Below are 112,640 nucleotides of genomic sequence, written 5' to 3' on the forward strand. Positions count from 1 at the left end.
AGACCATGCTAACCATTGCTACAGCTCACAATATGGCAAGATGGGAGAAATGTCTACGTCCTTGATTGACTTCATGGAATGAAGCTCTCCCCACCACCCACTAACTTTGATTGGATGGTGATGTGAGTGAAAAATATACTTTATTGTTTTAAACCACTAATATTTGGGGTTTTTTCCCCAACACTTAGATCTACTTACTCTGATAGGCACTGTCATGAATGGTGACATATAGATTACATTAAGCATACCAAAAAAAGGTATCTCCTGCTGTAGGCATTCTATGGAAGACACAGAACATGAAAATTTATCAAAGAGGATATTGCAATCATCGAAAATTTAAGTTTTTCCCAAGTGGATAAAGAAAAATCTTATGGATATACAGCTCTCTATCTCTCAGACCACCACCTGATCAGACTGCTGACATCGTGACCTGAAAACAAGCACAGAGTTACCATCATGCCTTCTTCGTCATCTTTATCCACACTTCTTTGTCTCTTTCATGCACTTTGAAGGGTTTCCCTGAGTGGGCTTCAGGAGATCCAGTGTTACTCAAAGTCTAGTATATGTTCAGGAGAAGAGGGAAATAAAAAGGCTAGGTTCCAAAGGTTCTTGAATATCTTACTAAGGATTTTGCCCATTAATCCACAGGATACAGTTGAATAAGCTAAGAACTATTTGTAGTGAGATGAGTTTCTTTTTTCTTTTATATTTCCCTCCCTCATCATCTTCTTACCTGAATAACTGTTACCCACTAAACTAAGGTAACAGTGGGATAATGACTGGTCGCAGATGCTCCACCAAGAGACCTAATCATGAGAGTCTCATTTCTCGGTGCCCTCCCACTAGCCCTTCCTCAGAACACCCATCTGCCTTCTCCAAACCCCACTAATCAATGAAACTTCATAGCACTAAAAGGCTGATTGTTTTACTAGAGGCCTAAACGAAAAATTTTCAGCACATAGGGCAGGAGGCAATAGCACCAGTGGGGTCAAAGGAAGGCTGTGAAGGAGGAAACAAAGAAGCAGAGAATCCAGAAGAAAAGAAGGTTTTCCACCAACTACATGATCCACTCACCCAGGCTGAGCAGCTGGTCCAAAGAGGCTGAGAGCACATGAAACTGCTCAAGATTCAAGAACAAAGGCTCCCAGTCTCACCGAGAGGAGCAGAGAAACATCTAAACCTCTGCTTCTGGGACCTCTGTATGGACTGGAAGAAATGACTCAAACCTGAAGCAAATGACCCTGCATTCTTCTGGTCTCGTGTCAACTTGCTTAAGTTGGAACTACATTTCCCCAAATTTCTTTCCCTATATGGTTCCAAGTTAGATTGGTCAAAAAGAAGAATCGAGGCAAGATTTGGAAGATGAAAGTGGAGCCGAGCCACTTCCTCTGAAGATCATCGTGACTATACATGGTGGCAGACACACGCAGAGATTCTGGCAGGTTCTGGCTCATCCTCCTCCCCATATATAGCTCTTCTTCTCACCTACAGGCCTTGCTGAACAGAGGACCCAAGATGACTCCAGAGCTTGGTGGAAGACCTCCAGAAGTGTCCACTAGCTATGGACTTTTCCACAGCTCCCCTCCTGGGTACCACTCCAGCAGTTAGATATACATGGCTTCCTAGATTCATTGCAAGTTCTGCCCTTACAAGTCCACCTGTACAGGGCTTCAGATGGCTGGTTAGTAACTTTTCTCTAATCCTTCAATTCTACTTTCAGACCTTTACTTCACCAGTTTCTCACATAATTCTGCAAGAGATTAGTCCCATATCAGTAAAACTCTAGTGATTCTGCTTCCCTGATTAAACCCCTCCGATACACCATTCCTACTCTTGGCTACCTAGCAATAAGATTATGTGAATTGCACCAGCCTTCCCTTCCACTTTTTTTCTTTCTTTTTTTTTTTTTTTTTGGATACAGGGTCTTGCTCTGTCACCCAGGCTGGAGTGCAGTGGTGTGATCATGTCAGCCTCCTGAGTAGTTGGGAGTATAGGCATGCCAACACACCCAGCTAAATTTTCATATTTTTTTGTAAAGACGGGGTTTTACCATGTTGCCCAAGCTGGTCTCAAACTCCCAGACATTTGTATCTTATTGCCAAAACACTATGCTCTGAAGAAATAGCTATCCAGGAAGCTAAATGATAATCAGAAGTTTGCCTGATCAGGGAAATAGAATGAAAATTAGAAGAGTTGGGAGAAATATTGAGTGTTAGCATTGAGTTATGATAGCGATCATCAATACCACAGAAGGGATTCACCTGTCACAGTTGCAGACAAGCCATATGGTTCCACTCACTGGAGCTGCAGTCCTAGTCATATTCCTTCTTTTTAGTAGGTGACAATGTTGGTCCTAGGACTTCATCATGCACTGTATCCATGCCCTTTGCTATGACTTTGAAATTCCTCCCACCAAAGGAGCGGAGTATATTTCCCTACTCCTTGATCTTGGGTTCAGCCATGTGACTTGCCTTGGTCAATAGAATGAAATGGAAGGAATCATGTTCAAGTTCTGAGCTTGGGCCTTAAGAGACTTCATGTGTTTCTGCTTGCCTTCTTGTACTTCTACCAGTGCCAAAAGACTTGCTTGGGCCAGCCAGCTGGTCCAAAGAGGGTAAGACACCCTAAAGCAGAGTCAGGCCAGATAAACCCAGCTCAGAGCAGCTAATCCCCAGCTGCCCAGCAAGCATAAGAAATAAAAGATGATTGTTTGTCCCATGGCATTTGGGGAATATTTGTTACACAGAAGTAGTTACCTGACATATCCTCCCACCATGATTTTCTGGAATGGGGAAAATCTAACCCCCTCATGGTCCCGGAGTTCCAGACCAATGTGCCCAAGACTCCCCTCCCAAGTCACTAGGAGCATTAATTTAGCCAAAGGCAAGTTTGAGGATTCAGTTTCTCACCCTCAATACAATTCTACTTGACATTTTCTGTCCTTTTTGTTAGATATAAAATCTAAATATTTGTTAATAGCGGAGATGAGAAAGATTTAACACCCTTTCAGAAGGTTACTTCTGAATATTAGTGATTGTACATGCCACTCAAAATCACGATATGAAATAAGATTTGAAGCCTACCATTTGTAACTTTTGCTTTCATCAGACTTTTAGAAAAACACCTATGCCCAGCAAAATCCCCAGGCAGTCTTAGGATGCCAAAGCTTTCTTCATCTGTCTTTAAACCCATTCCATATCCGTAAAGATAATTCATGAATACATATGGTTGGCAGATGAACCAAATATTCAAGGACATCTTTTTTAAGCCTTTAGATAAGACCTTTAGTTTGTTAGTTTACATGTTGGTCTATGAATTAGAAGTGGAGAGAGGGGCTCAAAATGCTTTATAATCCTATTTTTTTTCAGACATTCCTTCTTTCTCCACCACTCCCAGCCTTTCACTGTCTTCCTCTACCCGTCTAGCTTATGAAGGGACTGATGATGTTGGGATAGTTTTTGAGGAAATGTGGGAGGTCTGTAATCCATTTCCTACTTGACATGGGTTACATTTTTACCAGAAGAAAGAAAAAAATGCAAATATATTTCCAGCACATCTGGGCAGCAGCTTTATAAAGTGGTTTTTAAAGAGATATCCCATTGCCCTGCGAGGCGACAGCACTCGAGGGACAAGACAGGGTCTGTGAGGGCCAGGGAAGCACCCCTCCGTTCCTGAGAAACATCCCCTCGGGAAACAATTTGGCATTTCCTACAAAACATGAACTTGTTTGGCAGCCTGACCAACTCATCACTCCTGTTCATCTCATATTGCACTCCTGATTAATAACAATGACATACTGAGTACAATTTCAATAGGAAAGGGGAGAGGAAGAGCCAACAACACCCTTTCCAAACAAACGTGCATGCACACATGCCCACAGACTCACACACCCCCAATATATAAAGCCACCCTTAAAATGTTGGGAAATATAAAATGTTCCATCAAAACCATCATGTTACTGGGAGGGCCCAGGGTCGAAGATGACTTCCCTTCTCCCATCCAAATAGGTACATCAACATAGTTGGGGATGATAATAACTGTTATTCTTCATGGATGTATTATGTGCCAAACACTGTGTTAATAGTGTGTATATATTGGCTGGGTGTGGTGACTTACACCTGTAATCCCGGCACTTTGGGAGGCTGATGAGGGGTTGGATCACTTGAGGTCAGGAGTTCGAGACCAGCCTGTTCAACACGGCGAAACTCCATCTCCGTAAAAATTAGTTGGGCATGGTGTTGCACACCTGTAATCCCAGTTACTCGGGAGGCTGAAGCAGAAAAATTGCTGGAACCTGGGAGGCAGAGGTTGCAGTAAGCAGAGATCACACCCCTGGACTCCAGTCTGGGCAGCAGAGTGAATGAGACTCCGTCTCAAAATACATACACACACACATACATACATACATACATACATACATACATACGTGTCTATACATCTAGTTGAATTCTTGCAACAACCCTGCGAGAATTAGATATTATCTAGACTTTACAGGTAAGTAACATCTCCAAGATCACAAAGCAGTGGTGGAACAGGTTGGATCTGAAAACAAAGCTGCGTGTGACTCTAAAGCTCAAGCTCCTTTTGTTAAGTCACAGATTTCGTTGGTAAGTTGTAAAGTCTAGACTTAGAGGTGTTTCATTACTCAAAGCCCTTCGGAATTGTCATCTCTTCTGTGGGTTCTTGACTTGTTCTAGACAGAATTCTAATGGTTACAAGTAACAGAAAACCTCTCCAATTTGCTCAAGTAAAAGGCAGGGAATGGCATTCTACTCCTACCCTTACTTTGGGTAAGGAAACAATGGGAACATATTCAGAGAGCTGAACAAGCAGGCATCAGAAAGAGCAAGACCTAAGGTAGCCCAGACACCCCTCAGCCTTGCATTTCATGGAGACTGCTTCTTTTTGCACACCTGCACCTTCCAATCAGCTTATCTGAGTCGCCAGTCTCTCAAAGCTGCAGTCTACACCTGAGTCTCTGATTACCTCCTCAGTGGTGTATCTACCCAGCCTTTGGGCTCAGGACCCACCACCTTAGAAGTAAGTGCTTCTCCCTTCCCAGTTTTCTGGAAGAGAAATCTGATTGGCCCAGCTCATATTTTCCAGCCAGGCCACACACAAGGTACAGATTGCTGGCTGGTCTATGGTTGGGCACCTGTTCGTCAGATGTTCGCCCTGGTCCACTCAGAGTTAGCTGGGGAGGAGAGGGTCAAGGGATTTGTTGCTGTACCTCTGGGCAGGGAAGTACCCTGGAATCCAACAGATAGATGCTCAGTTCTTTCTCTTCTTTCCTTTTTAAGACTGTCACACCTGCATTAGGATTGAATTTTAAGTAGTTTCCCATTGCTCTCCAACTACCCTCTGTTTATTTTCCAGATTCTTATGGTAATACTTATTGTGGTTCTATCTGTAATGCCCTATCAGAGTGCTAAAAACACAGTGAGTGAACACTAAAAAATGGTTTGTTGTATTTAGGTAGAGTTCATCGTGGAAAGGAACAAGAAAGAAGATCAAGAATCGTTTTTTTTTTTTTTTATCCCTTTCCTTTGTCCACAGAAAGATCATCAAAACTAGAGAGAGAATATCAAATGCCTGATGACAAGTCTTCAGTTACACTGGCTTAACAGGAGCTTATATGGAGAAGAAAAAGAATTTGAGCCAGAGGAACAAAACTTGAAAGTTCTTTCCAACTCTCTTACCAAAAGAGGCATCCAGCCCAACAGCTCTCAACCTGGAGTAAAGCTCCCATGTACTATGTGAAGTGTCCTTGCTCTGATTCCATCCCTTTACTCCCATTCAGAGAATTCTATTTGAATTAAAATAAACGACTCTTCTGCTATTATCATGGTAAGCTTGATTCTGCTGATTTAAAAAGAATAAAAAAGAAAATGATTGCAAAACCTTTGTATTAAATTACTGGTAACAAATTACCGGTAACTATGTTACAATTGGCATTGTGACTGAGAGCTGTTAATTTAGGACGCTGTGCTGCCCACAGCTGAGGTGACACTAACTGCGTCAATAAGGATGCTTTCAGCCCCAAACAAATTGTAGAAAACTCAATTCAATGGCCATAAAAACTTGGAAATGTTTTCATTTCTGCAATGGTTTAAATCATCCACAATTCTTTCAAACTGCTTTCAACAAAAGCTGGAACCTGTGTCCTCTGAACTGTTTCTAGGCTAACTTTAGTGACTGGTCAACCAGCAAAGTACAGTGGAAATGATGCTATATGATGGCTAATACTAGGTCATAAAAGGTGATACAGTTTCTTCTTAGTTATCTTTGTATGCTTACTCTTGGAATCCAGCCACCACGCTCTGAGGAAGCCCATGTGGTTTGTGGAGGCTCACATGAAGCGGGCCACATAGAAAGGACTAAGGCCCATGACGTTCACATCTGAGCCAGCACCGACTGTCCAGTTTGTGAGGGAGCCATGTTGGAAGTGGATCCCACTGGCCCTGGTTAAGCTGCCCCACCTGACCCCTTGAGGAGCAGACACAAGCCTTTCCCGCCAAGCCCTGCCCATATTGCAGACTCATAAACGAAATAATGATAAAATGCGGTTGTTTTAAGCCACTGTTTAGGGAAGGTTTGTTGCACAACAATAGGTAACTAATATAGTTAACCTACTAGGAAGCTCAAAGATAGATTGGCCTTCAGAGTCACTGATTCGCAGTTCAACCATTTAGCATTGTTTTCCTTCCCTTTTCTCTGTTCTGCATCGTGTAAGTTTCATCCTAAATCTAGTTCCATTTGTGGTTGTAGAACGCCTACCGGGGAAGACCCTCTTCCTTCAATTCAGGTGAAGGGAATAGAATGAATTCCCCTAAAATGCTCATAAGAGAAAGTAACTTTCCCAAAAGCCAGCAAACCTCTCCTCATCTCTTTGGCCAGAGTTAGGTCACAGGCTTATTTTTGAACGAATGCCGGCAAACAGGATAAGATACCCTTTTGACTAATCGGGCCTATCTCTTAAATTGAGACCAACTCCCCAAACCATATGGCTGCTGCTTACAGGATAGAGTGGATGTTGGGAAAGCCACTTCACCAATTTAAGACATCAGAGGGCCAGGCGTGGTGGCTGAAGCCTGTAATCCCAGCACTTTGGGAGGCTGAGGCGGGTGGATCATGAGGTCAAGATATCGAGACCATCCTGGTCAACATGGTGAAACCCCATCTCTACTAAGAATACAAAAAATTAGCTGGGCACGGTGGCGTGTGCCTGTAATCCCAGCTACTCAGGAGGCTGAGGCAGGAGAATTGCCTGAACTCAGGAGGCGGAGGTTGCGGTGAGCCGAGATGGCGCCATTGCACTCCAGCCTGGGTAACAATAGCAAAACTCCATCTCAAAAAAAAAAAAAAGACATTAGAAAGATGGGACAGATAAATGAGAAACCCTCAGGTGGTGGCCAGCCCAGGCATATAAGTAAGAGGGAACCCCACAGGATTAGCAGTATCCTTCCTGGGTAAGCCAGTTGCAGCCAGTGACTGCAGACCTCTTTTTATCCCCTCTTCTGGCATCTCCTGTGTTTGTTACCTGTCTTACCTTCATCAGCCATCTGCATATTTATTCCAGCTCCCTTGCAAGTTTCAGCCTAATGGGAGGAAAACGCATTACTCAACTTCTGGTAACTTTGTTCCAATTTCTCTCCGAAGAAAAACCTCCTGACATATGCAAGGGTTGGTGTCACTATTTTTCCTATTTTTGCCAATGAACTAAGGCTTTATGATAGTCTTGGGAAGATTACTTCTCCTCCCTGGATCTGCCTACTCACATGAAAAATGAAGGGAGTAGACCAGAAGATGAACAACCCCTCTAGCTCCAGGAGTTTCTGTACTCTTCCTCCTATCGTTTCCAAGATGACTACAGCCATGCCTGAAAATTCATGTCATTTGTCGCTGCCTAGCTCTTCTTCATAGTCATTATATCCCCAACGTTCATGATTTTGCTTTCACTGCTCTGGGCCATCTCTAAATCCTGCCTTCCTTTTTCACTTTCTGGACAGGCTGTCACTAAAAGTGATAAGGATTCCTCAGCTTTTCTACACAGCTTTTTCCTGTTTCTACCTTTGACCTTGTGTTGTCTCTTTTAAACACAGCACAACACTGTGATGGAGGTCAGCAAACATCTCACTTCCAGAAATTGAGTAGGATACTTCATGAAAAAAACATTTGTGTGAATTAAGTGTAGGAGACTCAGAGTCGACATCTGCTTTTAGTCTCATCATGAGGACCACTCTTTCTCCATTCCAAAGTTGTGTGGCCACTGTGATTTCCCACAATCTTGTTTCCCCAGTCAGGGCTAACTGGTTCATGAGGTAGTAGCTGACCCAAGACAATCAATCAAAATCCTTCCCTAGAATTTTTTTTAACTATCACTAGAAAAAAACAGTCAGTCCTATTTGCAGTGACACAAGACACTTTGGTAGCCACGTTTCTCAGGTAGAAGAGGTCAATCCATAATGAAAGAGAATGAAGCTGATGTACTGAGAGAAGTAAAGATACGAGATGGGGAAGGATTCCAAAGATACGAGATGGGGAAGGATTCCAAAGATACGAGCTGGGGAAGGATTCCAAAGGCAACAGATTTCTTGGTTGCATTCTTGGTTGAATTCACCTCTACTTTTTCCATAGTACTAGTACATAAACACAGCAGGTATAAGCCCATAAATAATATATTTTGCCTAAATTAATATATGTTTAGTTCTTGCCACTTAAACACAAGAGATTTAATATGAGTACTGAGAAAACTGTGTACCTGTAAGATTCTTTGGAACTGAGTCTTTAGCATTTTGATTGGACTGTGATTTGTATACATTTTTATTTTCTTTCATTGCTTGCCTCTGAGTATTTGTTTATGGCATGAAAGATTGGGTGTACAAAATGGGATTTAGGGTCGGACGTGGTGGCTCACGCCTGTAATCCCAGCACTTTGGAAGGCCGAGGCAGGCGGATCACAGGTCAGGAATTCAAGATGCGTGGCCAATATGGTGAAATCCCATCCCTACTAAAAATACAAAAAATTAGCCAGGCATGGTGGTGCACACCTTTAATCCCAGCTACTCAGGAGGCTAAGGCAGGAGAATTGCTTGAACCTAGAAAGAGGAGGTTGCAGTAAGCAGAGATTGTGCCCTGCACTCCAGCCTGGGAAACAGAATGAGACACAGTCTCAAAAAAAAGTGGGGGGATTTAGAGGCAGAAAACCCACGTTGAAGTTCTGGCATTAATACTTTTTAAACCTGGTGACGTTGCAAGAGCCTCCCTGAGCCCCTTTCCTGGAAAAAGGGGATAATCATAATTGTTGCCTTAGCAACTCTGAGTCACAATGAGCATCAAAATAAGAAAATGGGGAGGGATGAGGCCATATTAATCTTTGCATTTCTAATGTCTACTCTAAAGCCTAAGACAGTGTACTACATACGGAACAAATATTTAGTGAACGAAAGAAAAAACACAAAAGTATTTTATACACTATAAATTGGGGGTTTCCCAAATCCCAGGCCACGGACCAGTACCAGTCTGTGGCCTATTAGGAACCAGGCCACTCAACAGGAGTTGAGCAGCAGTTGAGCAAGTGTTGCTTCATCTGTATTTACAGCCTCTCCCCATCACTCGTGTTACCACCTGAGCACTGCCTCCTATGAGATCAGCAGCAGCATTAGATTCTCATAGGAGCACAAACCCTATTGTGAACTGCGCATGTGAGGGATTTAGGTTTGGTGCTCCTTATGAGAACCTAATGCCTGGCCAGCCACAGTGGCTCACGCCTGTAATCCCACCACTTTGTGAGGCCATGGTGGGCGGATCATGATGTCAGGAGTTCAAGACCAGCCTGGGCAACATGGTGAAACCCTGTCTCTACTAAAAATACAAAAATTAGCCAGGTGTGGTGGCATGTGCCTGTAATCCCAGCTACTCAGGAGTGAAGCAAGAGAATTGCTTGAATTCTGGAGGCGGAGGTTGCAGTGAGCTGAGATTGTACCACCGCACTCCAGCCTGGGTGACAGAGCAAGACTCCATCTTGGAAAAAGAATCTAATGCCTGATGATCTATCACTGTGTCCCATCACCCCCAGAAAGGACCATCTAGTTACTGGAAAACAAGCTCAGGGCCCCCACTGATTCTACATTATGGTGAGATGCATAATTATTTCCTCATATATTACAATGTAATAAAAATAGAAATAAAAGTGCACAATAAATGTAATGTGCTTGAATCATCCCAAAACTACCCCTCACCCCTAGTCCATAGAAAAATGGCCTTCCATGAAACTGGTCCCAGTGCAAAAAGATTGGGGACCACTGCTCTAAAGCACTATTTAAATGCTAATTATATCATGAAGACCACTTTCCATTAAGACAGAGTGTGTGTAAATAATCACATTGGCAAGTTACGTTGGTCTTGGGCTGAATGAAAATTTCAGTGCCATGAACGGGAGCTTCACATAAACAAGCTGTAAAGTGAGTGGGATTTGTGGACAGTACCCCTCCAAACTTTCTTTGGTTGTTCTCCCTCTGTTTGGTCTAAATAGTGTGTCAAGGTGTCTCTGGTCCCAAGTCCTGTAAGTGGCCAATGCTCTAGAGCTGTTGGATGCTGTTGTGGTAGCATCAGAATGAAGAAGGAGGTTTTAAAAATCACCTAAGGCTCTTTCACTTATAATTAGCACATAACATTACCTGTCCCTTTGAGATATCACAATGGTTGAGGCGCCCATAAATTCTCAGGCTGAAAATTGCTTATTTATAACTTCTTTTTATTTTTCCAAATGCCATGTAAAATTATACAGAGAAGACATGCGGAGCCAAGAAGCACACTAGCCTGGTGCCATTGAGTGTATGGGCAAACAGACCTCCACACCATATTAAGCCACCAATGTGTATCCTGAATCATCATGAAGTAAAACTCTATACATGGTGGAGTCTGGCTGCTAAGACACAAAGTGGTCCATGCCTTATTTTTAACACCCATCATAATGATTAAAGATATTTAAAGGTTTAGTGCTTCAAACAGTATTTTCTGAATTATTTGAAATACATTTCCCAAAATGATTCATTTTTTAACTATTCAAAATAGCCTTAGTTTTCAAGTATCATTGTTCATTCAGTAAGTAAGTTGCAGATACTAGATTCCCATAATGTAAATTTCACAATCCTTAACATTGTACAGTACGTGAAAACAGACGGTCTCCCCTCAATAGGCATATTCTATTGGAATAAAAATGCAGCCGGGCACAGTGGCTCATGCCTATAATCCCAGCACTTTGGGAGGCCAACGTGGGCAGATCACCTGAGGTCGGGAGTTTGAGACCAGCCCAACCAACATGGAGAAACCCTGTCTCTACTAAAAATACAAAAAAAAAAAAAAAAAAAGGAAAGGAAGAACGAAATTAGCCAGGCGTGGTGGTGCATGCCTGTAGGCCCAGCAACTCAGGAGGCTGAGGCAGGAGAATCGCTTGAACCTGGGAGGTGAAGGTTGTGGTGAGCCAAGATCACACCATTGCACTCCAGTCTGGGCAACAAGAGCGAAACTCCGTCTCAAAAAAAAAAAAAAAAAGTTGCTCTGCCTCCCTAGCCTTAAGTTTTTCAATCAGGAAACCTGTCTTTGATCACATTTCCCACTGCAAAGATTACTGTGAAAGAATAGATTATCATGAATTTTTGAATTTTGTTACCCTCACCAATAGATCACTAACTTGTTTAAAACAAATTATCTCCCGCTTTCCTACCTTGATACATGTGATCTAATGTGTGTGCTTTAACCTTTGCTTGACCAGTGAACCCTACCAAGTCCAGAAAGTTGCATGACAAGTTTGAGGAACAGTGAGAGGGCCCAGAGCCACTGGAGCAAGAGAAAGAGAGCGAGAAGGGTAGGAAGAGAGGCCAGAAGAGCATAGGGTGGGGTTTGGGGGAAAGGAGATGGCATGGTTGTTATTAAACATTTGCTGCCACTCTAAATAGGCCGAGAAGCCACTGGAGAGTCTGGAGTTGGGGAATGACATGAACTGACTTCACATTTGTATAGATCACTCCAACTGCTGGGTTGAAAATAGACTGTAAGGAATAGGGGCAGCAGTGAAGGCAGAGGGGCCAGGTAACTGATTCTGCCTATAATCAAGGTGAGAGAGCAAGGTGGCCGGGACTCAGGGTGTAGTAGCGAAGGTGCCAGGTATGGGGTTAAATGATATAACGTATGCACAGCATAATAATTGGCACAGTTAGTCGAGGTAGATGTTCACTGTGATAATGGCATTCTGAACCCCATGACTCAATAGTAGATGGTTGTTCATTGCATGGCAGACCCAGGTGAGTGATTACAAACTAGATAGTCGATGTCATAATTAGAAAAGGAACTTTTTGAACATTTTTGCATATATCAATTAAAGTGCAATTGAATCAAAAGTAAGAGTTCATGCTGCCCTTCGTCGAATTATCGGCTTGGATTGTTTTTTAAAAAAAAAAAAACTGCACACACACACACACACACACACACACACACACAATCTGTGATGATCAAAAAGTTATTGAAGTGCTGCGGTTGCCCAGAATCCAGCCTGACCTTGCAGCACTCCTAGTTATTAAAAATCATTTCTATGGGCTTACATTTTTTGGTTTAACAAGCACAAGAGGCCATGAACTCTTAATATCTGAAGCAAACGTGTTAAACATCTGGGATCTGGCATAAGCTTCTCCTGTGGGATGCATTGTTTGTGCAAACTTTTATTGAATTAAAAAAAAAAAGTAAGGACTGAGTTTCAAAATATTCGTGTAACCTAGTAAGAATATTTCTCTGAATCCAGAGTCAAAACACAGGGTTTTAAAAACGGATTTATAAACTTAAATTAAAATTAGGTTAGAAATCTGTTCTTAAAACACAGCATGGTCTTGAAGTGGAACCAAGCTTCAGCTTCAGCTCCAGCTCTAACAGGAAGATGGCTGATCTAAGTTAAATAGTTTTTTCAAGCTAAAGGCACAGCTTCTGACCAGTCTAAGAAAGCCATGGGGTTTGCAGGAAGGGTGCTGGCCTAGGGTTTAGGACAAGTTCTGTGACTTAAACACAGATAATTTTGGGCAACTTACTTTACCCTGGGCTTGATTTTCCTTATTTCCTATAGAAATTGGAAGGAAAAAGACTTACCCATGGGTCTTAGAAATGTACAAGCATAAGAAATAAAATAAAATCATAAGAGACAGAACTTTTAAAAGCTCTGCACAGAAGAGGAGGAAAAGGAGGAGGGGGGGAGGGGAGGGGGAGGTGGAAGAGGAGGTGGAGGGAGAGGGGAAGGGGGAGGAGGCCGTAGAACGTTAAGAGATTCCTATTTGAAGATGCAAAAGACCAAACAAACTGAACAGAGCTTTTTTGTTGTTGTTGTTTTGTTTTGTTTTTTGAGATGGAGCCTCACTTGGTCGCCAGGCTGGAGTGCAGTTGTGCAATCTTGGCTCACTGCAACCTCCACCTACTGGGTTCAACCAATCCTCCTACCTCAGTCTCCTGAGGAGCTGGAACTACAGGCACGCAACACCACGCCCAGCTTTTTTTTTTTTTTTTTTTTTTTTTTCATATTTTAGTAAAGACAGGGTTTCACCATGTTGGCCAGGATGGTCTCGATCTCTTGACCTTGTGATCTGCCCGCCTCAGTCTCCCAAAGTGCTGGGATTACAGGTGTGAGCCACTGCGCCAACCTGAACAAAGCTTTTTAAAGAAGAAAGACTAAGGATTGTCTTCAGACTGTTCCTCAAGGGAGGGACAACCTCTTGTATTTCTTTAGTAACTCCTTCAAGTGCCCAGGGAAGCATCCAGACACAGGGGACAGTCAAATCAGTCTAGACTGACTGACAGACGGACAGGTCCCTCTTGACTTCCACAATCCATACCCTGAACATTCTGAGGAGTAGGGGAGAGTAAAGCCTGACTCAGCCCACCCATTGCCTCTGCTAGACTGAAGAACAGGAAATAGAGAGGAGCCGGTCCTCCCCAAAGAGGGACAGGAACAGCTCTTTAAATCCACCTCTCCCTTCTGAGAGGAGGCTGCTATTTTTTGCAATGTAATTTTTGTGCAACTGAGGATCTGGAGGGGTCTGACCCGAACAGTGGGCTGAGAGCTGAGTTGGAGAGTTGGAGCTCTGCATAACAGGGGAAGATGAATTTGGAGTTTGGGAACGATGTAGAAAGAGGAGATGAAGAAGGAAGCTGAGCAGGAAAAAGGCAGGATGGGTGGCTGAAGTGGAAACCAGTGGAACAGCAGGGATGGAGAACTGAAAAGCAAGTTCCCCACTGTCCCACCCTCCACTCTCAAATCCTCAGGAAATTTGCCTACACCCCCAAATGCAAATGGAATGCACTCATTTCTAGGGCTGCTGTACGATGTACCACAAACTGAGTGGCTTAAAGCAACAGACGTTTATTCTCTCACAGTTCCGGGGCCAGAAGTCCGAAACCAAGGTGTCCTCAGGGCCAAGCTCCTTCCACAGGCTGTAGGGGAGAATCCTTCCTTGCCTCTTCCTAGCTTGGTCACATAATTCCGTGGAGTTCCTTAGCTTATAACCTCAAGACTCCAACTCTGCTTCCATCTTCACATGGCCGCCTCTTCTCTGTGTGCCTTCATGTGTCCTCTTATAAGGACATCAGTCATTGGATTTAGAACGCACCCTATTCCAGCATGACCTCATCCTAACTTGACTAATTACATGTGCAAAGATCCTGTTTCCAAATCGAGTCACCTTTTGATGTTCCACATGGGCATTTATTTTCAGGAGGACACTATTCAAAACTCACTACAGCGTTGCGTATTTTTGTTTTTATGGAAATCAAGCAAGAGGCAGAATCTCATGTCAGGGGCAACTGGCAAGAAACAACTGGGTGATGGGGGGTGAGGGGAGTTGAGGCAGTGGTAAAAATGGCCTGTGAACCAAACGAATTCAAGGGAAGTGCCGAGGTTGGAGTCAGAAGTGACCACGAAAATAAAGGCCCCTCTACTTCCCGTGGGAGTTTTTAGACGTGTGGGAAGGCTTTGGAATTCCACAGGGCATGGAGTAAGTTCAAAGCAGTATCATCTAGATCTCAAAGGCCGGGAAACCACAGCTGACTTCTGGGTTACAGATAAAACAAAGACACATGAGAGAGGAGAAAAAAAGATGAAGCAGAAGGAAGGACAAAAGGTGGAGCAATGAGCACAAAAGACAGATGAGTTTTTGAAGAGAGACCAAGGAGGAGAAAAGCACCAGTTCTTTGTAGTCAGGGTTAAGGCTGTAGCACAGAACCTGGCATATAAAAAGTATTCAAGATAAGTTTAGGGGCTGGGCGTGCTGGTTCACCCCTATAATCCCGGCATTTCAGGAGGCTGAGGTGGGAGGATCACTTAATGTCAGGAGTTCGAGACCAGCCTGGCCAACATGGTAAAGCCCTGTGTTCACTAAAAAAAAAAAAAAACAGAAATTAGCTGGCATGCTGGCACGCACCTATAGTCCCAGCCACTCAGGAGGCCGAGGCGAGAGAATAGCTTGAACCCAGGAGGCAGAAGTTGCAGTGAGCTGAGATTGTGCCACTGTACTCCAGCCTGGGTGACAGAGGGAGATCTTGTCTCAAAAAAAAAAGTAAGTTTAGGGAAGAAAAAGGGAAGATAGGGAGGAGGGAGAGCTGTGCATGGAACATGTCATGTGATGTCACCGACAATTGCCACCCTGTCCCCAGAGCTATCTATACTGTGGCTGTTGGTTCATGAATCTAATTAATGTCAAAGGCCAGAGTGCCATGTGGAATCCTCTCTGCATCACAGATCTGTAGACTGAGGAGGCAGCAGTCCATTTTCCACCAAGGCCTCTGGAGTCTCTTCGTTCTTTTCCAGTGATGCTTATTCTATCTGAATTCTCATTTGAGTGGCCACATATCCCAGCCTCTTTGCAGTTTTTGCTGTCCCTACAGCTGCCAGAGTTTACCTTATCTTGAAAGGTCACAGAAATAATCTATATTAAGGAATGTCCTTCAGCACAAAAAGGCAAGGAGAGCCCTGGGAATTAAGCCAATTGTTTACAGATCACTTGAGATGCAAGTAGTTAAAATAGTCTAGGATTGGAACAATCCTGTGGTTTATGAGAAAGAGCGCTAGACCAAGAGGTAGATCCAGCAAGAGACGCATCTGCCAATTTGCCACTCACTCCCAGCATTCCCTCGAGCTGGTCAATCACCACTCCAGCCTCAGAGTCCTTATTGTAAAGGCAGTTGACCTCATGACAGAATTTCTAGATCCTTTCAGTTGTCGTGGACTATAATTCTATACTTTTCTGGAGGCATTCTCAATAAAATACAATTAAAATTACCTTCCTGGCCTGGCGCGGTGCCTCATGCCTGTAATCCCAGCACTTTGGGAGGCTGAGGTGGGCGGATCATGAGGTCAGGAATTCGAGACCAGCCTGGCCAACATGGTGAAACCCCATCTCTATTAAAAATACAAAAATTAGCCGGGTGTGGTGGTACGCACCTGTAATCCCAGCTACTCGTGAGGCTGAGGCGGGAAAATCACTTGAGGTTGCAGTGAGCCAAGATTGCACCACTGTACTCCAGCCTGGGCAACAGAGTAAGACTCTGTTACCAAAAAAAAAAAAAAAAAAAAAAAAAAAAATTACCTCCCTGGTACACCCATAGTGCATTGCCAGAGTGAAAATGTTGCTAGAAACTCCATCCCCAGTTTGTAGAGAGTGACCAGGAAATAGGCCTAATTTCGAATCTCTCTGAAATGCAATGAGAGGAAAGTGCGGAGACAATGTTAAAATGGGGCCACTCTGGTCCTCCAAGTCCCTGGAACCATTTAGAAATTGAGTCTTACAGCTGGGTGCGGTGGCTCACACCTGTAATCCCAGCACTAGGAGGCTGAGGCAGGTGGATCACAAGGTCAGCAGACGGAGACCATCCTGGCCAACGTGGTGAAACCCCGTCTCTACTAAAAATACAAAATATTAGCTGGGTGTGGTGGCACGCGCCTGTAGCCCCAGCTACTTGCGAGGCTGAGGCAGGAGAATTGCTTGAACCCAGGAGGTAGAGATTGCAGTGAGCCGAGATCACGCCATTGCACTCCAGCCTGGGCGACAGTGCGAGAGTCTGTCTCAAAATAAATAAATAATAAATAAATAAATAAATAAATAAAATACACCGAATCACGGCTTTGGTGAATGGCTTGGGTATTTGGAACGTCTGAAGTGAAGAAAGATGTAGGGGCACCTGCTGCTTGCTCGGACAATAGGAAGAAAAGCACCAAGCACCCCCCACACATCATCTTATTTCTCAGAACAAGTGGAGGAGGTATTATCATCCCCCCTTAACAGATGAGAAAAGTGAGGGTCAAAAAACCTCTGTAAATTATTCCAGGTCACAAACTAGTAAGTGTCAGACCCAAATCCAGGTCTGTTCAACTCCAACCCCAGCATTCCTTCCACTGTTGGCATCGGATTGGCACTATGATGTCCAGTCGTCTGAGCCAGAACAAAATTCCTATAAAGAACCAGAGTGGTACCCAGCCCACTTTTCCAACTTTGACATAAAGAACAGACCCATGCTTTTGAATTGGGAGTGATGGCTGTTTGGCCAGGGGCCAGAGCACAAAATTGTTCAAGCAGGGATATTTAGCCAGCTCAGTGCCCAGAACAGAGTAGAAGCTTGAAGAATATGTGGGAGTTTTGTTGTTGTTGTTGTTTGTTTTTTCAAGATAGGGTATTGCTCTGTCACCCAGGCTGGAATGCACTGGTGTAATCATGGCTCACTGCAGCCTCAACTTCCTGGGTTCAAGCAATCCTCCCACTTCAACCTCCTGAGTAGCTGGAACCATGGGTATGCACCATTATGCTTGGCTGATTTTTTCTTTCTTCTTTTTTTTTTTTTTTTTTGGTAAAGATGGGGTTTCACCATGTTTCCTAGGCTGGTCCCAAACCCCTGGTCTCAAGCAATCCACCTGTCTCAACCTCCCAAAGTGCTGAGATTACAGGCGTGAGCCATCACTCCCAGCCAAGAACGTTTGTTGAGAAATTGAGTAAAGGCAGGATTCAGGGTTGACATCGACATCTTCTGCAGGTTCCAAAAGAAAGATCTGAGGCTCAGAGAGGCCGGATACGTGCCCTAGGTCACACAGCAGAGAGAATTGGACAAAGAACCAAAGATGTCTAGACTTCCAGACAGGGATCTTCCTGTTACATCACCATAACCCCTCTGGTCAAGAGAATTTTTCCTGTACATTTAATTAAATGCAGTATACTTTGGGGAGAAATGAATGCTAACCTCCAACTGAGAACATTTATTTGCCTAATGAGTTCATTAGCAAAGGACTCTGCTGCTTCAGCATGCAGAGAGAGCTTGGTTAATGCATGTTTCAGTTTTCATATTAGGCTATGAATCATTTTTGTTTATCTTATAATTCTTTCCTCATCTATTGTGTGTGGTGGCCAGTCACCAGGGATAGGAGCTTTGTCACTCACTCAGGAAGTGATGGACTGACTCCCTGTGAGTGGATGAAGAAACACTGCTTTCATAAGCGCAGTCATGCAGATCAAAGAGTGGGTCCTCCACACATGTTCCCAATTAACTGTGGCCATCCCATTCCATGTCCCTTCTACTCTCCAGTATAGTTTCTAATCCTTTCACAGCCCAAACAACAAAAGAGAAGCCCAGCCCAGCCAAAACAAAAGGAGAGAACAGCCAAAGGAAGATGAAAATATCCTGGTGATTAGTGAGAGATCTCCAGATATCCCAGTATCTGGAGCCACCTCGGGATACTAGGATATCTGGAGCTTCTCACCGAAGGGTGCTGCCTCATCTCCACCTACATCATAGCCCACAAGGACGCCAGAGTTCAGTCTCTAGCACCAGACTCTGTGCTTTTATACACACTGCTGGCCATCTTCACAATACCCACCCAAATGTCTTATGGCCATCTTCAACTCAGCATGTTTTATTTGTCTAACTGTGTAATTAAGAGCTATGCATTTGGCTGGGTGCGGTGGCTCATGCCTGTAATCCCAGCACGTTGGGAGGCCGAGGTGGGCAGATCATGAGGTCAAGAGATCGAGACCATCCTGGCCAACATGGTCAAACCCCGTGTCTACTAAAAATACAAAAATTAGCTGGGTGTGGTGGTGTGCGCCTGTAGTCCCAGCTACTTGGGAGGCTGAGGCAGGAGAATTGCTTGAACCCGGGAGGCGGAGGTTGTAGTGAGCCAAGATTGCGCCATTGCACTCTAGCCTGGTGCCTGGCGATGAAACGAGACTCTGTCTCCAAAAAAAAGAAGAAGCAAGCTTAAAATGACATGCACCTTTCCCCTCTACCAAAATTGCTTCTCCTAAGGTCTTTAGCTCACTTCAGGGTGTCTCTTCGTTCCCTAAGCCTCCAATCAATCAATCTCCCAATCAATTACCAAGACCTATTGATTCCACCCATTCCATTTCTCTTGAAGCTTTCTCCTTCTCTGCATTTTCTCATCAATTCCCATCATCACATCTTACTCAAATGACACTGACCACCTACTATGGGCCAGGCACTGTGCTAGGCTGTAAGTCTACATTACGAACAACACACAATGTCATGCTGGAGTTTGCCTTTTAGAACCCCAGGTGGAAACCACATCACAGGGGCACTGGAATACAGAAGGAGTGATTCCCTCTACACAGGGGTGGGGGCGTGGTGGACTGCACAGACCACAGAGGTCAGGAATGGCTCTGGAAAGTTCCTAGAGAGGCTGATCTCTGTTGAAAGATGAATAGGCATTTGCTGAGCGCACAAACAGAAGAACTGCATTCCAGTCAATGAGAAGCACTCAGATGGGAACAGCTGGAGGGAGCACATCAGCCATTCCGGTTTGTCAGGGATGTGTTTGTTTCTTCGAGAATTTGTTCTAAAGGAGGGGTAAGTAGTAGGAGCTGGAACTGGAGAAGCAGGCAGAAACCAGATCACAGAAGGTGTTGTCAACCCTACTCAGGAGTTTGAATCTTTTTTTTTTTTTTTTTTCTTGAGCTGGAGTCTCACTCTGTCACCCAGGCTCGAGTGCAGTGGTGGCACAATCTTCACTTACTGCAGCCTCCGCCTCCTGGGTTCAAGTGATTCTGCTGCCTCAGCCTCCCAACTAGCTGGAATTACAGGCGCCCACCACCATGCCCAGATAATTTTTGTATTTTTAGTAGAGACGAGGGTTTCACCATGTTGGCCGGCTGGTCTTGAACTCCTAACCTTGTGATCAACCTGCCTCGGCCTCCCAAAGTGCTAGGATTACAGGCGTGACCCACTGTGCCTTGCCAGGAGTTTGAATCTTAACCTGTGGGCAGAGGGAATCTCAGCAGGGTTCTAAGTAAGGACCTAGTCAGCCTTGCTCTTTAGAAAGATTACTTTAGAAATAATGTCTGTTATAAGAACAACTGCAATTATTTTTCTTAACTCTCATTTTTTCATCTCCCCTCCCTCCATACACCATTTCCAAAGTGAAAAACAAAGATGATGTGTCTTTCCTAATTAAAAATCAAAACAAAATAAAAACCTCACCACAGCTTCCCATAGCAGACAGTGGCAATTCCAGACTCTAAGGAAAATTGTTTCTGGAGTTGTTAATAGTTGTTATGGGGGGCTGGGGAAGGGGGGAAATCATTTCCTCGCCAAAAAAAAAAAGTTTGATTAACCTTTATACAAAATTAAACGGGTTTCCATTTCATTGCAGGGCTTCTCAGAGCCTTCGATTTTCTGAAATCAACTGTGACTGTTTAAAAAGGGGATTCAGCATTCAAATTCCCCAACTTATGGAACAGGTGAGCTCCTTGGTCTTGGGGCATTGAATAGCATCTCCACGAACTAGTCTTCTGTGAAATGCTTACCTCTGCAATATAAAGTCCAAACTCAGCTAGGTGAAGAGTGCTGTGAATAATCTAGCTTCAGCTTCTCTTCCTTCCTGCCATACACACATCCTTGTATCCTGTTTCAACCACACTGGTCTTCTTAGAGCCCCTCCCCTCTTTCTATGCTTGAGGAATTCTTGCTCATCCTTTAAACCATAGCCAAATAGCAACTCCACTGTGAAAAAGTGGTCTTTGGTGAAGTCTGCAGAGATACAGGTTGATCGGAATCAAGGCTACTGTCCATAAAACGCTTTATGTAGTATTTGGAAATTGTTTGGAAGAATAACTCTGTAATCTGTGAATCTGTGAAGAGCGCTGGACTATGTTTTACAAAGCAAATTAAGGGTTCTTTGTGATTGGCAAAGAGACTCTGGCCTCTGGAGACTGTGCTCTGTCCTGTATGTAAAGAGACCTCAGTTTTTCCCAGCCTCTCTGCTCCAGATTACAGGAAGAGCATAAGCATCATGTCAAGCCACTGGATGCCGTAATGAACAGAGGACAAAGGGAGTGCTGGAAAGATTTTTGGAAGTGCATGTTTGGGAATGAGTGGGGGTTGCCTGGATCTCCGACAAGGGGTCTGGGAATGATGGAAATTGACCCTAGGATAGACAGACTGAAAATCAGAAAGAACCCAGAGAATGAATCCTCTGAAGAGCAGCCACAAGGAAGTGCCATGTTCACATAAGTCGATACAGATACTTTCCTTTTTAAAGCAGGGGCAGGAAGAGGACAAGTAACAACAACAAAAAAGCTTACGGCTTTGCTCAGGGAAAGATGTTCTAGAGATTGCTTCTGTGTGCTTAGGAGAGAAGAAAAGAGGAATGTAAGGGAGAAAACGTAAAAATGCACAAAAAGCTTTGTAGTTTGTCCCTTGGACCCAGCTTTACTTTCACTGGACAGGAGCTAACCCTGACTACCGCCTTCCAAATTTGGAATGGAGAACAGGTGGAGGAGAAGGTGGGCCAGTGCAGAGAAAGAAAGAAGAGAGAGAAGAGAGGCAGGGGAAGAAACAAGAGGAGGAAGTAGAGGGGAGCAAAGGAGTTACCAGATCTTATGCAGAAGTAAACCGGAGCCAGGTGTGATGGCTGATGCCTGTAATCCCAGCACTTTGGGATGCCCAGGTGGGTGGATTACTTGAGGTCAGGAGTTCGAGACCAGCCTGGCCAACATGGCAAAACCCTGTATTTATTAAAAATACAAAAATTAGCCAGGCCTGGTGGTGGGTATCTGTAATCCCACCTACTCGGGAGACTGAGGCAGAAGGATCACTTGCGCCTGCAAGACATAAGTTGCAGTGAGCCAATATCATGCCACTGCACTGCAGCCTGGGTGATGGAGTGACACCATGTCTTTGGAAAACACGAACATATATATGTATATGTATATATATTATACATATATATATTACATATATATTATACATTGCATCTGACTCAGAAACTCAATTTCATAATTTTAACTAATTTTAAACTGTTGGTCTTAATTTAAATTATAGGCTGGGCGTGGTGGCTCACACCTGTAATCCCAGCACTTTGGGAGGCTGAGGCAGGCAGCTGGCTAGAGTTCAGGAGATTGAGATCAGCCTGAGCAACATGGCAAAACTTCATCTCTAACAAAAATACAAAAATATCATCCAGGGTGGTGGCGGGCACCTGTGGTCCCAGCAACTTGGGAAGCTGAGGTGGTAGGATCGCTTGAGCCCAGGAGGCAGAGGTTGCAATGAGCTGAGATCACACCACTGCACTCCGCCTGGGTGACAGCGTGAGACTCTGTCTTAAAAAAAAAAAAAAAAAGTAAAGCATGAATTCAGAGTTTGACCGGGGGAGGAAGAGGAAGAAACGGAGAATCAGCCCCATCTCTGCCCTCCTCTTAGTTTTCACCTCAGCCATCAACAGGTTTGTTAGTATTTGTTAAACCAGCTAAGGAGTGGAGTGGGGCTGAGAGAAATCTGGTGAGAATTAAGATCAGGAACAGCTTGGAGGTGATGTCCCAGGATGGAAGCCTCCTGCCGCGGTGGATCACGTGTGAGGAGCACGGGGCACCTTGGCTCAGCATTTGCTGGAAGGAGCCACTTCCTCTCCTCCCTGCAGCCTGCCCCATGCCTGCAGTCACTCCAAATGAGGCAGCCTGCTTCTTTTTGGTGTGTCTTATTGTCCCCAAACTTCTTGCAGTACACCCAGGAACTCCACCAATAGACGGAGTCTTGCTCTGTTGCCAGGCTGGAGTGCAGTAGTGTGATCTTGACTTACTGCAACCTCCGGCCCCTGGGTTCAAGCAGTTCTCTGCCTCAGCCTCCCAAGTAGCTGGAATTACAGGCACTCACCACCACGCCTGGCTAATTTTTGTAGTTTTAGTAGAGACTGGGTTTCATATCTTGGCCAGGCTGGTCTTCAACTCCTGACCTCAGATGATCCGCCTGCCTCGGCCTCTCAAAGTGTGGGGATTACAGGTGTGAGCCCGTAACCATGGCACCCGGCCACCCTACTTTCATCTTTACATTATTTTTCAATAATATTCCAAATTCCTGAAAAAGTCACTACCCGTCAACATGCAGTTTCCCTCTGAAAGAACAACAATAATGGCAATTCAATAGATCACTCCTGTGTTGACACCTATTTTCTCACTTCAATGATTTATTTCTGATGGCTGCTGGCTAAGATCCCTTATTAAGAATCATTAAAAGTCAAGCATTCTAACTGGAGGCTTTCATCCCAGCAAAAGCCACCAAAGTGCTAAATCTTGCCTCTATGCACTCCTTCGTCTTGGAGCCTCTTGGTTTTCATTTTTGTTGTTTTTGTTTTTAAACCTCTTTTAGTTGTGTCCAGGGATTCCGACAAAGATATCAGCCATTTGTTAAGTAACAGAACTAAGAAATTTGAAAACAAAAAGTTTTTGAGCATTGGCCAATTCCAAAATAATGAAGAGATTTGCTAAGTGCTCACTTTTTTCTTCCAGAGAAGAAAATATTGGATTCAAAGTAAACACAAATTGTATTAAAAAGAAAGAAAAAGTGTATCTAACATGTATTAGTGTTTCCTTTCAAAATATTTCATAATTCTAAGCAGAGGCAATTTACTCCACATTTCAAACACATGTCTATAAACGTTCATAAGAATCTTTCTTGCATAAAAGAGATGTTTTAATTATTTTAAAAATCTAACTAGAATCATTTCTGTTGATGCTACTACTGCACCTGCCACATTGTATTCCAGGTTTGCCTTGTATGCTGCATAAAGCCATAGATGAAGGGGTCATTGTCGGACTGTCTATGCCATTCATGTCTCTGAATCCAGCAACCGGCTTAACCAAAGTATGTGATGCTCTCAAGACAAAGACCTTTACAAACAGGATTTCATCTGGCAAGAGGGGAGCAGAGAAGAGCTCCTTGGTCAACTTTTCTCTCTGTGGGCGACCCTGTTGGCTCAGAATGAACAACTTGGGTACATTACGGTAAACACCCAGGCCACAAAAATGCATTGAAACCACGGAAAATGCAATAATCAGACCTACTTAAATGTTTTTACCATCTGGGCAAATAACACCCCAAGGGCCAAGACTTACCAAAGAAAGTGTCTAAGTATTTTACCCAAGCCTGAGAGGCAACAGGTAGGTGGATTTTGTGCCAGTTAGAAAGTGTCATGATTGGCAAACCACTGCAAAACTCTGAAATTGCAGTGAAATGGAAATGCTGGCTGTCATCCCCAAAGTACATTTCAAGGAATCACAAAACTTTAGAATTAGAAGCAATTGTATGAAAGTTTTCACCCTTATGAAAGTTGGAAGGTGAGGTGGTAACACAAGAGCTTTTGCAGGTGTCCCTGCTCTTAATCCTGCGCCCCTTCCACTGTGGTGCCCTTCATTCTTCAGGGCCTGATGGAGCGGTACAGAGCAGGGATCACTTGACAAGCTCACAGCCCAGCTCCTGGATGGGACAGAGCTGACAAGGAACAGGCACCGGGAGCCTGGAGATCTCAGGGTCCAGGAAACAGCCCTCCCCATTAGAATCGCACAGCAGAGCACAGCACTGGGATCAGAGAGTAGGCTCATGCCCAGTCTTGTGCAAAAAAATCGCATTTAATGATTCCTAAGGGGTAGGTGAAGCAAGTAGCATTTGGGGTTCTGGGGGCCTCTGGAACTGTTTCCCAAATGCTTGGGGCTTGACTTTGCAGTACACACTTTGCCCGGGACTGTTTTTCCCTTGATTTTTAGGCCCAAGTGTATTTTAAGGTAAATGAATCCCACATGCCTCTGATGCATTTACACTGAACTCATCAGACCATGTTTTGAAAGAGCAATCTGAGGCCCAAGAAGCCCTTGGAGGCTGCTTTTATGAGCCTCTGTGTGCTTCTTCTCTTAGAAGCAGAAAGCCACATTTTGACATGAACAAATAAAACACAGAGCCTAGAGACTCGGATCTGGTTCCAAATGTGGCACCTCTGAAACCAGCGAGTCCTCAAATCGTCAAGACAAAAAGCTTCCCAGCCTTCTTTTTGAGAAGTTCATGGAAACTTACCCCTGTGTTCTGCTGAGCCTAGAGCAGTGGTTCGGAGGTGCTCAGGGCAGAGCCCACATAAACCTTCAGCGTTTCTGATTCCACAGTCCTTGCCGGCACCTGAGTCTCCCCACACAGCAGAGACTCAGGCTCACTGCTGCCTTCTGGTCTTTGCTCTTCAGGTGCCAAGCTGAGTGAGTCCCAAGGGAATCACCCTTTGTTTTCTGAGCTTTGAAACCAAAGCATCCTGAGCCATTTGTTGCTGCTTTGATTGCTAACACCACTTGACCCTGACTGAGGAAGCACAAGCAGGCATGGTTTAGATTTGCTTAGCTAGGGAAAAAGATAACCACAGCAAGAGCAAAGTGAGGTGTGTGGTGTGGGTGTGAGAAATGCTCTTGGGGTGAGAAGAGAGGACTTGCAGCTTCTCGGATGCTACAGGGAGCTGAACATGCTGTTTCCCTCCACTGAAGGCCTAGGATGCTGCTAAGTGAAACAGGAGAGTTTCCTGGCCCCCTCATAGGATGTGCAACAGTGGGTGGCTCTCTGTTCAGCTGCCTCAAGCTAAAACCCCTTATGGGAAGGGGAGTATGCAGATGGGCAAGTGCAGGAACCAGGGTGAGCACTTTTGGACTCCAGCCCCATGACAGCATCTTGGGCTGGGTGTCTGTGACTTCCAAAGCCCAAGTAGGCACATGTTACAGTGCGGTCTTTTAGCCTTGCCATCCGTGGACAGCTTAAGTGTTAACCAGTTTAGTGGACCCTTGCAGAGGGCCAGTGTGACAGCTTTCTGTATCCCAAGCTCTTATCCAGTATCCTGGAGGAATCAGGTCACACATGGACTTGAAAGATGAATGCGGGGGTTTTATTGAGTGGTGGAGGTGGCTCTAAGCAGGATGGATGGGGAGCTGGACAGGGGATGGAGTGGGAAGATGATGTTCCCCTGGAGTCTGGCCATTCAGTGGCCAATTCTCAGATCGTCTCCAGCCGAACTCCTCCCAATTTTTCTTCTTTCTTTCTTGGCCACACTGTTCTGCCATTCGTGTCTGCTCATCTCCTCGTCTCCCATCTGCTTCTGGAGCTTGGAGCATAGGGTTCAGGGTTTATATGGGTGTAGGACAGGGAATGTGGCAGGCCAAAAGGCAACTTTTTAGGGATGAAAACAGGAAAGTCTGTCCTCATGTAGGGCCACGAGTATCCAGGCTTGAAGGTGGGGCCTTTGCCAGGGAACCACCCTCTTCTACCCAGTATTTCCCTGTCTCCTGTCCATATCATAAGGATCTGTGGAATGCCTACTAAGACTAGGGGTCCAGGACATAGCTCCTGGTAGGCACGGGGTGGGATTTTAATGACTACATCACCAACAGGTAGAACGGGAGCACCTCAGATGGATCTGTAGACTCCACCTCGGCTATCAGGGAGTGTGCTTTTTTTCTGAAGCCTTGGGTTGATTCCCGAGATGGGACATAAAGACAGCCATCCCAACCTATTCTCCTGTGACTTGCAATGTTGACTCTCTTGGCCCCTGCCCAGGGCTCTAAGACTTGAAGGATATCCAGAGGCCCTGACCAGGAAAAGGATAATGAATCCTACAATGAGCAGAAAAGATATTGAGGGCAAGGCAGCTAGGCCTCCAGCCCCATCTGTCCACCTCTCTTTCTAGGGTTTATAACAAGGCATTCTCAATTCTGGCTATCTATTCAAGTTTTCGAAAATCCTGATGGCTGGACCCTACCTAAGCCCAATGACATCAGAGCGTCTGGGGGCATGTCCCAGAGAATCCGTCTTTCCTCCAAAGCTCTGCTGGTTATCCTTCTGTGCAGCCAGGGTTGAGGGTCGCTGGTTTAAAGTAACTTGAACACATTCCTGTTCTGCAGGAGCACCAGAAATAATTACGTAAGAGAAAAATTGTTGATTGTTTTCTAATCAGAAAAAGCAGGACTCAAAGATGACACCTCCCCCTAACCTCCCCACCACTCCCATTTCTCTGCCCCATCCCCTCTGCTCCCATCAGTTTGCCCGAGTCACAGGTGATGCCCTAGCTCTCCGGAGAGCTTTCTAAGCCAGCGCATAATAAACAGGTTTAAACAGAACTAGAGCCCCAAACGCTGTATCATCTATGATGTCAAAATGAACCAAACACAAGCTCTCTTCAAATATTTAATCAGTTTGGAGACCTCTGCCTTCCAATCCAATTGTGTAAAAATTCTAAAGAAAGCAAGATTAAGGGGTCCTCAAAGAAAACATTGGGCTAAAATGGAGAGGAGGCTGGGTTTGGGAAAACAGAACACAGCACATGTCTGAAGGCCTTTGGAAGGAATTCTACAACTTATTTTTTAAAAATACTCAAAATGAACAAGACAGGATTAAACAGTGATACAAATTTAAGGACAACTCAAACTTCTTTTATGGCTGAAAATACCAGACATGGTTTTGAAATACATTCTCTTAAAAAACCTGCGATCCTGCTGCGGATTGTTTACATAGCCTTCTCAGTGTATGCAGAAAGCAAACTAGCTACTCCCAGCGTTCCCCACCAGCTCCTGGGTCTTTGCAAAGCAGCAACACAGCGAGAGGAGGAGCGGAAGAGGTGAAGAGGTGACAGCAAGCTGTTCACAGTCTTGGAACACAGACCACCACAGACCTAATCTATTTTCCTTGAAAAACATGGAAATAAACTGAAGGCCTTGAAAAATCACCAACAATCTTCTATCAGGAAGCCAATGATAATACTTTTTGATAACTGCATCATAGGAACTGGGGGCGGCATGTCCTTCAGGGCGACAGGTCTGCGATAGTACAGGTGGGAGTCAGGACGTCTGGGCTGACTCTTCGGGAAACGTTCAGCAGGAAATGCATAACGTCTGTCTCACTCCCATTCTCTCTGCTGTTTCCTCTCCTCTCTTCTCCCGTCCCTTGGTGCTGATGAGAGGCAGCGTCAGAGGCTCCAGCCCAAGGCTCAGAATGGGTACTGCGACACGTATATCCGCAGTCGGATCACAGAGCTGCCTCTGAAGTTGATGACAGTGTTAACAGTGATCATTTCCAAGTCCAGCTGGATTTCCCGGGGCCCTTTTATGGGGCGCGTCATCACTAGGGTGGCGCTGATGGGGCCCGTTTGCTGTGGACAGAATGGGGGTACACTAGTGAGAGAAAGCCTGCATGGTGGCCCTGCAGCCCCACCAGGGTGCTCCCCTTGCCCCTGTCAGTCAAACTGGCACCCCCTTGGTGCTTCAACTATGCCACACTCTTTACCTGGCATTGCCCACTCTCTACCTGGCTTTTTTCTGCTAACCCTTCAGATCTCATCTGAAAGGTCTCATCCTAAGAGGAGTCTTCTCTGATTCCCCAATATAAGTCAGGTCCCTCTGTGACCTCTGCCACTGTAGCCTCTACTTTATATAGGATGGAAATCATTTGTGCCTACGTGTGATTTTCTACACTGTCTACCTGATCCCCGTCTGACATCTAGGTCCCCACTAGGCTATGAGTTCTGTAAGAATAGGTACTGGGGTCAGGCTTTTCACCACTGAGTCCCCCTAAAACCCAGCCTGGTGCCTTGAACACAGAAGGTGTTCAGAAAATATATCTTGAATGATGAACGAATCATTGGTCGAAACTTCTGCGTGACTTAGGACTGGCACTTCACCGCTCTGGGTCCCATCTCTAGGATGAGGGTTTGGCATTGAGTCCACACAGACACAAAGAAGGAAACAACAGGCACTGGGGCTTATGCCAGGGTGGCAGGTAGGAGGAGGGAGAGGATCGAAAAACTACCTACTGGGTACTATGCTTATTAGCTGGGTGACGACATAATATGTACACCAGACCCCTGTGACACATCATTTATCTATAGAACCAACCCGCACGTGTACCCTTGAAAGTAGAATAAAAGTTTTTTTTAAATGTTTTTGAGGAAAAATAAAATGAGGGTTTGGACCAGATCAGTAATTTAAAAAAATAATGGCATCAAAAGCTACTGGAATTTTTTTTAAAACTAATAATTCCAGGGCCCATTCCAAGACTTAAGGCCCCCAATGAGCCTAAAAATATAGGCCCATTCCTATATTTTTAGGTGACTCACAACTGTTATCCAAGCATTTGGAAGGCCAAGGTGGGTGGATCACTTGAGGCCAGGAGTTCAAGGCCAGCCTGGTCAACATGGTGGAATCTTGTCTCTACTAAAAATACAAAAATTAACAGGTGTGTTGGCAGGTGTCTGTAATCCCAGTTACTCAGGAGGCTGAGGCACAAGAATCAATTGAACCTTGGGGGGCAGAGGTTGCAGTGAGTCAAGATTGGGCCAGTGCATTCCAGCCTGGGCGATAGAGTGAGACTCCATTAAAAAAAAAAAAAAAAAGAAAAATCTCATAAAACCCTGAAAGGCCTTGATACTCAAAATGTGGTCCCTGGACCAGCAGCATGGGTGTCACCAGGGAGCATCTTAGAAATGCAGAATCTCGGGCCCCAGCTAGGGTCTACTGAGCTAGAATCTGTACCTTTACACAATCCCCAGGGCTTTGTGTGCACATTAATTATTGAGAAGTGTTGATCTAAAGGCACAGGACCCAGGTGGAGAGCCCTGGCTGTGCTTGTCACAGTGCTGTATGAAAGGTATGACTCATTACTTCCCCGTTTTGTAAGTAAACAAACTGAGTTCCCATGAAGTTAAATAATTGCTTAGGGTTACCCAGCTAGTCAGGGCAGAACCAAGGGCTTCCATTTGGGTATTTCTGACCCCAAGCCCCAGGCTTTTTTCACTGCACAGCAAGTATCCGAAGAGGCTGATGTGTGTTTTGCTTCTTCCTAGCACTGACCTAATGAGAGATGCTCGCGGTCTGTGCAAGGGACAGATATTGGCACTGATACAGAAAACAGCATGAGGGAGAACAGGGATGGGCTGGACCATCACTTCCCATACACTGCAGAGCCCAGCCCTGTGCCCAGAAGCTGAAAGCAAGTCTCTGCAAAGGAACCTAACTGGTTTAAAGCTACATTAGATGTTTTATCTGTCTGCATAAAGGGAGGGCTCCCACAAAGCTCTGAACATCCTCAAGAGCTACCACAGGTAAGACAAGCGTGGGGCTCACAGACAGTTGGGGGCCAGATGCTGCGACCTCCCCTGTCCATGAGGCTGTCAGCAGCGTGACAGTCACACAGTTTCCTCTTGGCACTGGTTCCTCCTGTTCCCGTCAGCATCCACATTATTGGCACCTAGTCCTCATGCAGAGGATGGCTTGGACTTCCTTGTCAGCCCTTATGAAACCTGAGCCCTGGGCCAGGACTCTGGAGAGTAAAGCCACACAGGGAAATGCCTGCAGCATTTACATATACAAATATCTTGCCAGGTTTCACTCAGTGAACAAAGGCCAAGAGCTGAGAACCCTGAGATAGGGGCAGCCCTCCAGAGGGACAGCTTTCACGGGTCCTACCACTTGATCCACATGTGTCATGGAGTAAGTGAACTTTGGCACAGTCTGAACCCCGTGACCTTGCTCCTTCTTCTGGCCTTAGTTATGTCCCCAAGCCACCTGGCCAAAGCGAATCATCAGTCCTCTTTCCTATAGCTGTCATAAATTAAATTTATTCTCCAGAGGGACATCTGCAGAGCCCAGGGTCTGGAAGGCAGAAGGGGGCAAGTGCAAACTTCCAAGTTGTTCCTTTGGGAAAAATGTCTGGTCAATGTCTCCTGAGTATGAAAGAATCCTAGACTCTCCCATTTGGAAGTAATTGTAGAAACTGTCCAGCCTCGATCTGGGTCCACCCTACCAGCAAGCACCTGGGAGAGCTCAAGTACCTGCCACAAGAGCTGAGGACAGCCACCTCCACATTCAGCTTTTAGGGCAGAGCCAGGGCATTCATGAAATAAACCCAAGAGTCCTTGGGCATTTGTAGCCTTGGTGGTGCGAAAAGATGAGGAGGAGGATGGTGGTGGCGGTGATGATGGTGGTGGTTATATGCCAGGCATCCGGCTACAACCTTTCCTGCACCTCTTAATTAACCTCACCACCCTATGCTGTAAGTAGGCTAGGGATACTACATCAGGCCATGAGACTACTACACGGTACTAGGCTTTATGGCTCCAACAATCGAGCTTTAACCGCTATACTCTATGATAAGGTCTCTGTACCTCTCCATTTACTCACCATCCCATGGGTCTTGCCTTGACTTGAGAATCGCCACTTTTCGTCGTGTTTGCTCGGTTGTTTCCCCTCTCCCCACTAAGGTGTTGTGGTTCCTCCAGGGCAGAGGCCACATCCTGTTTGTTTCTCAATGCTCCGTGACTGACCTGAAGCCTCACACGCAGTGGTGCTGAGTGTGTGCTGGTGACGGAGGAATGCATACGAATGACTGAACACGAGTGGGCCCTACCACAGTGGGAGTCGGCTGCAGACAGCCCACAAGCTGTATGTCTTCTTGGTCCTGATCCCGTACACACACTCAGGTTTGTTCTAATCAACTGTGGGATGGCATGGTCTGACCTGTGGCAAGCAGCCACGCTGTAGCAAGTCAGCTTTCACGGGCCCTACCACTTGATCCACGTGTGTCATGGAGTAAGTGAACTTTGGCACAGTCTGAACCCCGTGACCTTGCTCCTTCTTCTGGCCTTAGTTATGTCCCCAAGCCACCTGGCCAAAGCGAATCATCAGTCCTCTTTCCTATAGCTGTCATAAATTAAATTTATTCTCCAGAGGAAAAAAAATTTTTTTTGGCTGTGAGAGACAGATAGCCAATAAGGCTTATGAACGGGCATGTGTGTGCATGCATGGATCCATGTGGTCCTGCGGGTGTGTGTGTGTGCACGCGAGTGTGTGTGGTTTGCCTGTGGGGTTAGATGAATCTCCTCCCATGTGCTTATAATCAAATCAGTGAATCTCAGGGTGTGAGAGCCTGGACAGCCAACCAGCCCAACCTCCCACACCATGCTCCAGTCCCCTAGGTGGCATTCCCAGGCTCTCCATGGCCCAGGAGCTCACAGCCTCCGTACAACAGTAGCAGCAAGAGTAGTAGTGGCCACGACAGTATCTATACAATCATAACTGCTATTTACTGAATACTTTCTATTGTAACCTAATGTTAAAGTAGACTTTTCTTGTGATCTCAAGTTCTTCTGAGACCCCAAAGCTGGAAAAGTAGGTAAAATATACTTTCCCATTCTAAAGACAAGTGTAAGAGCACAGATTTTTGGTGCCAGGCCACTTGGGTTCGAATCCTGCTCCAGTGCTTATTAGTTGTGAGATTAGTTGGGCAGGCTGCTTAGCTCTGTGCCTCAGTGCTCTCATCTGTAAAATTTGGCTAAAATCATCCCGTATCATAGGATTCTTGTGAAGATTAAAGGGTTACCGATAGAAAGCACTTAGAATGGAGTCTGGCACATACAGGCACGAGACATGGCCAGCTGCTGATGCTATGTGTGGAGTTGAGGACTTACAATGCTATGATCCTAAGTTGGATGTTTCCCTCATTCTGTCACCCCCCTACAGCCTACATTCATAATTTTTTTTCCCCAAGATGGAGTCTTGCTTTTTCGCCAGGCTGGAGTGCAGTGGCATGATCTCAGCTCACTGCAACCTCTGCCTCCCAGGTTAAAACGATTCTCCTGCCTCAGCCTCCCAAGTGGCTGGGACTGCAGGCACATGCCACTACCATGGCTAATTTTTGTATTTGTAGTAGAGATGGGGTTTCACCATGTTGACCAGGACGATCTTGATCTCTTGACCTTGTGATCTGCCCACCTCGGCCTCCCAAAGTACTGAGATTACACGCCTGGCCATCATATATACTTTTTTGTTTTTGTTGTTAGAGACAGGGTCTTGCCCTGCCACCCAGTCTTGGGTGCAGTGGTGCCATCATAGCTCACTATAGCCTCGAACTCCTGGAATCAAGTTATCTTCTCCTCTCAGTCTCCAGAGTAGCTGCGGTTACAGGCCATGCCACCATACCTGACTAATTTTTTAAATCTTTTTTGTAGAGACAGTCTCACTATGTTGCCCAGGCTAGACTTGAACTCCTAGGCTCAAGCTATCCTCTCACTTCAGCCTCCAGAGTAGCTGGGATTACAGGCATGAGCCCCTGTACCCAACTCCACGCATGTTTCATTAAATATGCTTACCAGCCTCCATCTCAATCAAGAGGGGTTTCAAAAAAAAAAAAAACTGTTCAGAAATGCAGGCCCCTGAAGTTTAAAGATGCAGAAAATGGTACCAGACTCTCTCCGAGAGAAGTCTAGAGAGGAGAGCCCTGAGCTGCCCATACCATAGTGAGGAATGGAGAATGCAAGCAGCTGATATTGATATCCTGAAAGGCCCTTGTATAAGGTCTGCTGCCAGGATGCAGTGACACACCCCCACACCTCACTACCACTACAGAACATTTATATGGGACATAGCCCCAGAATTAGGGGCTGAGAGATTTGGAGTAGCAAGTGACCAACCACAGACCCTACTGCCCATATCAGGGACTAGTCAGTGTGAAGTACTCAGGCAAATCTCCAAAAGACCCACAAAAGCATCCCATGAAAGCAGCAGCTTTGAGGTCTTTACCTGGAGGGAGCAGCAATGCCTGGTTACAATGGCAACAGTCGGGGAAAAGAAGCCTCACCCTCCCAACCTTACCCTTTCCACCAACTGCACCTCTGCTGCCAGCCCTGGAGGAGCCAGGGCCAGCACTGCCGCTACGGGGAGGGTGAGAAGAGGGCAGGACAGAGGCCAACCACACCCCTTGCCCACTCTGAACTAGGAGACAGAGAGAAACTTTGCAGTGGGTAAGAGACAGGTTGAAATTTCCATTTAAACTAGCACTGACTTTTGACAGGAGAGAATGAGACAATCCAACAGAAATGGAACATGCCTGTGAATCCTAGGGGACTGACCTGAGATGTAACCCAGACGCTCACAGGTTTGATCCAACAGTGTGAGAAAAAGAAAGTCATTGACTGTTTCACCCCCCTCCCCCCAACCACACCAAACTTGACTTCTTTGATAAAAACAGTATTCCAGGCAGGGTGCTAAGTAGATGAGCTCATCAAATCCTAAAGTAAACACTATAATTATGCCCTCTTTGTAGGTGAGGAAATTGAGACCCAGAGAGGTTAGGTCACATCACCCAATTAATTGTTAAATTGTAGAATGTATGGTTCCAGAGCCCACATTAGAATGACTGAGTGGCCTCCCGGGGAGGGTCCCACAGCTTCAGACAGCATGGATCCTTAGAAAGCCAGCCTTATCCAGATGATTTCTGTCTTCCTGCCTAGTGGCCCATGGCTTCACAGGGCCCAGTCTCTAATGAAAGCACAGAAACTCCCATGGACCTGTCCTTTACAATATGGCTCCCCACAGTGACCTTGGAGGATCACAGCAGCATCTGTTAGAAATGCAGATTCCTAGGCTGGGCATGGTGGCTCATACCTGTAATCCCAGCACTTTGAGGGGCCAAGGCTGGTGGATCACCGGAGGTCAGGAGTTTGAGACCGGCCTGACCAATATGGTGAAACCCCGTCTCTAAAAAAAAAAAATGTTTTTAGAAAAAAAAAAAAGAAAAAGAAATGCAGATTCCTGGGTGCGGTCAGCTGAATAACAGCCCCCAAAGAGATCCAAGGCCTAATGCTTGGAACCTGTTCCATTGTAAGGAGAAGGGTTTTTACAGATGCGATCAAGGATCTGGACAGAGAGATTATCTTGGATTGTCTGAATGGACCTGAAATCTAATCACAAGTGTCAATATAAGAAAGAGACAAAGGGAGATTTGATGCACACCGAAGAGGAGGAGGAGGCAGCATGATCACAGAGGCAGATATTGAGTGATGCAGCCATGGTCAAGAAATGCTGGCGACCCCCAGAAGCTGGAAGAGGCATGGAACACATTCACTTCTAGAGCCTCCATAGGGAGCACAGCCCTGCTAACACCTGGATTTCAGCTCAGTGAAACTGATTTCAGAATCCTGGCTTCTATGAGAGAATAAATTTCCTTTGCCTTAAGACACCAAGTTTTTATTTTTATTGTTTTTTAAAGATGGGGTCTCCCTCTGTTGCCCAGGTTAGAGTGCAGTGGTGCGATCTCAGCTCACTGCAGCTTCGACCTCCCAGGCTCAAGCAATCCTCCCATCTCACACACACACCCACCCCAGGTAGCTGAGACTACAGGTGCCTGCCACCATGCCCAGCTAATTTTTTTTTATACAGAGACAGTTTTGCCACATTGCCCAGGCTGGTCTTGAACTCCTGAGCTCAGGTAATCTGTCCACCTTGGCCTCCCAAAGTGCTGGCATTACAGGCATGAGTCATCAGGTCCAGCTCTATTTTTTTTTTTTTTTAAGTAAAGACAGGGTCTCACTATGTTGCCCAGGCTGGTCTTGAACTTCAGGACTCAAATGATCCTCCCACCTTGGCCTCCCAAAGTGTTGGGGTTATAGGCAGGAGCTACCACATTGGCTAAGCCACCTAGTTTGTAGCAATTGGTTATGGCAGCCTCGGGAAATTAATACACCAGGGCTTCACTCATTATCTTCTGAAATAGATTCTCTGGACAGGGAGCTCTGGACAAAAAGCTCAGGGAGCTTTTTGGACAAGTGCCCAAATTCACACTGAAATGTGAAAAACATTACTCTAAGCCAGTGGTCTCTAAAGAGGGGTGATCGCCCCCAAGAACTGCAGGATATTGAAGCTCAACAATACAAATGACGCAGTAGTGGATGCATACAATTTACAAAAAAAATAAAATAAAATAAAATAAATATTTTAGCATGTGTGCCCTAAAATCTTTTGCTGATGTGGATAAGTCAGTGCTGTCTAATCAAACTTCCTATGGTGATAGACATGTTCTGTATCTGGGATGTCTCATACAGTGGCCATGTGTGGCGTTTGAGCACCTGATAATATGGGTAATACCATGAAAAGACTGAATTTTTTTATTGTATTTGATTCATTCTGTTTGTAAGAGCTGCAGTGGCTACTGTGCTGGACCATGCTGATAGAGCACACTGCTGTGAGCGATGCCTTTAACACATCCTCTACAGTCCCCAGGGCAAGGATTTGGGAATTTTTCTGCACTGCTATATCCTCGGTTTCTAGAAGTGCATGGTAGGTAATTTTTTTTTTTTCCGAGACAGAGTCTGGCTCTGTCACCCAGGCTGGAGCACAGTGGCATGATCTCAGCTCACTGCAACCTTCGCCTCCTGCATTCAAGTGATTCTCCTGCCTCAGCCTCCCAAGTAGCTGGGACGATAGGCTTGTGCCACCACACTTGGCTAATTTTTGTATTTTTAGTAGAGATGGGGTTTCACCAACTTGGCCAGGATGGCCTCAAACTCCTGACCTCAGGTGATCCACCATCTCAGCCTCCCAAAGTGCTGGGATTATAGGCATGAACTACTTCACCTGGCCTGCATGGTAGGTACTTAAGAACTACTTCTCAGCCAGGTGTGGTGGCAAAAGACTGTAATCCCAGCACTTTGGGAGGCTGAGGTGGGTGGATCATGAGGTCAGTAGTTCAAGACCAGCCTGGCCAAGGTGGTGAAACCCCATCTCTACTAAAAATACAAAAAATTAGCCAGGCATGGTGGTATATGCCTGTAATCCCAGCTACTCAGGAGGCTAAGTTGGAGAATTGCTTAAACCCAGGAGGTGGAGATTACAGTGAGATCGCACCACTGCACTCCAGCCTGGGTGACAGAGAGAGACTCTGTATCAAAAAAAAAGAAAGAAAGAAAGAAAGAAATACTTGTCACCTGAGTGGATAAAAAAAATGGAGACGTCAATGTCTCTCCCACAGAATTTTAGGAGAAAAGAGACCTAAGATTGTATCTTGGCCTAACTTCCCATTTCACAGATGAGGATCTGGAGGCTCAGGAGGAGGAGCATCTTTTGCGAGACCACGCAGACAGTGGTGGAAACCAGGACCTTGAACCACCCCCTCCACTCCTCTCTCTAGATACCAGACCCTCCTAGCTCCACTCTTATCTGCTTGTGTACAGGATGCTCATAGGAGAGACAGCATAAGGCCACTGTTACAGAGGATGGCCCCGCTCCCCACTCCCTCTTACCCGCATATAAAATTCTCTGCCCTCGTTCCCAGATTTGATCTGGAAAATGTAATAGGCCCCAGGGTAGCGGGTTGTGGCTTGCATTTGGAAGATGTCAGCGGGAACAGAGCGTCCTGACACCACGTCCATGTCCCGGTACAAGATGGTAAAGGGCTGGTCTCTGCAGCCAGGGTTCTCAGCAGGACACATACAGCGGCTGTGGGAAGGGAAATGGTGTGAGAACTCAAGAAATCCATTCCAGGTGCTGGTTGTGCTACTTCCTCTCTTAAAACACTGAAAATGAGGACATTCCATTTTCAGCATCCAAATGGCATAACTGTAGAATGTCTCTGCTTCTGGCTTGAGTCTAAAAACTCTCCAGCATGTAGGCGAGCTCTGTTTCCTAGAGAATGGCCTCTTCTCACTCATCAGATGTTCTGGCTACTAGATAGAATATAAACCTTAGATCTCTGGTTTTCAGAACATTAGAACATTCTCCAAGATATTTTACATTTGCCATGCAGGCTAAATACACCACTGGCCACACAGCCCTTCACTTCTTCAGCCATAGACACTCATTTAAAAAATTTCACTTTGGGAGGCTAAGGTGGGTAGATTGCTTGAGCCCAGGGATGAGACAAGCCTGGTCAACATGGAGAAACCCCATTTCTACAAAAAATACAAAAATTAGCCTTGCATAGTGGTGCATGCCTGTGGTCCCAGCTCCTTGGTAGACTAAGGCAGAGGGATCACTTGAGCCCAGGAGGTCGAGGCTACAGTGATGGCACCACTGCACTTGAGTTTGGGCAAGAGAGCGACCCCGTCTCAAACACAAAACAGAAAAAAAAAAAGAATTTTTTTAAGTAAGAAATTAGATAAATAGGTCTTGATGATCCTTGTACACTCTCTATTGCGCTGAGCCCATACAAACAGCTGAAAGCGGTGGTATCTGAGCTGAAATCTGAAAGACGGGGCAGCTCTGGCTACGTGGAGGTGAAAGGAGTGCCTTCCATATGGCCAGAAGGATATGCACACAAGCAGGGAGGCTGGCCATTCCGGGGCATGCGTAAAGGCGTGAGCAAGTCCTGCTCAGACTGGCAGGAGCACAGGACACTTGAACTGGACAAGGAGCTGGAAGAGGCTGCCGGAGTCCCACTGGACTGGAGCCTGGAGCGAGGGAGTCACGGAGCATTTTCAGCATCATGCCAGAGACTCCACCAGTAAAACCAGCTCAGTGCTGTGAGCTGAAATGGGTCAGCTCCCCAGCCACAGACGGGGTGGCCTGGAAAAACCCAGAGAGATCCAGGAATAGAAGCGGGGAAGAGCAGCCTGGAGCTCTGCTGTGTCACAAACAGCCCTTGAATCAGGGGACCGAAAGCCCTGTTCTAAAGGGTTGCTTAGAAGGACAGCTCTCAGCAACAAGATGTCTCTAAAGGACCCACCTGTCCCAGAACTGTCCTTTCTTTTGCCAATTTTTGATCAAAGTGGGAACCCCTGGTAAGCCATAAATTCCTCTCTGAGAGGCTGTATCCAAAAGGGCAGGATGCGTGTGTCTGAGTCATCCTTCTGTCTCCCATGCGGGGGTTTGGTGTGCTCAAGGGAAGTCAATGTGTGAACATTTGGAAGAGAGGAGGTCACGGAGGAACTGAGATGGTTAAACAAGGGATAAAAGAGAAGGAAAAGGAACTCCTAGCATGCCAGGAACAGAAAACCACTGTCCTACTGATTCACCTTTTGGAAGTTATCTTCACTTTAATTCTCCCCTCAACTCTAATATTTGCCATCTGATGATTTAGTAAAATGTTGACCAAGATGACGTCAGAAACTTGATTAGAGCAAACTAGAGAATTCTCCAGCACCTCAATACTCACAGAGCAGTCCAGGGAGACTGGAAGCATTCATTTCACCTGGGAGCTTGCCAGAAAGGCAGACTCTTGGGCCCCACCCAAACCCACTGAATCGGTACTCTAATGCAATCCCCAGGTGAGTCCTGTGCATGTTACATTTAGGAGCCGAGCTCTAAATGACCCCGTGTATCCAGAATAAAGTCATTAGAGGGAAGAGGAGATTCTAGAACCCTGACTCTCAATTCTTCGGCTTGGTTAGCTTTCTAGAGAATCTTTGCATAGCTCTGGCATGAGTGGGGGAGTGATAGCAGTGTGTGTGTGTGTGTGTGTGTGTGTGTGTGTGTGTGTGTGTGTGTGTGTGTTTTGAGACAGAGTGTTACTCTGTCACCCAGGATGAGTGTGGTGGCACAATCTCAGCTCACTGTAAACTCCTCCTCCCAGGTTTGACTGATTTTCATGCCTCAGCCTCCTGAGTAGCTGGGACTACCGGTTCGTGCTACCACATCCAGCTAATTTTTTTGTATTTTTAGTAGAGACAGGGTTTCACCATGTTGGCCAGGCTGGTCTCCAACTCCAGACCTGAGGTGAGCCACCTGCCTCAGCCTCCCAAACTGCTGGGATTACAGGCGTGAGCCACTGCGTCCAGCCTTGTGTATGTTTCTTACTATGTGTGTGGTCAAACATTTTGAACAGTAGTTCTTTCTGGTATGTAGGAATGTGTTTCAGATCTTATAACTTGTAATAGTATGTTTTGGAAACTTTTTGACAACCCACAGTAAGCAATACGTTTTGTACTGCATCCCAGTAGCACATAACTGAAAGAGAAGTTTCCAAAAACAATGACATTGCACAGAGTGTTCCATCTATTCTATTCTGTTCTATTCTACACACACATGTGCATGTGCATGAGTGTACACACACACACACACACACACACACACACGAGCTCATGGCATAGGTAGTAGGCCAGGTCCGCTGACTTCCTGGCTGCTGTACTCTCTTTCACACCACATTCCCAGGCCCTCATCAGGTTTCTATTCCCCCAGGGGAAGTCATGACTTACTTATCACTGATCCTCAGATAAGGCTCCTCACAGCGGATGGGGTCAATGCATTTGAAGCCCCCTTGTAAATTGTAGCAAGTCTGCTGCAGGTTGCACGTATGGTTTCTGTGCTCACATTCATTGATGTCTGAAATGCAGGGTAGACAAGAAGCAGGGGCAAGGCATTATTGGCCAGGCCAGATGTGTAGGACTAGGGTAGGCTGGGTCTTACTACAGAGCTGCGCTATCCAATATGGCAGCCACAGGCCATATGCGGCTATTGACTACTTGGAATGTGGCTGATCCAAATGGAAATGTGCTGTCAGTGGAAAATACACACCAAATTTTGATGACTTTGTACCAAAAAATAATGTGGGCCAGGCGTGGTGGCTCACACCTGTAATCCCAGCACATTGGGAGTCTGACTCTGTCTCTTAATTTAAAAAAATATATACATATATATTAAATTTTTAAAAAGAACATAAAAGATCTAATCAATACTTTTCATATTGAATACATGCTGAAATAATATTTTGGATATACTGCATTAAAGAAAATATAGTAGTAAAAACAGGAGTTTGAGACCAGCCTGGCCAACATAGTAAAACCCTGTCTCTACTAAAAATACAAAAATCAGCCGGGCATGGTAGCATGTGCCAGTAATCCCAGCTACTAGGGAGGCTGAGGCAGGAGAATCACTTGAACCCAGGAGGCTGAGGCTGCAGTGAGCTGAGATCATGCCACTGCACTCTAGCCTGGGTGACAGAGCAAGACTTGTCTCAAAAAAGAAAAGAAAATATAGTAGTAAAAGTAATTTTACCCTTTTTTCCCCTTCTTTTAATGTGGTTACTGGAAAATGTAAAGTTACATAGATGGCTCGTATCTGTAGCTCACAAGATGTTTCTATTGCCTGGCACCACTAGGGAGAATTCCTGCTTAGCGATCGGATGAGGCAGGTTCGATGAGGCTGAGAATGGGTCAGTCGCTTCTGCAATGACCCCTCAGTGGGTGGAGTATGGGGCCGGAAGCCAGGCCAAGCAGGCAAACAGGAGAACAGCCACCCCTTTTATAGTCTTGGGCCCCAACCCTTCCAGGAACAGAGCAGTCAGGTGCATGAGGTCTCCCTGGCAACCCTGCTCTAGGAGATCCTTTGGAGAAAGGCTGACCAAACTGCCCTCCAAGCCACATCAGAAAGAGCGAGCTCTGGCCAGGCCCCAAAAGTCCTGCTTAGCTCTGGAGCAGTTCTCAGAACAGCCTCAGATATCTGCCTGGGAAGGCAGGAAGCCACGTTTAGAGGCTGCCATCTGCATCTGCAGAGTTCATTACAGAAGTTTAAGTGGCCCAGATCCTGGCCAAAGGATGGGTCCTAGGGAGGGAAGATATCAGGCCAGGCATCCTGCCCAGAGCTGCCACTCTGGGAGCCACTAGCACCTGCTCACATCCCCACCCCTACTGCCTTTCCAGGGCTGCACACGATTCCCCAGCTGAGGACATCCAGATGACCCCTTGAATCAGCTCTACCTCACGCACCCCAGCCAGGCCCCTCTGGACAATCTTACCCTGGCAGCTTCGGTTGTCATCCAGCAGGATGTAGCCTGGAGGGCAGGAGCAGAAGTACGTGCCGGGCTGGTTCACACATTCATGTTGGCAGAGGAACTCAGAGAAGCTGCACTCGTCCATATCTGGGGTGACAAGTTATACCTACTGTTTATAATCACAGTCTACGTGGGGATGGGAGCTTAGTGGTCATCAACTCCAACTGCCACAGTGTCTTGATACATGTGATGGCTTTACTGCCAAGAAGCTGTCAATTCACTTCTTGAACAGTTCTAGTGATGGGGAGCTCACTATCTACTGAGGACCCCCACTGACATTTGGACAGCTCTAATTGTCAGAAAATTCTTTCCTACATGGAGCTGAAATCCACCTCCATCAAGCTTCCCACATCCTCTGCCTCTCACTGAACCTCCCACTTTTTACAAGCTTCTTTCACCATGTAGGGGAATCCACCTTCCACCTCTGACCTGCCTGAGGTTCTGCGGTTACTTTGCCCACTGGGGTTTTTCTGGGGGGTTCCCTGAGACCCAGAAAACATTCCCTGACCCTAGAGGGTCTTCTGAAGGGGCGACTTTCACAATCTCAACTCTCCTCCAATCGCCCCTTTCCCCCAACTTCAGGAACAATATTGTTCCTAAAGTCACAATTAAAAGGGACATATCTAGAAGGCCAGGTTTTAATTATACTAAAACTTCACTGTGTAAAAAAATAATTAAAAAAAAAAAAAACTGCTTGAAAGAGAAAACTGTGGAGTGGTGAGGGATGGGCAGGGATATTTTTCTCTTTGTGGCCCGCCTACCTCGGATCCTCCCTGGGACAAGGGAAGCAGCCACTTCCCGCCAGCCTGTTGTGGTGGGGGAGCCCCTGTCCATGTGATTTATAACTCATCTGCATGGGCTATGGCAGTTGATGCAGAAGCAGACATTCCAGAAAAGCCAACTCTTCATCACACACAGAGTTTGGCAACAGAGCGCCTGTTTGAACCTCGTTCGATAAGCATGCCAAAGAAAACATGTTTTTCTTGCATTTGTTGTTTCCCAAAAACTTGCTTTCACTAGTTTCCCCATGTGACATGTCCTCGGATTACTCTCTCACTCACAGACCACTGGCTGTTGGAGTCACCCAGAGAGGGTGTCAACGCAAAGGAAGCTGCCTCTCCACCATCAGATAATTCCGGGTGTTACACACCTCATGCCTCTCGCATCCCAGAAGGAAAGACTTCCTGTCTCTCTCAGTGGTCCTCAGGTGATGGGTTATCAGCCAGCAGAATTAGGATGCTGATTTGAAAAGTAAAGTGTGCTCAGGTAATACCTGCTTCGGTCGTGCCTCCCCACTTTCCCCAGAAGCCTTGCAGAGCCCTTGGTATCTGGCTCCAGCCCATCGTAACTGAGAGTGTCCTGTTTTATTTCCAAGTTCATAGATTCTATTCATACTTTCAATAGAGTAGTAGTGATGTCTGTGGATACCTGAGGCTCCCTATGTGCCAAGCACTGGGTTTACATGCCTCCTGTTACTTCATTCTCACCTCAACCCCATGAAGGAGGTACTACTACTCTCCATATTTTACAGGAGAAAAACTGAGGCTTACAGAGGTTAGGTGACTTGGCTTAGTTCACAGATATCAAGTAAGGAGGAAAGCTAGGACTTGAACCCAGCCTCTGGATCCTACACAATTGGAAACATAATGCTGTAATGTGTCCCTGAGCCATTGTGCTGGGAGATCAGTGGAGCTGGGGAGCCCTGAGGTTGGGGCGATCGCCCAAGCAGGGCTCCAGTGCAGATGGAGAGTGTAGCACCCGCTCCTGACTTCCACTGGGCAGGGAGGGCTGTAACAGACCCTACTCGGTTGATCTTTGGGTCTGTAATTCCCAGACTTCGCTTAGGGCTGTGGCTCCACCCTCCCCTGGAAAGCTGAAATACAAGCCCAGTTTCTGGCAGGGAGTGCGTATTAGGCCACTTTCACTCCTCCACTTGAGAACCCACCATGGTTTCCAGGAACAGCTCAGCTTAGCAAATCCCTGAGAGACAAGGTTGGGAGGGGTCTGGGGCTACACAGAGGGGCCACCTCAGCCATGATAACACAGTGAGGATACCAGTGCCTGGGGGAAATGGAGAAGTGCAGAAAGGGGTTAAGTAGGAAGACACAGGAAACAGACTCTCTCCATCACACTGTTATCCTGTGCCAGTCTTCTCTAGAAAGCCTGCACATCCTGAGGTCATGCCAAATCTTCAGGAGAGTGTGCATCATGGAGAACATGGAGGACAAGTTGGCCATTTGGGGTAAAATGAGTCAACTGAAGATCTTTGCCAAATCAGCATGGATGTAAGCTTCTCAAGAAGCCAAAAGTCTCTTATACTTACACTTAGGGAAGATAAATTAATGTATAATGGCTAAAACTCCACTGTGTCCACTGGGCACGGGTGGTGGCTCATGCCTGTAATCCCAGCACTTTGGGAGGCTGAGGCAGGTGGATCACGAGGTCAGGAGATCAAGACCATCCTGGCCAACATGGTAAAACCCCATCTCTACTAAAATACAAAATAATTAGCTGGGTGTGGTGGCACGCACCTGTAGTCCCAGCTGCTCAGGAGGCTGAGGCAGGGGAAGTGCTCGAACCCAGGCAGTGGAGGATGCTGTGAGTTGAGATCGTGCCACTGTACTACAGCCTGGGCGACAGAGCAAGACTCCGTCTCAGAAACAAAACAAAACAAACAAAAAAACTCCACTGTGTCGAAAAAAAAAACCTCCTTGAAAGAGAAAACTCCAGAACAGTGTGGGGTGGCCAGGAATATTTGTCTCTCTGTGCACCGTCTACTTTGGATCCATCCTCCCTGGAACCAGCCTGGAGCTGGGTCACCCTCGGGGCTGTGCCAACTTATTTAATTTTTGAGGATGGTTGGTTGGTCATTTGGATGGTTGACTTTTTAACAAAGGATGACACTGAGACTCAGGGAGTGACCTGGTCAAGAAAAACAGTAAATGGTAGAGCCAGAATTTGAACTTGGCTCCATCTAGCTCCAGAGTCACTCTACCACATGGCCTGTGCAGTGGGGCAATAAACATTTGTGGATTGGCCAAATGTGGTGGCTTACGTTTGTAATCCCAGCACTCGGGGAGGCCAAGGCGGGTGGATCACGAGGTCAGGAGTTCGAGTCCAGGCCAACACAGTGAGACCTTATCTCTACTAAAAATACAAAAATTAGCTGGGTGTGGTAGCAGGTGCCTGTAATCCTACCTACTCGAGAGGCTAAGGCAGGAGAATCGCTTGAACCCAGAAGGTGGATGTTGCAGTGAGCTGAGATTACAGAGCTCTGGGTGACAGAGCTAGACTCCATCTCAAAAAAAAAAAAAAAAATCTGTGGATTAATGAACATTCTGGAGAAACAAATAATCTCACCACATAATGTTAGATTTTCCACACTTCTTAGTTCCTTGGCCCCAATTCCCCAGGGAGTGCCATGGAAGAAACTGAAATCTAGGAAGAAAGTGGCTTTTCATGCATGAGGGTGTTTTATTTCTGTTTCTAGGCCTTAGCTTGAATCAGTCCAAGGCTCTCTGTAACTGCCTGCTTGTGACTCTGACAGTCCTGGCCCTAGGGAGGAGTGTTCATTTGTTTCAGGGAACTGGGTCCCTGGAACACTTCGGTCGCCACTGAGACTATCACACAAGTTCCATTCATGACCTGGGTCAGTTCCTGTTACAATAAAATCTGGATTAGGAAACTTTCCATTCTGCAGGACAAAAAGATTTTCACACCCTAGTATACGGCCCACTTATTTTGAGAAGCACAGTGAAGCATTACTAATCTAGACTTTACTCATTCACAACTGCTGAGGATGCCAAAAGTGGATGGAATGGAGTGGACTTTAATTCAACCTTTATGAAAAACAAGGAAAGAAAGGGAAAGATTGAGAAAAGGAGTTATACATGGCCCTATGTGGGAAGCTACAAAGATAAATATTTGTAAGAGGTGGTCCCTATTTCCCAGGAGTTTACAATCGAGTAATCTTTTTCTAACTAAGAAAACAAAATTTAACTTAAAAAAAAAAGGGAGTTAATAAGAAAATTATAACAGAGTCCAAAAACTAGCAGGGGCAGAGAATCACAGTTCCTTGGGCTTGGAAGGAATTTATAAAAGGTCAACTAAGCCATCACATCTATGTTCTCACAACAAATTATTATGATTTCATTCATTCAACATTCAATCATTTATCCATTGATTCGAGAACTTTTTTTTTTTTTTTTTTGCATGCTCCCTGGGTGCCAGGCCTGGAGCGAGGCACTGATTACATGTAGAGATTTCAGAAGTTCACAAAGTATGTGTGCTTCCATACATGACTTCATTCATTCAATGTTCCCCAGTGAGATATGCTATTATACCTGGGTCACTGCCCTCTGTAAGTACTTTCTGTGATATCCCCAAGACTGGAGCCAGTGCTGGGTGCGGACAAACAGCTCTCAAACCAACATGCCAAACTGAGTGACTCCTCTCCCCCGTCAAACCCACCTCAGTCCTAGAAGGTAGCTCCATTGATTTTTGCATTAAGGGTCAGATGACAAGGAAGATGAGACTCCACCTCACCTTTCGGGAAATGACTCATCTGTTCTGTGTGATTGTGACCCCACTGTCCTGGAGGATGTCCCAGACTGGACATGTGTCCAGGAAATGAGAGGAAACACCCATAAAGGAAGCCCTTGCCCTTCAACCCCCAACCCCTCCCCAGGTCCCAAGTACAGGTGGAAGTTTCCAAAGCCAAAGCCCATTACCACTGCAATGAACACCGTCTTCCTCAAGTTCATATCCTGGGTCACAGCGGCAGATGAAAGAGCCGTAGGTGTTGACGCAGGTTTGCACGCAGGGGTTCTCAGTTGCACACTCGTTCACATCTGTGGAAAGCCAAGGCACATCGCTGACTGTCCTTCCAAGAGAACAGCCAGAATAACTAGGCAGAAAAATGTACCAGCAGTGAAATCTACCACCACCAGGAGATCAGAGTAGCAGGTACCGAGGCTCTCCATCCAGGACCTTTGGGATCGTGATCTCAGATCCCAAAGTGTTCACTTAAGAACTGGGGCCTCCATCCCCATGTCCCTTCTGGGGTCAAAAGTTAGGCAAGGTGGAAAACTTATGCATACACATGATATAAACATATATACATATACACCTGCTAGTAAGTCCATACCCCAAGTCTCCCCGTCAGGAACTTCCAGGACATACCTGCTCCTTTTCATCACCGGTTACATTCTGTCAGTGAGCTCCCCTCACCCTTATTGAATTGGAAATTTCAGATTAACAAATCACCATGATGATTCTAATAATATATTTATTATGCATAAATAACTTTGCTCATTGGGAAAGGATCTCGCACTCACTTTTCCTTACAATGAGGACCACTGCCCCACTTTAGAGGTTAAGTAGGTTAAAGAGAAGAACATCAAGAGACGCAAGGAGTAATGGGAAATCCCTTATCTTGAGTGTGGTGGTGGTGGTTTCATGTGAGTACACACATGTCAAAATTAATAAAATCATGGTGCAATTTATTAGATACTGATTATGCATCAATAGGTTGTTTAAGCATTATTGAACAATCAGGCACAGTGGCTCATACCTATAATCCCATCACTTCGAGAGGCTGAGGCAGGTGGATCGCTTGAGCCCAGGAGTTTGAGACCAGCCTAGGCAACACAGTGGAACCCCAAGACTCTGTCTCTACAGAAAATTTAAAAATTAGCCAGATGATGTGGCACACACCTGTGATCTCAGCTACCCAGGAGGCTAAGGAGGGAGAATCACTTGAGCCTGGGAGATTGAGGCTGCAGTGAGCTGAGATCATGCAACTATACTCCAGCCTGGGTGACAGAGTAAGCCCTTGTCTCAAAAAAAAAAAAAAAAAAAAAATTACAGGCTATGTGCGGTGGCTCACACCTATAATCCCAGCACTTTGGGAGGCCAAGGCAGGTGGATTACCTGAGGTCAGGCATTCAAGACCAGCCTGACCAACATGGTAAAGCCCCATCTCTACTAAAAAAATGCAAAAGAAATTAGCCAGGCATGGTGGCAGGTACCTGTAATCCCAGCTACTTAGGAGGCTGAGACAGGAGAATTGCTTGAACCCCAGAGGCAGGGGTTGCAGTGAGCTGAGATCATGCCACTGCACTTCAGCCTGGTTGACAGAGCAAGACTCTGTCTCGGGGGGAAAAAAAAAAAAAAAAAAAATATATATATATATATATATATACACACACACACACACACACACACACACACACAAACACATACACACATATGCACACACGCACATATATACATACATATACATATAATTGTTTTTGGAGACTGAGAGACTTGTACCCAAGTCCACCAGCTAACAAGGACACAGTGGGAACTGGAACATGAGTCAGGGGTCTTTCCACAATACCCAAGGTTCATGCTGCACAGCTCATGGTGGGGGGAGCGGAGAGGAGCCCCTTCCCCTCTGGCATTGGCTGACCCACTGTAAGTGCCATCCCACAATGCTCCACACGCCAATGGCCAAAGTTCCAGCTGAGAGATTTTCTATCCTCTTCCAAAGCCCAGGTAAACCTCTTGGGCCTCTGAAGAGATGTCTGTGTTTTCAGAAGTAAAAGCCTTCAGAGTGAGCAGCTTGAGAGGCTTTTCTTAAAGGTGGCAGGGCGGGGGGCTAATCCCATGCCCACAAAGCTCCTGCTTCCTGGCATCTTTGGAGATCTCAGGGTGAAAACAGATAAATCAATGAACAGCTGCAGAGAGAGGGTCTAGCAAGACACCAGCCCCCACCGGTGCCAGTGGAAGGTTGGGGTTTCCCCACCTGGGACAGGGGGAGGGGTGCAGGAAAATGTCTACTGTGCTAAGCCACTGAGTCTAAGTTCAGACAGGACGGTGCTGGCGAGTGTTAGGGCTGGTGGCCTCAGCCTCTGGCCAGGGGCTGGCCACTCAGATATGAATGAGCTCATCCCACCCTCTCACAGCTCTCAGCTGCTTCTAAAGAGCAGGGCAATCACAATGATTCTGCCCGCCCCCCCAGGGTTCTCGCTGCCCTTTCCTGCCAGCGCTTTCCAAATGCCCTTCTGAATCCACTGAGGGCACACAGAGCCCCACTCCGACCCGCTGGACAGGAAGTCTGGGCTCCTGGTTTTACTCTCAACTCTGCCACCACTTGGCCGCATGACCTTGGCCAAGTTGCTTAAGCTTTTTGAGCTTGACCTCCTCCTCTGTGAAGCAGAGCCACAGACACCTGCCTGCCGACCTCACGAGGTTATTTATTACTGAAGTTCGGTGAAATGAACAGACATGACAACGCTCCGAGCGTGCAAAGCACTCTTCCACACACGAAAAGCCAGGACTGCAAAAGCTCACTGGAGCATGTGACAGCCTGTGCTGCCCATGGGCCCTGCTGATGCAACATCCCAGTGGCTGAGTGCCCGTACCCAGGCCTGGGTGCCCGGCCTGCTGCTTTATTATGCTGTGGACTTGGCACTGCCAGGTTTATTGTCTGCTCTTTGTCACACACCTGTCCCTCAGAGGCCTAAAGGACACAGGCGCCTTTTGGCTCTGCTGGACATGGCTATGCCTCAGGAGGTAGTGGGTACACTGTGCCAGCCTGTGACTGCCACCTTTGATTCTAGGCCTTGGCACAGAGCGGCCTGCATCTGCCCTAAGCCGCTTATCACAGCAGCAAGGGAGCCAGGCGCCCGCTCCCGCTCCAGTGAAAGGAAGGGCCCTTGTTTATCCGCCTCCTCAACCTCCTGGCCTGGCGTCTACTCTCAGAAGAAAATGACCTCTTTTGGCGTGAGGAACAGAGTCCAGACTTCTTGGAACAATTAGCAGAACCAGCTTTGGAGGAGAGACTTAGAATCCAGGATCAAACTCTTTGACACTGATGCCTTCCTGTTTACCGACAATTTAGATACAATTAAACGAATGGAGACATAATATCTTCCAACTCTGCTGGCCAGGAGGCTGCCAGCCAGAACTCCAAGGGTGAATGAAACAAGGAAATGGGCCTCGCAAAACCTGAGGTCTCCAGACAAAGACCTCATTCTGCGTCTCTGGCACTGCCTCCAACCTGGGCCAAGCAGCTGCCAGGGGCTGGGGGCCTGGGCCGGGAGCCGGGAGTTGAGGGGGAAGCTGGGGGCCGAAGCAGGATTTGCACTAATTCCTTGGGTCTTAAGTCCCTCATTCACTTCCTGAGCAGCAGAAATCTTCAGATGGAAACCACGATAGGCATGCAACTTGTTTTTCTTACTTATCAGTATTTCAAGTGATCGTACGAAAAGCAGAAAATGCCTTTGTTTCAGTCTGGTTTTGTGGGGGCACGCTGAGTAGCAGGGGACGATACCATCACCACCAGACCCTTTGCTAAGGAGCAGGCCATCCTGGCACAGGTCGGAGGGAAAAGCATAGCAAGAAGCCTCAGAATTGCCCACGAAACCCCTGCATGGCATGGTTGTGTTTATTTTATGATTCACGGAGGGCCAGGGACCCTGAGCAACCCTCCTCAGGCCTCAGGAACTGAACTTAGGCTGCAGGACATGCAACGAAATTTCTGATTAGGCAAGAAAGCCAGCAAGGCTACCCCTGGAGAGTAGACACGGAAAAGAAGCGAAATTATGAAACTGTAGGCTCCAAGCCGGTCCATGATTGGGGTCCCACCCTCAGCCATATTCAGAGCATTTTTTGAGATGTTTCACAGAGCAAGGTTCAGGTCTCAGGTTTCTGTAGCAACGGGGATGGGCAGGCAGTGACAAGGAATGGGAATACACTTTAGCAGCAGTGTTTCCTACAAACATCAGCCGCCAAGCGCTGAAAAAAACCGCATCTAGTGTCACATCGTGTCCGAGTTATCACGCACATCACATACCTTGGCAAGACCTTCCATCCTCGTTGAGGGTAAAACCAGGGTTGCATGTACAAGAGTAGGATCCAGGAACATTCGCACAGAGCTGCTGGCAGTAACCATAGCGACATTCATCAATATCTGGAAACAGAAATGCAAGCAAAGTAAGACAAGTCTCATTCCCACTCACTGATGCCACCACTAGTGTGGCATGATTGCCCGGCTCTTCCCAAACAGGATATTGAAGGGAAGCAAAGGGGAACAAGCGCCAAGACAGTGCCTACTGAGTGTCACAGATAGGTATACTGTCTTGACTACAAGGCTCAATCTCCCCACAATCTTTCTCCTCCTCGACCCATCTCAGTCCCATAAATACCTGAACCTATCCTAAAAGTGGCAGAAGAAATTTCTGCTTTGAGTGGGATGTTGGGCAAGATGGGCTCTCCAGTTTTACCCAGCTCTAAGATTTGACTCTGAAGATTTATCCAATGTTAAGATTCAACTCAAAGATTCCATATAGAGGTTCCACTGCCCTGGGAAGGGACCAGTCAGCTTAACACGTAAGAAGAATCCATAGCATCACTCCAGTAGGCTCCTTGCCAGCAGCATGAACAGTGAACATGTCCAGCTGTCAGGAGCAAGAGCCAGTTAGGACGGGACGAGCTGGACAGCATGACAGTCTGGAGACCCATGAATCCAGTAACATGAGGATACTGGAGTTCACCCTGGATCTCCTCCCTGCACCAGAGTGAACATAAAACTCTGGATAAACACACCCCTTCCAAGCCACAGCTGGCCTTGCCAGGGAAAGTGGCGGCATTGTGGGTGAATGGATACTTTGAGCAGAGCTGGGCAATGTGACCTTCCTGTAACATGTATCCATCAATGGGGAACCTGATGTCATTGGGAAAGCACTTCTCAACACCCCAAGCTGACGTGATGATGGGCTGGAGAGTTCATTCCTGTGGGGTAAGGATAGTGAATGAAATCACCAGCCTCCTGGCAGAGTCTGAGATGGCATCAGTACAGGCTCCTGCTGTGACCAGTTGATCCGACTGTAGCTGGAGCTGGTCCTTATTCCCACGCCCCCCCCAATCTAACCAGGTTCCCTCCCTGATCCCCCTGTTCCTTTGGAACCAGGGACCATCCAGGATTCTGGAAGCCAGCTTAGAGTCTCAGTCCTTGCATCTGGTTTCTACCTACTTCCAGAAAGGACTCCACCTCCTGGACCCATCTCGATCCCTTACCTATTGTTCAGCCCTTCTCAGATTCCGTGCCCTGTCCTGTGATTCTATTTTGTCTCTAAGTCCCAGCTACTTCTAACCTGGCCCATCGCACTGCCCCTGAGTGCAGGGCAGCCCTTGCAAAGAAGGACCATTGGCTGTATAGTGGCTGGCCCTGACTTCTTCCCAGAATGCAATTGGGCACATCACCAACACCAGGCAGGCAGCAGGGGCTGGAGAGGGTACCTTTCGCTAGGGGTACCTTGGAGAAAAGGCAGCCCCCACCCCTCATTTTTCTGCAAAAGTAACATCTCCACTAGTACACAGAACAGACAGTATGTGGCTATGGAACTTGCACTTTGAAAGGGAAAGGTGAGTTTAGCCAGGGGAGGGCAGGAATTCTGCCATTATTAGGAGAGGTCTTCCTTTCAGATGTGAATGTGAGTGGCTGGGCCACATGGTACCATGCTAGGCTTCCATGAGCATCCCTCCAAAGCTCCATGCTCCCAGGAAGAGAACAACCCTCCCAGGTAGAGGAATGTCCGAGTTGCCAGCACCCCTCACATCCGAGGGTTTCCTGGCTCTAAGGTCTCTGGAACAGGGCTGGTACATCTTGGTCTTCCCTACCACTCGGATGCCCCTTGCGGTGGAAAAAAAACTAGACTGAGTTGCAGGAGACTCAGACGTTAGAAACAACTCACTTTGTCTATAGTGTTCCTTCTCTTTGAGTCTCAGTCCCCGATGCTATAAAAGTTGGATGACATAATATCCAACATCCTTTCCAGATCTGAAATTTGACATATTAAGTTCCTGTACAAATAACTCTCTCTCACTGATCTGCTTATGTTCAAACAAGTAGCATCAAATTTTCCATTAGAGCAGAGGTTAGTTTGAATGCACAGCGACAATCATAGTCACAAACGCCCATGTGCAAGCCTGGAAAGGAGAAGCAAGCCAATCCACGCCTCAAGGATGCTTCGGACAGGGCTTCAGGCAGACCCACTCAGCCTCAAGCAAGAGAAACTTGGAAAGAGGTAGCTTTTCTCTGTTTCCATGATTTTGTTCAGATCCGTTTCTCAGTCCCTCCAGGACTGACTTTCAGGCAACAGAATGGTGTCTTAGAGAATTTAAACTGGCAGGGCCTTTTCTAGAAAACACAGCATAGAAATCACACCCTAGAATTAGAAATTGAAGTGACAGCTAGAGTTTGCTATAAATTCATTCACTTGGCTAAACCCAAAACTAGAGGGGAAGAAAGGAAAACAACCTTCCAGTAAAAATAAACGGAAAGATCAGATAGCAGATGCCAACTGCAAAGGCGGTTCTCAATTGGTGAGGACTGACTCCTTAGGAGTGAAAGGGAAGGCCAGAGCTGGTGGGGTGGGTGTGGTGGTCGCCGGGCAGGTCAAAGACAGGGTGTTGGAAGGAACTGATGTAAGATCAGAATCTACTGATCCACATTCAAGACTTCGCACATTTCTGTGACTAAGCAAAAGTGTTCCCTTCTCTTAGCATTATTTCTAACTAAAGCAAAATAATCCTCACCTTTGTCACTTCCTGGCCTGGATATAAACTTTGTGAAAACAGGAAAAAAGTCTAGGTAAAATCAAACGTAAAAAATACATCCAAAACTGTAGCTCTTAAAAAATACATTTGAGGCCAGGCACTGTGGCTCACGCCTGTAATCTCAGCAGTTTGGGAGGCTGAGGCGGGCGGATGACTTGAGCCCAGGAGTTCAAGACCAGCCTGGCCAACGTGGTGAAACACCGTTTGTACAAAAAATACAAAAATTATCCTGGCATGGTGGTGCATGCCTATAATCCCAGCTACTCAGGAGGCTGAGGCAAGAGAATCGCTTGAACTTGGGAGGCAGAGGTTGCCGTGAGCCGAAATTGCACCACTGCACTCCAGCCTGGGTGAGAGAGTGAAACTATGTCTCAAAATTAAATACATTCAAAAACTATAATGACGACAAGATGGGGATGATGGCAGTTGGTTTTCAAGGGTGGCTGCACATGTGAGCTCAATAGCCTTCCACCCCCCCACACCCCCCTTGGCAAAGAAAAGCTTACTACCCTTAGGCAGCCAGCTGTGCCCACACCTCACAATGCCCCTGGCAGCCCTTAACTTCCAAGAGTCCCTGTGACCCCCAGAGAGCTGTTACCTAAGCACTGGCCTTCCAGTAGCCAGTATCCATCGGTGCAGGAGCAGGTGTACCCGCCTTCAGTGTTGATGCAGATCTGGGTAGGGTTGCACTGGTGGGAATCTGTTGCGCACTCGTCCACATCTGTAACACAGACATATTCCAAAGAATGTCACCCACATCCAGGGGAGCCACCAGGGGTGCCAGTGGCTTGCTTGTCTTGGCTGGGAGGCAGTTGATAATGTCACTAGGTTACACCCAAGGAGGTGGCTGCGCCTCCCTAATGGGCACCTCTAGGAGACACTGACCTGTAATGGAGGGATGGCTGAGCTAGTCTACTCACCAGACTAGCTCCATAAAGGGAAATCCACAAGGAGAAATGGCCAAGAAGGGAGCACATATCCTTAGGCACCCTCCTGCCATCCTATGCCATTACTCTCTGAAGGTACATCACCTTGAACAATAACCATTACTTGATTTAGAAAGGTATTTTGTATTAAGCTTATTCATTCGTATGTTAAACAGGGGTCTGCTGTGTACCTACGGTGTGCACAGAACTATGATAAACACCAGAGAACAAAACAAAAACTAAAGTAAAAGAAGTGTCCCCAACCAGTGGCGGTGGCTCCCGCCTGTGATCCCAGCACTTTGGGAGGCCGAGGCAGGTGGATCACCTGAGCTCAGGAATTTGAGACAAGCCCAGGCAACATGGTGAAACCCCATCTTTACGAAAAATACAAAAAGTTAGCTGGGCCTGGTGGCAAGTGCCTGTAGTCCCAGCTACTTGGAAGACTGAGCTGGGACTTCAGCCCAGGAGATGGAGGTTGCAGTGAGCCGAGATCACACCACTGCACTCCAACCTGGGAGACAGAGTGAGATCCTGTCTCAAAATAAAAAGTTCCCTACCAACAGATGCTGGGAGTCTAGTTGCTTAATCATATTCAACCATGAAAATCTTTCGGTCTGAAGTTCTCCAGTCTTCCGTCCACCCCAGAGTTCCCGGGGCTAATCTCTGTCTGTCCTCCGCTCACATTACAGCTCTCTATGCTGCTCCAGAGCCCACTACCATCTGTCTGGTGGCAGGAAGATACTTGTATCCACGTCACTCCCTTCTCCTTAATATAGAGCTTCAGAGCACAGATATCGAGCCATATTCACGGCCATTCCCAAGGCATCTGGGGTGGACACTTTACAGTCAGTGCTCAAAACTGTTTGTTGAAACTGAAACATCCTCCTCCCCTTTCTTCCCTGTACCCCACTTTAGGGGAGAGCACCCAGGATCCTGAAATGGACCTCCTGATGACACACTCTCACTTTGACCTAAAGGAAGAGACGTTTCACTCAACACTCCACAATGGTCCACCATGCGTCCTGGATCTGCCTGGCCCAGAGGACCCCAGCACTTTTCCTCCCTGTCAGTCCTGCCTTCACCTGCCCCATGGTGGGGCACCTTCCCTCCTCGCTTCATTCCCGCATCAGGGTTTGCTCATCTGCACCTTTTCTCCACCTTCACCGAATGGACCATCGTGCAGTCAGAAATAATATGAAGAGCTGCAATTCACTGAGCCTGTGTTATGCACCTGACACTTTCCTTGTTCCTGAATTTACTCTCCCATCACCCTGGGAGGTGGGCTCAAAATCCCCATTTTACAGATGGAAAAACTGAGTGGAAAGAGCTAATAATCATCAAGCCAAGAGCTGAGTCCAGGCCTCCCTGTCTGCCTGGCTCCACTCTGTGCAGGTCTCAACAGAGGTGGCACCACCCAGGAACAAGCAGATTCAGGCAGGGCTGGCAGCTCGGACTGAGGAGGGAGTGCCGAGCTTTTGCTGCTTTTGACTGACCCCACTCCCATGCTGTCAGCCGCCTGACACTGCAGATTGCAGACGTGATCATCATCCATTCACATGGCTTCTTTGAATACGTATGGTGGGGACGGTGGTATCTAAGACCCAAAGTGTAAGCTCCTTGAGGAAAAGGACCTCGTGCAGCATGGGGCTTTGTGTGCTTGAGTAAAATATTCAACTGGATGAGCAATGGTCCCTTGGATTCAGGTGATAGGGCCCAAAATCCACCATCCACCTGCAACAGCCCAACACAAACAACCCTGATCAGTCCCCACCCTATCCCAAAATGACAGCTGTCCGGGCATCCGTGGAACTGGCTCTGCCTCCCCTAAACAACCTCCAAGAACCTGATGCCAAGATGGCGGCAGCCTCCACTCTACCCTGAGGCTGAGCACATGCAGCCTCAGTGGCAAAGACCCAGCTCTGTTCTCAGTTGCAAGGACTCCAGCCTCCCCTTTGCCTCCCTTCCATCCAGCTCTGCCCACCCAGCATATCCTCCCAGGGGAGCTGGTGAATAATGCTTGGCCAGAAGCCACTCCTGCTCAAATCCACACTGAGGCCTATGACAATAAATAGTGCCACTATCTGCTGGTTCATATTTACATTTTCCCAGCAGGGAGTGATGGATGGCAATTGTGTCCTGGGAACAACACTGCCTTAGGAATTTCTGTTCTTTTTCCTGCCTTGAGGGGAATGAAGGGTGAGAGGGACCCATACGGGAGAAGAATCACTAGAGAGGCTCGGTGGCAGCAAGTTCCCAAGCCTCTGTGCTTATGTAATTTGCGTCCCACACAGTGTGCCTGCCAGGTCCTACAGAGCAAAACCAGACACAGGCAAGTAGGCCAGGCTGGACTCAGAGGGCATAAAGGACCCCATCTTGGGCATGTGCGCAGACTAATCAGGCCGAGAATCAAAATCTTTGAAGTTCACTCTTTTAAAAATTCCAGCACTTTTACCGAGCTAAAGAATTAACTCAGCCAGGCGCAGTGCCTCATGCCTGTAATCCCAGCACTTGGGGAGGCTAAGGTGGTTGGATTGCTTGAGTCTAGGAGTTTGAGACCAGCCTGGGAAACATGGTGAAACCCTGTTTCTGCTAAAAACATGAAAAGTTAGTCAGGTGTGGTAGTGTACACCTGTAGTCCCAGCTACCCAGGAAGATGAGGTGGGAGGATCACCTGAGCCCAGGAACTTGTACCCTGCAGTGAGCCAAGACTGCACCACTGACCTCCAGCTGGGGCGACAGAGCAACACCCTATCTCAAAAAAAAAAAAAAAAAAGAATAAACTCAGTTACACCCCACTTTTGTTGATATAGATTTTTAAATTAAAATTTTAACTTCCACTAACTTGTTTAATGAATTGTCAATATAAACTATATTTTGAGAAGTCAGTAAGTCCCTGACGTTTTCTGGCGGGGGAGTCTCTCATCTTTATATTCTCAAAACACACTTGGTGTAATGCTGTGTCCATGGTAAATGTTCAGTAACTATTGAATGAATGAACACAGCAAACATCAATGCCTTGCAGCCCCCAGGAAGGTTTTTCCCAGCCAACTAGCTGATAAGCCCATTTGGGTGTGTGTACTTTAAAAACAGCCACCACAGTCCAAACCACTCTCAGCTTACACACCTGACAGAGCTAAAACTGGAGTGTTCACATGGTGGGCTTCCTCGGCGGGCGGGTGGGGGGAGGGGTCTGAAAGACTCATCACACATTCCAGCTCACAGCGGAACTTCTTATATTAAATACATTTGACTTAAATCACAGAAGAAAAAAATACATTGAATCACTCCGAGGACATTCTCTGGCAGGGTCTCCCTTTCTGCATCAGTGGAAAAGTACAAGCTATGACAACCTGAGCAAGTGTCAGTATTCTTGTGTGCAAACAGGGCCTGCTATTTCCCTTCCTGTGCAATAGTCAGGAAGTCTAAGAGAAAAGAATGTTGGGTTCATTCAATCCTTTATGTATTCATTCACTTGCTCACTCATTCATGCTTTTTTTTTTTTTTTTTTTGAAATAGAGTTTTACCCTGTCACCCAGGCTGGAGTGCAATGGCACAATATCGGCTCACTGCAACCTCCACCTCCCAGGTTCAAACAATTCTTCTGCCTCAGCCTCCTGAATAGCTGGGATTACAGGCACCTGCCACCACACCCAGCTAATTTTTGTATTTTTAGTAGAGACAGGGTTTCACCATGTTGGCCAGGCTGGTCTCGAACTCCTGACCTCATGATCCACCCGACTTGGTCTTCCAAAGTGCTGGGATTACAGGCATGAGCCACCACCCCCAGCCTCATTCATTCTTTATGCTCTACAATGACCATGTGTGCATGTGTGTGTGTGTCCCTCCCCAGCCTCTACATCCTTTGGGAGAGCTGGTATCCAGCATATTCCCTCCTGCTGTAAGGTACCCAGAAGTAGACTTTACTGAGAGTCCCTCTGCTGGCTCCCTGCTCCCTCCTGGGTGCTGTCACCCCAGTCAGCTGCCTGGGCACTTGGAGGATTCTGCCACAGCAACCATTGCTCGGCTCTCCCCAGGTGGGGCAATGTCTATCTGCTACCCAGGTGACCAGCACCCTGGCAACTGGAGGAAAGCACTCATCAACTCTTCCAGAACCTGGAAAGGCCCAGGAAGAAGGCGTCATCAGCATCAAACAGTACAGCTCTGCTCACCTTGCAGTTTCACCTGCACTGACTGGTACCTCTCCCTTCAGAAGTCCAGAGTGGCCTGCTCAGTCTGAAACAACTGCTCACTTAGGAAAGTCATCAAAACCCATCAATATCACCTCCTTGATCCCTTCCAAGAAGGATATAGACAGAAAGGGCTTTCAGGCCCCAGGACAGTGGCCCATTTATTTGGGAAGCTCTTTTAGGATTTCGTTCCCTGAGCTCTGTCTCACATTCCCCAGCCAGACAGTGAACTTCACATGGGCAGGTATGCTAAGACAGTGGGAATAAACAGATGTCCCTCAGGCTGGAGTGTTTTAAGGGAGTAAAAGAATGTTATTCAAGTACAGTCAAGATGTTACAGAGGCGCCAGATGAAGGACCTTGCCTTGACACATCAAAATACAACTGTCCAACAATCTTGGGGACAACAAAGTGAACAGACCTTCCATTCTGACCCAAGGGGCAGCATAGGAAGGGGCCACAGCCCACACATCTGCTGACCGTTCTAGCCCTTGGAGCAGGACTCTGCAGAGGAAGCCAGTGGTGACTGACACTCCTCTCCTTCACTGTATGGAGTTCTCAGAGAGCTTCGTGGGGATTACACGGTTGGTTTAGGCCAATTTTATGTCCTCCCCTTGGGAGTAGGCTGGTTCTCAGAAAACATCACACAACCCGCTTTTCTGTCTCCATATAAAACTAATGTTTCCAAGTATGATCTTAGTATTAACTCACAGATTATTAAATAAAATCTCTATAGGTAGTTATAATAGACTTAATATACCACATTAAATATACATATTATATGTTCAAATATAAATTGAATGCACATATTATATACATGCATTTACATTCCAGCATTTATTCCTGAAAGTTGAAGAGAAAATACCTTGTTTTCATAACACAAATTCTAGCAGAAATAAAATATCCTTCAAAAAAGGTAAAAACAAAACAAAACAATAACAATTTCCCCACGCCCACTGGGAGAACATTCCCTAGGTCATTCTCCCCGCATCAAAATTTAAAAGAGAAACACACTAAAGGGCTGAGAACTCCCCAGAAAAGGCTAGCAGGTAAAAGAATAAGAATTTTGGGAACACACAGGGCTGGGTGGGAATCCAGGCTCCCACATTGGATAACTCAATAAGGCAGGGCAAGTTCCTTAGCCTCTGGGATCCTTGGGCGCTCTGCAACAGGGCTAATGTAGCCGCCTCGTGGGTAGAGGTGAGCATTCATAAATTAACAGGAGCACAGGTCCCAGCCTGACTGCCTGGCACTGTGCTGTTCCTAACAGCCGTAGAAGATCGAAGAAGCTTGGTTTCTGCCTCCTGCAGATGCTGTTCTGGAATTCACTGAAGACACCAGGATGACAGCACAGGGGTCTCATGGGCTATAAGCATGGTTAGTTCTGATTCAACCACAGCCAAAGCCAGGGACTTCTCCCACTTGAACCCCAGACACACGGCAGGAGATCTGGACAAGAGGTAAGGAAAGCCAGGGTACATTCCTTCATGGCGTCTCTGTTTCACCTCTGCATACAGGCATCTCTGGGCCCATCTATGATTCCATAATTGTAGGCATCCGAAAGCATTAAGGCACGTGTGTCTTGTGGCCAGGTAGCATCAACCTTTCCACAATCTGATTCTTGCCTCTTCCCGTACCTTCTTTGCTCCAATCCTGCGAACAGGGAAAGTCTGACTTTGTGAGCCTGCGAACACAACCTTGGCCAAATGTCTCTATTCTTGTGTGAGAATAGCCATCAGCCAAAGGGAAACATTCTCACTGGGTGACACTGGGAGAAGCTGTCCAAGAACCCTTGGAAGACACACCTTTCCAAGGCCTCCATTCTCCCTTTCTTGGGCATAGCAAAAATCATTTCCTTGGTAGTAAATTTTTACCCAGTGAAATAACATGTTTTCCCAGCCCATTTTTGTTCCTTCCTCACTCAAGCTAATGGGGCTTGATAAGAAAGAAGAAAATAACAATGGCACATTCCTACGCCTCCAAGCGAAGCCAGTTTCAGGCCTGCTGCTGGGCTGGGCCGGTGCCATTTTTCAGCAAGACGAGCCCAGCCAAGGCTGGAAGCTACACAGGACCTACTTCCCAAACACCTGTTTAATTAAAGATCTCAGTGTTGGAGAACTCGCTGTCGAATTCCTAGGACATCTGCGCTCCATGTGTCTTACGGTCCTGGCCAATCACAGGAGCCAGATCTTTTTGTGTTTACAGCACTTTCCCCAACACTTGAGATTAAGCATGGAATACAAAGTTTGTTCATTTTGCGCCTCTGATTAGGCAACAAATATGCAGTCCATTTTCCAAACAACAAAATATCCTTCCCTCTTGAATGAAACCAGCTGGAATCCAGGTCCCAGCGTCTCCGTGGATTCTCTTCCTCTACCCCTAAAGTGAGAGATGGAGGAGAGTTCTGAAAGGCCCCTTCTTGCTATGACCTTCTACAGAGACAAACTGTACAACTAATGGAGATCACATTGTTTGTTTCTTGGGTAATGACTTTCATCCCCAGAGCATCAGCTTGGTAAACATCCGCTGACTTTAGTTGCTTTCAAACTGGGCAGTGAATTGGCCAAGCCCATTCAACTTTTGCCAGTGTCTGAATGGTCACTGCCATGGGGGCAGGGGAAGCACATGTCCCCTTGAGCATCATGCATCAAGATGTCCTGAGAGGAAGGGGACACGTCATGTCTAATTGTCAACCTAGACATGGGTTGGTTGGTTTTTTGTTTGTGTGTGTGTGTGTTTGTCATTGTTGTTTTCAAAAAGCCACGAGGCTTTGGCCATTATTGTGAATGTAAAGCAAACAGAGGTGGAATTCAAACTAGATTTCCATTTGCTAAAATTTTTGCCGTTCGGGCATCAACAGAGATTTGGGAATCTTTAGAAGCCAGTCGTTTCCAAACCTGGGTACCCAAGGGAATTGTCTGACTAAATCAGCATTTCTGGGGCCGAGGCTTGGAAAGCTGTGTTATTTTAAACTTACCTAAATGAATCCAATGCAGAACTGTATCTAAAACTCACTGTGCCAAACCAATACTTCTCAGACTTTAATATGCGTATGACTCATCAGGGATCTTGTTAAAATGCAGATTCTAATTCACTGGATTCCACATTCCTAACGAGCTCCCACGTGAGGTCAATGCTGCTGGCTCAGGGACCACACTTTGAGTAACAAGGTGCTAGACTGTTCCAAGTGGTATTTGGTTCTGTATCCATGCACCCTGCTCAGAGTTTCAGAAACTGTTAGGTTGGTGCAAAAGTAATTGCAATATTTAAGAGATCTAAAATGAAATTTAAGTTTTCAAAAACCAAGCGGCACGTTCACTTGTAAGCAGGAGCTGAGCCATGGGTATCACAGACACGAAGATGGCTACAACAGACACTGGGGCTACTAGAGGAGGAAGGGAGGGAGGCAAGTGTTGGAAAACTAATCATGGGAACTATGCTCAGTACCTGGGTGGCGGGATCCATCACGTCCTCAGCATCACACAAAATACCCAGGCAACAAACCTGCACATGTACCCCCATATCGAAAATAAAAGTTGAAATTATTTTTAAAAAAGGGAAAAAAATCAAGCAGTGATTCTTAACTGAATTCTTTTCTAAGATAAAGCCTGCTGGTTATAACAGTGTTATTTTTGGAGTCTTACTAGAGTCTCCAGCACAGTCTAGCCAAAACAGTGCTTTTCTGGTGTGCGGACAAAGCCTTTCTTTAGCTCCACCCTGCAGGTGCCTACTGCTGCAGTGCCTTGAGCAGGGCGTTGTGTGCTTCCAGAAGGTTCTCCTCCCTTTAGGCCTCTAGTGGGGTTTTGATTCCCTATGAATCGATTCCCTGAATCTTACCTAAGTTCTTAGAAATGCTACCCATAAAGGGATGACAGAAAGTACAAAAGACCCAATGAGGAGAAAGGACAACATACTTCTTCCAACACAGAGCATCCCTTTCTTTCTTTTTTTGGGGGGATGGAGTTTCACTCTTATAGCCCAGGCTGGAGTGCCACGGCGCAATCTCAGCTCACCACAACCTCCGCCTCCCAAGCAATTCTCCTGCCTCAGCATCCTGAGTAGCTGGGATTACAGGCATATGCCACCATGCCTGGCTAACTTTGTATTTTCAGTATAGACAGGGTTTCTACTTGTTGGTCAGGCTGATCTTGAACTCCCGACCTCAGATGATCTGCCTGCCTCGGCCTCCCAAAGTGCTGGGATTACAGGCATGAACCACCACGCCCAGCCCACATCATCCCTTTCTAACTGAGTACTCATGAACGCAGTTTCTACATGCTGTGGATCTTGACTCCTGGCATCGGCCCCTCTCCCCAAGGGCTCTTCCTTTGCATTGCCCCCGAGCCTATTCCTTACCCTTCCTGACCTGTATCACTGTCAGTGATCTCCTTGCCCCCTCCCACCTACTCCCCACGCCAGCGCTGCATTCCCAGTGCTCTGTCTCGGCTCTCAGTGCCACTGTTTTCCAGTGGCCCAGGCTAGAGACCACAGTAACTAGACCTGCCCTCACCTGTCAGCAGCTTCATGACATGCCCTGTCGTGTGTCCCCAGCCCTCTGCAGCAACCTCGCATGCTTGTGTGAGTGCCATGTCTGTCTTCCACTCCTGGCTGCAAGCTCTAGGGGGGCAGGTGATAGGAGTTCCATTTTAGATATGAGGAGGCTGCCGTGCAGAAGGTAACTGATGTGCACACGGTCACTTCCCACTCTCATACGATTGCCAAGGCCGGGCAATTCTCCTGAAAATCCTGCAAATTCCCCTTATTCCTTATATCCCCTACCCCAAAGACTACAGGTCCTCACTGTCTTTTCTCTGAATGATTTTAATAACTTCATCACTCATCTGGCAGCTCCAATCCCTCCCTGGTGGAAGCACACTAAGTGGTAAACCTCCAGAACCACCTCAAACACAAAAATGGCAAGTTTACATTTCCTTCTTAGAACCCTCATGGCATAGGCTTTACATGTTGGCAACACTGCATGTTAAGCCTACTTTCCTGCTCACGCATGTGCGAAGCACGTCTCATTTTGTAGCCATTCACTTCATACAACATAGTTAGCCATGGGCTTCTTGAAAGCAGGAAAGGGGCCTTATTCACAATCGTATCTTAAGCACCCAGCACAGTGCCTGGCATGCTAGAGAGGACTGAAGTGAATTATACTAGAAATGAAGACACTTGACTCTAAGACTCTTCTAAATGCAAGAGGGAAATTCAGTTAAGCCACCAGACACATCAGAAGAGACAAGTCCACCATCTACCTCCCTGTGTCCCATCTCTCACTCCCAGGGGAAGAAGAATGACCAGTGGGTATTGGCTGACAATTTCAACTCCAACGAAGCCAGAGGCTCAGGCTCAGAGTGCCTGGAGGCCTAGTCCCACCCTCGTCGAGGCCCAGGGCACTGGACCTGGAAGTGTCCTCAAGTTCCAGAAGTTCTAACATACCATGAGTGTCTTAGTCCTGGGGGGCTGCTCTGACAAGGACACCTTAGACTGGGTGACTTACACAAGAGGCATTTGTTTCCCACAGTTCTGGAGGCTGGAAGCCCAGGATAAGGTAACCGGCACCGTCAGGCACTGGTGAGAGCCCTCACAGGGCAGAGAGAAGGCTCAGCATTCCTCATCCCCTTCTCAGGGCACCAGTCCCATCGTGGGGGCTCCAGCCCTGTGACCTCATCCAAATGTAATCCCCTCCCAGAGGCCCCATCTTGTAGTAACATCACACTGGGGATAATGGTTTTCGACATAGATTTGGGAGGATACATTCAGTACACGTTCGACAATCATAGGAGGGAGGAGCATCATAGAAGGGAAAAGGTACACCTTCCTGGCCTGAAAATTGACATCATCAGGACCTCTTAGGGCATACCTGGGAAATCTATTTTTCAAACTGGCCGTGAGAATACCCAGGTGTGCAAATTCAGCCCTTGGGATCTATCAGCCCATCGTCAGCAACAAACATTCCCAGCTGGGTCACGCTCAGAGCATGATAATGAAAGACACATGTGCACCCTTCCCACACCTGCGGTGAGAAGACCCGGCCACCACTTCTGATCCCATCACAACTCACCAGGGTGACCGTGTGCCTATCAGTTACCTTCTGCATGGCAGCCTCCTCGTGTCTAAAATGGAACTCCTATCACCTGCCCCCCTAGAGCTTGCAGCCAGGAGAGGAAGACAGACATGGCACTCACACAAGCATGCGAGGTTGCTGCAGAGGGCTGGGGACACACGACAGGGCATGTCATGAAGCTGCTGACAGGTGAGGGCAAGTCTAGATGCTGGACAATGACCTCGGGGAAGGGCTCCCTCACATACACACATTCCTGGAATCCAAGCCTTCTAGGACAAGGTGCAGAAGTGCCAGATGGCTCTTTTACAGTAAGTTACAAGAAACAGGCCAGCAGGTGACTAAGAATACAAACTTTTTTTAAATTTTCTTTTCCTGATACAGTCTCTCTGTGTCACCCAGGCTGGAGTGCAGTGGCACCATCTTGGCTCACTGCAACCTCCACCTCCTGGGTCAAGCGATTCTAGTCCCTCAGCCTCCCGAATGGATGGGATCACAGATGTGCGCCACCACGCCCAGCTAATTTTTGTATTTTTAGTAGAGACAGGGTTTTGCCATGTTGACCAGTCTGGTCTCGAACTCCCAATCTCAGGTAATCTGCCCGCCTCTGCCTCCCAAAATGCTGGGAGTACAGGTGTGACCATGGCCGACTAAGAATCTGAACTTTTTAGTCAAAGACCAACCCACTCTGCCAGTCCTCTGTCCTCTCCCCACCCTTCCACCCCAGTAAGGTCCAAAGCTCCCTACTCCTCATCTCTAGCCGCTGACAACCCTACTGTAGCAGAAAATAGCATGGAGGCTATGGCCCAAGAGGAACTGGAAGCCCAGGATATGAGAGGAAGAGACTAAAGCCTGCTGGGATCCTACGGGTGAGGGAGAGGGAGCAAGAAAGAGTCCTGAAACATACCACTTCCCAGTCTAGGGGTGGCCACAGGCCCTGGGAGTCTAGAAGTGAGGGCCACACCCACAAACAGTACAGGGCTGAAATAGCCATGCCCTGCTCCCCATCACCCTTTGGACTTGGTAAGAGTTAGATTCGATGACATGAACCTAAAATAAATATTTGGACAGATTAAACACTTTTCAGGATTGCATGTTTACCTGGCTGATGGAGTGGGGCAGCCCTTTCCCAGCCACCCTGCTGTGGGCACCAGCAGATTCCTCCATGTCTCCAGTGAGGAAGGCAGGGAGACAAGGGAGCTACCTGAGGGGTAACCAGCGGGTTGACCTGCCAGACCACCCTTACCTTCCCTCCCACTGGAAAGGCACAGTGCCCAGGAGTCATTTATGCTGTAACATACCAGTGGGGCAACACTGGTATCAGTATTAGGAATTCAAAGATAAATGACACACAGGCCATGTTTGTTTACAGTCGAGTTGAGACCAGAAAAGAGACCAGGTAATCCCAACTCAAGATGGTGAGTGTCCTGCTGGAGAGAAGAATGGGGGCATTCCTAGATGGAACAGCCTTCCTGGAGTAGAAGATACCAGATGGATCTAGAAGGTTCCTACAGCAGAGACTATCATCCACCAATATCCGTTCTCCCAACCAAAGATTGCACTTTTAAGCCTCTCTCATAGTAAAGCATGGCTATGTGACTAAGCTCCGGCCAGTGGGATATAAGTAAATGTAATACGCACAATGTCTGAGTCATGCCTTTAAAAAGAATTGGTACATAATCCCCTTGTCCCTTCTCTCCCTCTTCTAGTTGGGATGCAGATGTGATGGTAAGAGCCAGAGCAGCCATTTTGGACCCAGAGCTGAAAACTACACATTGAGTCTACCAGCCCTAAACTACCTGCCTCTGAACTGCAGCGTGAGAAATAAAATTCTCTCCTATTTAAACCAGTATTTTGAAGGTCTCTTTGTTGCAGTGGCTTAGCATGTACCCCAATACAAATGAGTAGGAGTTTGCCAAAAGAAGAAGGTAGGGAACAGCATGTGCAAGGGCCCAGAGACATGAGAGGCACCGCACAGTTAGAGAGCTGAGGGGAGCTTAACTAGAGCAGTTAAAACACGTGAGAGTGCACAGTGAGAGCTGGGCTGGGGGTGGAGGATGAGATGGGAGCCCATCTATAAAGGCATCATGTGCCAAGCAAAGGAGCCTGGAGGAAGAGAATGAGGAGGATAATGGAGGCAGAAAGGATTGTCAACAGGGAAATAAAAGAAAAGAGATGGATGAAGAAGAAACAATAGAGAGAAAGGAAGGAGTAAAAACACGGCCATCCTCTCCTACATGTGGGAACTGGTACTGGTTCTGCCTTAGGGAATGTTTTCTCCAGTGAGATGCCCTTACACATTAGTCCTAGCCCCTTGTAGTTCAGCAAAAAATTGGCATTAAGGCCAGGTGCAGTAGCTCATGCCTGTAATCCCAGCACTTTGGGAGGCTGAGGCAGGCAGATCACAAGGTCAGGAGTTCAAGACCAGCCTGACCAACATGGTGAAACCCTGTCTCTACTAAAATACAAAAATCAGCCAGGCATGGTGGTGTGTGCCTGTCATCCCAGCTATACAGGAGACTGAGGCAGGTGAATCACTTGAACCTGGGAGGCAGAGATTGTAGTGAGCTGAGATCGTGCCACTGCACTCCAGCCTGGGTGACAGAGCAAGACTCCATCTCAAAAAAAAAAAAAAAAAGGAAGGAAACTCTTCTAACACATGCTACAATATGAATGAACCTTGAGGACAGTATGCTAAGTGAAAAAAACCACCTCATAAAAAACATAAATACTATATGATTCCATTTATATGAGGTATGTAAAGCAGTCAAATTCACAGAAACAGAAAGTAGAATGGTGGTTACCAGGGGCTAGAGGGGGAAGACGGAGTGCTGCCTAATAGACATGTAGCTTTTGCTTGGAAGATGAAAAGGTTCTGCTGTATAACCATGTAAATATACTTAACACCGCTGAACCGTGCACTTGAAAATGGTCAAGGCGATACATTTTGTTATGCATTTTTACTATAATAAAGTGAATATCTGTGAATCGAAACAGATTTCTTCATTGTCTGCATTCCAAGTTCTATAATCTGTTCCTACTCCAAGAAATAACCTGTGATCTGAAACAAAACCCCATGAAGAAGAGTCCAGCGGCCACCCTGCGTTCCTGGGAAGCTTCACTCCACCCACACAGCCCACAGCTCTTCTGCAGCCCCATCTCCACAAACGAATGGAGATTCAAGTATCACGGAATGGGAGTAGAGTGCCGGGGAGAAAGGGATGGAGGCGGAGGACGACGAAGGTGCAGAAGGGGTGGCAGGGAAGAACGGAAGCTGGAACAACGAGGTCTGGACTATGATCTGAGGATCTCGGGCCTCTGGTAACTGATTCAAAGGCCAACATAGGCAGGTGAGAACACCAGCTTTGGGGTCAGATATAGTTCAAATCCTGCTGCCCTCAGTGTTTTTCTTTTTTTTTTTTAGCCTTGTAATTGTTTCTTTTTGTTTGCTTTTTGATGCGGAGTTTCACCCTGTCACCCAGGCTGGCTGGAGTGCAGCGGCGCAATCTCTGCTCACTGCAACCTCCACCTCCCGGGTTCAAGAGATTCTCTCACCTCAGCTTCCCAAGTAGCTGGGATTACAGGTGTGCACCACCATGCCCAGCTAATTTTTGTACTTTTAGGAGAGACAGGGTTTCACCATGTTGGGAAGGCTGGTATCAAACTTCAGACCTCCTGTGATCCACCTGCCTCAGCCTCCAAAGTGCTGATTTTACAGGCGTGAGCCACAGCACCCAGCCAGCTTTGTAATTTTGAACAAGTTTTTTGGTTGCTTGCTTGCTTGCTCGCCCCTAAAAGCCTTGGTTTCCTTGTTTGTGAAAGGAGTTAGTGATGGTACTTAAGTCACAGGATTTTGTGAGGATCATATGTAATTAAAGCTCTTAACACAGTACCAGGCACAGAAGTGGCCCTCAGTCCAGAAGGGCTATAGCTTCATCTCAAGAAGTACAAGGAGGAAGAAGAGGAAGAGAAGGGAGGGAGAGGGCGGGGGACCCACCTCCTAAAAGAAAAGGTAAAGAAGGAACTGAAAGCCAGGTTCTAGACTGGAACTTTCCACTAGCTCCACAGTGGCCTTCCAGCAAGTCTCTCTCAGCTTGTTTGAGAAAACAAGGTCTCTGAGGTGTCTTCTGTCTGAAAAGGTTGATGAATCCAAATGCTCAGGTGCGCAGTTGAGCTCCCTGCCCTCACTACTCACTGCCTAAACCTCTTACCTCTGCAGGGCTAAGGAGGCCCTCTAGAGGATGCAAGAGGAAAAGACAAAAAAAAAAAAAAGTGGCTGGGAGATGCCCACGCTGTGGCTCTGCACACAAAATGAGGGCAGGGCTTTGTAGGCCTATTAGCAACTAGAAAGAAAACTTGCTAAGACAGTACCTCAAAGTGGAAGACCTCCTCATCTGATGTCACTTTAAAAACTATTTAGGAGCACAATTAAGCTCTCTGTTTTCCATTTGGTCTCATGTCATGTGTCTATTACGCTGTACACCATTGTTACATTGTATGCATATGAGTTTAATGTACAAACATTGTTATGAATGTTGTTGCACTGTCTAAATGTTATCAGGTATAAACACTGCCATATTTCCTGAGATTTCCTCTAAAATTAGGATGTTCTAATATTTCCCTCCGGACTTCTTTCAAGACTTTTTTTAATAGGTATCTTCAAAAGGCACTTCAGCGCTGGGTATGGTGACTCATGCCTGTAATCCCAACACTTTGGAAGGCTAGGGTGGGAGGATCACTTGAGGCCAGGAAAGAGAACAGCCTGGACAACATAGCGAGACCCTGTCTCTATAAAAAATAGAAAAATTAGCTGGGCAGGGTGCAGTGGCTCACGCCTGTAATTCCAGCACTTTGGGAGGCTGAGGCAGGTGAATCACTTGAGGTCAGAAGTTTGACACCAGCCTGGCCAACACGGTGAAATCCCGTCTTTACTAAAAATACAAAAATTAACCTGGCATGGTGGCATGCACCTGTACTCCCAGCTACTTGGGAGGCTGAGGCAAGAGAATCGCTTGAACCAGGGAGGCAGAAGTTGCAGTGAGCTGAGATTGTGCCACTGCACTCCAGTCTAGCGACAGAGCTAGACTCCATCTCAAAAAAAGAGAAAAAAAATTAGCTGGACATGGTGGTGCACACCTGTGGTCCCAGCTGCTCAGGAGGCTGAGGTTGGAGGATCACTTGAGCCCAGGAAGTTGAGGCTGCAGTAAGCCATGTTTTCACTACTGCACTCCAGCCTAGGTGACAGAGTGAGACCCTGACTCAAAAAAAGAAAGAAAGAAAGAAAGAAAGAAAGAAAGAAAGAAAGAAAGAAAGAAAAAAGGCACTTCTTAGGGGCTCAGGAAAAGACTGAGACACTTTTCTTCTTTAATATGCCAAAGAGAGAGGTTGTTAATCCAAAAAGCAGAAAATGTATTCATCAAAATAACTGTTCACTCAACCATCCATCCATTTGACCAATATATATTAACTTAATATGTACTCCATGCTGAGTAGTGCAGAATGGATTCATATTTTTCATTCTTTGCCTTCAAACACCCTTTTACAAGTATAATTCAATCACAAGTTTTTATCTACCTGTATTCCCTTAGGGAATTCTAAGATGTTACTACCCTGTTGTTGTAAGTGTTAAAAATAAGGTAGACATGGTTCATGTACAGGACAAAAAATACACATCAGGAATCCAGTCAGCCCTTCCACTAACCAGCTTTATGTCCATTTCCCCATTTTTAAAATGGGAATATTATGCCTGAATATTTTGGAGGATTCAATGAGATAAGAGATTCCACTGGAGGAAATGCCACCTAAAATGTATTTATAGAGCCTACTACCATTAAAGAAGAAATGCCTTTCTCTGGGTCATAGAAGAAATAAGAGGGAGAGCCACTATCTAAATCTATTATGTATGAGACTGGGTCTGATGGTCTCACACTACCAGTTTTACAAGTATCCTCTCACCCACCCACTCACTGTCTGTTTCCGGGCCAAAGGAGGAAAGGAACGAGGACAATAGAAGATAATTCCGAGGGGTCATTATGTTTCCAGTGCCCATTTGCAGATTTATTTTGAAATGTAAAGTAGCTGGAAGGACCGGACAATTTGAGCAGAAAAAGATAATTTTTCTAATGCTTTGTCAATAGACATTCACTCATCTGTTATTCAATTATATCAGCAAATATTTATTAAACAGTATCTACATTCTTGGCATTGTGCGAGGCATTGTGGATACCAGAGTGAATAAATAAAGAAGACTGTATTTCCTGATGACAATGCAATTAAGTTATAAATCAATAACAAAAAGATAATTTAAATCCCCATAAATGTGTAAAATTCAGAAACTCACCACTAAATAAATCATGGACTATAAGAAGTGATTACAGGGAAAAATTAGAAAATTCTTACAACTTAATAGCAATAAAAAAAAGAAAAAGAAAAATAGCACTGAAATGCCCTTTGGGGGAAAAAATACTAATAAATACCATACATCCAAACGTATGGGTCATACCAAGAAATATGTAGTCTTAAGTGCTGACATAATGAAAGAAGAAAGGCTTACAGTTAATGAGCTAAGCAACCAGCTTAGAAATTAGAGAACGGGCCAGGCACGGTAGCTCATGTCTGTAATCCTAGCATTTTGGGAGGCCAAGGCAGGCAGATGGCTAGAGCTCAGGAGTTTGAGACCAGCCTGAGAAACATGGCAAGGCCCTGTCTCTACAAAAAATAAAAATATTAGCCGGGCATTGTGGCACACGCCTGTGGTCCCCGCTACCTGGAGCCCAGGAGATCAAAGCTGCAATGAACCATGATCACATCACCGCACGACAGCCTGGGACACAGAATGAGACTCTCAGAAAAAGAAAAAAAAAAAAAATGTAAAAAGGAACAAAGAAATCCAAAACCTAGAAAGAAAATAATAAATTAAAAAAAAAACACACACACAGACATTAACGAAATAAAAAGCGAAAAGGAAAGAGAGAGATAGGGGAGAGCAACAAAGCCAAAAATTTCTTTTTGAAAATAGCAAACTGATATGACTCTGGCAATATCTATTTTGTTTTGATTTGTTTTGTTTTTTAATTAAAGAATTAGCACAAGGCTGGGTGCGGTGACTCACGCTTCTAATCCCAGCACTTTGGGAGGCTGAAGCAGGCGGATCACCTGAGGTCCAGGAGTTCAAGACCAGCCTGGCCAATATGCTAAAACCCCATCTCTACTAAAAATACAAAAGTTAGCTGGGTGTGGTGGTGGGCACCTAATTCTAATTCTAGCCACTTGGGAGGCTGAGGCAGGAGAATCATTTGAACCCGGAAGGTGGAGGTTGCAGTGAGCCGAAATCCCACTACTGCACTCCAGCCTGGGTGACAGAGCAAGATTCTGTCTCAAAAAAAAAAAAAAGTTAGGACAACAATATTGGGAATGAAAATACAACAGGACTACAAAGTCAGCAAAGATCAAATAGATAACACAAAGAACAGTGTGAACAAGTTTATGCAAATGAATCTAAAAACTTATTAAGTAGAAAAGTTCTTAGAAAAAAGTAACTTTGTAAAACTGATTTAAGGAGAAATAGAAAGTGGAAACAGTCCCCTAACTTTAAGAAATTAGTTCAGTAGCTAAAAATCTTCCCACTCACACACACAAAAATACTAGATCTCAATGATCTTACAGGCAAATTCGAATAAACCTTCCATGAATCATCGCTAAGGTCAGATCATTCTAACTTTCCAGAGAATAGAAAGGAATAATACCTCACTCTATCAAACTTATATGTGGGCACCAAAACCAGCAAGAGTAAGTTAAAAAGGAAATGTGCCAGGTCATTCGAATTTATAGACATTGATGACAAAAATCCTAAACAAAATGTTAGCCAAAGAAGTCCAGCAGTATTTTAAACAAATCATACTATAACATGACCAAAGATAATGATGGTTATACATAATAATAGTCTACCATTCTTCGTCTTTTATTTTTTGTTGTTCCTAAGGGCAGAATGAGAAAGAGCAGCTTAAAAGAATTTGGTAGCCAGGCATGGTGGCTCATGCCTGTAATCCCAGCATTTTGGGAGGCCGAGGCAGGTGGATCACTTGAGGCCAGGATTTTGAGACCAGCCTGGCCAACATCCCATCTCAAAAAAAAAAAAAATACAAAAATTAGCCAGGCCTGGTGGCAGGCACCTGTAACCCCAGCAACTTGGGAGGCTGAAGCAGAGAATCTCTTGAACATGGGAGGCAGAGGTTGCAGTGAGAGAAGATCATGCCACTGCACTCCAGCCTGGGCAACAGAGTGAGATTCTGTCCCAAGCAAACAAACAAAAAGGAATTCAGGTGACACATAAGCATTTCTTCAGATGTTCTATAAAGAGGATTCATAGTATTATCTGATAACTTTTTTTTTTTTTGAGACAGAGTCTTACTCTATTGCCTAAGTCAGGCTGGAGTGCAGTGGCACGACCTTGTCTCACTGCAACCTCTGCCTCCCAGGTTCAAGCAGTTCTTTTGCCCCAGCCTCCTGAGTAGCTGGGACTACAGACATGTGCCACCATGCCCACCTAATTTTTGTATTTTTAACAGAGACAGGATTTCACCATGTTGGCCAGGCTGGTCTCAAACTCCTGACCTTGTGATCTGCCCACCTCAGCCTCCTAAAGTGCTAGATTATAGGCATGAGCTACCATGCCCAGCCTGATAACTTTTTTTTTTTTTTTTGAGACAGAGTTTCGCTCTTGTTACCCAGGCTGGAGTGCAATGGTGCAATCTCGGCTCACCTCAACCTCCACCTCCTGGTTTCAGGCAATTCTCCTGCCTCAGCCTCCTGAGTAGCTGGGATTACAGGCAAGCGCCACAATGCCCAGCTAATTTTTTGTATTTTTAGTAGAGACGGGGTTTCACCATGTTGACCAGGATGGTCTCGATCTCTTGACCTCGTGATCCACCTGCCTCGGCCTCCCAAAGTGCTGGGATTACAGGCGTGAGCCACCGCGCCCGGCCCCAGCCTGATAACTTTTAATGAAAGAGAGAGATAGTTGTCTTTGAGGGGGAGGGTATGGGTACCTGCCTACCTGAGGACAAGTGAGCAGCTCAGATGGCAGCTCTAGGCCCCTCCTTTCATCACTAGTGACCATCCCCGATGTCATGGTAGGGTGTGTGACGACTGAGATAGTGCATCCTTCAGTGAGTCAGTGTATCCTTTGTTGTCTGTCATTGTGGGCTCAGAACAAACTCTGGGTCCATCTGTTTCTTCTGTTTCCACGTAGAAGCTACGATTCCAGGTACAGCGCTTGCCCCCTCACCATCCAAACTTCCTTCATCTGGTAACAGCACCCTAATTTTCCTTTAAGGAACTGCCTTTCTGCACTTTCAGTCCATTTGTTGCAGGTAGCTTTGGACCCACTGCTGGCTCCAAGGGTGGGCTTGTGATACGGGTTTGGTAAATCAAAGCTCATGGGTTGCTAATCACTGCGACAGACTCAGGGATGGGCTTGTGACCCAAGCTGGCTACTAGAACCCAACTATGACCTTTTGCCAGAGCTCCAGAGATTGAGGCAATCTCTCTGGGTTGTTAAGCTAGTAAGACATAAGCCTGGAGCTGCCAGCGGCTTCCACTTGAGAGCTCCTGCCCTGAGAATGAATGTTTTAGAGATAGGCATCGGAGAGAGAGAAAAAACGAAGGCCACATGACACTACTTAAGCCCTTGGACTCAGGCATGTCTGAAAATAGTTCTACTTCTCAAATTTTTAGTTATGAAAAACCAAATTAGGCTGGCTCACGCCTGTAATACCAACACTTTGGGAGGCTGAGGCAGGTGGATCACCTAAGGTCAGGAGTTCAAGACCAGCATGACCCATGTGGTGAAACCCTGTCTCTACTACAAATAGATGAATTAGCCGGGCATGGTGGCACTCAACTATAGTCCAAGCTACTTGTGAGGCTGAGACAGGAGAATTGCTTGAACGCAGGAGGCAGAGGTTGCAGTGAGTCAAGATCGAACCACTGCATTCCAGCCTGGGTTACAGAGCTAGACTCTATCTCAAAAATAGAAAAAAACAAATTATGTGTATATGTAGTTTATTGTTGTTTTGCTCAAGCTTCTTGGAGCTGGGTTTCTGTCACTTGCAGACAAAAAGTCCTGATGACTAACACACAGAGTTTGATCACATTTCCCTACGGCTTTTGGAGACACCGAGTCCTAACGCGGCATTCACTTCGTCAAACGCCAGAGCAGCAGGAGTAACAAGTGAATGTGCGCGTGTTTTTAAAGCGAAACAGCCAATGTTTACTCATTTTAAAGTGTATCTATATAAGCGAGTACATTTGTGAGATGGGTGTATTTTGTCTGGGCACAAAGGTACTCAATAAATATTGGTTGAATGATCACTTTTTGTTTTACAACGTAAGGAGCCCTCAAGAGACAGAACTGAAACAGTCGCTTCTCAAAAAGCAGCTTTCCTATTAACGTCATCAGGATCACAATAAAAGGCCTGTTTGCTCGGTTTTCTCAATATATGTGAAGACATCAATTAATGTATTGAGAGAAGCATAACGCTTTCAATGATACCTTCATCATCAAACATTCCAAGTAGTACCAACAACTTCAGAGTATTAGATACATAAGCTGTTCCAGACACCGTGGCAAACACTGCATGGAATTGTAGCGGCAACCCCACGTATCGCTCCATTTTACAGATTAAAAAATTAAAGTTGTACCCAAGTTCCCAGAGTGAATGTGTTTTGTTTTAAAAGGTAAACAAGAAATTTGCTCTGTGTTCCTAGAAATCTCTGCAGAGCACACTGGTCTAAAGTCGTCCTTCTTAACCTTTCCCACGTTGAGGCACGCCTAGAACGTTACAAAAGTGTGTAAGGTGCAGTGGAGTGGGCAAATCGACCCAAGGACTCATGCCTCTCAAGCCCCTGCCAACCAACCCAAGAGCTGAAGAGATCAATATCCAGGCACCCAAAACACCTGTGAGCCAGTCGGGAGGGTCACATCGAGATTAAGGTAAAGGTGGGAGGTCAGGGAAGCCGTTTCAAGGGCAGTCCTCAAATGAGTCTTCTCTTAACACAGTGGGTGACCTGCCTCATCTGACAGTACATTCCTCATCCTCCACACACCATTCGGGAACAAAGTGCTTCTAAGTGATTCGAAGCTTTTCAGAATCAGCCTGCCAAAACCCAGCTGCTTCTGCACAGTCAGGCTTTCTGGTGTGTGTGGCTCTGGATTCGTGGGAAGGACCCTGGCTCTGCTGAAACTGCTCTTGCTCTCTACAGCAGACCCAGATTTTCAGCCAAGAAACAAGAGGGCAGAAGGTCACGAGACTGGGGGCGGAAGGAGGAATATCCATAGAGCTGGGCCAAAAGAATGCCATTATTTAAGATAGGATTGAAGAGTCTCTTCCAGACTGGCCAAAAGAGGCATTCGAGTTGAACTCCGGGGGCTTAAGAATGCTGAGCACCCAGTTTGTAGATTCTTCTGTTGACCCATCGGGGTCAAACGAGGTTGGAAGGATAGAAAGAGCATCTTTTCATTATAAATCCAGTAGCTGGACTTTGTCTACAAGTGCACAAAATCTAAGGAAAGGCATGTTGGGTGGCTGTTTTCTAACCACATCATCGTCCTGTTTATCCAGCACTTGTTACCCAACTTTCTTGGACAGCTGGCCTCTCAACAAGCCAACGAACATTATCAACCCTGTTCTATCTGCAAGGCAGGAGGTAGGGGATATGAAAGAGACATAAAGAGATCCAAGACATGAAGCTTTAATGAGCAAGTGGCACGAGCTCATTCCTAAGTCTAAAGTAGATGTGAGAAATGTCCCAACGGAGGCACAAGCACAACGTTTTGGGAACTCAAAGAAGGGGAGGTTCCAACGGGCTTGGGATGAGACCAGTAAAGCTCTAAGAAGGCCTCTGAGAAGAAATCACAGATGGGCTGGGTCATTAAGAATAAGAAAAAAGAATGGCAGCCGGGCACTGTGGCTCACGCCTGTAATCCCAACACTTTGGGAATCCAAGGTGGGTGGATCACTTAAGCCCAGGAGTTCGAGACCAGCCTGGCCAACATGGTGAAACCCCATGTCTATGAAGAATATAAAAATTAGCTGGGCATGGTGGCATGCACCTGTAATGCCAGCTACTTGGGAGGCCAAAGTAGGAAAATCATGTGAACTTGGGAAAAGGAGGTTGCAGTGAGCTGAGACTGCACCACTGAACTCCAATCTCGGTGACAGAGTGAGACTTCGTCTCAAAAAAAAAAAAAGAAATAATGAATGAATGAATGGTATTCCCAGGAGTCTCTGACTTCAAAAGGGTCCCCACTGGAGGAAGAGGGCTGTGTCCTGTGTTATGGGATAGATCATTTCCCTCCAAAATTCATATGTTCAAGTCCTAACCCCCAGTACCTCAGAACGTGACTGCGATTGGAGACAGGTTCTTCAAAGAGGTAACTGAGTTAAAATGAGCCCATTATGGTGGGCCCTACCCCAAAATCACTAGTGTACTCCTAAGGAGAGGAAACTCAGACACAAACACCCACAGAGGAAAGACGAAGTAAAGACACAGAGCCAGCTATAAGCCCAGGAGAAACAAGGAACAGATCCTTCCCTTGCAGCCCTCTAAAGGAGCCAACCCTGCCAACATCATGATCCCAGACTTCTGGCCAGCAGAACCAGGAGACAATGCAATTCTGTTGTTTAAGCTGCCCAGTCTGTGGTGCTCGGTTATGGCCACCTTAGTGAACTAGTACATCCTGTGGGCTTTTCCCCTGGCCCTGAGCACCTCCCAAGCTTCCAGAGGGAAAGAGACTGCCTCGTCCTTCTCCCTCCCCTGTCTGGTCTCAGAGTTCTTGTTGACGAGAACTTATTAGCGTGCGTGTGGCTCTTGGGGCTCCTTTTGGAGTCCCACACACTCTTCCCCACGGTCAGTAGGCTGTGCTGGAATGCAATCCTGGCAAGCCTTTCCTCCTCCTCAGAGCCAAAAGCCAAGTTGTACTACCTCCTGTTGTCTTAATGACTTTCTATTTTATTAACCCAGCTGTGGCTTGTCTGCCTGCTAGTGTACCAGGGTCTCCTGCCCCATATTTTCTGTCTTTGGAAGGAGATGATGCTAGCAGGCAAATTCATTCAATTTACAACTATTTACTGAGTTTGAATATGGAAAGAACAGAGGTCTATGATTTACAAAGAAGACTGGTCACTTACTATACCCGGTGCCTCAAAATGAATTTAGAATATCTAAACTAATCTTAAAGATCATCCTCCAACCACAGAGGAGTGGCTTGCTCAAAGTCATTCAGCTGCTGAATCTGACCTCTTTCCACAACTGGTGATTTTGGGGGATTAAGAAACAAGAGACTTTGGGCTTTATTCAGCACTGCAAATGGCCTGCTAGGTGATCTTGGACACATCACGTCATATCACACACCTGTCTTTCAGATTTCTTGATCACACTATAAATGTCCCTCATTGGTAAAGACTTCCTCAACCATAGAGGTCAGCCCAAGCCTACCCTCAGCCCTTGTTTGGCCAAAGCAATCTCTTTGTGGGATCTAACATTAGATCTCATCAACTCCTCTTTGTCAGGGAAGACAAAATTTCCTGGTTAAAACCCAACCCTAAAAAAAAAAAAAAAAAGCCCAACTCTAATCTGTCAAAATTTCAACTTTGCTCTTCTGAGACCAAGAGCTAGTAGACCTGAGACACGGAGGTTCTGAAAGTGCCACTTTGGGAATCTAAGAGGTGTTCTATGCAAGTCAGTCACCACGTTTTAATTCTGTTACTCAGATATCCTGTGGCTTGGTTGGAATTCTGAACCCAGAAAGTAAAATCCATCACCTGGGATTTTATGAAAATCATCCATGCAATCTTGACACAAAATTAATAATGACCCTTAGAAAAGGCTCAAGTGTGAAAAAGTGAAAGAAAAAGGTAGTAAAGGAGAGAAGAGATCAGACAAGAAGCTGCCAGAGTTTCTGCCAATGCTTGTCCTTCCTCCCCTCAGGAGCAAGATGATTGATTATTAGGCAAAAGGTTCCAGCTGAGCTTCAGCCAATAGTCAGCTAACAGGGGCTTAGCAAGCACCAATCATGGGCCAGGAGTGCGGATGCAGCAGGTAACGAGGTAGTTTCTTCCCCTCATGAAGTTTATAGCTAAGGGACGGGAAAAGCAGCAAACAAACATATAAAAAGCCACCAATCAGTGGCTCTCAAAGTGCAGCCCCCAGGCCAGGAGTATCAGCATCACCCAGAAGAACAGACCCCACCCCAGACCAACTGAGTCAGAAACTGGGCAGCAATCTGTGTTTGAAGCCCTCCAGTGGATTGAATGCATGCTCAAGACTGTGATGGAAAATGATAAGGCTGTCACTGGGAGCAACTGCAGTACGATTTTAGACTGTGGCCTGTGCAGGACTCTCTAAGGAGGTGCCATCTGAACTGAGCTGAAGCCCAAGAGGGGAACGAGCCCACAATGTGAAGAGCAGGAAGAGAGTTCCAAATAGAAGAAAGAGAAAGTGCAAAGGCCCTGAGGTCAAGAAGGTCCTGGTATATGTGGGGAAGAGAAAGGAGCAGGTATGTGCCTGTGACCAACCAGGGTACCCCGTGAGATGGTTTGAAAGGGCCTAAAGCTGGCAGCCCCACAGGCTGGTCAGCCTAAACCATAAGCAAACTCTGGGACGTGGGACAGTCATGGAACCTTCCACATATTCTCTAAAGTGAAGGGGCAGCCAAGCATGGTGCCTCGGTAATCCCAGCACTTTGGGAGGCCAAGGCGGGTGGATCACCTGGGGTCAGGAGTTCGAGACCAGCGTGGCCAACATGGCAAAACCCTGTCTCTCCTGAAAATACAAAAATTCGCCAGGCAGCGTGGCAGGTGCCTGTGATCCCAGTTACTCAGGAGGCTGAGGCACAGGAATCACTTGAATCCAGGAGACAGAGGTTGCAGTGAGCCAAGATAATGCCACTGCACTGCAGCCTGGGTGAAGAGTGAGACTCTGTCTCAAAAATAATAATAAAGTAAATAAATAAATAAATAAAATAAAGGGAAGGACATTCCTGGGCCTGCCTATCTCACTGGGCTGTTTTGAGAACTCCATGAGTTCTCACGAAAACATTTGGAAAAGTGAGATGCAGTGTTACAGTGGCAATTACTATAATGAAAGGGCACATGGCAGTAACCGCAGGACTCAGCTTCCATGGGGGAGAAGCCAACAGACCACAGGCCAGTGCCGCCTGGTCCCCAGCCACTGCCTGCTCTCTGGAGAGAAATGAGATTGAGATGGTCCTGGAAAAAGGATCTGTTGAGGAGGTCTGAAGTTGGATTTTGCAGAGACGTCTGATGGTGGGATCTCTTACATCTCTACCTTGTTGGTTAATCTGGGAGGATTCTTGGGCTTCCTAAGGAGCTTGTGTTTTGCTCCAGCTGCTTGCAAACCTTCCCCAGGAGTTATAAAAGCAGTGTCAAATTTCTCACAGGACCAGGCCAGGTCCCATCATCAATCACAGTGAGAGCCAATTTCATCCATCCACTCATGCCCCTTTTTCAGGGGTCTCGGCAAACTGCTCATCTCAGCAACAAGCTTAAAGGAGACTTTGACCAGGACTCTGAGAACATGGAGGTGATGTCATTATGAGGCGGCCCAGTCATTAGCCCCTGGAGCTTAGACTACACGCAAAATCACCGCCTCAAATAAGAAGACACCATCTCCTGCTTTACAAGAGCTTCTGAAAGAAGCATTACACATAGAAAGGAACAACCAGTATTAGCCTTTCTAAAAATATACCAAAAAGTAAAGAGCATCAACATAAAGAAGAATTTACATCAACGAATGGATACAACAGCCAGTTAACATCAAATGGCAGTAACCCTAAACTTAAATCGACTAAATCCCCCAATCAAAAGACACAGCCAAAACCCAACGGTATGCTACATCCAGACCCGTTTCACAGGCAAGGATACACAAAGACTCAAAACAAAGGGATGGAGAAAGATTTACCAACCAAATGGAGAGCAAAAATAAATAAATAAACAAAAAGCAGGAGTTGCAATTCTCGCATTTGATAAAATAGATTTCCAAGCAACAAAGATATAGTGGTAAAAGGATCAGTGCAACAATAAGAGCTAACGATCCTAACACCCAGATGCACAAGACCCATAAAGAGATTTAGACTCAATGAGACAGAAAATTAATAAGGATATCCAGGACTTGAACTCAGATCTGGAACAAGTAAACTCAGTAAATATTTATAGAGCTCTCCACTTTAAATACACAAAATATACATTCTCCACCTTAAATACACAAAATATTGACCAGCCATTATTAATACCCATTTTTCAAATAAAAAAATATTCCTGTTCTCTTTCCCTCTTTTTCTTCCTCTTTCTTCCTCTCCTTCTCTCCTTTTTTCTTTCAAAAATAAAAAAATTTTACTTGCTACCTTCCAATTATTCTGCCTGAGCTGATCAGTAAGCCAAAGATACAATGTAACTGACTAACAGAGGCTCAGAGGTTATTGTTTATGAACCTGCCTACCAATGACAGAAGCAGCAAGGCCAACAAAATTAACAAGTTAAAAAAAAAAAAAAAAAGAAGACACCATCTCCAAAAGCTGCCTGTCTCCAGAAGCCACCCTTCACCTGGTTGTCACAAGTATCTTTGCATATGAGTGGTCAAGGCTGGAGGAAGCCTCGCAGATAATGGCCCAGCCCCTCTCATGCGGATGTGAACTGGACCCCAGAAAGAGAAGGAACTGGAGCACAACTACCTAATGAGATTGTGGCAGTGCTAAGACTAGACTAAGCAGAAATCTTCAAATAGGCTTGCAAACATTTCACTCCCTGGCTCAAAAACCAGTGTTCACACAATAAAGCCCAAGTCAACTGCACGGCATTCAAGGCCTCACAATCAGTTGGGGAACCCTGAATGCCAAGCTTCTAAGCCTCATCTCTTATTCTATGCCTGCCCTGCCCACAACCTGTGCCCATGCTGCAGCCACACGGGGTGTCATAAGTGCACAGGTAACCGGCTGACTCATGATTAAGGCTCCACATGCAGTGAACTTTCTTGCCCCCATGCCTCTGCCCACACTGTTCCCTAACTCTGAATGCCCTTCCTCATCTCTGACATGGGAATCCTACTCAATCCTGCAAAGATTTGCTTAAAGGCCACCATACACATTCACATTCCCTGTGGGCACTCCCATAGCACCTGGAACATATTGCTCCCATCAGTCACACCTAACACTGGCTCCTGAAGAGAAACTGATGAGTTGTGTACAACCCCCTCCCAAACCCCCACTCACACCCACTCAGCGGAGAGATCCTGAGGGCGGGGACTGCATGGTGTTCTTCATTAGACCCTCACAGCACTTGGCAGTTTGACACAGGAAAGTGATCAGTCAGTATCTGTCTAATCAAATGGATGCACAGAAGTGTGACACTTGTCCTTAGGAAAGCTTCTGTGGCCACTCCAGCCAGGGCCAACCAAGTGTCCCTATGTTTGTTGCCATCCCATTTCACTGGGCTATATATAATTATTTGGGTTCCATATTTCCTACCAGCCCACCTGACTCCTGCCAAGAGGCTGTGAACTCGCCAGGTTGGTGATAATGTCTGATACTTCTATGCTAATTATGCCTAGTGTTCCATTATTGGAACGCTAAGCATGTGAGAGTTATTTATATCCTACTGTTCAAGCTCATCACCAAGATCTGATTGCAAAAATATAAAAAATTGCAACCTCAAGCATAAATGGGTTAATCTTCATATGCACAGTTCAGACCTCAATACATAAATGGTAAATGGATAAATGAATTCCACCAATGGTCATAAGTTAACCTATGTAGAAACTGTACCTAATATATAATTCCTTGCCCTTTCTTATTTGAATCTGACATATACAATTCACTCCTGTAGATTTTCTGCTCATTTAACAAATATTTATCAGGCACTAGAAAAAGACAGTGGTGAGACCGGGGGTGGTGGCTCACATCTGTAATCCCAGCACTTTGGGAGGCAGAGGTGGGCAGACTGCCTGAGCTCAGGTCTCGAGACCAACGTGGCCAACACAGTGAAACCCTATCTCTCCTAAAATACAAAAATTAGCTGGCTATAGTGGCACACACCTGTATTCCCAGCTACTTGGGAGGCTGAGGCATGAGGATTGCTTGTACCCGGGAGACAGGGATTGCAGTGAGCCAAGACAGCACCACTGCACAAGAGAAAAATAACAAGAAATAAAAAATATAGTGGCAAATACAGAAAGCTCTGTTGGGTGGAGATATGTTAAATAAATAATTGCAAATATCTATTTATCACAGCTATGGAGTGTGAGCTGGAGGATAAGTATGGGGTGCTGTGGTCATCCCTGAGTCCACTCTGAGCTCTCAGTTGCCCCAGCAGTCCTTCCCGCCATACTTCATCCCCGTCCCAGCGGAGAAGGCCACCCCTCACTCAGCTCAGATGCAGAAAACAGATGACCCATCTTTTTCCCTAACGGAATGAAGCAGAGTCAGGGTTTTTTGTGTCTTTGCATTGTTTCATATAATCTCCCTCAAACTCTTAACCCCCCTCCCATGGAAACTGTTGAAGATGCCAATTTCATACTGATTCCGGATGCAAAGTCTGTTCTGTCTGACCTCACTGATTCCTGGGGGATGTGTTAAGACCTGTGAAATATGTAGAGCTCATAAATCAACTCAGGCTGGATTTCCACAAATGTTTTAGTTTGAAAGAAAATCAGACAGCACTGACAAGACCTTAAGTATTCTGCTTCCCCGGCCCCAGCATACTCGCCGGCCCTGGAGTCTGGACGCTGGCTGCCTGCAGCAGGGCCAGCACTGGCTGTCCCCATCTCCCCTCTGGCCCGGCTCCGACAAGCTGGAGGGGAACAAGAGGTCAGTCCTTGACATCTAGTCTGTTGTCTGAGGCTCTCTGGAGGGAAGGAATCCTGTGAATGTCCTTTCCCTGCCAGCCTCTAAGGAGATGGCCCAGAGACCCTACCCCAAGCATGCTCCTCTGTTTCCAAGACAAACAGGAGCCTCAGGATGGTTGTTGGGCTCCAGGGGGTACCAGCGACATGTAATTCAATTGAGTGGTGCCCTCTGGAGTTGTGCAAGGAGCTGGCGCTGGCTGATGGTGAAGCCCGGAGTCAGTCTCTTCCATGGCAGGAAAACAAAGCTGTGGCTTAAAGGTAAGAAGGGCACAGCCTCCCACAGAGTTTCCTCTTAGAGGAGGGGACAGTGGACATGGGTTTCTTTGCAGGTTAATCTGATTGGAAGGTTTTTCACAGGCCTCTTTTTCCCTTAGCCCATCAGCGCTGCTGTACATCAGATTGCATCCAATACTCACTGAGTACCAATGGTGCCCAACATCTTGCTGGGTGCAGGACACCCACGGTGTTCATGGCGCCAGCCCACAGAGCATCCAAGGAACAAGAAGATTCTTGGTCACCTTAGTCCCCTCTTGGCACCCAGTGTAGTGGGAGGGGTCAGCAGGGGGTAGGCTGGAAGTGAGTGCTGGGAGGCCAAGTGAGGAAAGCAGTGGCGTTCCCCTCTGGCTAGCCAGGGTTTGACAGCACCTTTACTCTTCCTTCCTGCCATTCATTCATTCAAAAATCCCTCCATGAGAGCTCACTCTGCCAGATGCTGTGGATAAATAGTGGAGGCTGGCACTGTGCCTTTGTCTTAGGAATCCCCCTCCCAGGCACCCCACCTACTTCCCTGAACCCCCAACCCCCATGCCCTCCATTATGAAAGATGAGAACCTGGGGGCACCTGCCTGCCCTCGGTGCACACATCTGGGGCTGCTGGGAAGCCCTGGCCTTTCTGCCCCCATGCTCAAGGCCCAGGGCTGGCTGCTGGAGGGAGGCTGTCTGCCTAGTTGGCCTCTCTGATGAGGGGTCAGCCCAGCCTACGAGCACTCCCCCAGTCCCAGCCTGTTAGGCCCGGGCACCAAATGGCCTTTGTGGGCTGCTGGCAGCACAAAGGAGAGGAGAACAAAGGTACCCAGGTAGCTCTTCAGCACTCCCAGAGTCTCAGAGGAACTAGAGAAAGGCTCGAAAGCTGCCTCTGTGGCCTGAGTGAGGTCAGAGTGGAGACAGAGGGGGAGAATTGTCAAGACATGATCACAAACTGAAAGGAGGCCCCTCTTCTTCTCCCTTCCCAGCTAACTCTCCTTCCCCAAACCTCCCCACCTGAGATAAGCAGCCAACAAGCACCTGGCACGTGTCCGACCCTATGACTGGCAGGGGCTGTGAAGATGGAAAGCAAACAGAGTTGCTGCTCCTATGAGATAAAGAGCTTGTAGGTACAGGGAGTGGACAGGTGGGAATGACAATGCAATTGCTTAGAGGGCGAAGACCTATCAGACACTCAGCACATCCTTCACTAAGCCGCAAAACAGTCCCAGAAGATAAGCAGCATTGTCCCATCTTGTAGCTGGGACACACTCAAAGGATTTAAAGCCCTGCACCATGCAATGGTGCAGTGATAGGATTCGAATCCACGTCGGTGCAACTCTAAACCCATGCTCTTTCCACTGCGTCACACTGTCTACCACTATTGCCTGACATCATGAAACTGCTCACCCCAGATCCTTTGAGAAATGAAGATCCCCTTTTCCCCTAAAAGAGAAATGACCTGGGCCTATGGGATGATATTTACATGAAGCTGTTGTTGCCAGCATCAAAGAGGATTCCTGATTTATTGTTTCAATCAGTTTTTTCCACTCAAGCACACACGCTCCCTAAAATGAATGGCCTGCATTCATACAATATTTTCACCTCTTTATTTCATTTAATCCATTCCTGATGGCACAAACATCTCCTTAATCTCCCCCAAATGACTCTGTTTCTTGCATTACAGCAGGGTTAGGGGTGGGAACTGCAGATGCTACGCAGACACCGTCCACACAAGCAGATAAGATCTGTGGAGAATATCTACTGAACATCTGTGAATTTCTGTACAGAACCCATGTGAGACATTCTGCTCTTGAGTTCTCCAGTGGTGAATTCAATCCATTACATCAAAAGCATGTTTGAAAAGAAATCTAAAGCTAGTCTTGATAACAAAAGAGACAGTGTGATCACCTTGCTCCATTTCAACACATTTAGAGTGATTACACTTATCTAAGGAGACATCATAGCATCCACCTCCTACTAATTTTAAAGACATGTGCTAAACAGTCAGCTTAGCACTGTTGATTTCTTTCCTTTTTTTTTTTTTTTTTTGAGACAGAGTTTCGCTCTTGTTACCCAGGCTGGAGTGCAATGGCGCGATCTCGGCTCACCGCAACCTCTGCCTCCTGGGTTCAGGCAATTCTCCTGCCTCAGCCTCCTGAGTAGCTGGGATTACAGGCACGCGCCACCACACCCAGCTAATTTTTTGTATTTTTAGTAGAAACGGGGTTTCACCATGTTGACCAGGATGGTCTCGATCTCTTGATCTCATGATTCACCTGCCTCGGCCTCCCAAAGTGCTGGGATTACAGGCGTGAACCACCGTGTCAGGCCTAGTGCTGTTGATTTCTATCCACAGACCTCAGATTATGTCCCCCATGTCCACATCTCTCTCGGTGCCTAGGCCAGAGCCTGACACCAACAAGGGACTCTGTACACATTGGTTGATGGAAGAAATATTGGTTGGCTTTCAGGAAAAATAACTCAAGAGAAAGCCTCAGACCAACACCATCCACGTTCCAAAAGGATCCCATAGGTTGCTCTCCGCCTGCTTGGGCACCCTGATCAACAACAATAACAGAAATCCTGGACTGGAAGACAGAATCAAGATATTGCTTGTAATTTCACAAATGGCCAGAATTCCAGCAGTTCCCAGAATAACACAGCATTTGAGGCTATTTGTAACCTGGCAGGTAACTTCGACCTCCTGCCCTCCGGGCAGTGCTCTCTGGAGACTTGGTAATGCAGCCACTTTTGCCAGACCAGAGCTGAATGATCCTGCCATTAAAAAGTCCACACTTCATCCGTCCTCTGCAACACCACTTGCTTTTCACACACAACTGGCTAATTCCAGAGTGGAGTAGAAATAAAAGAAACATGACCAGACCAAGGAACGTAAGATGAGAGCCAAGACAAACTTGTAGGTCATTGAAAACACTGCCATGCTAGACACGGGGAAGTGACCTGCTACATAAAGGCACCAAGGGCTGGGCAAGGCTCACCAGTGGGACCCCACCCAGAACATGAGGCGAACCAGTGCCCCGAACCTCACCAGACCAGTGCCAATGATCAAAGCCAGCTACCAATGGGGGTGGGAGGGGCTTCTTCACAAGTGGAGACTTGGTAGGGCCCTGGCAGGTGTCAGTAGGCCTGTGTGCTGTTGAAACACATGCAACAGAGAAGAGACGCATCACCTGGGCAATCCAGGTGAGAAAAGGTTAACACAAAAATTATGTTCCCTAGAGATTGGGAATATTTAAAATAGTGGAACATTCTTGAGCTGGAGGAAACCTGAGAAATCATCAGGACCATGGAATTTAAACATTTTCGTGTGTGCCTTGAACCTGTTTGGCAGACTGCTAACGCCCACGGACTCTCTTCTTAGAATAATGCTTTAAATGGCATAAAATAAAATTCACAGGATTACACAAGAAAACAATTATATTGAAATGCAGATACCAAAATATTTAAAAAACAAATGTATGGCTGGGCATGGCAGCTCACGCCTGTAATCCCAGCACTTTGGGAGGCCAAAGCAGGAGAATCACTTGAGCCTAGGAGTTAGAGACTAGCCTGGACAACATAGTAAGACCCTGTCTCTACGAAAGATACAAAAATTAGCTGAGCATGGCAGCATTCACTGGCAGTCCCAGCTACCTGGGAGGCTACGGTAGGAGGTTCACTTAAGCCCGGGAGGTTGAGAATGCAGTGAGCAGAGATCATGCTACTGTAATCCATCCAGCTTGGATGACAGAGCACAACCCTGCCTCAAAACACAGACACACACACACAAATGTATGATACAGTAATTTCTTTATCAGTGCATTAAAAAACAAAATTAGGCAGATCTAGTATCTTCTATAATTTTGAAGTGATAAGCATAAGGTCTCAAAATATTTCAAAATACTTCAAAGTATTTCAAAATAACTGCCACAGCTGTAATGTAATATGTAAATATCTGATTCTCGTGTCAATACCGTCACAGGTGCTGCTAATAGTCCTATGGCCTGTTTCCTACAATGAATTGTAATGCTAAATCTCAGTTCAAAGTTAGTGGGGAAAAACATGATGATAAATCCCTTGATTTCCGTCCACAGACCCCAGATTATGACCCCTAGTATAATACCTTCTTTTCCTTTTACAGATAATAAAACTTAGGCCAGAGACTTAGGCCAAGTGACTTTCTAAATGTCACACAGCAAAAAAGTAGCAAATCTGGGATCAAAATCCAGTTCTTACTGATGTCTAATCTCATCCCCTTGCTGCTACTTCAGTTTTGGCTTTAAAATCATTTATTTCCAGTTTGTGTTTTAAATAAGTAGTACATTTGGTTTTAAATAAATAATACATTCTTCTAACAAATTTAAACAATATAGGAATTGCGTGAAAAAAAATTAAGCTTCTACCTTTTTTTTTTTTTTTTTTTTGAGACGGAGTTTTGCTCTTGTTACCCAGGCTGGAGTGCAATGGCGCAATCTCGGCTCACCGCAACCTCCGCCTCCTGGGTTCAGGCAATTCTCCTGCCTCAGCCTCCCGAGTAGCTGGGATTACAGGCACACACCACCGTGCCCAGCTAATTTTTTGTATTTTTAGTAGAGACGGGGTTTCACCATGTTGACCAAGATGGTCTCGATCTGTTGACCTCGTGATCCACCCGCCTCGGCCTCCCAAAGTGCTGGGATTACAGGCTTGAGCCACCGTGCCCGGCCCTACCTTTCTCTAAATACAGTGCTGTCAAAAAACAGACAGATGAACTAGGGCCTCGCTAATTAAAGGGTGGTCCCTGGACCAGCAGCATGGCATCACCTGGGGCCTGCAAGAAAATGTATAGACCCTCGGGCCTGTCCCCCAGACCTCTCGAGTCAGAACCGCATTCTCCCCAGGGGATTCAAGGGCACAGTGACTTTTGGGAGCAGCCATCCTGGGCAGCTTCCTGGAGTCCTGTCTTCTTTAGGTCTCCTTGGAAGTGCAAGTTAACCCCAACTCCTACTGCTGGAAACTGGCAAGAATTCAACTTTCAACCCCCTAAAAAACACACACTATTAAATCTATTTCCCAGAGGAAAGAATAAAAAAAAATAATGGAATACTGGGACTAGGGGTCTGGAGCAGGAGAAGTCATGAAGGAATGATGAGATCTGAAATAATGCAAACGATCATTACAAAACCAACTTAAACCCCTCTTCTAAGCCGGCCTCAATGCAGATAATCTGCATACATTCTCTCACTGAATTCTCCAAATTTCCTGTGGCAGTTGGCGCTGTTATCCCTGTTTACAGGAGGAAAATCTGAGAAGGAATTTAGAGAACTGAAGACACCTGCCCACCTTTCCAGCAACTATGGGGAAAGACTTGTAGCAAGATGGGAAGCCTGGGTTGGCAATGCCCAGGAACAAGCTTGCTGGGCCAGTTCACAGACATCTGCGCAAACCCAGGTGCAGAGCCCCCGCCTCAATGCAGAGTCCCATTTCCTCTCTGCCTGCCTAGTCCCAATGCCCTTAGCAGCTAAAGAATCAGTTTCATGATTTCATACATTTTCCTCCCGATCTCAGTTTCACGCATTTTCCTTCTGGTCCCAGCCTGAGGACTGAGTTTCAAGTTACAGCCCAAGCCAGAGGCCTGGATAAAAAATAAGAAAAGTCTGCTGGAGTGAAGGCCGCCCTCTCCTCCCTAGTTTTTGCTAACCACAGACCTGCCAACATTAGGGGCTGAGGTTTCTACTTGCCCTCGGCCTTCATGCCACATTTCCCACTTCCCACTGTTCTGTCTCACAATTTAAATAATCCCAGGCTCTGCTGCCATTTCCAAGCAGATTCTCAGCGAAGCCACATCGGGCTTAGCTGGACAAAGCCCTTCGAGGCCTGCAAGGTCAATGTGTACTGGGCTCAGTTTTAGGTCATTTTAAAGGTTTTTAAAGAAGTAGACCCTCAATGCATTTTCAGACTCTCTGAATCTTCCCATGGGTTATCATCTCAAGACCCTAGCAGCCTCCTCCATGAATCTTTCCCAATTAACATATACCATGGGATACTCCACATAAACACTGGGCAAGGTGTTCACACATGTTATCCGTGAGAAGGTGTCGTTATATCCATTTGACAGATGAGGAACCCAACCCCCTGGTCTCACAGGTAGGAAGTGGTCAAACCAAGGTGAGAATCAAGGCCTGTCTGACTTCCAAGTTCCAGCCCCCTCCACCCCAGAAGCTTTCTTATCTCTGCCTTCTCTCGTACAATCTCAGGAACTCATCAGAGGCCCCCTTGAATTTCAGCTGCTTGCATTGTGTCTAATCTTCCTTCCTTGTCCACAAGCTCTAGAGAGAGCTCCATGGCCGTGCACAACTCCAGATGCCCTTCGGTGCCTAGGTCAGAGCCTGGCACCAACAAGGGACTCTGTACATATTGGTTGACTGAAGAAATACTGGCTGGCTTTCAGGGAAAATAAGACAACGCCTCAGACCAACACCATCCACCTTCTAAAAGGATCCCATAGGTTGCTCTCCGCCTGCTTGGGCGTCCTGATCAACAACCGTAACGGAAATCCTGGACTGGAAGACAGAATCAAGATGTTGCTTGTAATTTCACAAATGGCCAGAATTCCAGCAGTCCCTGGAGTACACGGCTCTAGTAAAAGGCTGCTTTCTCAGCCACAAAACATTTCACAAACATGAGTTACTGATGGAATCCCTACATTTGCCGCTGAGCCAAGCTGCTTAGCAAAGCCAGAACTTGGAGTGTCCACCCAGAGAGGTGACAAGTTGAGCCCCCAAGGGAATGAGTTGACAGAGATGAGTGGCGGCCACATTCAGGATCCGGTCTCAGAGGCAGCGTGCCATGAGAGGAGGGTTCCTGAATGGGAGTCCACATCTTGGGTGCCCCAGCCACTTGGCAACAGCTTACCCCACTCCCTGAGCCTTCAGCACCGCACCATCCTCAGTCCCCGACCATCCGTCTATGTGGCCAGTGCAGAATGTGTGTTTGATTTGGCCTCTGTCTGGGTCTTGATTGAGAGCTGTTGGGTGAGACTCTCCTCCAGCAGCCCCTCCCTGCTTACCAGTTAACCATGTCTGTCTGGCTCTCCATCCCCTGAGAATCTGAGCACCAGATCTTCCAAGGATGCAGGATCTGAGTGACACACTCTAATAAGCCATGAGTCCCACCACTCTCATGCCAAGATGCCAGTTTTCAGAACAACACAAAGCTTGCTTGGCTCGTGGACTGTAATTCCTGGGTCACTGTTCATCCTGTCTGTGGAAGTGTCCCAAGTGATCCAGCTTTATACATCTGGGGGCCTGTGGACTCAAGCCTAAGGACGGACATTGTTCCAGAAGAGCAGGGCCTAGTCATCTCCAAAGTAGAACCAAAAACAGAGAAGTTGAGGCGGAAGCTCTGAGGGACTGGCCACCCAGGCACTGAGTCAGGCCCCACCCAGGCTGTGGAAACAGGGCATGGCCTCATGTGGGAGTAGGGGAGAAGACTGTTTCCTGGACAGTAGGTCCAAACCCTAGAAAAAGTAAATGACAGTGAAAGAGGATGCTCATTGGCCTTCCCAAGGCCGACTGTCTTACACTTCAGAGAAGAAAACAGTACATGAAGAGGGCAAAAGATCAAAGATGCTACCTACAAAATAGCCCACCCAAAAATTTAACCTGAATTGGATCAAGTCTCTAGATCCATAAGCAGCTTACAGGGAAAATATAGGAGATGAAGAAACAATTTAAAACGTCTCCCACAGGAGTGTGATCAGCCACTTCCCAAACGTATGAAATTCTACAGAACGAACAGCTCAGCCTCTTCGATAAATAAGTGGCCAGGGAAACAATGAAGACTAAAAGACATTTAAGAGACTTATCAACCAATGCAATTCGTAGAACTTCAATGGATCGGATTCCAACAAACATGTAGAAAACAGACTGGTGAGACGGCTTTGTATACGTGGCCCCTTTGGGGCTCAACTTGTTGTTGCTCTGGGTGGACGTTCCAAGTGCTGGCTTTGCTAACCAACTTGGCTCAGTGGCAAAGGTAGGGACTTCAATAACCAATGTTACTGAATGTTTTGTGGCTGAGGAAGGAGGTTTTTGCTGGAGCCATGCTACTCCGAAGACTGCAGGAATCTGCCCATTTGTGATGAGATTGCGAGGCACTGATGAGACAGAGAGATTTGAACACTACCTGGATATTTAATGATAAAAGAGATTATTATTGACTTCTGTAGGTTTGATAATGATATTGTGTTTTTGGAGGTATTTTTTTTTTAAGTTTTTGTTTTTTTGAGGTGGAGTCTCACTCTTTCGCCCAGGCTGGAGTGCAGTGGCATGAGCGTGGCTCACTGAAACCTCTGCCTCCTGGGATCAAGCAATTCTCCAGCCTCAGCCTCCCGAGTAGCTGGGACTACAGGTGCTGCCACCACACCAACTAATTTTTGTATTTCCAGTAGAGACGGGGTTTTACCATGTTGGCCAGGCTGCTCTTGAACTCCTGACCTCAGGTGATTTGCCTGACTCGGCCTCCCAAAGCACTAGGATTACAGGCGTGAGCCACCATGCCTGGTCTTAAATTCATCTTTGTAAAGAATCTCTTAGAGATAATTCTGATGTCTTTAAGGATGAAATTATATCATGTCTGGGATTTGCTTTAAATTAATGCACTGAGTAGAGTGCAAAGAAGAAAGGAGATTGAGCCTGTGCTAATTACTACAGAAGGCGGGTGATAGTAAGTAGGTGCTCACTATGTTCTTTCTACTTTTGACTAGGTTCAAAATTTTACAGGGGAAGAAGTTTCATTAAGAAAAAGAGAGAGAGAGAGAGAGAGGTGGGTGCCATGACTCACACCTGTAATCCCAGCTTTTTGGGAGGTCGAGGCATGAGGATTGCCTGAGCCCAGGAATTCGAGACCAGCCTGGGCAACATAGCAAAACCCTGTCTCTATGAAAAAATACAAAAATCAGCCAGGCATGGTGGCACACGCCTGTATTCCCAGCTACTTGGGAGGCTGAAATGGGAGAATTGCTTGAGCCCAGGAGGCAGAGGTTGCAGTGATCATGCCACTGCACTACAGCCTGGGTGACAGAACCAGACCCTGTCTCAAAAACAAAAAGAGCAAGAGAAGGACCTTGTTTTTCATCTTGACTTCAGCACCGACCCTCTGAGCACCCTTGAACAAATCTATACCTCACTGAGCCTGTTTTCTCATTCAAAGCCGGAGTGGTTCAAATCGTGGCTCAGCCTCTCACTTGCTGTGTGAGTTTCAACAGGTTTCTTAGCTTCTCTGCTTCAGTTTCCTCATGGGTACAATCAAAATGGTAATAATTTTACCCTGTAGGTGGCTATGAGGATCGAGCACATTAATTACAGTAAAGGTCCTAGCACACAAGTGCTATCCAAGTATTGGATATTATTACCACTGCTGCTGTGGATGTCACTGTCGGCCGTTATTTTCATTTTGATGAAGAGAAGAAGATGCCTTTGGAGAGGCTGTCCTCCTCTCGGAACAATCAAGTTTCAGAAATGTTTCCCAAGTCTCCCTGAGGTACACGCTGCTCATGCAGTGCCTCCTCCACAGGATCAGAGCTGTGCCCTGGAAAACACCCACATTCTCTGGGAAGTGACACCTCCACACTCACCTCCTTGTCTTTTCTCAGTGATCTCCCCATCTCATTTCCTTCCCTCCCACCTTTGCCACGGTGCCTCGCTTCCCTTCTCCCTGCTCCCAGGCCCACCTCTCTTCCATCCCAGTTCTTGGAAAGAGCAATAAGTAGCAAGAGTCTCCCTTCCCCATCCCTTCTCTTACTTCCTCCTGCCCCCACAATGCCAACTATTTACAATACGCAGAGAGACCTCAGCAAGGGCCATTTGAAAGCCCTCTGTAAAATCAGGAAACCATGGGGTGGAGTGAAGGGAAGTTAGAAAGAACTCAGGACTTATGAATGCGTAATGCTGGACTTTTTGGAAATGGATGGGCCTGGTGCCAGTCCTCACTAGGGTTCCTAGATTGTATTCTCCTTACAAAAGGGCCATTATGAAAGTTCCACATCTCCCGTGTGACAGGTTTGGAGCCATAAATGGCATGACGTCAGAGGGGCCAGGGAGGAACAGGTTTCCCAGCCATGTCCTCACTGGGACCCTGGAAACAGGTCTGGAGAAGGAGGGAGACACTTCGGAGACACTTCAGAGACACCCGCAGCAGTTCCCAGCTGTTCTGCAGAAGAGGCCAGTGAGCTTGCCCAAGGCAGCTAGAGCTGTCTACACTACAACCACCCAAGGCCCCTTGCCAAAACCGCAGAGTGCCTTGAAAGAAGCATTACACCCTCTTCCTCACCTCAAGACACGTAAGAGCTGATCCCTTGGCTTATCCAGCCCCTACATGACATCCTAGAAGAGCAGCACCTCCCACCTGTCTATCTCTGCATTTTCTTTGGGGATCACTTCTTTTCTACCAGATAGGAGAGGTCATTTCCTACAGTTAGGAGATCATAGACAGAGGAGTAGTCAGGGGAGCTGGACTGACATCCTACCTCTGTAATATCTAACTGGTTGCAATCCACACTCTGCTTTCTACAAAATGAAGAGGTTGAAGTGAAAGATTGGCAAAAGGTCCCTTCTAGTTACAAAGGTCTTTCGTCCTGATGCTGGTTATAAGAAAGCATGTTACCATCTTCTCCACCAAAACTGGCTTGACTGGGACCTACCCTCCTTCCCTTTGCACACTCATCTACATTTAAGGTAAAGCTCTCTCTTTCTCTCTCTCTGCCCCCGCCCACACATACAGAGACCACACCTTTTAAGACCAGTGAAAATGTGGAAGTTTGCATTCAAGCATATTCAGTGTTCCCTGGTAGCTCTGAAGACACTTATCTGCATATTATTTATGTGTATTCAAATGGTAATGCACATGCCTTCACATAAGCATGTAGAAGACACCATAAATTAACCAACACAGCTTCCCTAATAGTGGGTTACAGCTCAACAGTGGGTTATAGCTCAACAGTTCCCTAATAGTGGATTACTCCAGAGTCCTGAAATGGGACAAACGAAAATCTTACTAGACCGATGGTCTCCCAGACTTTTAGGGCAGAGGAAAAAAATACTAAAACTTCAATTCATATCTATATTTTCTTACGAGACAGGGTCCCAGTGTGTTGCCCAGGCTGGAGTGCAGTGACAATTCACAGGCACAATCATAGCACACCGCAGCCTTGAACCCCTGGGTTCAAGTGATCTCCCCACTCACCCTACTGAGTAGCTGAAACTACAGGCACGTGCCACCACTCCCTGTTCATATTTATTTGTTTTCTGTTTATTTATTTTGAGATGGAGTTTTGCTCCTGTTGCCAAGGCTGGAGTGCAGTGGAAAGATCTCGGCTCACTCCAACCTCTACCTCTGGGGTTTAAGCAATTCTCCTGCCTCAGCCTCTTGAGCAGCTGGGATTATAGGCACGTACCACCACGCCCAGCTAACTTTTTGTATTTTTAGTAGAGATGGGGTTTTATCATGTTGGCCAGGCTGGTCTCAAACTCCTGACCTCAGGTGATCCACCTGCCTCGGCCTCCCACAGTGCAGGGATTACAGGCGTGCACCACCATGCCTGGCCATTTCGTATTGATTTGATCACATCCATTGAAATTTCATATTTCTTATGTGAGGTTTATACCCTACAATCCATATGACAGGGCATGTATGTAATTTATAAATAGCCATATAATGGGGGTCCAGACTCAGAAAGATTTTGCAGATGGGATGCATAATCAGAAAGTTTAGAGCCTTCACTCTAAACACCATCTTCCAGAGCTAGAGACAGTGACAAGGTTTTGGTCTGACCACAGGAAAAGGGACCAGGGAGAATCCTAGGTAACTCGCCTCCAAGGCCACACTGGCCAACAGAACCTGAACTCTCTAGGGCACTGGTCACACCGCGTGCCAATGTCTTTGTGTCTACTTCTTCCCGGAGGTCCACTTTTTCTATGAGCTGCTATCAGTGAGGCTCCTTTTGGCCAAAAGAACATTAGTTCCAACCCCAGTAACCTACTTACTTTCCAGAACAGTGGGTGTGGCCTTCAAGGCTTCTTCCACTGCAAGAGCACACTTCCTACCAAGGGTGTGGGTGCTGGGGACAAAACTCTGACCCTTTCTAGATCTTTCTCTGAGATTTACTTATTATAATAAGTCTGAGCAGATGTATTTGTTATTTAATTGAGAAAATATTACCTTGGTCTTTAAATATATAGATGAATTATAGACAGATAGATCAATGGATGAATAGACATGGGTAGGTAGATCGATGAAAACAAACTAGAGAAAAAACTGGTTTTCTGGAGAACTGTGAACAAAACAGCAAAATAACCTCCCAAGTTGGGCGGGAACCCAAGGTACAGGCTGCTAGGAGTGAAATAAGTATGCAGAAAGTAAGTCCTTGTTTCATTGGTGCATTGAGCGGCAGCCGACAGCCCATGTGGGGTGAACATGCGGGATATAGCAATGTCTTCGCCAAAGCACAGCGGGGAAGAAGAACAGGCTGCGCTACTCACCCACACACTGGTTGCCTTCATCCATCTGGTATCCAAAGCGGCATATGAGAGGCCTGGAGATCGTGGGATAGTTTGGAGCTGAGAGCGGTGGGGCAGCTGCTGGGTACGGACCTGAGTAGGGGGTCGAATAGGGGTTCGAGTAGGGCCCTCGATACACGGGGTTTGTTCGGGGGATGCATAAATACCCGCCATTTTGGTTAACACACATCATGTCTCCTCGGCAGGCCTCGGGGATGGTCCGGCATTCATCGATATCTGGAAGGCACAGAAAGGACGAGCATTAGTGGTTCCCAACCGTGTCTTGTCCGGTGCATATTTAAGCAGAACTTGGAACCAGGCGTGGAGGAAGCGCTCCCAGACTTCACCAGCATCTGCTCCCAAACACCTGGGGCGGTCCCAACTCATCACGGGAAGGTACCCCCCAATGTCGGCTAAAGGGAATCAGAGTAACCAGTGTCAGCCCGGCGCGGCGGCTCACACCTGTAATCCCACCACTTTGGGAGGTTGAGGCGGGCGGATCATGAGGTCAGGAGATCAAGACTATCCTGGTTAACACGGTGAATCCCGCCTCTGCTAAAAATACAAAACATTAGCCGGGAGTGGTGGCGTGCCTGAGTCTCAGCTACTCAGAAGGCTGAGGCAGGAGAATCGTTTGAACCCGGGAGGCAGAGGTTGCAGTGAGCCGAGATCCTGCCAGTGCACTCCAGCCTGGGTGACAGAGCCAGACTCTGTCTCAAAAAAAAAAAAAAAAAAAGTAACCAGTGTCACCCAACATCAGGCTTTCAAGTACCACCATCATGATTTTGACCATATCTACAAAACCTTTGCTATAGCTTGGATATCCCTAGGAAACTCATGTTAAAACTTAATCCCCAGTGTTGCAATGTTGAGCGGTGGGGCCTCTAAGAGGTGATTGGATCATGAAGGCTCTACCCTCATGAATGGATTAATCCACTCATAGATTAACAGGTTAATGGGTTATCTTGGAAATGAAACTGGTGGCTTTCTAAGAGGAGGAAGAGAGACCAGAGCTAGCAGCCCAGACCCCTCCCATGTGATGCGTCGCATACTTCAGAACTCTGCAGGGAGCCCCCACCACCAAAAGAAGGCCCTGCCAGATGGAGATCCTCAGCCCTGGACTTCTCAGCTTCCACATCTGTAAGACATAAATTCCTCTTTTTTTTGAGACAGAGTCTCACTCTGTCGCCCAGGCTGGAGTGCAGTGGTGTTATCTTGGCTCACTGCAACCTCTGCCTCCCGGGTTCAAGTGATTCTCCTGCCTCGGCCTCCCAAGTAGCTGGGAATGCAGGCATGTGCCTCCACACCCAGCTAACTTTTTTATTTTTAGTAGAGATGGGGTTTCACCATGTTAGCCAGGATGGTCTTGATCTCCTGATCTCAGGTAATCCACCCATCTCAGCCACCCAAACTGCTGGGATTACAGGCATGAGCCACCGTGCCCGGCCTAGATTCCTCTTCTTTTTTTTACCCAGTTTAAGGTATTTAGGTATAAGCAACAGAGAATGAGCTAAAACCAACCTGTACTATCGTTTGCATATACTCTTTCCTTAAATAAACCCATATTTGAAGCCCAAATAAATGTATTTTTAAAATCTCACATGACTACAGAAGTGAAAATTAGCATAAATAGAAAGTAACAGTGAAAATAAATATGTACTATTAAAATAAAGCGTGTATCTGTGGGTGTACCATCTAAAATGCCAGGGACCCTCGTGTGCACATACCACACTCTGAAAACCCTGGGATGGGTCTAACAATTGTCTCCACTTCTATTTCAAGTTCAGATGTCAGGGCAGAAAGAGTCCCTTGCGTCAACAAAGACAAGGCTTTGGCTGGGCACAGGCCAGTCATCACAGCACTGTGGGAGGCCGAGGCAGATGGATCACCTGAGGTCAGGAGTTCAAGACCAGCCTGGCCAACATGGTGAAACCCCCATCTCTACTAAATACAAAATATTAGCCAGCGTGGTGCATGCCTGTAATTCCAGCTACTTGGGAGGCTCAGGCAGAAGAATTGCTTAAACCCGGAGGCAGAGGTTGCAGTGAGCTGAGATTGCGCCATTGCACTCTAGTCTGGGCAACAAGAGTGAAACTCTGTCTCAAAACAAAAACAAAAACAAAGCTTGATGGAGAGCTAGTTGCTTGTTAAGAAAGCAGAGCTTTGCTTTCAAGTTAGCTCTGTGCCAGCCAACAAGGCCCATTTCCAGCCAGGCTGGGCTCTGCTTGTTATGTCTAGAAGGGGAGAGGTGGACTGTAGAAAATCAGCCTTGCTAGGGGACAGACGGGGAGGCCTGAACTGTGGCTCCTGTGAGCAGCAGCCTCCAGCCGCACACAGAGCAGACTCCAAGGCTAGAGACCACAGGCCTGCACCTGACAGCTCACCCCCAGCATCTCATCTGAGAAACACGCCAAATCCCACTAGAGGAAGAAGCAACATCAAGGTGCAGAATGCAACAGGCTGTTCTCCAGCTTGAAGCCAGAGCCACCACTGGAAATGGTGGGCCAGAAAAGAAGGCCACTGCTCCACTCTTTATCCCTCATCAAGTCTTCAAATCAAAACAGCTGACTTCAAAATCAAAATGTAAACCCAGATTTCCCAGGGCAGGGTTTTATTCCTCGCCATTCATTGATTTTTCAAACCATCTATCTCCCCTCTGGAGCATGGCTGTCATGAGCTCAGAGAAGACAAATGATTTTGCCTAAATTCAATATAATTTAAAAGCTAAATACTTCCCCTAAGATGGGGGCAAGTAGGGCCGTCTGATTCTGTTTATATACCCTATCCTCTGTCAACAACAAACTGTTCTATGCTTCGAGTGTCCTTTCCATACCTGATCTTTGCTTATGCTGTTCCTTCTACCTGGAATGGCATTTCTTAGGATCCTACTCATCCTTCAATACCCAATTTAAATGTGACCTCCATTAATGCTTTTTTTTTTTTTTTTATTTATAGAGTCTGTCGCCTAGGCTGGAGTGCTGTGGCACAATCTCAGCTCACTGCAACCTCTGCCTCCCAGGTTCAAGCCGTTCTCCTGCCTCAGCCTCCTGAGTAGCTGGGACTACAGGTGCAGGCCATTACACCCAGCTAATTTTTTTGTATTTTTAGAAAAGACAGGGTTTCACCATGTTGGCCAGTCTGGTCTTGAACTCCTGACCTCAAGTGATCCACCCACCTTGGCCTCCCAAAGTGCTAGTATTACAGGCGTGAGCCTCTGCACCAGGCCCTGTCAATGCTTTATTGACCCTGGACATAAGATATTACTCTCTCCTCTTGTTTTGCAGAGTCCACAGCAAAACATGGCATGTTAAGAGAATTCCCCTCACAAACACTCTAAAATCTCCTCTTTCTAGTCCTCAGAAACTGTGACTATGTTGGATTACATGGCAAAGGGGAATTAAGGTAGCAGCTGGAATTAAGGGTGCTAAGCAGCTGACCTTGAGATGGGGAGATTATCCTGGGTGTTCTGGGTGGGGCCGATATATTCACAGAAGTTGTTAAAAGTAGAAGAAGAGGCTGATTGGTCAGAGAGATGCTACAACAGAAAAAGAAGAGATTCAAAGTGAGAGACGCTTGACTCGCCGTTTTGGCTTTGAGGATGAAGGGAAGGGCCGCCAGCCAAGGAAAGCAAGAGGTTTCTCAAAGTTAGGAGTTGCCCTCCTCTGACAGCCAGCAAGGAAACAGAACCTCAGTCCTACAATCACAAGAAACTCAATTCTGCCAACAACTGGAAGGAAAGAAAAGTCTCCCTGAGAGCCTCCAGAAGAGCACACAGCCCTACTGACACCTTAATTCTATTCAGGTCAAACTTCTGACCTACAGAACTGTAAAATCATACATTGGTGTTGTTTAAGCTACTAAGTTGGTGGTAATTTGTTACGGCAGCCCTAGGAAACACCAATCCACATAGAAACCTTCTAGAGAACAGAGGTCAATTCTTTCACCCGCTCAGGGATTAGCCCACAGCCAGGCACAAAGAAGGTGATTAATAAAAGGGCACCATTGACTTCAGTCATTCCATGCCACTGTGTTCTTCCATGGGATGGCTAATCATTGAGCAACAGAGAAAGAAACGGCCCTGCAGCTGGGCTGAATGCCCCCACCCCGATGAAGGATCCGCAGTGGCTCATACCTAAACACTGTCCTGACTGGCGATCCAGGTCAAAGCCATTCGTGCACTGGGCCTGCAGGGAAGGAGAAAGCAGAAATAGGCATGGTCATTTCCCTTGCTTCTTTTTTTTAACCACAAACGTGCTATTGCTGCAACACAGAAAGTTAGGGAAATGGAGCAAAAAAGAAAGGCCGCCAAAATACCTGTTTTATAACCCCTATTTGTTCTTCTAAAATTTTTTCTTATAATTATTTTACCCTTAGAACTACTTTCTAAACCCCCCACACCAGGCCAGGTGCAGTGGTTTATGCCTGGAATCCCAGCACTTTGGGAGGCTGAGGAGGGAGGACTGCTTGAGCCCAGGAGTTTGAGACCAGCCTGTAATCCCAACACTTTGGGAGGCTGAGGAGGGAGGATCACTAGAGCCCAGGAGTTTGAGACCAACCTGAAGACTCCATCTCTATTTTTTTTAGAAAAACTTTATTAAAACAACAAAATCCCTGCACCATTGCTTCATAGCCCCATTTCAGCAGACAGTTTTCAGGTTTGTTCTGTTTTTTTTCTGAGACAGAGTTTTGCTCTCGTTGCCCAGGCTGGAGGACAATGGCACGATCTCGGCTCACCGCAACCTCCAACTCCTGGGTTCGAGCAATTCTCCTGCCTCAGCCTCCCGAGTAGCTTGGATTACAGGCATGCACCATCATCCCCAGCTAATTTTTTGTATTTTTAGTAGAGATGGGGTTTCACCATGTTGGTCAGGCTGGTCTTGAACTCCTGACCTTGTGATCCACCCACCTCAGCCTCCCAAAGTGCTGGGATTACAGGCGTGAGCCACCGTGCCCAGCCTGTTTTCAGGTTTTTTTAATGCTCTAGTTTATAAAGCACATCCGCTGAGCCTAATGTGGCATGCTCACTGTTCATCCCCTTTCTGGGAATGAATAAGACTGCTTTTAAAGGCAATGACTCTTCAGGTGAGACCTCGCCTTCAAAGAGCCCAATATGAGTTTTTTGCCCCCATGAAATCCTCTACATAAATAAAAGCTACACAGAGATGAAGTCAGTTTTCTAAAAAAAGTTGAATTGGGTAAATTTCTCCATTTCAACCTCAGCAAGACGATGACACAAAGATGCTTCCGGAAAGAGATAGACCTCAACAATCCCAGAGGGTTGTAGCTTTTACATACAACTTGAGCTACAAGTTTACGTACTTTAAAAAAACGTGTTACGTGGGCTTTTTGGGAAGACCCCGGGGCCTGACATTTTCTAGGAGCTCCCATCCCCTCCTTTTCTACAGCTTCAGCGGTTGGGCTTCCCTGAGCTGTGGGTTGATTTGTGGAGATGATGGATTTGGCCTGCACTCCCAGGAGAGGGTTCAGGAGTCCCGGGGAGCTGGGGCAAAGGAAGTGGAGCAGACCAGCCTAAGCTGTGCCAGGAATCTGGGAGGCCAGGAGATCCCAGTTCCATTCCTGGCTCTCAAGGGCTGGCATAGGTTCAAGTCTGCTGGATTGGGATGTGGCTTCGAATCCTCACTCTAGCCCCTCCTCTCTGGGTAACTTGTCTATGCCTCAGTTTCCCCATCTATAAAATGGGGGGTAGCTACATAGTTCAAAATGGTGATAAGGGCGATGTCTGTTAATATATATAAAGTGCCTAGAGTACAGTAAACATGACCCTGAACCGCTGCCCTCTGGGCCTACCTGTCTTCATGTGTACACCGTGAGGCTGCATTAGAAAACTACAAGGTCTAAAATTCTCTGTTACTCTTCCCAAGATGCTTCCCATTGCCAGTGACATAAATACGCTTCAAAATCCTTTTTCTTTTTTCTTTTGAGATGGAGTTTTGCTCTTGTCACCCAGGCTGGAGTGCAATGGCGCAATCTCAGCTCACTGCAATCTCCTTCTCCTAGATTCAAGTGACTCTCCTGCCTCAACCTCCCAAGTAGCTGGGATTATAGGCGCCCACTACCACGTCTGGCTAATTTTTGTGTTTTTAGTAGTAATAGAGATGGGATTTCATCATGTTGGCTGGGCTGGTCTCAAACTCCTGATCTCAGGTGATCCACTCACCTTGGCCTCCCAAAGTGCTGTGATTATAGGTGTGAGCCACTGTGTCTGGCCCAAAATTCTTCATATGAAGAGAGAAAATGCTCCCCTACCTGCCTGCAGCCCTCAACCTGCTCAGAGATAGTCATTCTCTCATTTCTTTCCTGAGCCAGAGACACAGAGAGGCCACTTGGAGTTTTCAGGAGGGATCTACCCACATTTCAAGGGGGGGGTCCATCTCTCCTGTTGCTTTACAAAGTCCAGCATGCTGCAAGCTTCTCCCAGAATCCCAGAGGCCTTGAGCCTGGCCTCATCCACCCTCTTCTTACTCCTCTGAGGGGTTTTGGCCCAGGGGTGGGCCCTCCTAGGTTTGGAGCTGAATTACACAATGCAGCATGCCCAGATGTTTGTATAACCCCCATTTCCTCTCCCACCTCCTCCAGGAGGGGTGTGTCTGTGACAATACACTCGCAGACCCATGGGGGTCCTCAGGTACCATGGCCCAGAAATGCTAGACCACATTTTACTTTTCAACAATGAAGGTAGGTTGAGGCCTGCTGAGAGGGGCACAAGTGAGGCCATGTGATCTGAAAAAAAATGCATGCTGGGCTTCATACCCAGGTGATGAGTTGACAGGTGCAGCAAACCACATGGCATATGTTTACCTATGTAACAAACCTGCACGTCCTGCACATGGACCCCAGAACTTAATAAAAGAGTCTTGGGCTGGGAGTCAAGAAACTGAGTACCAGCCCCAGCCTTGTCACTTACAAGTCATGTCACCTGGGCCGAGTCTCACTTTCTCTGAGCTGCCGCTGTTAACCTCTGAGAGTGAAGAGCTCAGCTGACTGTAAAGCCCCTCCCACCTCCATAACCCTAGGGTTCCATAATGCAAGGCTGGACTCCCTCATTCTGGTTTTTAATACACTTGTAGATATATTTAAAAAATAAAAATCTTACCTGTGCATTCCCAGGGCTTGGAAGACAGAGAGCCACAATGGTAACAGTGAGTATCCTGTGGAGATGAAAAGTCACATATAAATGCCCAAGACAGATTAAGGTCTAGGGGAGTGTGGATCACGGGGAGCCGTGATGTGTAATAGTGATACCACCTTGAGCTTGTAGGGGGTGGGGTGTGCTCCAGAGAGGTCTTGGTGATTCCAGACACCCCTACCACCCAGACAGAACCACAGCTCTTCTACTTCCCTCCTACGTTGGGATAATGTGTTAGATCACACTTTTTTTTTGAGACAGATTTTCACTCTTGTTGCCCAGGCTGGAGTACAATGGCACAATCTCGGTTCACTACAACCTCCGCTTCCCGGTTTCAAGCAATTCTCCTGCCTCAACCTCCTGAGTAGCTGGGATTTCAGGCATGCACCACCATGCCTGGCTAATTTTGTGTATTTTTAGTAAAGATGGGGTTTCTCCATGTTGTTCAGCCTGGTCTCAAACTCCTGACCTCAGTTGATCTGGCTGCCTTAGCCTCCCAAAATGCTGGGATTACAGGCATGAGCCACTGTGTCCAGCCTAGATCACACTTTTTAATAAAGGATTTTTTGCTGCTTCCAGAAAAAAGGCTAAGATCAGGTGCAGTGGCTTACACTTGTAATCCCAGCACTTTAGGAGGCTGAGGCAGGAGGATTGTATGAACCCAGGAGTTTGAGATCAGCCTGGGCAATATGGTGAAGTCCCATTTCTACCTTGTCTCTGGAAAAAAAAAAAAAAAAGCTAAACCCCCCGCTATGGTATTAACCAGTTCCTTGGTGTTTATTCTTTATGGGAGATGTGCTTGACTTTTGAACATCTTTATGCTGAAATGATTACAGAGTGAATAAGCCATCATCATGCCTCCAAATGATGAGAACCGAAGAAAGTGGGGACGTGAGGCACTTTGAGTGGCACCGAAGAAAAGTGTCACAGGAAGTTACTTAGCCAGAGCATTGAGTCCACATGCATGAAAATCCCCCATCAGTGAATGGGCTGGGTGGTCCAGTCCCCTGAAGAGTGTGGCCTGTAGGAACTGCTGCCAGCAGGTTCTGATGAGGGAAAGGATGCAGGGAACCTGCGCAGCCCAGGGAAAATGAAACTGCGGGAAAACGGGAGGAGGAGTTACAACCCGGGGCTCAGGCCAGCTCTGCCATGCACAAGCCACTGACCCTCTGGGAGCCTGCAACTCTGCCCTTCGCCTCGCACAGGCTCTCATCCAGTAAGATTGTAGGCAGGAAGACTGCTTTAAAAATACAAAATCTGGCCGGGTGTGGTGGCTCTTGCCTGTAATCCTAGCATTTTGGGAGGCTAAGGCAGGCAGATCACCTGAGGTCAGGTGTTCAAGACCAGCCTGGCCAACATAGTGAAACCCTGTCTCTTTACTAAAAATACAAAAATTTGCCAAGGGTGGTGGCATACACTCGGAGACAGAGCAAGACTCTGTCTCAAGAAATAAAAATATCCAGTTACCTGACCATTTGGAAAAAATTAAAAATAAATTTTTTTTAATTTTTAAAAATTAAAAAATAAAAATAAAATAAATTAAAAATATAAAATCTATACTACTTCACACTCATGAGAATGGCTATTAAAAAATGGAATATAACAGCCAGGTGCAGTGGCTCATGCCTATAATCCCAGCACTTTGGGAGGCCAAGGTGGGTGGATCACCAGGTCAGGAGTTCGAGACCAGCCTAACCAACATGGTGAAACACTGTCTCTACTAAAAATACAAAAAATCAGCTGGGCATGGTGGCAGGTACCTTTATTCCCAGCTACTTGGGAGGCTGAGGCAGGAGAATTGCTTGAACCCAGGAGGCATAGGTTGCAGTGAGCCGAGACAGTGCCATTGCACTCCAGTCTGGGCGACAGAGCGAGACTCCATCTCAAAAAAAAAAGGAATACAACAAGCGTTAGGGAGGATGTGGAGAAAGTGGAACCTCTGTGCACTGTTGGTGTAAATATGGTGCAGTATCTATGGAAAATAGTATGACGACTCCCAAAACACTAAATAGAGAATTTCCATACAATCCAGCAATTCTACTTCTAGGTATATGCCCTGAAAAACTCAAAGCAGGAAATTGAACAGGTATTTGTACACCTGTGTTCATAGCATCATAGCAGCATTATTCACAATAGCCTAAAGGTGGACACAGTCCTTTGATTTATACATTGGATAAACAAAATATAGACTCTACATAGGAGGGAATATTATTCAGCCTTAAAAAGGAAGAAAATTCTGACACATGCTACAATATGAATGAACACTGAGGGCATTATGTTTAGTGAAGTAAGTCACTCACAAAAAAAACAAAGACTTTATGGATCCTCTTATACAAGGCACGTCGTGTAGCTGAAATTACAGAGACAAAAAGTGAAATAGTGGTAGCCAGGGGCTAGTGGGAGGCAAGGATGGGGAATTGTTGTTTAATAGTTACAGAGATTCAGTCATGCAAGGTAAAAAGAGTTCTGGAGATTGCACAGCAATGTGAACGCATTTTAGACTACTCAACTAGACTCTTCAAAATGGTTACAGTAGAAAAAAACACAACATTGGGCTGGGCATGGTGGCTCACGCCTGTGATCCCAGCACTTTGGGAGGCTGAGGTGGGTGTATCAACCAAGGTCATTGGGAGGCCGAGGCAGGTAGATGACCCAAGGTCAGGAGTTTGAGACCAGCCTGGCCAACATGGTGAAACCCTGTTTTTACTAAAAATACAAAAATTAGCTGGGCATGGTGGCAGGCACCTGTAATCCCAGTTACTCAGGAGGCCAAGGCAGGAGAATCACTTAAACCCAAGAAGCAGAGGTTGCAGTGAGCTGAGATCACACCACTGCACTCGAGCCTGGGTGATAGAGCAAGACTCCATCCCAAAAAAAGAAAAAAAAATCTATGCAATAAGCAGAGCTTTATCCAGTACTATTCAGTTCAACAGCAGTTTATCTAAGCAGCTACTGCTTGTGTGTGTGGATGCTAGACAGAGGAGCTGCGGAACCGTGAAACAGCCACTGCCCTTGAGAACTAGCTGGGGAGCTACACAATGTCCATACACTTCATCACGGGCACGGACAAAAATACCTACTGGGTGCCATAACAGCCAGGCTGTGAGTAGCGACAGGAAGGTCAGGGAAGACTTCCTGGAGAAGGTGCTCTCGAAGGCTTCTGCAACAGGGCAGTGAACCTGGGGACGTGGCCAAATTCTGTGGCTGGTTACTACAAACGTGCACCGAAACAATATAATCCCTCAGTCTCAGGACACATAGCTCGGCCGAACCAGCAACCCTGGGTATTAGAGGACCTGGAGTTTAGGCGACATCCTGCGGGAATAGAGCCCTGGTGTGATCCTAGGAGATGCAAGGCCACTTCCTTCAGCTAATCACCAATCCAAAAACGAAGGACACTGAAAGTCCATAAGTTTTCATCTAAGTGCTGTGTGAGCCAGGTCCTAGAACCCTGGAGACAGCTCTGACCTTATGAAGTGCAGAGCCAAATCCCAGGGCTTTTTGATATTTGCAATGGCCAGATTTATATCTGGAAGGAATGAAAGAACAATAACAAATTTATTTTCCAGTCTGTATATTATGAATTTCAATGTTTTCCTGTTTCTTCACATGAAGTTTCCTTTCAGTTGGTTATAAAACCCTGTCTCGTTTATGTTGGAGACAGAACAGGCTGACTGCAACGCAGTGGACTTCAAGAGCTAGTGGAAAAGGCATGCTAACCCCATTTCTCCCCCTGCTCCCTGCAGCCCCATTCCCGTTGGCCAGAGGCAGCCCCGGGACAGGTCTTGCCTCAAGCCCAGCCTCCTGGAAGAGCCACAGCTCAGTCCTGGGGGCCAAACAGGTTCCAGGCTAATAGGATTTTGCTAAAATGAAAGAATATACAAGCACTATTGCCCTTACAGCATCAGGAATAGCTGCACCTTGTGATTAAAAAAAAAAAAACTAGAAACTTTAGAAATGAACTGACTATAGGAATAGCTGGGGGAGGCTGGTTGGTGCCCACAACCGGCCTGGAACTTTCTGAAGCAGGTGGGTTCACCCATTTTGTGCCTCAGCCTAAAACACAAGAAAAGCCGGAGAGACCAAATACCAGGACTGCCTGTCACAGAAGTCCTGGTCCCAGTCTAGGATGATAGTTACAGCTTAGTTTCCAACACATGCACACACACCCCACAGAAACACACAGACACACACACAAGGTTAATTTGCTCAAAGCAGCATGTTTTCAAGAGCTCACTGAATAAACACAACGTGGATGTCATCTAGGTAAAGTTCCTCAAGGCTTAAGGATGACAACTGGAATTGTGATTTCTTTAAAGAACAGCAAAGCATTTGCTTACATGTATCTCTGTCTGCAGTTCCCACTTCTCATTGGCTTGAAACTTCTGGGTCCCATGCCCTTTGAGGATCCCACACAGACATAGAGCAAATCCAGCCTCGCGATGTTCAGCCAGCCCGTCTGCTTGTCTATCAGCCGATGCGGCACAGTAATTGCTAGTGAACTGGTAATCGGCCTCCCAAAATTTAAAAAATATATACAAAAATTCCTTAAAAGACAAAGTTGCTGCCTTTTCCAAAAAGAAAGAGGAATGAAGTGCTGAGAATTTCGCAGCCCTCTCTGATGCTGACTTTTGAAACTGTTAGAAAATACCCACTCCCAAAAGAACGCTTCAAGATGGAAATTACAGAGGCGCAGCTTTTTATAATTAACAATATCATTGCATCACTAGCTCATGCCTTTCCAATATCCTGACACCGCCTGAATCACAGCCATAACCATTTTCCACCCATCAGATATTTAGCAAGGTTTCCAGACCCTGGAGAAAGAAAGTCCGGCGCCGAGAACCCACCTTTTTATTCCTGACATGTCCAAGACGCGCGAAGAGGAGATGCGAAGGCGAGAAGAAAGCTCGAGGGCGGGACCCCCGGAGGAGCTCGGGCAAGTCGGCCTCCTCAGGGCCCTCGGGGCTCGCGGGTGTTTTATTCCACTGGGGCCGAGCGAGTCGTGGAGAGGACACGGGGAGAGCGCCGGGGTCCTCCAGCCACTGCAGAGCCCGCAACGCAAGCACCTGGTTTTGCTTAGCCCTCTTCAGTAATTCAGCATTAAACCAATTGGAGGAGGAATGTTAAAAATGAACACTTCATTTTCTAAGTATGTTAAACAATGCAAATGGGGCCTCAGTCTGGACACAGCTGGTTCAGATTACAGAGCTCACCAACTGGCTAGACTCCTCACAACAATCTTGGGGCGTCTGCCAGGGCCCAGTGCTCGGCGCTGGGAGGAGAGCCCTTCCTCGGCCGCACTCGGCTGCGAGCGTCCGGGCAGGAGGCGAGGGGCGGGCGCGCGCAGGGGTGCAGGGGGCTGGGAGGGCCCGGGCCCCTTGACCTTCCCACCCAGGGGCGGGGCGGGGCTGGCAGCGGGGCCCGACGGGGAGGGGCGTGCACGCCCGCGCTGCGTGGCACGGGGACCCACGGGAATGTTGTCGCCTCCGGGAGGAGAGGGACTTGAACTCACGACCCACGCAGCTCCACGATCGATTGGGGAACAAGAACCTACAAAGCAGAGGCTTGGGATGAGCGACTGGAGAGTCGCGAACTTCCCGAAGAAGGGGTGGGGAGCCGGGGGGATAGGGAGGAGGAAGAGGATGGAATCCCGCTGGTGCAAATTCCGGACTTCAGCTTGTGCAATGCAAGCGTTAGTTAGGACGCTCTTCTCTCCCCGCCCTCATCCCCCCATTCTCCCTGGCATTTTCTTCGTGGAAAAGTGTCCCCTGGCTCAAAAGTGGTTTTAACAAGTTAAACGGTGATTTGAAGAAGGGACAGTCTGGAAAAGCAGAATGATGGAGACAGCACATAAGACATGCTAAGTCCTTTGCATTCATTCCAGTGGATGCTTCAGCCTATTTCTTTTTCCCGTTTATTTTTAAAGCCATTGGAGCACTTTTGTCCAATGAAATCTACAGAAGGCACTCACTCTATAAAACACCAGTGGATTGACTGTGGCTCACGCTCATCTGCTTCGCCTGCACCTTCCTACAAGCAGCCGAAAAGGCCCTGATCCGGGTCCCCTGTCCTCACCACCACTCTAAGCAGTAGGGATGATCATCCCCATTTTATTGGAGATGAAGATAAGAGAGGTTAGGTAACTTCCCCGTAGTCACACAGCTATTCATGGGTACCACTGAGCCTCTGAAGTCTACAAATTTCGCCTTCCCCAAGGCACTTTTGGGGGTAAGAAAATGGAATTCTACTCAAAGGGGAATAACAGAATGTGGATAGTTGTTGAAGCTGCATCCGTTATACTAGGCTATTTACTTTGTATGTGTTTAAAATTTCCTATAAAACATTTTCAAAAATACATTATGTTTATAAGCTTGTTCATCCCCCCATTGTTTGTAAAAGCAAAATACTGTAAGCACCTTTAAGGTAGAGTAGCAAGGCACCGACAGGTTAAATAAAGTAAGAGGCTTCCAAAGGGACTATTGTACAGCCAAGTTAAAACCTGGACACAGAAGAGGACATATTGGATGACCCCATTTACATAAAATTCAAAGTCAGGTAGTGACTGGGAGGGGCCCGGCTCCTTCTGGGAGCTGATAACATTTGAATTATTGATCTCGTTGCTGGTTATGTAAGGGTGTGTACACTTAATATTTGTGAAGTCTTACGTATATCTTATTTTGAAAAAAAGACTGAAATAGCTCCATGTGCACTGATATTGAAGGGTTTCCAATATATTCTGTGGGTCAAAAAATTATCTATTGATAATTTCAGATAGATCGACCTAATATAGTAATAAATGTAAAAAGTAAGCTTCAGGACTGTTTGTAAAGCATGCCATTTGTTTTTGCGGGAAAAAATTAAATAAGTTCTTGCTTGTACACATACAAAAAAGACATTGCCTGAAGGGTGCCTGAGAAACCAAGTAATACTGGTCTTAGGTCAGGCTGCCATAACAGAATACCATAGCCTGGGTGGCTTACACAATGACATTTGTCTCTCCCAGTTCCGGAGACTGGAAGTTCAAGATCAGGGTACCAGCATGGCCAGGTTCTGGTGAGGGTCCTCTCCTGGTTGCAGATGGCTGTCTTCTTGCTTTGTCCTCACATGATGGAGAGAGGAAAACTGGTGTTCTTTTTATTTTGAGATGGAGTCTCACTCTGTCACCCAGGCTAGAGTGTGGTGGTGTAATCTCGGCTCACTGCAGCCTCTGCCTCCCAGGTTCAAGTGATTCTCCTGCTTCAGCCTCCCAAGTAGCTGGGATTATAGGTGCATACCACCACACCTGGCTAATTTTTGTATTTTTAGTAGAGATGGGGTTTTGCCATGTTGGCCAGGCTGTTCTTTAACACCTAGGCTCAAGTGATCCGTAGGCCTCGCCTCCCAAAATGCTGAGATTACAGGCATGAGCCACGGCGCCCAACCAGAAACTGGGATTCCTTTTATAAGAGCACTGGTCCCATTCATTAGGGCTTCACCTCATGATCTAATGACCTTCCGAAGGCCTCATCTCTAGAATCATCTCCTTGGGGATTCAGATTTCGACGTATGAATCTGGGGGTATACACATGTGGTCTGTAACCCTCTCCTAGGAGGGAAACTGGGTGGACAACTGGAGAACAGGTAGGAGAGGAAAATTGGCTCCTCATTGCTCACTTTTGGTATAACTTGAATCTTGTAACTTGTACCTGTATTACCTATTCAAAATACGAGTACTATTGAAAATAATAAAACTTAAAATATCTTACGTAGAACTAGTTGTGAGGGTAAGAAGAGTTTTAAGGTCCTCAGTCCATTAGCCACTCAGATACTGTCAACCTTCCTCAAGAACAGGGAAGGAGAGGGAATCAATACATCTGTTTCCTGCATCAGCAAATTGAGACCCTTGGAAGCAGAATGGTCCTGGGACCCATCTTGGATGAGAGGTTGTTTCCATCTTAAAAGTGTAGGGTTGGAAAGGGCAAGTAAACGAAGACTGGAATAAAACCCTTGGGTGGGAGTCTTGGTTTCACCCTCTCGACATCTCAGTCTTCTCATCTGCAAGATGGTGATGATAACATCTCCCTCACGGCTGTTACGGGAATGAAATAGAAGTTATCCTTTTGGCTGGGCGTGGTGGCTCACACCTGTAATCCCAGCACTTTGGGAGGCTGAGGCGGGTGGATCACCTGAGGTCAGGAATTCAAGACCAGCCTGACCAACATGGAGAAATCCTGTCTCTACTAAAAATACAAAATTAGCTGAGTGTGGTGGCACATGCCTGTAATCTCAACTACTTGGGAGGCTGAGGCTGAGAATCGCTTGAACCTGGGAGGTGGAGGTTGTGGTGAGCCAAGATCGTGCCATTGCACTCCAGCCTGGGCAACAAGAGCAAAACTCTGTCTCAAAAAAAAAAAAAAAAGTTATCCTTTTGATTTTCACTGTGTCCATGTTTCCATTCCCTAAACAATGCCCTCCAAAATATCCTTAATAAATAGTAAATTATCCGCTTCTGCGGACAAGGAAACAGAACAGCCCATCTCACTATTGAATAGCTCAAACTGTTAGAAAGTTTTCCCTTCCCTTGAACCCAAATCCACTTCCCTGTATGTAATTACCGTTCACGGAATCTCATTCTCCCCTCTAAAGCCAGGGGCTCCTCCTACTTGGACACAACAAGCTTCCTATCACTCTTCTACTCCGTGCCTGCACTGCTATTCTCATCTCCAGGATCAACATCCTACGTGCTTTCAACTGGTCCTCACGTGCCCTGTGACCCCGAGGCAGCCTGCCCATCTCCTCTGGCAGTTTCAGCCTCTTGGTTCATACTGAATTCGCACCAACAAAAACAACCTGTAATACACAGGCTACCTAACAGCGTCTCCTCCGCCCTGTACTTGGACTGCAAATTCTTTTCAAGCCAGAACAAGGTTTGACGTATGTTCTTATCACAGTTTTATCCACGATTTAAGATCTTTCTCAACATAAACTGTTGTCGAAAGTTATTACATACCACTCTCAGCTTTGACAACTACAGAGCTGCTGAATGTGACTTCTTCGGCTTTATCAGAGTTATCAATAAAAACGTTACCAGAAGCCTAGTGTGGTTGTACACGACTGTAATCCCAGCACCTTGGGAGGCTGAGGTGGGCGGATCACCTGAGGGCAGGAG

General features: G+C 46.5%; 1 protein-coding gene across 2 annotated transcripts; it reads right to left on the minus strand.

Moving 5' to 3' along the window:
* Positions 1-27,500: 27,500 nt before the first annotated feature.
* On the minus strand, positions 27,501-108,538 carry FBLN5 (fibulin 5). Of its 2 annotated transcripts, none has more exons than XM_017977303.4 (11): positions 108,340-108,538; positions 103,457-103,511; positions 100,475-100,526; positions 96,325-96,579; positions 54,062-54,184; positions 50,699-50,815; positions 46,587-46,706; positions 41,821-41,943; positions 40,283-40,409; positions 37,394-37,589; positions 27,501-28,474 (listed from the first exon to the last, which is right to left on the minus strand). In XM_017977303.4, exons 1-11 carry the CDS (start codon positions 108,354-108,356, stop codon positions 28,313-28,315), a joined length of 1,347 nt encoding a protein of 448 aa, XP_017832792.2. In that variant the 5' UTR covers positions 108,357-108,538; the 3' UTR covers positions 27,501-28,312. The 2 variants fall into 2 exon arrangements, with proteins under 2 accessions (XP_017832792.2, XP_017832791.2); XM_017977302.4 differs by lacking the exon at positions 108,340-108,538 and adding an exon at positions 107,830-108,161.
* Between the last annotated feature and the right edge of the window lie 4,102 nt (positions 108,539-112,640).

The sequence above is a fragment of the Callithrix jacchus genome, chromosome 8, assembly GCF_049354715.1.
Source record: "Callithrix jacchus isolate 240 chromosome 8, calJac240_pri, whole genome shotgun sequence".
Taxonomy (NCBI): domain Eukaryota; kingdom Metazoa; phylum Chordata; class Mammalia; order Primates; family Cebidae; genus Callithrix; species Callithrix jacchus.

Coding starts and splice junctions, on each gene's coding strand:
- FBLN5 (XM_017977302.4), bottom strand. CDS start 107,885: ATGGGACCCAGAAGTTTCAAGCCAATGAGAAGTGGGAACTGCAGACAG. Junction 103,512..107,829: donor AACTGCAGACAGAGATACAT/GTAAGCAAATGC, acceptor TCATCTCCACAG/GATACTCACTGTTACCATTG. Junction 100,527..103,456: donor CAAGCCCTGGGAATGCACAG/GTAAGATTTTTA, acceptor CCTTCCCTGCAG/GCCCAGTGCACGAATGGCTT.